The sequence below is a fragment of the Monodon monoceros genome, unplaced genomic scaffold, assembly GCF_005190385.1.
Source record: "Monodon monoceros isolate NGI ecotype Baffin Bay Population unplaced genomic scaffold, NGI_Narwhal_1 Super_Scaffold_16, whole genome shotgun sequence".
Classification (NCBI taxonomy): Eukaryota; Metazoa; Chordata; class Mammalia; order Artiodactyla; family Monodontidae; genus Monodon; species Monodon monoceros.
In genome coordinates this window covers 38,146,413-38,267,667 of record NW_021703772.1, presented here as the reverse complement: position 1 = coordinate 38,267,667, position 121,255 = coordinate 38,146,413, and the positions used below count along the sequence as shown (strand labels likewise).

Here is a 121,255-nt window from a genome sequence, read left to right as displayed (position 1 = left end):
CAATTTATGGTTTAACTCTCATCTCCAATCAATGGCACCATCAGTTTTACCCTCTTCCACAAATCCTCAAGCTGTCCCTTTCCTCAGACTCCTTCTCAGTCTGTAACTAGGTCATCTAGACTTAACGTCCCACCTCTAATTGTCACCCAAATTTTCTTCTTTTCTTAACAGTTAAACTTTTAGAGAGAATCAAATATTTGCTATGATTAGCATACACTATTGCCCATTTACTATACAGGCCGTGTACTGTCTTATGCATATTACATTCATATCTCAAAATAATCCTTTTGGATTATATTTTATTATTTTATGTTATTCCTAATGCCAACGTTCTGAATCTAATACGAAGTAGAGCCAAGATTCAAACCCTGGTCTATCTGACTCCAAATCCCATACTTGGAATTAATATGATATACTGCCTCTCCTCAGTGGAACACTTCTTCAGCTCCTACACACTCCTGTGGTTTATATTTTACCTTGTCTTATAACTATTTCTCTGCTGTCCTCTTCTAAAGACACTAGCTAGCTGTCAACATCTTGAGAACAGCACTACCTGATACATCTTTGTGAACTTTCCTCTGTAGGCTAGTAATCTATGCTCAAAACACATTTATGAATTCAACTGGATGGAACTGAAAGTGCCTTGGGAATGGGCAAGGGATAAGAGGTACGGAATGCAGCTCAATACGAAGCTGAGGTTAGGGACAAGTTACAGGGAGCCTATCACCTGGCTTGGCCATTGGTGCCTCTTTATGACAATCCAAATGAGGAAAAGCAACAGTTGGATGGGAGAATGAGGGGCCAGGACCTGTAAGAGGGGAACTTCCAGGTGAGAGAAAAAATCTCCAGCTGGAAGTCATTCCTTTCTCATGATAAAGGATCCTCAGGGCCGTATCTGGGTATAAAATATGGGAGGCTAGGTGAGTGGGTTGAATTAAGGTAATCCACAGAAATCCCTAATAGGTAAATTCCCCCCTGAGTTTCTCCAGGCTGTCAGGGAATTGCGTTTGAGAGGAAGTCGAGTCTCTAGTCCTAACTCTCCTAAGGAAATCAAAAGGAGCAAATCTGGTCACCTGGTAAGGAGAATGTTCTCCTAAGACCCAGATGGCTTAGACTAGCTTGTTTGTTATTGGCTGCCTGGAATATGGGAATAACAATTGTGATGATATAGATTCACATTGCAGAGATTTGCAGCAGGAAGCAAGGGGTGGGAGAACAGTTTTTCTGCTGTGGAACACCTTGATGATGTGACAGTTTTGTTTTTGTTTTTTTTTTACAGGTCAGAATGTAGCAACAGGTCTTGAAATTGGAATCTTTCTGCTTTTCTTTTCTCCACTTCGTTGTAAGTGATGTGTCCCCTGGTGAGTCAGAGGCATCCACATTACCTTGAGATGAAGTGGAATTGTTATAGCAGTAATGAAAATAGCAATAAGAAACTTTCCAGACTTTCAGACTGATTTCTGAGAATCAAAATGGAATGTCTGAAGAAAGCAGAACATTGAATTTATACCATGACGAGAGCATGAAGAGTACACAGGGAGGGAATGACTCCCTCCTTTCTCAAGGGGAGGAGCCAGGATGGGGTGTGACACTTTTGGGCAGACAATTTTCCCATGGTTCTCTCACTTTTTTGCAAAAACTTGTGACTGCTTTCACTCTGGACTATCTTTTCAAGGATGTCTGGAGAACAAACAGCCTTGAAAGATAGAGATATTGTCTCCCTCTGGGACAGAGGGCAGATTTGTTTTCTGACCAGTATGATAATATTTCCCTCTGGGGCAAAGGTTGGGCATGTTTGGGCATGTAGCCCCCTTGCAAGAGTGGGGATTTCCTAAGTTTGGGGTTCCTCAACTGTGGCACAAACCAACTAGTGCCTAGTAAACACCTGGACTCACCTCCACATGGCCCCCATGATACTTGGGGGACAAGGAGAACCAATAGGAATGTAAAACGCATGCTGCCTGCTGAGCCACGAATAATAAAGTCTATTGCCTTAGACCCACTGGTCTCAGGGCCCACCAGGATCTGTGAAATTGCAGCAGCCAGTGTGTAGCTTGCAAATCGGGTAAAATCTCACACCCTTAATAGTTCTTGACCACACTAGACCCGGGATAGGGGACAATAGGCCATGTCCTAGGGATGGGGAATGGAATGCTCATCAAAGAGGAGCAGAGTCAGTGTTGAGAGGCTGTCAAGGACCTATGCAGAGAAGGACCACAGACCCCTTGGGAGCCTAGATCACCTGCAGAACACTTATTTTCATTGCAGGAAACACTACACTTCTGCTGTTTTCCTAACGACAGTTCTCAGCCAAGGACAAAATCACTTCCCCAGTGGCCTTTTAGAAATGTGAATAGGGAGGTTTTGGTGGTCAAAATAATAGTGCAGGGGTGGGGAAGTCACTAATATACCACTACACATTGTCTGGGGACCAGGTGTGCTAAATGGTCACTACGAAGACTTGTCCTTCCCCAACCGACAATACCATCACTGATAAGAAACTCTAGTCTAGTGGAGTGTAGGCCTCCGATCAACAGCTACCTGCCAGTTGTGAGGAATTTTCCAGCAGAAGGATGCATGTCCTGTGCTGAGACTTTGCAAGCTCATAGCTAAAAGTCCCCTGTGGATGCCCTTCCTTTTCAGAGGCCTTAAAACTAATAAATATTCCCTTTGTGGAGCTCTTGACAACCAGAGCAGGAGTGGTGAAAGGGAAAGGGAAAGCCAGTCACTGGTACTTGAGTGGAACTGGACAGGGGTGAAGCACTCCCTACCACTCTACCATTTATCTGAACAGGCTTATTTTTATGAGGAATAGCTCATCAATAATTACTTATAGGACTTCCCTGGTGGCGCAGTGGTTAAGAATCTGCCTGCCAATGCAGGGGACATGGGTTCGAGCCCTGGTCCGGGAAGATCCCACATGCCACAGAACAACTAAGCCCGTGCGCCACAACTACTGAGCCTGAGCTCTAGAGCCCGCGAGCCACAACTACTGAGCCTGCATGCCACAACTCCTGAAGCCCACACACCTAGAGCCCGTGCTCCGCAACAAGACAAGCCACCGCAATGAGAAGCCCGCACACCGCAACTAGAGAAAGCCCACACGCAGCAACGAAGACCCAACGCAGCCAAACATAAAATATAATTATAAATAATAATAACATATCTTTTAAATGGTAAAACAAAAAAGTCTGGCATTAACTAGAAGCAGCTTCCACTACTGTCTGACTAATAGCAAAATAACACCCATTTATTTCAATTCAGCAAGTATTTATTGAGTGCTTGCTACATGCAAGGCATTGTACTAGGTGCTGGAGAAATAAAAATGGCTTATATATGATCTTGGCTCACAAATATCTCACAACCCTCCAGGGAAAACACTTATACAACTAATTACAATAGAACATATTGAACCAGATATAGAATCTGTTCTTGCATAAATATTTTATTCTTGATATTGGATATCAATCATCCACAAAAAAGCCACAGAAAACTATTTTGGAATGTACAGACTAGTGTTTTTAGGATTACACTGTTTCCTTCTAGTAGTGTTCCTTTTGCGGAAATCAGAGAAAATGATGCAGCTCTTCATAAAGAAAAGTAGCTATTTCAGCTGAGAATATGAGAATCAGAATGATTCAGCCTCAGTTGGGGAGGGGTGGGTGGAGGAAGAGGGTTGGTTATGAAAGAAGGGAAATCCACCTGTTTCTCCTCTCCCTTCCTGAGGTTGTATGTGGAAGAGCCAGAGGTGAGGCATGGCTAGGATATCTGGTGTAGCACAATGTCCACCTCTGAACATCGTGGCAGAGAACATCTCCCAGAGGCCCAAGAGACTCCTAAAATCCCACGTTTCTTTGCCTTCCATTTCAACTTAATTGTGGATATTCATCACTTACTCTCCCTTGATATGTAACTAAGACTGTGAGATCTTTCAATAGCATATGATGACCATGGGAATGCATCTTCCTTTTAGGAAAAAGATAAATTTAAAACCCAAATTCCTGTTACATATAATGAACTAAAGTAAAAATGAGCAATGTCCCTTTCAAATAAAAACAGATTGATAAAAGGTAAGAAACATAGAAGACAAGCTTAAAGGAAACATAATTTAGAAGATCATTTCTTTTGACTTTATGGTGTTTCTGTAATCCTTGCAATATATGCCGTGCTCTACACTGCTATCTATGGTTATTGACTGGGAAGAAAACCCATGCACATAAGTCACATATGGCCCAAAGCTCAAGCTGTTTACATAGCTTGAGCTATGTAGACTAAAATGTAGAATAAAATAATTACAAATTAACAAAAATGGAGGGAAAAAACACATAAAAGTTTAGCCATGACCATGAATCAATTTTTCTAATGAGAAGCTTCATCTGTAGTTTTAAAACCACCAGACATCTGAAAGAAAACATTATAACGAATGGAAAATGAAGATTATACGATTAACACAAAGACCCAAAGATCAACATAGTTCAGTGAAAACTCTTTTTGTCTTCATTTCCTAATGAGAGTTGTTAGGAAAGGAGAGCTTGTATTTATGAAATATTCTCCAAATCAGAAACTTTGCTTCTTTTGCAAAGTTGAATAATTATTATATTACAATATCACTAACTGGTTGCTTTCTCTTTTTTCCTGCTCTTAAACATTTCCTTGTTTCATGCTCACACAAAAGTATGTATTTGATGTTTTCTCTGATACTTATTATTAGAAATCCATATATGCAATTTATAGATGAATAAACTAAGTCTTACAAACAACTTGTATGCAATACTGTCTCATACTGAAATAGGTACTTGGTATTAATAATTATTCTCTGTTTTAGTGTCTGTTACCCTAGGGCCTGAGTGTGGAAAATAATCAAGGGATCCTTCATTAATATACTTGTGTTTATTCTATTTTATTTTCTCATTGTAGGACAGTTCTCAAGTGCATATACCACATGGTAAATTGCATCCTTAGAATAACAATCATTATTTTTAAAAAATCATCCCATTTAAAAGAGCTAATCATCAAAATCCTTTCACAATCACAATGAAGTGCAACAATGGTTTGCGTCCTCACAATTTCATCCTATGCCCATGAAAGAATGGGAGTAGATTTTAATTATGATTCGGTTGCCTTTATTTATTTATTTATTTTATCATTTTTTGCGGTATGTGGGCCTCTCACTGTTGTGGCCTCTCCTGTTGCGGAGCACAGGCTCCGGACGCGCAGGCTCAGCAGCCATGGCTCACGGGCCCAGCCGCTCCGCGGCATGTGGGATCCTCCCGGGCCGGGGCACGAACCCGTGTCCCCTGCATCGGCAGGCGGACTCTGAACCACTGCGCCACCAGGGAAGCCCCGGCTCCCTTTATTATTCAGCCAAATGAAAAGCTAACAGACTAGAATCATAGTATATTTTCTTCGACTGCACCATACCTGTTCCTTTTTAAATGGTAGGTATTTATTTGACAGGAATGCTAAAGTAATAAGAATAGTAAAATTCAAATCTTAGACATAAATTTCTAATTTTTTTCCTATGAAGTGCCATCTTTACTAATATTCTACTCTTTTTACCCCTCTAGGTGAGAAAGTTCAAGCTCAAATATATGCTTAATACTTTCTCCCAAAAGAAACCTTTCTTTTAAATTTTTACTATCCATTTAATCCAACTGTACAGCTCAATATATTTCTTTACAGACGATTTTCCACATAATTTAGCTCTATGACCTGGTCTGAAAAAAGATATAGGTATAAGTATGTGGTTTTTAATTATATTTCATAATTCTATTGAGTGATAGTTCTACTATTTTAATATATCTCTCCCCAGAAAACTATGCTTTAAAAATCATAACTGTCATTTCTTTTTAAAACCAGACTGTAAAATTTATGAACCAAATCAGAGTATTAACAGTGATGAGTATCATCAGAACTGAGCAGTTATTTACATGAGGAAATAAAATCATTTTTCTAAACCTCTTTATGACTTTATGACTGAGTTGTATGTTTAGATAGATGCTGGGAATAAAGGGATGAGTTTTACCTGCACTCAGAAGAAACATTCAGACTTTGAGGTAATTGGGGAAGGAGTTTTTCTGTTCTTCATAATCTGCAAATGCAGAAGCAATAAGTTCTGATTGGAAAGGGAGAGGTCTGGGATTCTCGTTCATGGAGGAAATATTTGAAAACATTCCAAGATCAAGACCTCTTCCTTTAAAATATGCCTGAAGGGTTCTGAAAAACTGAAGAGAGAAAGAAAATGTTCCATGTCATTTATCATTTGAACACTCCAAATACTCAAAGATGAGTATTTTTCCCCTCTCATTTTCCCCCCAAATTGACTTTAGAGGTAACCCAGGAGGCAGGAGATGGAAAACTCAGAAACACAAGCTGTGGCTCCTTCTCCCCTTCCCCCTCCTTTCTACCTGACATTTCAACTCTAAACAAAGATAATTCACCATTCTTGAATATCAATTATTTAACAGCCCACAGTGAGAAGATTCACTGCCCATCTCTGAGTACTGAAGTCAGAGATGAAACTGAACTCCACGGTGATCAGAGCTCAGGTGTCTCCTCTCCGATTGATGGTGAGATAGATCCCAGTCATCTCAGACGTGGGGTTTTCAGCTGTGTATTCTGTGAATACATAGAAGCTGTGCAAAGTGCTATTTGATTGTTTTAATCCTATATTGGTATATTTCACATCATTTTCTTTAGAAAAACTATATTTTGAAATCATAATGTCATCATGTTTACTGTATTTGGCATATTTTTAAAAGAGAATTTTTACTGGTATTTTGAATTCTATTTCCTAGATAACATTATGTTGAAAAGAATGCCTAGCAAATTGAAAAGAATGCAGGTCGACTTTCAGTTTTTGCAATGGAGCTTTGCAAGTATTGGTTATGTGAGAAACTTTTGTTATCAGTTCAACCTAAGCTGTGCAAAATGTAATTCCCTGTTACGCTCTTGACTCTGTATATATCAATATATTAGAAATTAAGGCTATGAAGTCAATGTGTATATAATATTTACAAATGTAATGTGCTATGTGTGTATAAGATCATTTCTAAATATAAATTCGTTTCTCCGTACAGAAACAAGTATAAATTGGCTAGTACACCGGCCACTAGGCTAGCAAAATTCTTCTCTGGTCCTGCTGGGGAATCTTCTCAGCCCTTGGCAGCCTCCTCTCCACCGTGCTCTAGCAGAGTGCAGTGTGCATACCTCCAGGGAGGTGCCAATTTCACCCTGCAACCTGGCATGTCCCAGTGGCTGTTCTTACCAGATCTTGGTTTCTAGGATTGTTGAGGGGCTTCCATTTTTCTTCGTTTCTCAACACTGCTCCATGCACAAGCCCAAGTAGCACCAGGGCAACAGCCAGCAGCAGGAGTGCTTTGGGCATTGTGGAAGGAAGCTGAGTGAAAGGAAGGACCAGGGAAATGTCAATGGCCAGAGAGAGAGATATTGAGGAGGGAGAGAGAGGAGAAGGGAGGGCAAAAGTAGAAAAGAGAAAGAGGAAACATTTTTAAAGGGAGACAAGGAAGAAGAAATAGTATATTTGTTCACCTGAATTTTGCAGCCCTCTTTTTTTCCACATTCATTTCTTAATGAACTCCCCTAAAACCAATTATTAGCTTAAAGGAGTCCATGATAAGGAGAATGTTATACAGTGATAAAGCAATTATGAATACAACCTAGAAAGTGAGTATGCCTTTTCATCTGAAAAAAATTGCACTTTGTTGTCTCCAAAGAAACTGCAATTCTTAACAATAACAACAAAAAAAGAAAAAATAACCAATCTTAAATTACTTTAAGTGTTAAGACAGCAGTCTTAAAAAAAAAAAAAGAGAGAGAAAAGAAAAAAATATACACCCCGAACTGAAAGATGCACCTTACACACAGGTCTGAGACAGACACACACCACACCAGTGTAAGTAGAGATTGTATCCCACCCCAAGGTGTGAAATGGAAATGAAACACACAGAAAGAGCTAATAGAGCTTACCAGGAGTTTGGTTTTGCCTGGCCCTGGTTGTTTACCCTGCCTACAATCTGCAAGGCGATTCATGGCTACTTATAACCAGTGGATTGGCTGCAGGTGGGAGTCATTGATGTGAGCGGGGGTGGGGGGCTCAAAAATAATGATTCCATTTTCATCCACAGCACAAAGACCCTTGAGAATCACATCTTCAGGCTTCTTCAGGGTTAACAGTGAAGCTATTTGTCCTAAATACAGCAGACTCTCCTCCAACCACTGAACATTTCATTTGGATGTTATAGAACACACAAGGCACTTCCACACAGCAAAATGGCTTTCTCCTTTTTCACTTTTAAGAGAAGGTATATACACAGCAGCTGGGAATATGATAATGATTATCCCACCTAATAGAATGCTCTTTTGGAGCTATCAGCCTTTCAAATTAATCACATTTTTTAAACAGAAAATTCTATTGCAAGAGACAAAATTGCTCTTTGTGACCCATACCTTATATTTCTTCTTAGAATCTCAAGAAGCTTTACAAGTTTTAAATAGTGGTATGGTTACTCATAATACCCTTTCAAAATAGAGCAAAAAGATAGCACATGTTTTGTGGAAAAAAGAAAAATTACCTTACCTATAGCATCCCCTTGCTAAATAAATGCCATCCGCAGAAAATGGTAGGGTTGAGAAATTGGACTTGACGAACTGAAGTTGCTTTGGTTCCAATAATTCAGAACAATCCAGAACAAGCTTTTTGTTGAGAAGGCTAGTAATCTGGACTGGAAATTAGAATACCTGGCTACAATCTCAGTCTTGCCATTTTGACCTTGGGAGGGTCATTGTGACCTTCATTTATTCACGCCTTTGTTTATTCAACAAACTTTTACTGAGTGCCTACTATGTGCCAGGCGCTGCACAAGGCTTTGGGGATAAAATAGTAGGAATAATAGATTCCCTGCCCTCATGGAATTAACACATTAGTGGGCAAGACAGACGTTAATCAAACCATTATATAACAAAGTGTATAAATATCGATGATGATAATTTCTATTGAGATTATGGCACTATGACAGGGTAGAAGAGGTGGATTCGATGCAGTCTCAGGGATCAGGTAAGGCTTCTGTGAAGAAGTGACCTTATTTCTGGTAGATGAGTAGAGTTACCTAGGCAACCTAGGGAGGACAGAGGGAGAAGAGGTTCAGACAAGGCGAACAACTGTAGTAGACCTTGTGGCTGGAAGGAACGTGGCAAATTAATGCACCTGGAATTAAGTCAGTATCTGAGGAGTATAAGGAGCAAGGTGGGGGGCTGAGGCAATCTGGGCCTTTAGAGGTAGTCGGATTATGATCTTTCTGCTGTAAACAATGCTAACTGATTGAAAAGTTTTAAGCATCCAAGTGACTTGATAACAGACTTGCAATTTTAAAAAGCTATTCTGGTTGCACTGTTGGAGGACAGACTGAGCTAGAAAAGAGGGAGACCAGTTAGGTGGCTACTGCAATAGTCCAGGCAGGACAAGATGTTAACTTGGATTAGGGTGGTAGCACAGATGCAGAGTTGTGGATGGATCTGAGAGATATTTAGAAGGTACTGATAATGTACTGGATACTATGGGAGGCAGAGCTAAGGGGAAGAGAGTTTCAAGGCCAATCCTTAGGTCTCAGGATTATGCAGCTGAGCAGACTATAGTGCCATTAGCTGACATATCAAACACTGGCATGAGGAGATGAGGCTCATGAGTTCCAGGTGGGACACGTTGAATTTGAGGAGCCTTGGAGATCTCCAAGTGGGGGTGGGGAGTATACAATTGGATACACAGGCCTGAAGCTCAGAGGAGAGGTCTGGAAAGGAGATGTAACTATGGGAGTTGTAAATATGGCATGGAAAGGATGAGATTACCTCAGTGAAGATTAGCAAATGAGAAGAAAAGGTGACGTAGGACTTGAGCTTTGAGAAATTTTAACATGAACCAGCCCTATACCAGAATCTATATGAAGGAGACCATGGAGGTAGGGGGAAAACCAGGAGAGGATGGGAGCAAGAGAAGAAAATGTTTCAAGAAGGGACAAATTGGGTAAATGAGGACTTAAAAGGATCCACAGAGCATTAGAGATGTTTGGGTAGATGGAGGCGAAGGTCAGATTAGAAGGGAGTCGATGGACAGGAAAGAGAGAATGAATCCATCAAGCTCTTGAGAAGTTTGCCTGTGTGTGTGTGTGTGTGTGTGTGTGTGTGTGTGTGTGTGTGTGAGAGAGAGAGTGAGAGAGAGAGAGAGAGAGAGAGAGAGAAGGTGCTGATTTTATTGTTAAGACTTGAGTCTGTTTAAATGTCAGTGGTCAAGTGAGTAAAGTGAGTAAATGAATACCCTGGAATTTCATTACATCAACTGTCCTTAAAACTGCAGGACTTTGGTACGGTTTTCAGGGCAGACAGAGACACAGATGTAGAGAACAAACGTATGGACACCAAGGGGGGAAAGTGGGGGTGGGGTGGTGGTGGGAGGAATTGAGAGATTGGGATTGACATGTACATACTGATGTGTAGAAAATGGATAACTAATAAGAACCTGCTGTATAAAAAAACAAATAAAATAAAATTTAAAAATTAAAAAAACAAAAACTTCAGGACTTTGACGTTAAAGCACCTAATAATATTGAAGTATTGTGTTGAGATTATTAACACTGTAAACTCCTTAAACAGTGCTCACCTTTACGTTCCCCCAGTACCAGCATTGAGCCCAATGCATAGACAATGAACTTTTTAAATGGGAGAGACTGAATAAATAAGAAAAGATTTGCATAACCATTTACCTATGAATAATTTCTAACTTTAGAACCATTTGTATGAAACCATAGCTCATTTGTTTTAAGAGCTCCCCATGTAAGAAATATTTATAGCTTCTCAAAAGAGCAATGGACTAAAAGTAACACACACATATTGTCATCTTGTTCACTAAGACTGGAGTTTTCCTGATTGTTAAAAGAAGTTATATATTTAAATAAAACTATCTTAAATTCTTGTAATTGTTTCTTAATTTCAAATCTCTGTCTTGAAAGGCAAAAACTGATGACATTTTTTTCAGAATGTATCAACACAGCACTAAGTAGGTATTTTGCAATTATTCAGTTGATAAGTTCAATCAAAAAAGAGGAAAAAAACCCAGGAGAGTTCAGGTTCCCAAACCATTAATTTCTAGTCTAAATGGTCCCACTTGGCCTCTTCATTAAATAGAGTGTGTGTAAAAGTAGCAGTTGGGATATTCAGCCTTCCACACCTAGACGCATCTGAATGAAGATCTTTGCTGGCATTTCTCAACCAGAAATTAAGAGGAAAATAGAGTACTCAGCACAGGGCTTCCACATAAAGGAAATACAAAAAATATGTAGTGACTGAATCACAAACTTAATTAGATTATAAATTCAAACATAACGGTAGAACTACCATACGACCCAGAAATCCCACTACTGGGCATATACCCTGCGAAAACCATAATTCAAAAAGAGTCATGTACCACAATGTTCATTGCAGCTCTATTTACAATAGCTAGGACATGGAAGCAACCTAAGTGTCCATCGACAGATGAATGAATAAAGAAGATGTGGCACATATATACAATGGAATAGTAACTCAGCCATAAAAATAAACGAAATTGAGTTATTTGTAAGTGAGGTGGATGGACCTAGAGTCTGTCATACAGAGTGAAGTAAGTCAGAAAGAGAAAAACAAATATCGTATGCTAACGCATATATATGGAATCTAAAAAAAAAAAAAAGGTTCTGAAGAACCTAGGGGCAAGACAGGAATAAAGACGCAGACATAGAGAATGGATCTGAGGACACGGGGAGGGGAAAGGGTAAGCTGGGACAAAATGAGAGAGTGGCCTGGACATATACACACTACCAAATGTAAAACAGATAGCTAGTGGGAAGCAGCCACATAGCACAGAGAGATCAACTCAGTGCTTTGTGACCACCTAGAAGGGTGGGATAGGGAGGGTGGGAGGGAGGGAGATGCAAGAGGGAGGAGATATGGGGGTATATGTATATGTATAACTGATTCACTTTGTTATAAAGCAGAAACTAACACACCATTGTAAAGCAATTATACTCCAATAAGGATGTTAAAAATAAATTCAAACATAATGGTAAAGATGAGGAGAGGAATGAAGAGGACATTGTGGCAGGCACAGAGGGATTTTAAAACTATTGGACTGTTGGACTCTATAACCTATTCAAACCCTTCTTGTTCTTATTAGGAAAAAAAAAATGACAGAGCTGGTATAGCTATTTAGCTGTATCATGAACAGGGACGAGAATTTTACCTCCTTTTTCTTCCCGCTGGTCTGAGTAAGGGAAAGGGAAAATTACTGTTTATAGACTGCTTCCTCAGTGATGATGAGAACTTCAGAGATAAAAGAAAGGTTGCTTACACGACTAATAGAGTGTGCGAGGCAGCTTTCTGCTCACAGCAATCGTAACCGCTTTCTGTGGCAGTGGGCAGATTTCAGTTTGAAAATGACTAAAGAGAAGAGGGGGAAAAGGGATAAGCCTCTTGCCAAGCACAGAACAGAAGCAAAGAGAACCCACTGTGACCTCGATGGATGGGAGAGGCTCACCCCTCATATCCTGGGGCCACATAAAGTTTCCAGATCCTGTGAGACCCTGGGGAGGTGACGGAAGGTCCAGAAACCGCTGAAATTGGATCTTTGCTCCCCAACCCCATTCGGAAAGGGGCTTAGAGCAGACAAGTTGGTTTTAAAAAACCCATGACATTCTCTAACACCTCCACAATACAGCTGACTGTTTGTTCCTTTCGGCAGTATCAGTACAGGGTAAGTACCTCTGACTGTAGAGAGTTGACCCTCAGAATTCTCTAGCTATTCACCATGGAAAAATCTGTTTTATTCTTTGCTATCCTCTATTTTGTTTAAAAAATGTGAAAGGAGTATTTTGAAGAGAAAAAGAGATCTTCCTCCAAAAACATGTTACAGCTGTTTAGGGCCAGGGTGTGTGCCAATCCTAGAAGCCAAGGCCAAGTGGGGTGGCCATCCTTCCCTGAGAGCATTTGCTTTCAAGCCCAGCTTGGTCTCAAGGCCTCTGCTTTCGTCAGGTCTCCGTTATCATCAGCTGGGGCTTCAGCAGTGGCCTCCCTTCTTCCCAAGGTCCCTCCCCTGGTTGGTCTTCCTCCCTGCCACCAGCCTTCCTGAAACACAAACACCATGGGCTAGTTAGAGAGGGACAGCCAGCACATATCTTTCAATGCTGCCCCAAGTTCCAGCTATTTCTCCTGCAACTAAGATGAAGGAGTAGAGGCAACAAAAGGTAGAAATTATAACAATCATGCTTGATCTGAAACCAGCTGGGAGACACAGAGCAAGAAAATGGACATCTAGATTCACAAGGTGACTGAAGTATCAACCAAACTCTCTCAGCCTGAGTCTGAGAACCAGGTCCCCAAACCCTTGCCACCTCAGGCCACATTGGTATCTCCAAAGTCATAAATAAGTTAAGGATTTTTCCTAAAATATAAAAGGTTAAATCATTTCTTATGACTTTGCAAAAAGCTTTTCAGCAGGCAGTATGTTTTTGTAGCAGAGAGCCTGAGGTAGTTGGTAACAAGTTTGTTTTTGCAACTGACCCTGGTGGAGAGATAACAGAACAAAAAGGTCACACAGCTCAAAAAAAGCTTACTTGCATCCCGTCCACCTCTAGTGGCTTCAGGATGCCTATAAGATAAAGTCTAAGCTCTTGACTATGATGTAAAGACCCTCAATATGACCCAGTCCTACCATTCAAGCCATTTGACCTCTCTAATGAACACCACCCACATATATACCTCAGTGCCTTTGAACACACTGTTGCTTCTGCCTGGAATGCCTTCTCTAACACTTGTGGGTTCTCAGAACTTCTCCCTGTCCTTCAAGGCCCACCTCAAATGTCACATCTTCTGAGAAAAAGAAACCACTTAGTTACTTCAACAGCTTTTACCTTGCTGAATTTGGACGATGATATTTGCTTCCACATGTCTCATTGTTCCAAGGTGAGTTCCTTAAAGTTGGCATCATGTCTTTTTTATCATTGATTCTTCAGAGTTTGGCATAAGGCCTGGCATAGAATAGGCCAGCATATCACAAATGCTTATAGAATTAATCATTCTTTAGGTAAAACTTGAGTTCAGATTCTTGCAATTTTCTTTTGAAATTTGAGCCTTGTTACATTTCTATTTTGTACTGTCCATCTAAAGATTTACATAATGCCATATTTTAATAAGGAGGGAAGAGATAACTGTAGGTAGGCAATAAATATTTTTTGATTTGACTTGAATATTCAGTGGACTAGTAAAGTGTAAATTAACATTCAGTCTAGCTGTTGCACACAAACCAACGGAGACTGGAGTGTGGCACTTTTATGACCACACATGCCTTTCTATTTAAATTGTTCTGGAGCTGAGGCCACAAGCCAAGGAATGTGGGCAGCTACCAGATGCTGGAGAAGGAAAGGAATAGATTCTTCCCTAGAGTCTCCAGAGGGAGCATGGCCTTGTCCACACCTTGATTTTGGCTCAGTGATACTGATTTCAGACTTTTGGCCTCCAGAACTGTGAGAAACTTTCTGTTGTTTTAAGCCACTCACTTTTTGGTAATTTTTTACAGTAGCCATTGGAAACTAAGACAAGGAATGTCAAGATGTCAGGCCAATCACAAAGGAGAAAGACCCATACTCACCACAACTGCTTTAGCCTCTACTGAATACATTGCACCATGGAGACCTAGAAGCTGTCTCTATTCCCTTTTAAGAAAGGTGAAGCTTCTTCTGTCTTCCAGTTCACAATACAAAATGGATTTGGGTTGAAATGTCTGTTATGAACCTGAGGTTCTACATGAGGAAAACTATACTATAAAATGTCTCTTTGATATGAAAGGGATGAGAAAAGTTTCCATCTTAGACTATTAAATTAGATAAGACCCCACCCCTGAGTTACATAATTTTGTAATGGACCTCATATTTTAACCCATTGATAAAATTATTTAAACACCTGGAAGAAACACCATTCTTAAAATACCACCTAAATTTCCAGGTGCATATTTTGCATGATAAAGGGAGTCGTTTCAGAAAAGGGGAAAAATTGAGGACAATTCATATGGGTATTCCTTTGGATATTTTGGGGCATAATGGGCAAATGATTCATTTTCTTAGTGCTATTCATCAATTGTGAGCTCTGAAATAGAGCCAGTGAGTTTTTATTTAAAAAAATCAACAAACCCCGCTCCCTCAAACAATCCCCCCCCCACAAATCGATGGTTAGTTCCTAGTATTCTGGGAGCTCTTTAGTTCTCTAGGTGCATAAAGTGTTATACAGTTATTTTAAACAAAATAAAATAAATAGCAGACCTTTACTCTTCCAAAGTGCATTCTGTAAGTCTAGCCCTGGGGAAACTCCCAAGAAATCTCAGCAGCAGAGATGATGTCATCTTAATCCTCCAACAATAATGTGCTTCCAAGTGGCAGTGAGGACGTTCTAGGTTTCTGCTAAAAATACTACCTCCTGACTTCCGTCTTTAAAAATTCTACTTCTAAAAATTGGGTTATTTGAGGTTTTATGATTGAGTTGTAGAAGTATTTTATATATTCGGAAAACAAATCCTTTAGAGAAATATGTTTCTCTGTCTGTGGTTTGCCTGTATACTTTCTTAATGATGTCTTTTGATGAGCAGCAGTCTAATTATGATGAACTATTATTTAACAATTTTTTTTTTGGCTGCGTTGGGTCTTCATTGCTGCACGCGGGCTTTCTCTAGTTGCAGAGAGCAGGGGCTACTCTTAGTTGCTGTGCATGGGCTTCTCATTGTGGTGGCTTCTCTTGTCGTGGAGCACGGGCTCTAGGTGCGCGGGCTTCAGTAGTTGTGGCACATGGGCTCAGTACATGGGATCTTCTCGGACCAGAGATCAAACCCGTGTCCCCTGAATTGGCAGGCGGATTCTTAACCACTGCACCACCAGGGAAGTCCCCTATAATTTAACAATTTTAAAATTGTCATTGCTTTCTTTAACCTAACTATGCACATTTGCCTACCATCACATCTCAAAGTTTTCTCCTGTATTTTCTTCTAGAATCTTTATAGTTTAGCTTTTACATTTAGGTTTATGATTCATCTCGTTAGTTTTGTATATGATGTGAGGAAGGTTCCAGGCTTATTTTTTTTCCCATATAAGTATCCAGTTACTCCAGAACTGTATGTTGAAAAGATTTGCTTTTCCCATTGGAATGTTTTGGCACCTTTGTCAATAATCAATTGACCATAAACACATGGGTTTATTTTTGAACTCTTTGTTCTGTTCCACTGATGTACTTACTACTTATCTATCCTTTTGCCAATACCACACTGTCTTGATTACCATAGCTTTATAGTAAGTCTTGAAGTCACGTATTGGTGTGATTCTTTTCCAAAATTGTTGTGACTATTTGAAATTGTTTGCTTTTCTATATACATTTTAGAATCAGCTTGTAGAGTTTTAGAAAAATATCCTGCTGGAATTTTTATTGAGATTGCATTTAATATATATATCATTTCGGAGAAAAATGACATCTTAAAAATAGTGAGTCTTCCTATCAATGAATATTATCTCTCTTTATCTTAGGGCTTTAAAATTTTCTCTAAGCAATATTTTGTAGTTTTTGGTGGAGAGACCTTGTACATATTTTTACTTATTCCTAAGTATCTTATAAATGGCATTTTATAAAAATTATTTTACAGTTGTTTGATATTTGAATATGGAAAATATTTTTTGTATATTGACCTTAAATTCTGTGACCATACCAGTCCTAGTAGTTGATTTATATATTCCTGAGGGCTTTTATAAATTACTGGATTTGATTTGCTGGTATTTCATCAAGAACTTTCACATTTATGTTAACAAGGAATGTTGGTCAGTAACTTTTTGTAATTTCTTTGTCATGCTTTGTTATCAGGCTATGCTTGCCTTATAACATGATATGGGAAGTGGTCCCTCCTCTTTTATTTTCCAAAAGAGTTGTCAACATTGGTGTTACCCAATGTTCAACAGAATTAAAACTTCAATACAATTCACCACTGAAATAAACTGGGCCTGGAGTCTTCTTTGTGGGAAGCTTTAATTTTTCTAAGTCAGGTTTATTAGCATGTAACTTATATATCCTTTTTAGTAAAAAGTTCCACAATTTTTACATAGTTATGTAACCACCATCACAATCAAGATTTAGAACATTTCCATCACCCCCAAAGTTCCCCTCAAGCCCCTTTGGAGTCAGTTCCCCTGTAACCACTCTTATGTTTTCTGTCACTACAGTTTTTCCTTTTTCTCTCACATAAGTAGAATCACACAATATGGCATGTTAGCATACTGAACTTAAGAGTCATCAATATTATTTCACATATCAGCTGTTCACTTCTTTTTACTTGCCAAGTAATATTCTATTTTATGGATGTGCCACAAATTTTCTATCCATGCACCAGTTGGCAGACACTTGGTTTGCTTCCAGTTTGGGGAAATTATTAACAAAGCTGCTATAAATATCTACATACAGGTCTTTGTTTTGACATAGGTTTTCATTTCTTTTGAGTAAACATATGGAAGTGGTATCGCTGGTTCATATGCTAAAGGTATGTTTCACTTTCTAAGAAATTGCCACACTGTTTTCTAAAGTGACATTCTCTTTTGCATTCCCACCAGCAATGTACGAGAATTCTAGTTGCTTCAAATCTTTATCAGCACTACTGCCAGTTTTTGAAAATTTTTATTTTAGGTACTGTGGTTATAATTAGCATTCTTCTAGTGACTATGTTGGGCATCTTTTCATGTACTTAGTTTGTCACCCATGTATCTTCTCTGGTGAAGTGTTTAAGTATTTTGCTCATTATAAATTTAGTTGTTTTCTTGTTGGTGAATTTTGAAAATTCTTTATATTTATTTTAGATACAAGTTCTTTATCAGATGTATGTTTGGTTTTCTCTCACTTGCGAATTGTGTTTTCATTTTCTTAACACTGTTTTTGAGCAGTGTTGAAGTTTTTATTTTTGGTGAAGTCTAATTCATCAATTTTTGTCTTTTATGATTTGGGCTTTAAAATATTTAAAAATTTCTATTTTAATTTCTCCATTGGCATTCTAGCTATACCTCTTTGAATTATTATTTTAATGGTTGCTTTAGGGATTATAATATGTAATCTTACACATAGGGAACCACAGGTAATAATACTTTAAAATTAGCTGGGGTCAATTGTAAAAAGAAAAACTTCAATTATTTCTTAAAGTTTTTCTAAATGTATATGTATTAATCTATTTAGTAAATATAATAACTGGACCATAATTAAAATTGCTGTTATATAAAACGCCAATATATACAAAAGTAAGGAGAAAAGAATAATGCAAGTCCACGTACTTATCACTCAGCTTCAACAATTATCAACACATAGGCAATTTTGTTACAGACATAATTTTTGTTGTTAAATCAGAATTTTGAATTATCTTGGGTCACTGTTATGATTACTCATTTGAAAAAATATTTAACAAATTTCTACCATGTAAAATATGCATTGCTAAGTGTGGGACTACAAATAGGTGTATGGAAAGGGACACGATCCCTGACTGCTACGAGCAAACAATCTATATGGAGAAACAGCATGGTGTGGTGGAGTTTCAGAACCAAATTTAACCATGTTCAAAACTGGACTCTGCCATTCTCCTGGGCAAATATTATTTAATCTCTCTGCACCTCAATTTCCTCATCTGTGAAGTAACCCTACTTTGCAGTGTTGTTGTAAGATTTAGAAATGATACGTATAAAGGGCACCTGACATGTAGATGCTAAATGTCACCATTAAGAACTGCACATAATGTGACCTAATGTGATGATTCCCATAGGATATGAAACTATGACAGCAAGAGCTAGAAGTAGGGATAAGAAGATTAGTCCTGACTGGCAATTGGTAGATTTTTACGGAGAAAATTTTGACAGCAAAGATGTGGGAAGAAGTTCTTGAGCAAAGGCAGTGAAGCAGCAAAAGGAAGACAAAGGAGATGCAGTAGCCAAGTTTGCATGTGTGGCAGACTTGGTTCATTGTTTCCTTTTATCCCTTTTGTTATGGGCGGAACTGTATTCCCCTCCCCCCAAAGTTTCATATGTTGAAGTCCTAACCCCCATCAGCTGGCACATTGATCTTGGACTTCTCAGCCTCCAGAACTTGAAGAAATAAATTTCTGTTGCTTAAGCCACGGAGTCTGTGGAACCCTATTATAGCAGCCCAAGAAATACACCTTTCTTCTTAGATGTTGTTTGGGGTAGCACAAACCCAGCTTAAAAACTTGATTCCGCCATCTCCCTTGCATTTCTTTAGTGGTGTTAGGATATTATTCTGGCCTGTGAGCTGTAAGTGGAAGTCCCTGAGAGTGGGAAAGGGAGAGGAGAGGGAGAATCCTTTCCAAATAAAAGGCAAAATTCCTTTTGCTCCTTTCCCCTCCTTCCTGGAATGGAAATATCATGCAGCCACGGTATTGTTATGAAAGCCACACATTAAGGATGAAGAACAAATGCGATAGAAGGAACTTTGGTTCTTGATGACTTCATGGAGTCTTATCCTGGACTTTCTACCTGAAACTTTGATTGTTTAAGCAACTATTTCTCAGGCTTCCTGTTTCTTGCAAACTAATCCTAACTGAAACAGCCTGTGTGGGGAGGAGATGGGTGTCTTTAGGAAACGGTAGGAGAGAAGGCTGGAAATGGATCAAACTGTCAAGGAGTTCAGACTGTTTCCTATCAAACATGGGGGAAGATTAAAAGGTTTTGAAAAAGAGAGTGATAATGCTAAATTGCTGTTTAAAAAAGGATTAATGGGAATATGCAGGAGAAAAAGGAAGAGGGTGAGACAATGAGAAGATCATTTGTGAAGCTGCTGCAAAATTAGGAATACTAGTAATGATGGTCTGAATTAGGGTGGGAGTCAGAAAAGAGTGAACTAATGTAAGGGTGGCCCTAAAGTGCTGGACTCTTCAGGGCCTGTGGTATGCAAGGAGGAACTAGATGGTAAGCAAAGGAGACATGATCAAAATGAATGGAGGTTCAACTTTAGTAGCTGGAGGATTTAAGAGAAATTTGGAAACTGAAAGGAGTTGTTAATTAGGGAGGGAGAGAAATCATAAGGTTAAATTTCAACAATGAGTTGCAACTGAATTTGTTTAGTTTGGAGGAAACTAGAGATTGCAGAGCTGGAAGAAAGCACCTATCATTTCTTGTACACAAACGTGTCAGATGCATTTGGTTCATTAACTCATTTAATGGTAATATTTAAGATAATATTATTGTCACAATTTATGGATGAGGATACAGTCTCAGGGAGGCTAAATACATTACCACTGATTCAGAAATACTTAGATATGGAACTGAGGGAGCAAGTCTGTCTGACTTGGTGAATCATCAACCAAGAATTTAACACTGAAGTCACAGATGAAATCTCTAAGAGAAAATATAGAAAGAGTAATAAGGAAAGCTGTGGGCATATCACTGGAAACATTTTCTTCCAAAGCAAAAGGAGTAACTAGTATGGTCAGAAAAGATTTTCAGAGAGTAGGAAGTGAACTAGTATTGATAATTACATATTGCAGAACTCAGACAGTCTGGTTTGAATACTACATACGGCAAATTGCTTAATTTCTCTGAGCCTATTTCTTTTCTTGTAATGGAGGATAATAATCCTCCCTCTAAAGGTTTTTATGGAGAATGAAATGAGAAACTGAACATGAATGTGTCTGGCATGGATTCTGGTACAATAGGTACTTAGTGAATGTCTGCTGAAAGAACAAAGTATAGGTGACAAGGTGGTCTGTAGAAACCCCACAATATGGTCTAGAATGTTTTTATTGAAAGAAATTGCTTATACTTTTCAGTTTTTCTATGATTTGTTTCTTTTCTTTCAAAGTTGAATTACAGAGTATATTTCTGATTAAGGATTCCAGTTAGTTGCATTTTGGCACCTAAAGATCCTACTGCATTTTAGTCTCACTGGAACAATAAAAAAAAGTTAATTTAAAACTATAAGGTACTGCAACAAGACGAAGAAAGAACAAAATGGAGATTCAGAAAATCCATTCTCCACTTGGTCCGCTGTAGTTAAGGTACCTAGGATCTTGGGAAAAATGAAAATTAAATAGGCTATTGGCTGGCAGCAACTTAAGACATTTTGGTTGTGTTCATAATATGCTACACACAGGGAGTCAGGCAAGGTCCCACGTCAAACCTAACACAGAAAGAGGCTTGTCTACCACATCCAATTAGTTGCTAACCCCTAAAGAGTCCCCTTACATTGTTTCACTCTTTTTTTGGCTCCCAACCTAGTTTAAATCATCATTACTAGTATTCCAAATTTTGTAGCAGTTTGATAAATGATCTCTTTCTCCTCGTCTCACCTACTTCCCTTCTATGCTGCGTATTTTATTCCCATTAATTTTTTTACACACAAAGATTTTACAAACTTCAGTATCAGAAAGGAACTCCCCAATGCTGGCTCTACCAGTTTCATTCCTATCTACCCTACCCAATAGATCACAGCTGAAGGACTGTAAGTCATGACGTTTAAGGTGCCTTACTCAATTCCTTTGGTCATTAAATGTTTCTAACAGTAAGCCAGCTTGGAGCGAGGCATTATTTCTGTACCCCAAGAGGGCTATCAGGGAAACAATGCCTCATGTATATTTTCATGTTTCTGCATGGTTTGGCTTCCTGAGCAAAGGAAATTGACATGCTATAAAGACATGTCTCTTTTCCCCAGAAACATTTACTCTCCAGTGCTCTTCCTCCCCATGCCTCCTGTTTGGCGGAGCCACACGCTTACATTCTATGGGAAGATGAAACCTGGAGCCGTCTGTTTACATTCGAAAAGACTGTAAAACATTTGTGAACAAAGGCTTTACTTCCTCTCTCAGGAGGGGAAGAGGGCAGCATGTAGCTTATATAAACTCCCAGATTTATAATTTCAGAGTTCCTTCCCTGTGGTGCAGAACAAAACAGAAAACCCCCATTTGAACATTCAGGGTTCACCTGGCCCCCCTCACACTGCCCCAAGGGGGAAGAATGGGGCAAGGGGAACTGCCGTGGTTATTGCTTTAAGTAATAATTTTTGGTTCCTGATCCAGAAACCTCATTTTTTTGCTTTCAGGATAATATAAATATAGCTATTAAAACCTATTAAAGACAATCTCAAAGGCTTACAAAAATATATTCTAAACTAAGTTTCTTCAGAAGGGGGTTGTGTACATTCTAAGTGGTGTGCAAGGCAACATGTTGGGATGTGGGAGGAAAACAATTCATCTTCATGTTTTTAATCTAACAAATTAGTGTACCAGCATTTTATACATGAATTGATACCAATGCCCTTACTCAGCCTTCTTCATAGCTGATCATAGAGCATGAGATATATTCTGAGAGAAGAGTGGGAATTCTACAGTTTGTTGGAGGATGACAGGGCACCCCACTAGTTTTCTTCATTCACTTGTTTAAGCGTATTGTGACATGGTAACATCTAATGAGCCAGTTAAAATCCATGCATTATATTAAGTATTTATCACATTATCTAGTTTTAACTAACGTAACTATCACAAAATGAATAAGCAGCTTAAAAATATACCTTACAAGACACTACTCCTTACAATAAAATTTGAAAATAATACCATTAATGCAAATCAACAAAAGAAAATTTACCAGTGTCTACACTTCTACTCTTCTGTCAGGCTCATTAAGCATTAAAAACAACAGGGACTTCCCTGGTGGTCCAGTGGTAAAGAATCCGCCTTCCAATGCAGGGGACGCGGGTTAGATCCCTGGTCAGGGAACTGAGGTCCCACGTGCCACGGGACAACTCAGCCCACGGGCCACAACTACCGAGCTTGCGTGCCTCAACTAGAGCCCACGCACTCTGGAACCAGTGCACCACAACTACAGAGCCCATGCGCCCTGGAGCCTGCCCACCACAACTAGAGAAGAGAAAACCCGCATGCCACAACTAGAGAGAAGCTCACGTGCCGCAGTGAAAGATCCCGCATGCTTCAACTAAGACCCAACACAGCCAAAAATAGATAAATAAATAAATCTTAAAAAAAGAATTAAAAACAATAATTTAACCATATCTGATAAGTTATTCCTCTATTAAAATTACATATATTAATTACTATATACAATAAAATTATATGTAAAAGTTACATATAATTAAAGTTTACATATTATTATAGTAGTAGTATGTTTATGGGGGTAAAGTTCAAACTTTTTTAATGATAAGGGTGTGCAATCAAAAAAGTTTGGAGATCACTGTCCAAAACAATCATATTTCCTTTTACAGTACTGTGTGGATCTGTAATTTATATATGTAACTAAACCTTTTTTTTATTCTACTTAAAAATTAGCTAGAACAAAGATTTTTTAAGTGCAGTGACTGTTACACATTCCTAGTTTAAAATACAACTATCTTGCACACTTTGGTTTTCTAAAAAGAGTAAACCAAGTTCCTTTCTTAACTAAATTCCTTTTTTTCCAGTAGGTCAAACGTTTTATAGAAAGGTTTTCTTCCTCTCTCCTCCATCCCAATCTTGTATCACTTTCTTAAGGGCAACCAACCATCTCTGTAATGTCTACCACATAAAATGCTGTTATTTTCTGTAAGCCAGGGAACAGAGTGTGAATCACGAAGTTTCCTCTTCAAACACCTTCTAACTAAATATCTGCAATGCCAGAGTAAAAAGGCCTTTATTGTTTCAGTCAAATCTTACACTCCGGTCCCTAGATCATTCTAGCTGTTTTTCTCCACCTTCTATAATTCTTTCTTGATCAGAATGGCACAAATACTAAGGGTAAAAAGCATAATGATGGAATCTTTTTTAGCATGTGAACATACCTTATAGAACTATTTGATACTGAAGGATAGGCTGATTTACATACATGGATATTCAAATGAGCACACAACTGCAAAACCTGAAGATTTCCATTTACACAGTATACTACGATTTAAGCACATCTAGGAAGTCTAATGAAACTCAATTCTTTCTCCAAACATATTCAAGAGAAAAGCAAATCACCAGAAGCATTTTTAAAATTTCAATTTTAATATTTTATGTAATGTTGTTTGAGTTGATCATTCCTCTTGACCTATACCCAGTATGAACTTATATCTATGTTTCCATTCACTTGATAAGGTAAACTAGTCTACTATTCCTTAATTTCAGGCCATATCCAAGTTCTAACTGTTGAAAAGAAACAAGAAAGAAAACAATCTCTAAACTAATTATAATCTCTCACACACACACACACACACACACACACACACACACACACACACACTAACCCAGGGATGGGAGACTGTTTTCATCTCTAAGGGTTGTTTAAAATTCAGTCCAAGAATTGAGGGGCTTTTCTTTCCCTGAAATATTTTATATTTAACAGCTCTTTCAATTAAAACTATGGAATAATATTATTTAAGCACAGCAATTATGAAAAAGACTTTAGTTCCCTAATATTGCATGGTAGGCATACTTCTAAAATGGCCCCCAAGAGTCTCACTCTCTAGTGTATACACCTTGTATCATCCATGCCTCTTGAGTGTGAGCGGACAATGTGTATATGGGAATATGATGTTACCTTATATGGCAAAAAGGATTCTGCAGGTATAATTAAGGTTGACCTTGAGTTAATCAAAAGAGAAACTATCTAAAGTGGATCTGAGCTAACAAGAGACTTCTAAATCTGGGTCTAAAGGGTCTAATGGTCAGAGACAAAGGAAGTTGAAGAGATCCAAAATGTGAGAGGAATTCTCCTGCTGGTCTTGAAGGAGTAAACCAAACTTTAGTGGAGGGCTACACAGCAGGGAAAGACACAGGGAGCTAAGAAGTTGACAGCCAGCAAGAAAACAGGAACCTCCACCTGTAACAACCTGAATGAGTCTCAGATGGGACTGCAGTCCTGTTACCTTGATTCCAGAAGTGTGATTCTGAGCAGAGAACCCAGCTGGTCTGTGCCCAGACTTCTGACCTACAGAACTGTGAGTAAATAAATAGGTGTTGTTTTAAGCTGTTAAATTTGTAATCTATCTACCTACCTACCTACCTACCTATCTATCTTACAGAAAGTAAGTGAAGATGAAGTGGGAACTGATTAAAGAAAAACTAGTGGGAAAGGCCTATGAGGCTTTCATGCTGTAAACTCTAGTGGCCTCCACGTTGGGTGGTTTCAAGATAATCCTCTAAGTATCCAAGGAAAATATCAATATTAAAGCTTCTAGTTGTATATCTCTCATCTTTAAACATTTACCCTTTGGGGTATATTTAATAATATACACAATGTTAACACATGCAGATAATTTATAAATGTTCATATATTTAGAGATGCTAGTTAAAATAATTTAGAAAACACTGTTCTAATCAATGTGTAAGAAGACACTAACCCCTCAAAAGATGTCCTACCCCATTTGACTCCTGTCATCCATTCTATAATAAAGTTTAGATCTATACTAAATTCTCAAATTATGTAGTGTCACTTTAGTATCTTGTAATCCTAAAGACAGCCTTTCTAGTTGCTTCTAGAGTTCTAACAAGTTAAATTTTATTGACTAAAGCAATGTTTGAGGCAGTTGTTAAAACAGAATCCCAGGTCTCCTCCCCACAGATCAAATTTAGTACTTCTAAGATGACCAGGGAATCTGTTTTCAAAAAATGTCTAAATTATTCTTGCGTAATTTGGGAAATGGGGCACCAGACCAAGTGGAAAGCATGGTCTCTGGGAGAAACATGACTGTGCAATTCTTTAAAATAGAACGTGAACCATAAAATGTCCATACAAATGCATATGGGAAGCTACAAGATATCAAGTTGGGAAATACTAGAAATTATCTTGCTTCCAATATTTACCTGTGATGTATCTTGTTTATCATGTCCCATGCTTAGGCGTTCAAACTTCTGCAATGCTAGACATGCTATAAAGAAATCATTTTAAGGGTTTTTCCTGAGATGGTATTGTGGAGTATGTGAACTGGTAAGCAATTCTGTACCACGTGTTCTTGTTCACCAAATTTATTGTCGAACATTCCGAACACCAGATTATGACAGATAAAAAAGAAAGCACCAAAAATTGCTATACATTAATACCTGAGCAGAGACTGAAGGCAAATATTCATCTATTAAACCCTACACCATAATGTTGAAACACAGATAAAAACATTCACAACACTCTACAGAGTACAATAAATAGCACTATTTTGTGCATTACAACCAGTTAAATGTAATAAAGTTAATTATACCATAAAAAAATACACACAAAATTACACATAAATGTATTTAGTATACCATACATTGTACAAAGTACTGGAGAAGATCATGCATGTTTAAAAAGAAAAATCTGCAAGGTGACAATCATTTTTCAGTATATACTATAGGACAAATTGTTTTTACTGTTAAGTATAATTACTATGCACTGCATTTTCTGGATGAGAGTAAAATTATTGATTTGCAAATAAATGATTACTGAGTCTGTCTCAGTAAAACACATAGTTTGTCCTCTATAAACTTTTAACTATAATATAGAAACTGATGCGAGTTGACAGCCATGTATTTTATTGTATTACATACACTTCCCCCAACTATTTCCATCTCAATTTGACCACGCTTTAAGGAAAGACATGTTTTCTTTTTACATGCTTTTAGAGAAACCTATATTTTTGTCTTTGATGGGAGGCAGTGGAGGTGAAATGAGAAGAAAGAAAAGTGTGGAGTTTATGTTCAAAATTGAAATTGAAAAATATACAAAAAACTTCTGAGATGCCACACAGAGATGTGGGCATCTTTTGGCCGAGACCATGAATGTCCTATGAATGGAATAATTTGTTTTGATAGAAATTGTATGTTATTTTAAATAAGCACAGTAAAAATGTCAGTCTTTACATTAAAAGAAAAACCCACAAAAATCTGAAGCCAGTTCTCTCTTGATACCTTAAAAATAATTAGGAAGGAAAAAGTAAAAGAGAAAATGTTTAAAAATATACATGAATGTGAGTTTATATTTAACTACTGAGAAATTATTATTGACTAAATTAACTTTATCTGATACACAAATACAAGCCTCAATAATCTGAGGAACAATAAGTACAGGTTTTAGGGAAGAATTCATGTTTTTGATAGAGTATTCACTAAAAAGACAAAAAGTTACATTTGAAGATTAATTTTTCCATGTGTAATAAGTTCAGAAGTGCCAGCACCTTCTCCTAAAATAAATTTATTTTCAGAAAATTTAACCAAACTTGATTTTCTACACCTATGAAGTGTAAATCAATTTTAATCTGAAATGGGAACTGTGGAAATTAAAGGAGGCCTCTAGAGCAATAGTTCAGCAGATACTAAGGGAAATACTGATCAACTTTTATTTAAAATTTTTACTTCACAAACCTCAAAGAAAAGAATTTGGGGCCAATTTGAGAAGACCACACATAATAAATATATAGTTATAAAATTGCAGAGCATTCCTTCATCATTTTAAGGCACAGTCTGTTTTATCCCAAACAACTCTAAGTTCAAGGTCACAGTGAAAATATGCATTCAATTTTGGTCTGGTTTCTCATGGGTATGTTGCTACATTTATAGTTAGTCATAAGTTTAAGAAATGGTAATACAATCACTTCAAAATAATACATCTAAGTCATTTTTACAGTTTTAAAAGTGTAAATACACAATACAATTTCCTAATATATATACACTAAAAATTGGATTTTTCTGCTTCCATAGTGGAGGCAGAGAAGATTATTTCTACCAATATTCCAACAAATACATTATCTGCTTATGTAGAAAGCATAGTTATGTTAAATACAGGCATCTCCTACTTAGGATAAAATTATTCAACAAAAAGGACAAACTCATTCCAAAAATAATGTTCACTGGATTTTAAGGTCTTGTATATCATCTTTTTATTAATAGCATCCATGTCCCTACCAGATAGTTGGATAAACTGTAACTAAATCAAGGCCAAACATTTTAATGTTTGGCTTTCTCTTTTGTCTCTTTACTTCCAAGGCTACTTATGCAAACTACATCAACATGACTGGGCAGAGAAACAGTTAAGTGACATTAAATTATGAGAAAAACCATAATATGAGGGACTGAAATTCCCTCTGAAAATTTCTGTAGGAGAGAAATTAAAGAATGTCAACCATATAAACACAACAGTTTCTGAATCTATCATATTTCTGCTTTCTCTCATGAGTACACTACCACATCAATGTTAACATTTTAGCATTAACATCTTGTTCTTATATTTTCCTTTAAGATGCATTTTACAATGTTTATTTCATTGTATTATGTTTAGTTCTAGTGGATAATTCTCGCCTATGAAACATGTGACTGTATAGAGGGACTGAATGGAAACACATAGAAAACAACAGAAATTCCACAATAAACTTTCTATTACATAAATGGGAGACACCTGTACTAAAAATGATCTGGGCAACGGAATTTAAAGTTTTACAGAATGAATCTGAAGCAAGATTACCTAAATGATTTCTTCAACTAATTACTGAAAGATCATTATTGGGTAAACTAACTTTCACTCAATAAAACCAGAAAACACTATTCCAGAAATCAGAAAAAATATAATACACTATGCTCTAAGCTTTACATATTTTGAAAGAAAAATTAGGATATGGAATATAAGTTTTGATGATGTGTATTTAATATAAGTCCTAGAAGAAAAATACTGAAAAGATTATTTTTGCTTTAATCCCAATATCGTAAGAAAAGTTCATTGGCACAAATATCTGGAGGTATTTTACAGTTTCATTTAGCTTTGGTGGCAAAGTGTGTTTTTGCTAACCATATGAAAACAGTTCTATTTTCCAATGTAGAGTTTTATGCTAAAAAAAATTCAAACGCATCTTTTTTTTCCTAAAAAAGGGATGTAAAAAGTCCAATATGAAACAAGTGCAACATGAAATACAAAATATGCCTAACACTTAGGCTTTTGAACAGTTAATAGTTCTATGCTTTGTCTATAAATTTTTACTAGTAACATTTCTACTATATAAATACTAAAAACCAAGATAATACTGAAAAAAATAGCATATGAACCTTACAAAAATGGTTAGGTTTAGATTTCCTAAACTAAGATTAATGTTCCAATATGCAAACAAATTTACATAATAAAACTACCTCAACAGATACAGTTTTTCATAAGTGTTCAAAGTTACAATGTACAGAATGAGTACAGAATAAATCTGACTCACATATATCAAGTCCTACACAAAGTCATCAGAAATTAACTGGTTACTTGGTATTTTAAAACATAGTCATTTTTGGCAATGTAATATGCCAAACACTTTGAGAAAGTACTGTATTTGATTTAAAATTTTTCAACTACAGACAATGTAATCAAGATGTAGCTCAGAATATCACCTAACTTTTGAAAGCAACATTACCAATTCAGGGGTACTGTTACATTTCTACTGTAAATTAAATAACAGTTTATCCTCACTATTTGCAAATTTTATTCCATTCTTAAGACTAAGTTATTAATTATAAAATTCAGTCCTCTGTATTCATAATATAATTTATTTATCAAAAATGTGAATTCTTGAGCATTTAAGAGTATACATACTCGGATTTGGATTACGGGTCTGACTTTTCTTTCCTATTATCCTTATTAAAAGTAAAGAATGGGGCTTCCCTGGTGGCACAGTGGTTGAGAGTCCGCCTGCCGATGCAGGGGACATGGGTTCGTGCCCCGGTCCGGGAAGATCCTACATGCCGCGGAGCGGCTGGGCCCGTGAGCCATGGCCGCTGAGCCTGCGCGTCCGGAGCCTGTGCTCCACAACGGGAGAGGCCACAACAGTGAGAGGCCCGCGTACCGCAAAAAAAAAAAAAAAAAAGTAAAGAATGTGAGTAGCCTCATAAACTTTCTATTTCCTCAGGCTGTTAAAATATATTGTGAAATAATGCATGATTAATAATGTGTAAGTAAAAGTTCATTATAGAACTTGAAATGTTCTTTGTTCAAAAAGACAAATAAAATTTCAGCTCCCAATCATCTTACTATTTTGTAATAGTATTTTCTACATTTACCTTATGTGGCAAGAAGTTTTCTGTCTGAGTCTAATTTCATAATACAAAGATACTTTTATTGCTTCCTTTTTCCTGGGGAGTGCTATACTCTCCAAATTGACCCCCCCCCAAAAAAAAACTACACAAGGTAACTTGTTTCCTGTAATTTCACAAATCTAAAACACAGAGAAGGGCTTCCCTGGTGGCACAGTGGTTAAGAATCCGCCTGCCAATGCAGGGGACAGAGGTTCGATCCCTAGTCCGGGAAGATCCCACATGCCGCAGAGCAACTAAGCCCGTGTGCCACAACTACTGAGCCTGCGCTCTAGAGCCTGTGAGCCACAACTACTGAAGCCTGCGTGCCTAGAGCCCATGAGCCAGAAGTACTGAAGCCTGTATGCCTAGAGCCCGTGCTCTGCAACAAGAGAAGTCACTGCAATGAGAAGCCCATGCACCGCAACAGAGAGTAGCCCCCACTCGCTGCAACTACAGAAAGCCCGCACACAGCAACAAAGACCCAACACAACCAAAAATAAATAAATAAAACAAATTTATAAAAATAAAACACAGAGAAAAAAGTGATGATGAAAAATAATCAACAAATGCCTTAGTCGTAGAAGGTCTCAACACATTAAAAAAAATTTTCCCAACTGATTTTCATAACAAGTTCCTAAAAAATTGCAAATGCAGCACTGTAAGGTTTTGCACTAAACCTCATAATAAAGCAAGATACTACACTAATTTAGACCTAACACTTAAGATGAAAATACAGGCTAATTGAATTGTCTGGGGATTTGGGAATCAACAGCCCTAGTTTATCTCATCATCTTCGTGTTTACCCTATTTCCCCAGAGCTCTCAAGAATAAACCGAAAATTGAGTTTTACCTTTTACTGAGTTTTATTTCCCTTGACCACCTTCTGTAAGAGATGCTAATAAGCAGTGAGGTAAAAAGAATACACTATGCTATAAGTGAAAAGTCTGAAGAGTTTAGAAAAGAATGGGAACTAGATAATGAACAAATCAGACAATCTGCCTCATGTAAGTATGTGTGTGTGGCGGAAATGTGTACCATCTGCATGAGTGACAGGATAATCAACAACAAACATTTACTAGGCCTACTATAGTTCTTTATTTCTTTTCCTTACTGTGTAATCATGCAGATATTATAGTGTAGTTCAAACAAGAAAACATATTCCATTATATACATCTGAATTTATCTGAGCAAAATATGAAAAAAAAATTAATTAACACATGATCAATATATATATTGAAGAGACTCAAAATCAGTGTTAACCAGGCACAAATGTTGTGTTTTTTTAGGACTACTGTTTTAAATACTTTCATTCTGGTGACAACCAAGAAAAGAGCTAGCAGAACCTGTGTAATTTCCAACATGAAAAAGATAAAGAAAAGAGAGCATTAATGATTTCTATCATATTATCTGTTCCAAATTATAATAGTAGTAACTCCAGAGGACTCTTTAGAGACACTGAAAATACTCACTGTTTGTCCTGTCCAGTCTATATTTGGTCTAGGTATCAACAATAGGATCCAGGAGTAATTTTTATAAGTTCAAAACTTATTCAAAACTCAAAAAAAAAATCTAAATAAAAATGTCATAACAATAGAGCTCAGAAGTTTGCTAAATTAAATAATCCCTAACTGCCAATGAACAATTTCATTTTCGTTAACATTTCTGATAAACCTGTGCTGTTTTGCCAGCTAATAATATAGATTGTAGGCATGGTTGAAATAATGTGAATTTAAAGACAAAGGACTTTCCTCTTCTCAAGTGATAGAAACATCAGTTTTGTTAATCTTCAGACAGAGCCTACTTTCTCATCTCTGGTAGTTATTTGGTTTTAAAGTGCATTAGGACTTGATGAAGACTCTGTCAAAATGTGTGTGTGTGTATACATATACTTATAATATTAAGTATATGTAAAAAAACCCAAACTACTGCTGTTTATAACATGTTTAATGAGAATCCTTTTTGTAGTCCTAAAATAAAATATTTTGTTGGAACAAATAAGACTTTAGGACTTGATGATAATGACACTCACATGAAATTATTTTCATGGAAACTAATGTGCCTAGTCTGCTGCTTTAAAAAGCTAATGTACTACTCACAAATGAGAAATTTAAGCTTGTTACGTTTTATTCATGAGCAGGAATGACTAAACAAGGAGACTTTAGATCATCTAAACACATTGATTATGGCTGTCAATAGAAGATTCAAATTAATGAATTTTCTTAAGTTCTGTATGTGGACCTAAGTTCAAATTCAGAAATAGTTAAATGACATATTTAACCTGTAACTTGAAATATAACTACATATGGGTGAAAACTTGAAATACAACACCATATGTACAAAAGTTGTTATGAGTATATGTGTAAGCTAAACCTAGGCAGATGTGTCCTTGTTTAAATATATATGTGGTATGCCATGGGAAAGTGCATATATAACCTGGTAAGTTCTCTTTCCTTCCAGGTTTCAACACACAAGTATTCTGTATTTTATCCCTTTTCCTGCTTCTATCAAACAAACAAGAGCCTGGTATGCCTGCCATGTCTACTATGAGGTTATCACTTACCTTTAATGATCTCAGTAAGTGAAAATATGAATACTGAACATGAAGCTGGGAAAGACAACAATGGAATCAAACAGACTTAAAACTCTCATAGATGATAGCAAGACCATCTTCAACTGATGATGAAACAGCAAGAACCCGAAGAACAAATGAGAAAAGAAGTGAGGTAACCCTCTACAGGCAGTAAAGTGGGAGTAACCTTCTAATAGGCAGTAACAGCTGAGAGGCTGTAATGGAATCCAGATGCAGTGGCACGTAAAATGAACCTGGTACTCTAGGACATCCCTGGGCACTAACAAGGACACAAGTTCACAGATACAACTGTGGAGCTACTGGGACTTAAGGACTACACTTGCAAGGTTTTGGGTATTTACAGCATACACATCTAAAGGAAGGGCTCTATCACTCAGGTATACCCCAGCCTTCAGTTAATCCTATCTTTAGGTGAAGATACCTAGCTCCATTACCTACTTCCAAAAAGTGAGCTGAAATCTGAAATGAAATATAAATATTACTCTCTATCTGTCAAATAGTAATCACCTTGGTAAATTAAGATTCCACTACTAAACCTAGTGGCTAAACAACTTATTCAGGAATTCATTGTTTATACTTATGCTATTAATGGGGTAACAATTTTTCCACTGTTATTCCATTAATAGTATAATTTTATACATTAAATGTGGTACTGCACTTCATCATGCTGATTTTCTTTCCATAGTAGATAAAAACTGTGAAAATGTAGAGCTTTTTCTGACCACTGGAATTTAGTTATTTTAACAACCACCATGACCCGAGGCACTTTTGACAACCATGGGGTCAGTGAATTGAATAAAATGGTACAGACTGAATGACTGAACTGCTCCAATGCCTATAAGTAAATATCTATGAAAATTTTCTTCCAATTTAGCAATACATCTCTTCAGTAGTCTCCTGATATTCACTAAGAATACAAAATAAGATTCTTACTTGAAAAGAACCAAGAAAATTTCATTGAGTTTTGAATTTGAATTACGTTTCCATTCATCAATCTTGCTGGTTACCAAGAAAACATGTCTCCTTAGAATTTAAAGTTGTATTTTCATAGGTGTAAGAAAACAAAAGATCTACTTTGTTCACTATGGCTGCCAAAAACTGACTAAAGACTGTGGCTATTTCATTTCTGAGAAAGCAAACAGTTTAAATTTCATTAATCTTTTAAGACTTATTTTTCAACATGTATACTGTAGCAAATACAAAGTAACCCACTGTTCAGAAGAAAGTTTCATGAAATGAGAATACGTGAGGTGAGGATACAAATAGTGCTACATTTACTGAGTGTTTAGGAGAAGATCTTGGTATGGCCAATCAAGCAGACTAGCTGATATGCAGAGTCCTCAAAGACAGAGGCTACCATATCCTTTTACTGATTTTTCATAATGACTAGTACACAGATGTCATACCACAAAACAAAACCATGCTTCAACTACTTTCCTCAAGCATTACAAAACTAATTTCCTATTTTCAACATTGTAAAAATAGACTTGTCTTCTCCAAAGGATCTTGCTGCCCACACTGATGGATCTGTGTGTTCCCTCTTATTACTGGACCTAAAGGCATAACTGATCTTTATCATTCCTTAAATCCAATCTTACATAAAGTTGCATAATGCATGGAGTAAAAGAGGAATGAAGACAAAGCATGGAACCCTGTATAAGTGTGCTGACCCAAAAGCAATCACACCAACAGCCAGAGGAAGTGGAAACTGTGAAGTAGTCTTCAACAATTTACTGTAAAGAGACAGAAACACACATTATAATGTAACATATATTGTGAGCAAAAACTGAACATGTCAATCTTTTATACAGTTTTGAGAAAGTGTTCTAAGTGATTTTAGATAAAGTAGTTTTTCATATAATGAATTTAACTGTCCAAAATTTTTTAAAAGATCAATACAAGTCAATTTTGGCTAGAAAAGAGAAAAATATTCTAGTAAGTAAATAACCAGTTTTGTTTATTCTTTTAAATTTTAACCACAGAAAAGTACTAGTTGGACTTTTATTCAGCAATGCTACCTCTAGAGATTTATCCTAATAAGAAAAAAATCAATGTTTACTAAGATATAACTACAGAAATATTTATTTTCACCCTATTTAATATCAGCAAAAAACTTCAACCAAATAAAAAAGGAAACATCTTTAATTCCTAATAGGAGCATGTAAGATAAGACACTATTTTTAAAAGAAAAATACTATCAGGAAAGGCTATCACCTTTTTACTCTGAAAACAGAGAAACTGAGGGGTTAAGAAACTTACCTAAGGACACAGAGCCTTAGATTGAAACCCCAGATCTGCCTGACTTTAGAATATCTGCAGCTATCTGCCAGAATCAACTGAAAAGGCTCCCAGAGCAAACAAGCAGTCAATGAAAAGTAAAGTTTTATTATGGAAAATTTTAAACATATGCATAAGTAGATTAACAGTATAATGAACCTCATGGACCCATCAACCAGCTTCAAAAATTATCAAGTCATGGCCAATCTTACTTTACCTATATTACTGTCCACTTCCACTCCTCCTGTATTTTTTGGAAGCAAACCTTAGATATCATATCTTTCAAGGGTTAACTTTTTAAAGAAAAAAATGATTATATCCTAACAAATAAATGCATAATTAAGGACACAAATATAATACATTTGCATATAAACTGTATTTGCACATAAACCATAATTACTATTATAGCTTTACCTTCAGGAACAGTCCAAGTAATTAGGAATGAAAGACATGTTTCAGACATGAAAGTATGATAAAGACCAGGAACAGATGCGAGAAAAAAAAAGATTAAAATACTATACCTTGATTTTATTGAAGCAGTGTAAGTATTTCCAAGAACTGCCATAGTTGGAATAAGGATAAATGCCAAAGGTTTACACGGATCAGGATTAAGTTTAAAGTAATACCTATGTCAAAAAGAAAAAAATAAAACATAAATCAACAAAGCATTGCCAATCATTTTAAATTCTCAGAATCTATCAATTAAATACACTTCAAAACGTTCCTATAGCGATATGGATATAAGAGAGCTCTAAACAGCTCAAGAAATCATTGATAAATAAATTTTGCTCTACATCTTTTTTTACTGCTGTGGCCTCTCCCGTTGCGAAGCACAGGCTCCGGACGCGCAGGCCCAGTGTCCATGGCTCACGGGTCCAGCCGCTCCGCGGCATGCAGGACCCTCTCGGACTGGGGCACGAACCTGTGTCCCCTGCATTGGCAGGCGCACTCCCAACCACTGCGCCACCAGGGAAGCCCTCTACATCATCTTTATACTCAAGGTTTTATATGGAGAATTATGTTCAGAAACTACTAAAGGAAATGAAAATATCCCATCTGGAAGCATTTCCTTTTTACAATAAGTATATGCCTGAAAGGTCATATATAAATAATATTTTATAAAACGAATTATTCAAAACATATTTAAACTGCTCTATTTTAAAAAAGATGAAAAAAATGAAGGTTTGTATAAAGTAACTGTCTACAGCCTTCTAGAATCATAAATTTGTGCTCCTCAAGTAATTTTCTCCCCAAATCTGCGGACAAAAATTTGCAACTTGATTAAAATAAGGGACAAAGGAAGGATATTAATATCTGGTGACCTGTGATTTAATTTACTGAACTTATTTTGATTCAGCCAACTTAAAAAAAAAAAAATTCCAGTATTTAGATAATCTGAAAGTTTTACATCATTTCTAAAAACTATATTAAGCAGGGATTAACTATTAACTGGATAACGTGGTTTTTTCAAAGACAATTTACCAATAATTAAATATTCTAGAAATAACCTTAGAGAGCATTTTTAGGCTCTCATTTAACCTAGGACACTTATCAGGTAACAAAGCAAATGACAGTTTTCTAGTAAAACAGCTGATCATTTATTTTAGTTCAACGTATAGGACACATCAGAAAAGTACACACTTCCTTCGTTATTTCTATTATTTTAAATGAAATCATTTTTCTTCCCCTCAAATCTAAGAAAATATAAAATTGATCGTGAATTGAAAAATATATAAAGCACTAGCATTATGAATACTATAAGTCAGCAAAATAAAGCACATTTTTCACATATTTCTAGGCTCAAAGAAGGTTAAAGAAAATACAATCCCTCCCCTTTTGGGCAGATTTTGGGAAAGTTTATATTCTCACGGAAAAGAAGAAAATGTGAAATGTTATGAAACATTAGGAATCCTGCAAGTCTCTACTTACAGATATTTATAGTTTGAACCACATAAATTATAATTATATAAATAAAACACACCTAAGATTCTTCAGCCAATAAATTAAAGATGGCATGCTGAGTAATACAATCCATGTTAATAAGTTAATCACGGTACTGTGCATGCGAAGACTATCTTCAGCATCGCTGGCAGATAAACGGAGCTGGTATACTGTAGAGTCTTTATGGTGATTGGATTTTTTTTCACTTCTTCTAGAGTGTTTGGGGTTCTACAAAGCAATAAAGTAAAAATATCAAGATATTAAGTAAAATTTAAGTTTATTATTTTATTTAGAATCATACTCAATTATCTAACAGCTAAATAAATACATCTTTCCATTACCAAATTGATATAAAATACTGAATTATCTTGTTTGAAAGTATTTTAAAGCAGTTATCAGTTATAAAATTTTCATTCCTTTGACTTGTTATTTCCACTGCTAAGAATATATCCCCTTAAGTAATTACTTGAAATAAAATTTAAAAGATAATTGTGATAAAAACAACTTAAGGACTGACAAAGATCAAATTAAATGACAATCTAAGTCTTATTTTAATATTCATTAGGCTCGCTTTTCTTAAAGTTATTTAAATTCATAAAACCTTTTAAATACTGTAAAGTTCTAACCTTTTTTTACAAAAATAAACATATTTTTCCATGTTCTTTCATACTAAAGTGATATAGCGTTTTGAAAATAAAACTTACCACAGTCTGGCTATTTTTAAAAGTTGTTAAGCTGGCTTGCAGATGAACAATCTATGAAAAAGAAAAGACTTTAATTTTACTTTTATTTTGAGACAAAAAACATAACCATTTTTACTAAAATTGAGAAGCACTGTAATTTGAAATTTTAAAAACCTAAATAAATAAAAACTCATTTAAACACTTAAACACACTCTTTTAGAAAAGATAAATAATAACTACATGTGCTTGCTATCATGGATTAAAAAACAAACAAAATAATACAAAATTCCAGAGTATGTTGGGGCCAGGATATAATGCTATATCTTCCACACTGTGTGAGCCTATGCTTGAATGGTGCCTTGCTATCGCAACTTAAAGTGTCATGTGAGTCAAAAATTTGATTATATTCAGCATAGTATAAAGAGTTTAACATGTGTTATATAATCTAAATCTTTGAAAATCTGGAACTCAATTATATAGGGTGGTGAAACGTTTACAAGAACCTGAGAAAGTCTATAAATTTACTAGGTTTGCTTAAGTATTTGAGAAAGTTCTGCTAATTGTGTCAGTTGTTTGAAATATCCAGTTAAAAAAACTAAAAATATTATATTTATAAATCAAATTAATTTATATTTGTAAATCAAAATAATTCTAAATAGTTTTTTCTGATGGACATATTTTTCCTTTGTAAACTGAAAGTAATCTATAATGTGCATGTATTAGTGTTAAATGCAGATGCAAATAAACCTTTGTTAAAAAAAGGAAAAAATTATTATCCTTTCCAGTATCAACTGTCTCTACATAAGATTAATGTGGAGAACATGCAGTTGTATAAGGTAGATTTTCCTGAAAAGCTGTCAGCCTTCTTAGAAGTGTTTTTCATTTCCTCAGTAAAATTGTCAGCTTAATTTTATCGTGTCTTGTGATTCTTCAGCAACATTTGTAACATTCTACATTATTTCAGCATGACTGACAGCCTGATCCCACTGACATAACTTTTTGTTTTGTCTATTATCCACGTTGAAAGGGAGGTGTGAATAAAAACCGTTCTAGTAAAATGTTTTTTAAAAAGTTAACATTACTTGCCAGAGCATCAAGCAATATGGAACAGATTATATCTCCTCCCTTCCCTTTGTTTTTAACAAAGAAACCCACTCAGATTAGTAACTTCAGTTCTACAGTTAACTATATATATTTGAAATAGCTAAGATGTTAAAAAAAACTTTACATGTAGGCCTGTTATATGACAGCAGTGATCAAAAAAATTTTTTAACAACACCCATGGTAAAGTCTATGCCTGTCTGATACAAAGCTCAGGCCTTCTGACTTTACTGATTTGACATACCTTAAACACATAGTAAAGATAAGTAAGAAGGATGGCAAATGCTCCACAAGTTGCCCAACTAACTATGATCAAAACAACTGTCAAAATGGGCAAGTCTGGTGATATTATCTTCATATCTTTAGGAAGTTCAGAGGGCCTGGAATAACAAGAGTAAAGCTTTCAAAAGCATATTAACAGTTACCTACACAGTCGCATATAAGCAGAAAACAATACAGTGCTCTGCCAGGCTCTCCTTATTAATGTGCAAGTATTACTATAAGGTAAACAGGCTTTTTAAAATAAAGGTGAGTGGTGACACATATTTTAAAATTCTTTTATACATTGTGATAGTTTCTCTTGCATTTATATATACTATGGGTAATACGTGTACTAAAAAAGAAAAAGTATTATTAAAGATAATTATTAATTATAGGCCCTGTGCCATACAATTCCAATCTTGATAGGAAGAGAAATACTTTTGTTCTTAAAGTCTTGAGGTCACTCAGACATGTGATGGTGTTAATGTCAGAAGCACCTCAGAAGGGTGGAGGAAGAAGCATCATACCATAATCCCCTCTGTGACAGTAAATCACATAACATGGCTGGTGAGGAAATGGAAACTAGATCACTGGTTTACCAAAAGCACATACCAGCAACTTCAAACTGTCTTGGGATCATAATAAACCTCTAGGCAATGTTTTTGGAGCTCTTATACATTTCATCTAATCTGATCCTAAATATCAAGATTGGAATCTCAGGTTTGATTGAAAATCAACATATAAAAGCATTGCCAGAGAAACACTTTGCCCTTGGAAAGATTTACAACAGTGAAATTTAAAAATACTTGTGTAATCTGTCCAACTTTTTTGATTAACTCTTGAGCACTATGGTCAAAATCAAATGTAGCATTTAACTTGAAATAAATGGTTACCTATGACAAAAACATAAGTTTGAACACTAACTCCATGTTTTGCTAGTTATACATTTTTCCTCAGAAATTATAGTTTAGTGAAAGCAAGTTAATTTTAAGGTTCCCTATCAGAATACAGTTTTTTTCTTAAGAGCAATAAGAAAGGTTTTCGTCATTCATTCTTTACCTTTTCAAAGTCAGCCACAATGAAGAAAGGAGTCTCACAGATGTAGAAGAGAGTAGGCCACCCCAGTAGGCAGTACATGTTCCAAACAGAAAAAGAATCAAAGATACAAGGGGGAAACACATACTCTGACTAGTTAAAACGATGGCATCTAATTCTGGTAACAATAACATATCCCAAAATTCTTTAAACCATTTGTATCTGTGGATAAAAGAAAACATACAAAAAATAAAAGCAAATAATACAATAAAAGCCAAAAAACCCTGACAACTCTCATTAAAGGATTTAATATTTGAAGTGTTTGACCGTTCACTACAGTCCCCAAAGTACCATGATATTTCATTTATAATTATACTGAAAAAACAAACTTCAATTCCTGGTAGGGAACTACTGAGTCTAGTGATCTTCAAGGATCTGAGTCTCAAGTCTCAATGCAGCTTTACTGCTCTCATTGATCCTTGTAATGAAGTAATAACTGGTCTTTTTTTTTAAGTTAGAAAGCCAATAGCTAGTTATAAAGACAGAAGAAAAGACATCTAAGTAATGTTTTTTAACCAAACAAAAACAAAGCCTGAATAAATTAAGAATGCGACGTTAAGTAGGGTAGAGAGATCTAAAATGTACTTTGTATGGGAAGTAATAAAAAGTGTTCTGAGGCACTGTTTCACCAATATCCTATATTGCTTTGTGTCCATGAATCTGGGATACCCAAAGCTCATGTACCACATACATTCTTTTGAAAATGTTAAAGTCCTGGTATATTTATAGTCTAAGTTTAGACTGATATATGTGTATATATATATATATATTATATATATAAGTTCAATAATTACTTCTAAACTATTGAAGTAAATGTTGATGTACTTATTAGGCCTTTGCCTAAGAGAAAAAGTCCATTTAATAAAACAAGTCAATTGTCTTATTTGTATGGAAATTTATCCTTCATATTTGAGCCAAACATAATACTTTATATATAAAACAAAATTAAAATCATTATCACAGATAATAAAACTTACCCCAACAGAAACTTAACCATAATTACAAAAGGATCAACTTTGTATGGTTTGGCTTCTTTATCCAACATAGCAGCATATTCTAAGCAGTGACCTAGTGATTTAAAAAAAAATTATATGTAGTAGAGAATTCACAGCAATTAAGTATGAGACATATTATATGCTGCATTGTTTGTAAGAGCAACATATTTCATGTCATAGAAAGCAAGGGTCTTTATTACTACCACAGAGACTCTTCTCAAAAGATTAAAAATTACCCTAATTTGAAAGACAAATCAAAACTACAATGAGGTACCACCTCACACTGGTCAGAATGGCCATCATTAAAAACTCTACAAATAGCAAATGCTGGAGAGGATGTGGAGAAAAGGGAACCCTGCTACACTGTTGGTAGGATTGTAAATTGGTGCAGCCACTATGGGAAACAGTATGGAGGTTCCTCAAAAAACTAAAAAATAGAAATAACATATGATCCAGCAATCCCACTCCTGGCTACATATCCAGACAAAACTCTAATTCAAAAAGATACATGCACCCCTGTGTTCATAGCAGCACTATTCACTATAGCCAAGATGTGGAAACAACCTAAATGTCCATCAACAGACGAATAGATAAAGATGTGGTACATATATACAATGAGATATTAGCCATAAAAAAGAACAAAATAATGCCATTTGCAGTAATGTGGATGCAACTAGAGATTATCATACTAAGTGAAGTCAGTCAGAAAAAGAAAGACAAATATATGATAGCACTTATATGTGGAATCTAAAATATGACACAAATGAACCAATCTATGAAACAGACTCATGGACATAGAGAACAGACTTGTGGTTACCAAGGGGGAGGGGGTTGGGGGAGGGATGGAGTGGGAGTTTGGGATTAGCAGATTGAAGCTTTTATATATAGAATGGATAAACAACAAGGTCCTAATGTATAGCACAGAGAACTATATATCCTATGAAAAACCAAAATGGAAAAGAATATAAAAAAGAATGTATATATGTGTATGTGTGTGTGTGTGTGTGTGTGTGTGTGTGTGTGTGTAACTGAATCACTTTGCTGTACAGAAGTTAACACATTATAAATCAACTATGCATCAATTTTAAAAAGTTAAAAAAAAGAAAAAAAATAAACATAAACCTACCATAAAAATTTACTCTAATTTACTGGTTCTCATACAAAAGTACATAGTCAATCATCATTTGTGAAACAAATTCAGGAAGCCAAGGCTATGGTTTTGTCATTTGTATTTTTATAAAGCTCCACAGGTGAGCTATTTTTTAAAAACCGTTTTACTGAGACATAATTCTTATAACTCAAAATTCATCCATTTAAAGTGTATCCAATTCAGTGGTTTTTTGTATATTCATAGAGTGTGCATTAACAACCACAGTCAGTCTTAAAACATTTTCATTACTCCCAAAAGAAACTGTTCCCCTTGACTGTCACCTCCAATGCCTCCCCACTCCTAGGCAACCACTAATCTACTTTCTGTCTCTATAGATTGGCTTACTCTGAAGATTTCATAAGAATGGAATCATAAAATATGTGGTCCTTTGTGACTGGCTCCTTCAACTTAGCATATTTCCAAGATTCATCTATCTTGTAGCATTCAGCACATTATCTGTCATCAGTTGACGGACATTTTGGTTGTTTCCACTTTTTGGCTATTATAAACAGTGTTTAGTGTGGATGTGTGTTTTCAGTTCTCTTGGGTCTATACCCAGGAGTTGCTGAGTCATATGGTAACTCTGTTTAACCTTTTGATGAACTGCCAGACTGCTTTCCAAAACAGCTATACCATTTTACATTCCCACTAACAGTATACAGAAGGTTGCAATTCTACAAATCCTCATTAACACTTTTTATTATCTGTCTTTTCTATTATAGCCATTCCAGTGATTTCTAATAAGCATCTTTGGTTCAGAACTACTTCTTTAATTGATTTGGGACACAATCCCACACTTAAGTCCTCTAGATTAACCAATATCATATATCTCTAGGGTCTCTGTGGACTATCTAGATATAAATCCCAAGTGTTTGAAAATCAATTGTCAAGTCACTTAAAACTAAGAAGAATGAGATGTCTCTTTTAAATTTCCAAAAATTATATTCAAGTATAGGAGATGTCATATTGCCAGAATAATCTTTTAATTAAAAGGTTGGATCTGAGCAGATCACATTAAATGTTGCTTACTTCTTCTTGGAATATAATAGGTTAAATCAGGTTAAAATGAACATTAAAGGCAGACTTGAAATTGCAAAAAAGTCACTGAAAGGAAACGAGTAGCTGTGAAAGGATTTGGCACCATGGAAACGGTGGAGGGGATTTTTGGACTGCTTTTGTATGTTTTGCCCCCACTCTCTTTCCCTCTTGCCTCCTCTGATTATCATTGTACAAGCCCGGCAAGTGTGTGAGGCTCCTGGGAAATTGTTCTAACTGCTATACTCTAGAGAAGGCTTTGTCCAATGTACTATACAGTCTATATTTTCTTCTCCAGATCCATGTTCTACCCTTTACTTTGCTCTGAATTCTGGGAGGCTGACTTTTATGAACTGGCTTCTAGTTGGGTTCAGTGAATAAGCACTGGCAGATAGGAGGATAGAAGGAAATAAAGTTAGTGTATTTATTTCCCTGCCTTCTCCCTGCTGAGCCAGACGCTGACAGTGGCCACAGCGTTTCTGTACCCAAGGCTCAGGTGCAGTACTGCTGCTCTCTCCTACAGCTCTCTAGGTTTGCTCCCTCCCTTGCCCTGATACCTAGGAGTATCAGATGGCTCTGTTGCTAATTTGGTATTTTATCATTTGTTGTTGGTTTCCCTTAACCCTATACATACCTTTGAAATAGTCCCTTCAATTAAACTCTTAATTATTCCATTCAGTGTACCAAGACCTAAATGATACAGTTGATACAGCCCAAATATTACACTGAATGCCAACTATGTGCTTGGCCCTATGTCAGGCACCGGGAATAGAATGGAGGACAAAATCCCTGTCAACCAGCTTCTACCTCTTAAGAGATCCTCAGAACAGAGGGAATAAACTTTAGACACAAGGGTATAAAATGCAGAAAACAAGTAAGGAATTTTCTTGGTAATCTCTTAAAATGTAAGAGGATCTCAAACTCCTGTAACCTTGGGAGAGAAGGGTTGTGAATTTTCAAGAAATAGATGTGTCTTCATTAGCTACACGTAGGATAAAAAAAGTAGTAATGAAGCATTGAGGAAGGAAGAGAGGGAGGGAGGAATAGAAACATTCTTACCTGTTGAGAAAAGAGAGTATAACTGTCCTCCATAAGCAAGAAGGATACTAGATATAACATAGGCAGGAAGAGCTCCACCATGAAATCTAACTACCTAGAAAATAGGCAAATCAATGGGCAACTTCTGAATGTTCATGTTAATGAAATAAATATACTTTCACATGAAATAAAAAAGTTTTTCACTTTATACATTTTCTGACATGACTAAAAGATATCTTGAGTAATGGGTATAAAAATTCTAAGCAAAATAAATGCTAAGAATATATCGCATATTAGAAACATGTTACCTGAATTTTTCATCAAAGGCATAATAGAGGCAATATATAATTGTGTAGCACATGCTACAAAATTTTTTACAAGGAATGTTTATTGAGCATTTAATATGTTCCAGGTATAATACTAAACATCTTATATGCATTATCTCATGCTCTCCTCCCCAAAATCCTTTCATATAGTTCTTATCCCTATTTTACAGACGAAGAAATTCAGGTACAGGGGGCCCAAGTAACTTGCACAATTAAGAGACAAGCGAGTTACTTACTTACTTGTTACCTCTCTTCGCTCTTAACAGTAAGATAGGGACAATAATAGTACTTACCTTACAGGTGGTTTTAAGGATTTAAACATGTTCATTTGTGTAAAGCATTTAGAATATGAACTTGAACATGATAAACTATCAAAAATATGAGCTGCTATTGTTAGGCTTTTATGTCCTTCACCATCTTTGGAAATCTTGTGGAATGGAATTTAACTCAAAGCCTAAGTTCATAACCATTATGTTATAGCACCTCAAGTCATTCTATCAGCTGATCCAATCTCCATAAAAAACATACATATAACAAAAACATAGTGTAAATTCTTCTTTTAGTGTTAAAGTTTTAAAAGGAAATGACTTTAAAGCATGTTCTCCAATCCACAGAATTTTTAAGAAAATGTACAGACTCCCCTGTCAATCTAATGAAAACTATGGAAATGAATGCTTCCACAAAATGTTAAGTAAAATTTCAGCAAGTTCAAGGTCTCCCTGAAGCTCCTCTGTGGATTCCCAGATTAAAATTGATAAGACTCAAAAAACATAAAGCTCATACTCATGATTTATAGTTTGTAGCTTTGAGTGAAAGGAGAGGAGAGTTGAGTGAAAGGGAAAAGGTCATTTTCCTACCTATTACTAAATGATGCTCACTGCCTGCTAATGATATGCTAGGAAATATACAGCATACTTTAGTTATTAAGTGTGTTGGAAAGATAGTTAAGTAGCATAACAGGCTCAGAGTCGTACTCGTGAGTTCAGACTACAGCTTTGCCTTTCACTAGCTCTTAGGCAACTTATTTTACCCCTCCTTCTCTCTAGGCCCTTATCAGTAAAATGGAGTTAAATAGCACTATCTCACAGGGAGTTTGAGGCTTAAATGTATTCATTTGTGTAAATCATTTGGAATAGTAACTGGCACAAGTAGGCTCAGAAAATATTCACTGTTATTTTTAACCTTTAACCTTTAATGCTCTTCACTGTTTTCAGAAATCTTGTAAGATTTTTTAATGACTGAGTGTCATTGTTATGAGTAGTATGATAATGGGCCACAGATACAACAATCAACAATCATAAACTGGCCTCCATGGGTCATATTCAAATTGTATATGTGCTTCATTTGGTTTAGTATTTGGCATAGTATTTCTTAACATTTTGAATTAGATGCCAACATTGAAAAATTAAAATATTTTATCTAAAAATTCAGATTTCTAGTTTCTCTTAAAATCTAAAGATTGGGCAACACTGGGCTTCATTCCTACATGGAAATGATTTATTAAGAGTTTAAATAATTCTCTTGAGAAAGCAACTTTCAGTTTATTTTCTGTCCTCTCTTTCATAAGAGTAGACTAAACAATATGTAAGTATATTTTCCTCTTTCCTTTTTTTTAAAAAAAATTAATTTTATGAAAAAGTTATCTAATCAAAGGCTAAAGATTCTAAGTGGTTTCTCTTTAGTCCTCTTTCCAGTCTTCTTTGACTGAATCAGTTAACACTGAAAATACGTATGATTTTTAAAAGACAAATAAGATACACAAAACCAAATTCATTCTCCTACTGTTCTCAAGCTAAATTTTGAAACAAACATGAAGGAAGAGCATCTTATATCATTCCAAACATTTGAGGACTTAACTCAATTGCCATGAATTCTTCAACATTTAAAAAAGTACCTACCTCTGATCCTGCAACACCCACACATCATCATTTTTTAGAAAAATTTCCATGTCTAAACAAGACTATTAGTCTAGATTTTTTTGGTGTATATATAATTACACCTGATTATACAGTATTAAGCAAACTTGACTTTTCTTGTCACTAATCTGAATTATGAGCCCCAGGGATGATATGGATAAGAGAGTGTGTTATATCCTCAGCCATACCACCATGTACAGTGACATACTAAAAATACTATAGCATGAATTCTTCCCTTTTATTCCAAGATACAATTTTTCTTAATAATTGATCTCTTAACATTTTAGAGTATTTATTATAACTATCCATGATGCTATTTTCCAACTTACACTAACTTTTTTTTTTTTTTTTTTGCGTTATGTGGGCCTCTCACTGTTGTGGCCTCTCCCATTGCGGAGCACGGGCTCCGGACGCGCAGGCTCAGAGGCCCAGCCGCTTCACATGTGGGATTCTCCCAGACTGGGGCACGAACCCGTGTCCCCTGCATCGGCAGGCGGACTCTCAACCACTGCGCCACCAGGGAAGCCCCTACACTAACATTTAATCTTCTCTTTCTAATGTAGCACAAAATTTTTACGTATTAGCTTAGAATTTTCTAATGTTCAGAAATTTAATAATAATCACAATCTAGTTCTTACCAGGTTGTTTTCAGGATCAAATGAGATAACATACATAAAAAGTTTCTGATTTACTTTTAACTTGTGAGTTTTATTATAATTATAGAATTAAATGACTTAAAAATTCTGCTATGCCTAGACTTCAAAACACAACAGACTTTCACAATAAAGTGAAAGTAATAAAAGACACAATAAAATTTTTAGTGAATTTTAAAACTATAATTTCTCTGACTAATCAGTATTATCTATTTATGTCCAGATTGCACAATTCTACAAATTATAATGATGTTGAATAATAATATAGTAGTTCTACAACTTGATAAATTATTTTTGTAACAGTATTTGCCTGTGAATTTAAGATACTCCCCAAATGAATTTAACCTATTTCAGCATGTTTATTTTTAATATAATTTACTTTTACCTTTTACAAACTGAGCTTGCACAACAACATAAAAAGTTCTTGGAAAAAGCTCATTTATATGGCAGAGCCCACAGATTTTACTGGATTATGAATTATAGCATCATATGAGCAACATGAAATCTTAATATGATATCCATTTAGCCAAAAATATTAATTTTCTTGAAAATCAGGAATCAACTTTCATTTTTAGGAAGTATCAAATATGAAAGCATCACCTTAAAGCCAGGGGTGGCCAACTATGGCCTGTATGCCAAGAATGGCTTTCAGATTTTATTAACGTGAGAAAAAGAAGAAAAAAGGAGAAAGAAGAAAAAAGAAGTAGCTGCAGTAGTGGTAGCAGTGGCAAGAGACTATATATGGTCTGCTGAAATGCTAATATCTGGTGCTTTACAGAAAACGTTTACAACCCCTGCCTTACAGTTTCTATTCACAAGGCAATAAATAATCGACAAGGAGTCTCTCTTACCTGTCCAAGTATTTGTGAAAAGGAAGTCTTAACTGTCACCTAGTTTAAAACAATTATTAAAAAAAGGTTATTTTCCCTAAACTCTAGTTCACATTTTATTAAACTGAGCACTAAGCATAATCATTAATTTTTTTATAATGATGAACCTAAAGGTACTCAAGATCTTAAAAGAATTCTCTGAACCATCAACATTTAATTTGTATCAACTGTGGTTTTGCTGTTCAATATTTTTTTCTGTAATCTAATTCTTTCCCAATTGGATGAATGCTATGATATGTTGTATCATATGATACCGAGATATGTGGTAACCCTTTACTAACTAGAATATTTAATTAATCAGAATATCTTATTACCAGATCATACAAGCTAAAGGAATTTATTGAATGATTGAGTCAGAAACTATACGTACGTCTGCTGAAAAATTAAGCAAAAATTAATCAACTTACTTATGTAACTCGTACTTTAAAATCTCAAACGTGCAATCATATGGTACTAAATATAGTTAAGCTAAACCACTTCTGAGTAAATTTCATAAAAATAGGTTTCACATGATATAATACCAGGAACAAACAGATCACATGTAATAAAATTTGAGCCAAGACAACACTTTAAAAAGAAATTCATCATTAATTATCTCTGCCATAAATATACCTCTTTTGATATTAGGAAGTCTGGAAAAAGGAAATTCATCTTTCATAGGGAAGTTGTAAAATAACTATATTTTGTCAATACACGGACTTTAAAAAAAAATAAAGTATTTGTAAAAATATGGACATTAAGAGAATGTGCAGTACAGGCAAATTACTAACACAATTCTTTCTATCTCTATAGTAATATTAGAAATATGAAGGCACAAGCTGAAAATCATTATATCCCTGCAAAATCCTTCAATGCTAGAAACAGAAAGCAAGATATCAAAGCATTAATAAATTCCATGAAATCTAAAATAACTCACAATATAGGTCAAACTGAAGCTTGTAGGACAGATTATATTCACTTGACCTACCAATTCTAGTTTACCCTAAGAAAGTTAGCTCTAATAAAGAATCCAAATTAAAGCAACTGAGTAGAAATAAGATATTTCACATAAACCAAAACCACCATTGAAATGTATACTTCAAGCACTTAAATCTGGAATCCTTAGAAGCTGGTATGTTCTTATACAAAGAGGAACTCTTTTAGTTCATGAATCTATATGTAAATAAAATGTTACTCTTGAGTCCATTTCCCTTCTCTCAGTGCAAAGAGATCTACTGTGATTGTAAAACAAACCCAACAGCTACTAAACTGCACATATTAATGATTAATAGAGCTTAAAATAATGAATGAAAATAAGATCCTTAAGCTTATCCAGTAGTGCTGGAGAATATATATCATGCCAGTTACTGCAGTATAGCCATGTCAGCCGGTTTCATGAAGTTCTTCAATTTATGGATTCTGGACTTGGGCTTCCAAACTGAGAAGGTTAATCTGCAGTCTCAACTTTTATTTTATTTTCTATTACTTATTAAGATACATACTTTCAATGGTCCAGCTAAGGAAATACTGAGGTGGTGCTAACAGGCAAAATGGAGACTATTTAAAGTATCATAAGTAACTAACTCTCTCATATTAATTGGCTTTCGCATCACCATATATCTGAGGCAAATATAAAAATATATTTCCAGTTTATTCTATAACTAAATCCTAAAAACTAAGCAAACATATAACTTACCTCATATTGACAGTCTGATGATGTATACATTTTTAATAATGCTACATGGCTGTCATTTTCTGGTTGAGCAATATGGAGTTTCACAGAAATTTCTGTGGAAGATGGAACCCTGAAAAGATAAACATCAGTTCTCAAATAGAAACTGCTGTGAAATAACCATGGCTAAGTCAATCCTCAGCACAACACAGTGAAATAACGTAAGGAGGCTAGATGCCACACATGTTACTATGGATTGACACTTTTCCAGTCGTATCACAGCTCCTTCTAGGACACAGAAATTGGGGGAGAGGGTGGAAAGGGGTTCATGTCTGAAGCAAGTAAGGTTTAAATTCTAGATCGCTTAAATAAGAATACTATATGGTATCTTATAATATTATATTATCTCATGGGCACAATGTTACATAAAGGATACCTACATTTTACTAAGAGGCCCTGTAATAATTTCTCTAAAATTTTATTATGATTTAAATAAACAGTCTAAGTAGAATATGTATTATTCAAAAACAACAAAGTATAAGGTAAATCCTTTTATATACTTACTGTGCAATGGTTAGTGAATCTTCATAAGACCAGGGAATATGAAGTTTATAGATACTAGTAATTTCTTCTGTGGAAACATAAATGAAATATGTATTACTAACCTTATGTTACTAAGGTTACTACTATAATACCTAACTATTTACACAGTACTCATTTCATTAAAAAATAATCAGTAAGAGTTATATCACACAATAAATTATGGAGATTTACTTAATAATAATGTTTAATTAGACCTACAACAAGATATTAGAGCATATGGGAAGTATAAGAAACTGGAAAAACATTAAACAGCTAAATCTCAATTATTACTACAATAAAACAGCAAGATATACAGTATTTTTAAAACGTGGATATTTAAACTGAAACAGACAAAGATGCTTACTGTTAAGAAAGGGTCTATGTTAAATCCATTTGGAAATATAAACAGCTTTGCTATTATCATATATTTAATATTAATTTACATAAAATATATGGAAAAGTAAGTATTACAGAAAATTCAAGTGAAGACCTAATGATTCTTCAAATGACAATACTATTTTTTCAGAAATACACTTACCTTTCACTCCTGAGCACTTGCTTACCACGTTGACTTTAAAAGCTTGGTAAATCTAATAGAGTTTGACCACAAAAATTAAAAAAAAACAAGTTTATAAGTTTGTTTAACTAAACAGTAAAGTAAAATCAAGTCCTGTTATTGTCAAGATAATTAATTACCTGTCCAAAGTTCAGAAGCTCTATATTATAGAACAGGCCACTTGTATTTAATATCACTTTCCTTGAAGACAATCCTATTGAATTAAAAGTACTGTATTACTTAGAATCCCCAAAAAAGTTTTTTTAAGTACAAAAGTACTAACTGCTTAAACAATGTCTAAAATAATGCCAACAGATTTTTAACATTAGAAAATAGTTTATAGGTTCTTGCTTTCAGTATGGAGGAGTGAACTCCTAAAAACCCAATCTTCCTTCAATAAATTTTGAACAAAGCATAACATTTATAATGACTTTCAATGACATTTATGTGTTTTAAAAAATCACTACATAGTTCCAATTTCAAAAAGGTATGCTTTCTTGGTAGTTTTTTTTTTTTAACACTTTAATAAAATTTAAAAAATCGCATCCACTTACATGTGAATGCCTTTGGATAAGAATATGCAAATGCAAGTGTTCAGATGCTTCTTTGAAAAGAGAAAACAATAAGACAAACCACCACTGTGCAATAGACAGAAAAGGCTTGAAATATTTTACCAAGTATATCACTGAAATTCTATTAATTAAAAAATAAATACTGTATGATGTTAAGATTCTGTCAATCACATTTAGCACCAGTTAAAACACATAACCAGTTTTTTCATAATGTTGCATTATCATAACTATATTATAGGATGTATACTTGGAGTTAAGAAAAAAAAGACTTAGGAAATTTTATCAACATGTAAACAAATTTGCTAAGTACAAGGTGTACCATTAATCTGTGATTAATAAATCACTTTTAAAACACAATGCTAACTTACACATTCAACTACAAACCATTTTAATAAGTACCTAATGTAACCAATATTTTAAAATACAGCACTGAATTTAAGGCAACTCAAAATGAACAATAGGAGAAAAACTAGTAAATATGAAGTATACTTCACATTCTACTTAATCTAATTTAAAATACAATTCACTGTGGTACCCTTCTTCACAAGTAAGATGGTCTAACTTTTGGGTGTTTAAAAAATTCTAACAGGAGTTAAGAAATAATTTAAAATTCTGCTTTCCACTATGGCAAAAGGGAAATCAGAAGCTGAACACTTTACTAATTAAAAAAAAATTTTGTTTTAGCCTGACTCACACCGTGAAGATTTTAGAAAGAACATCATTATTAAAATCTTGGGGCTTCCCTGGTGGCGCAGTGGTTGAGAGTCCGTCTGCCGATGCAGGGGACACGGGTTCATGCCCCGGTCCGGGAGGATCCCGCGTGCCGCGGAGCGGCTGGGCCCGTGAGCCATGGCCGCTGAGCCTGCGCATCCGAAGCCTGTGCTCCGCAGCGGGAAAGGCCACAACAGTGAGAGGCCCGCATACCGCAAAAAAACAAAACCAAAACCAAAATGTTGATAGCCCCATTTGGAAGATTGTTTAACATCAACAAATAAGCCACAAGTGTTCGATTGTATTATAATTTAAAATGTGAGACATTCACCAGTAATCAAAGCATAAACTTCCCTGAATGTTCTCACTTTTAAAACAGTTCAAGTCTTAATTTATTATTAAATCTAAGATATCAAAAGTATTGGTGGACATCAGTTACATACTATTGTCAGAGTATATTTTAGCAACAATAAAATTTTCATTTTGTCACCTGAAGAAATCAAGACCCATTTTTCTTTTAATAGATTAACTTTAAAATTGCTTAGCATATTCCAGAAGCACCTATATCCATTATGTCTAGGAAAGCAGTTTCCTATCATTATACAGTATTAATCAGTTTAGCTGAGCATAAATTAAAACAAGGAGAATTTGCCTCTATGAACATGGAATTGAATATGGTATGTGTAATCATGGAGTCACAATTACAAAAATTTGAGCTAGGGAGGGTAGACCTCTTATTTTATAAGCTTGCTATTTTTAATGAGGTAGGTGGTTTACAGTTGTCATTTCTGTATTGTTCTGTGTATTCTTCAACCAAAAAAAAAAAAAAAGGTGGGGGAGGGATAAAAATCTTAAAGGAAGTTTCCTCTCTCAAGTAACAGATCCTTTTCACGAATGGAATACAAAAGAAAAATATTGAAAAAACTGGGCATGCCAAAAGAGCACAAGAGCCAACTTAACAAGAGCTCCCAACATCCAAAGCTGAAGCAACTTAAGCCAAAAAAAAAAAAAAAAGTAACAATAATATTCCATTATATCCCAATAAATAAAATAAATATCCATAAGTCCATAGTGACATAAATAAAAAATGAATAAATGGGGGAAAAGGGACAACTTTCCCTTAGGAAGAATTCCAATAATTATAAAATGCCAGTAATAATTGCTTCAGACTAGATAAACCAATGGATGCCAAAATTAGTGGGTTATTTTGAAGAAAAACAGGACACTTACACATTCTCAAAGTATCTCCCCCAAGATATTTATTAATCACAAAGAGACAAGCAAAGCAGTAACTTTACAGTGGAGAAACCTGGCAGACAACACATTAACCAAGAAGTGATCAAGGTCCACATCATTAGTAATGAGACACGGTGACATCATGTATCCTCTGATATGATACACTGAGAAGTTCACATTGTTCCTGTGATATTCTTGCCCAAAATGCATAACCTCAATCTAATTATAAGAAAGCATTAGACAAAGCCAAATAGAGAGATGTTCTACAAAATAACTGGCCAATACTCTTCAAGGGCCTCAAAGTTATAAAAGACAAAGGAAGACTGAGGAACTATCAAAGATCAGAGGAAACTAGGGACATGACAACTAAATGCAATATGGGAACCTGGAGAACACTGGTGGAAAATCCAATGAAAACCAAATAAAACTGTAGTTAACAGTATTGTACCAGTGCTAATTTCTTAGTTTTGACAATTTTATCGTTTATGTTAAGGTGAATGAGAGCTATGTGGGAACTCTACTCTTTCTGTGATTTTTCTGTAAGTCTAAAATTATTTCAAAATAAAATTTAAAGGAATAGTTAGTTATGTGTATGTTACCGCAACAAAAAAAAAAGGGAAATATTTAGAGCAATCTTGAAACCTTCAGACGGCAGGTAGTAATTTATATCTTTGAATAAACCTTTTATAAAAAGGGCCTATATGTAGTATAAGTTCATGTGAAAACACATACACACAGACAATTACCTGCAAATGTATATGATCATGGATAAGTTTATTTTAAAGTTCATTTCTGGGACTTCTCTCATGGTCCAGGGCTAAAGAATCCGCCTTACAACGTAGAGGACGTGGGTTCGATCCCTGGTCAGGGAACTAAGATCCCACATGCCGTGGAGCAACTAAGCCCGCGCACCACAACTGCTGAGCTCGCATGCCTCAACTGGAGAGCACACATACTGCAAACTACAGAGCCCACACGCTCTGGAACCTGTGTGCCACAGCTACAGAGCCCACGTGCCCTGGAGCCTGCACACCACAACTAGAGAGAGAAAACCCACACGCCACAACTAGAGAGAAGACCGTGTACCACAACGAAGAGCCTGGGCGCCGCAACAAAAGATCCTGCATGCTGCAACTAAGACCCAACGTGGCCAAAAATAAATGAAATAAATAAATAATAAATATTTAAATAAAGTTTATTAAAAAAAATAAGGTTCATTTCTCAGAAAATGATTGCTGGCCCAGTTAAAAATCAAACCACTGAGCCATATCACGTGGTTATTCTAAGAACTACACTTGAAATACACAAAAACACTTAATGTTAGGGCTCTGCATTATTGCAACTAACTGGCAAAATAAATCAACACTCTTAAAAATAGAAGCAATTCTTAAGATTTCCAAAATCAAAGTACTTACCAAAGGAAAAAAGATGAGTTACAGGAAGCTGTATGGATCTTGTCTCTTTTTTAAAGAATTCACAATCTACAACAAACTGGAATATAAAACATTGATTTATTAGGAAAAAACAGAATTAAATTTATAGTAAAATATCTTCACTTGATATCTGAGTAGAAAACAAAAATCTATAAACTTCAGTTTTGAAGAAGGTACTATCTATTATCTATCACACTCTAACCCTGGTTATATTTAGGGGGCATGAATTCCTCAAGGAGAGATGCTAAGCTAAGAGAATTTGGTGACAAAGCTTAACTTAATAGATAAATTATTAGAGGGTCATTTCTGTAAGAGCAGATGCACAGCAAAGTCTTCTTGCAGCTAGTTTTAGGTGTTTATAGAAGAGGGACCATAAACGATGGATCAAAGCATTAAGAGCCAAGATTAACTCAAGATAATTAAGAATTTAGGTAATATATCTCTGAATTCTTTCATACTCAGAAAGAAATGTGATTTTGTTACATATTTTCAAAAACTGCATATTTAGTATGTTTCAGCAGTCTAATTAGACTACAAAAGGCTTTTGGAGACATACTGCAATTCATCTACAGATGGCTAATGTTATGTAAGATTATTTCAGGCTAAACAGAGATTATAATAAATGGAAAAGAGATTCACTATGTACAAAGGAAAAAAAAACACTATCTCAAAAAAAGTGAACCTAAAATGTGACATCTGCATCACTGCAATCTCTGTAATGGCACTTCTTATCTAATAACATTTCTACAGTGGCATAATGAACCTTGCTCTCAGCTGTCTACAATAAGAACAGTTTCATTAAAACCATTTCCACAATCCAACCAAATTACTCTGATCTATTTATATGAGCTGAGGAAGAAATTAATCCGATGCCTAACTGTAGCTAGCAAGTAGTTTGCTGTCTACAATAAGTGGAAAGTCAGTGGGGTCTATCCTAGGCTTTTCCAGTAACTACACCTTGGATTGTATTTTAAGCTGTGTTATGTTGTTTGCCTCTTGGGTGGAGTTTTGACTGTTTTTGAAAATGAAAAACAGATGAGGGAAAATGAGAATGTACACACACGAGGGAATAAAAGAAAAAAACTAAGGGGCTCTGCTTTTATTTTTCCCTCTTTAATTAGAAGGCAAAGAACACTGTCAGATATTTTCACTACAGAAAACAGCTGTTACAGAGAAATCATTTATTCAACAGGATAATTCATTATATTTTTACAAGTATCTTTGGGTGACACATTGCCTGAGACAGGGAAGCAATTTTAAATCACTTCAACAGGTATTTAAAATAATACAACTTTTATTATTGCTTTAAAAATTTGGCCATTTCTTTATGGAATAAACCCTTACCCAAAAAAGAAAGAATTCAAGAGTCTGTCTCTGAAATATACAATGTAAGTAAATTTCTAATGGACTTAACTATTTTGTTTTCCATCATCAAAAAATGCAAGTAATTCCATATTTACACTTGGAAAACTATATTAAGATGATTAGTTGACTTAAGAAAATTTTGAACTGCCTATTTAAATATATGTATCCTGGGCTTCACTGGTGGCGCAGTGGTTGAGAGTCCGCCTGCCGATGCAGGGGACGCGGGTTCATGCCCGGGTCCGGGAGGATCCCACATGCCGCGGAGCGGCTGGGCCCGTGAGCCATGGCCACTGAGCCTGTGCGTCCGGAGCCTGTGCTCTGCAACGGGAGAGGCCACAACGGTGGGGGGTCCGCGTGCCGCAGGGAAAAAAAAAAAAAAAATATATATATATATACATTTAAATATATGTATCCTTCTGATGATGGGCTATAACAGACACATAAAAATTATGAAAGGCCTAAGTTACCATCCTTGTGAGATTGGGTATGCAACACTAGAGTCAGCAGTGTTACTTTCCAAAGAGCGTTAAGACACATTAAGTATTTATTAGGCCACTAAGACTGGCTATTTGAGAAACGCTCATTAATTTCTTGGAATAACCAAGGAAGCCCTTTCCAAGTTTGGGAAGATGTTAAATTCATTCAAAACCAACTTACCTGAAAGAAAAACCCTTAAAGAGAGCTTTTAGTATTGAAGATGCTGAATTACCTCTCACTTGAGCTAAGCAAAACAAAACAATGAATCCATTATAAGGTACTCGTGAGACTCAATCTTTGAGACTTCTCCTAACTACATCCCCTTTTCTTTTTTCCTTTAAATTTTCCTATGATATTGGCCCCAAATCTCATTAACTTTCTCATTCAAGAAACACTTCTTTGAGCATTTATGTGGTAGTCACTAAAGGTTGAGGATGCAAAGTAGAGTAAAACCTATCTGGTCCTTACTCTGAATGAATTCATACTATGGTGATGGCAATGAAGACGTAAACAAATAAATTATAACTCGGTATAATATAGTCCTCAAAGAAGTTATAAACAAAATATCCTGGGAATAAGTAAGAGGTTACTGGAGTAGTCTAGAAAAGGAAAACAAGGGACACTTCGGCTAGATCTTGAAGGGTAAGTTTGCTGGGTGAAATGTGGAAAGGGGAGTAGAGGGTCTTTTACCTCCATCTTCTTCTTTCCCTGCCTACTTCTCTCAAAAATCACCATCGTTTTATTTCTACTCCCACTTCACTAGTACAAGCTTTCATAATCCTATATGAGGTGCCTGTTCTCTCTTTTTCTAATCTATCCTATACCATAAACAGATTCATTTTCCAAAATAAATAGCTCTGATCCCATTACTACTATGGTGAAAAATCTTTCACTTCCCTACTGACTCCTGAATTCTATAAAGTCCTGAATCTTCCAATCAAGGCCCTCCAGAATATGGCCATTAACTACTTCTCCAGACTTTTCTTCCACTACTATTCTACCCATGGTAGCCATCCTTTTAAAACTACTATTTACTTATTCACTATTTTCCAAACGTACTCTACACTGTCCATGTTTGGATCTTACTATTTCTTACTATTTCTTTGTCTCAACAGTGCTGTTTATTGTAACTTTCTGCAATGATGTTACTATTGAGCATCTGGAATGTGGCTAATACAACTAAGGAACTGAATTTTTACTTTAATTTTAATTAATTTAAATTTAAATCGCTACATGTGCTAGTGGCTCCTATATTAGATATCCCAGGTCTAGAATATTCATTCTACCTATAAAAACCCCAACTATCCTTTAAGGCAATTTTAAATATCACCTCATAATAATGCCTTTTTTTATTTCATCAAAGAGATATCTCCCCCTTTAACACTTTTCATGGATTTGCTATATTCTGATTTTTTTAATACATTTTGGATAACTCTTTCATTCTCACCCTTTCCCTGGCCACCAAATATATTTCTCTCCCGCTGCCCAACAGTATGCAGCTTTTTGAGAACAGGGTTCATGTCTTTCTCATTTGTGTGCCTCCTATAATTCCTGGCACATAGTCTTGCACATAAGAGAGTACTCAATAATTAACAGATTTTGGGGCTTCCCTGGTGGCGCAGTGGTTGAGAGTCCGCCTGCCGATGCAGGGGACACGGGTTTGTGCCCCGGTCCGGGAAGATCCCATGTGCCGCGGAGCGGCTGGGCCCGTGAGCCATGGCCGCTGAGCCTGCGCGTCCGGAGCCTGTGCTCCGCAACAGGAGAGGGCACAACAGTGAGAGGCCCGCGTACCGCAAAAACAAAAACAAAAAGAAAAACAAATAATTAACAGATTTTGAAAGACTAATAAAGTAGAACTAATTCCCACTTGAAACAAAGAGACTTGGATTTATTCTGCTTAGTTCAAGTTAGAGTAGATGATCCTAATGCTTTAAACAGTCTTAGGGGGATCACCAACCTGGCCACTGTTTCAGATAAGCCCTAAGCTGAAGAATTCATCAAAAAATAATTTTAAATTTTTAGTATGAGTATCCCCAAAACATTCTGAAAACAACCTTAATTTGTTTGTTACCTTACTTCCATGAACAGATGGTACATAAACAACAAGATGAGACAAAGATGGATAGTCTTGAAGTCTTAACGTCAGAGACTAAAAAAGGATGAAAAAAAGCTGATTTTATTTCTCAGGATATATAGAGCTTAAAGCATGTTAAAAGAAAGATAAATTACAAACATTTATTTCTTACCTAGTAAGTCATGAAAAAACTGACTTCAAACTTTATGCTCAGTACTTCATAAAATGCCCATGTTTACATTTTCAGGTCAATGAGCCTGCTGAAGGTCAAATTTCTAATAATTATGTAAATATGGACTGCCAAAAATATTCCTTGAACTGTATCCCTTCATGTAAGATAAATGACATTTAACATTAAATTTAATTATTTTACATAATTATTTCCAGATTTGATGTTTCTTACAATTTGTCTCCTTGTTTTGTATAATGTTACAGTACGATTTCTACAGTTATCTTGTTAGTATACGACAAAGAGCATTCAATAGTTGATGAATGAATGGATGCTCAATATGATGGAAGAATTGCAACTTAATCTCAAATGATTCTGATCTAGCCCAAGTAATAAACAGTTGCTGGCTAATGATGTGTATGAACATCATTCCCTGGAACTTATTCAGTAAGTGACATGAACACAGTAAGTCTAATAATGCACCTCACCAAATGAGCATCTATTCTTTTCTTAAAACTAAACACCTTATCTTACAGTCCATATTTTAAGGAATGAACAGATTGGAGACTGGTCTACCTAATGAAAACCCACCAAATACAGTTTTCAAGTCTTATTTTTTCCTGACAGTAGATGTGGCAAGGGTGTGAGTAGTTATATGCTGTGACAATCCGTGTGCATTAAGAAATTTCTGCACTTAATACTCTCCACCGTTCTTCCGAAGCACCAATGTGGGCAAGTTGGATAGAGGTTCTAAAGAGAACTGTCAACGAGTGGTCCTCAAACAACCTGGCCAGATTCACCTGGGAGTGCTTGTTAAACTCCTGGACTGCACCTCAACTTAGTCAGCAAAGTCTCTGCAACACACTTACATATTCCAATGTAAATTAAAGGGCCTTAAGAGAGCCACAGAAACCAAAGTTAAAGGCAACTGAAACCAACCAGACAGGTGGTAGACAATATGAAAGATAAATTAATTAGAAAGAACCATGGTTACTCTGTGTAGCTATCCACTGAGAACTTTTGTTATTTATTCTCAAGAATAATTTTTTTCCTCAAGAATTTTTTTTTTTAGGATCAGAATACTTAAAAAAGATATCAGTGTGTCAAAATACATTTACTTATAAAGTTCACATAGAGTTACAATGTCAGTAGGAATTTGGGAAGATAATATTCATGAAATTGTTACACTGACAGGTAAGGTTAATATGAAGTTTGGAAATTTTTCAGTGTTTTAAGGGTAAAATGACCCTAATGCTGAGGCAACACACACAGAAAATCAAACACCAGTGTTTGGATGTCAGAAACCCTTCAAGTTCTGCTGCTGTGTGTAGGGCAAAGCTGTGGCGCTAAAGTATGATCTAGGCACAATAGTGACTAGGTAATTTTTCTCATTAACTTAGATTTCTTTTCAAAGTTAATTGTTTTGTTTGTTTTTAGCAATAAGTCCATTTGGGCTTACCCAATTGTTGGTCTGCTGTGGTTTCTGTCTTCATTGTACCATGACAGAAAAGTTCCATATGACTGATACTGTTAAGGCCCTAAACCGGATTTACAAGTGCTTTGCTGGAGGATTCCGTCTATTTATTAACAGTTCAGTCATCAGAGGTGCCAAAGGTGGTATGATTCTCATCTTACGTTACCTTTGTTGAGATGATATAAATATGAATAAAACCCACAAGATTTTTTCACTTCAATCTTTCCTTTCCCTTCAACTTCATAGCAAAATAATTTTGTGTACTTTTTATAAATGGGCTAACACACATATATATATATAATTTTGATTTTCATTACAATGGAAAAGTTTATTTGCATTTAATAATTATAATCCTTTTCAACTGAGAATGCTTAAGATAGCAGAGTATTATAATCCTCATTTTCTAACTTTTCTCTTCCAGTTTTCCCTCTAAATTCCAGTAGGCTTTTAATGCCGCCTGGCACTTTCTTCTAGTATCCACTATAAAAAAGTAAGTAGCTGGAGCTTCCCCGGTGGCGCAGTGGTGAAGAATCCGCCTGCCAATGCAGGGGACACAGGTTCAAGCCCTGGTCCGGGAAGATCCCACATGCCACGGAGCAACTAAGCCCATGCACAACTACTAAAGCCTGCGTGCCTAGAGTCCATGCTCCAAAACAAAGAGAAGCCCCCGCAATGAGAAACCCACGCACTGCAACGAAGAGTAGCCCCCGCTCGCCGCAACTAGAGAAAGCCCGCGCACAGCAACGAAGACCCAACGCAGCCGAAAATAAAATAAATACAATAAATAAATTAAAAAGAAAAAAAGTAAGCAGCTGGAAGAACTTGTTCTACTACTCAGCCAGCTGTTTCTTACACTTAGAGAAAACAACACAGGGGTCTAGAACTAGACGAATACATTGTTAAATCTTTGAGACTTAAAAGAAAAAGGATATTATGATTTAAGAAATAATTTTTTAAAAATAGTAGCAAAGTAACATTTTATCGGGTTTTTTATGATTTATTTCTTCCTAACTCTTAAATTACAGACTGGAAAGGATATCCAAACTGGAAATTCAAGGAAATATTTAATATATCTTATGAATGATTGATCAGTAAGTATACCCTAATACTTCTGTTTTTGCTTTGCTCCTGCCTAGACAGTTAGGATAGAACTAGTGAGAGACCTTAAAAATGTTCTTATGAGTCAAATGAGTCAAATCACTTATTTGTCTTATCAATACAAAGCCACATGAATGAACATGCACAAAGTAAGACTGACCAAGGTGACACAAAAAATAACTGCAATCATTCCAAAGTCAAGTGTAAGTGACTTGCAATTATTCATCCTGTCATCATTCCTCTCATTGGTATAGGACAGAGTTGACTAAACATACAGATAAATAAACATTCATGAGCACAAATAACTAACTGGAGTTGGGAGATGATCGGGACCAACCAGAGGACTTCACATTCAACCCTATGAATATAGTATTCATTATGACAATATATTCTAAAGTATAGATTTACTTGAAGACTAAAAACTATCAACTCTGGCATATGACTATCAGTTATAATAAATACAATTTGAAAATTAGAACAGATATTTTCATCAAATTTTAGAACTGTTTTATTTTCTCAACAATAGATTTTGTGAGTGTGCAAATTAGCCTTTTGTAAAGATGTGCTGACCTACCACAGTTGCTTAAGGAAATCATTAACAATTATTAAATAAATTCCATGGAGTACTATATAGAAGTAGATAGTTACTGAAGTGCTTAACCACAGATGACACTGAAACTGAAAACTGCTTTGTGTCTTTTTGAGATGTTTACTTCCCTACTGTAGGTCCTCCCCAAAATGAATTCTGAGTATATTCAACTTAATATTTTAAGACAGACCATTCCAAACAAACCCTCAAATTGAATCTTAAAAATTTATCTATCTCTTAGTATGATGCTATAACATATAGATTTAATTTTATTTAGGATTGATGACTTATAGTTTTCACCTCTGAAAGCTAAAAAATAATTGCATGTTATTCTCCATTAAATGTATTTCCAGAGAAAATATTTCTAAAATGTATATTAGCAAATTTCAAGCTTATTTAATACCTAGAATTAATCAAAGACCATACTGTACATGCCTATATGCTCAAATATTTTTTCACCTGGATATTAACATTCTAAATCCACAATTTACCTTAATTGTTGGCAGCAGTTCAGCTTTCCATGATAAATCAACCCCTTGCCGGCTTGGAAATAAATATGAAAATATAATTAAAGGACAAATATATTAAAGTATTATAAATTAAAAATGAGCTTCAGAGCAAAAAGAAACCATCTATAGACCTACCAAAGACAGTTCTAATGAACTCAAGTCTAATAGGTCTAACACAATACATTTTATCCACATAGTCCTTTGGGGAACAAAATGTAGTTTTTCCTAGCAAGCAACTATCAATGTTTGCAAAAATTACTAGTATGTTAATTTTCTTTATTTTTAATTTTAAAATCAATACTATAATTTAGTTTAGTAGCAAAATGAGCTTAAGAATATCTGAAGTGGGACTTCCCTGGTGGCACAGTGGTTAAGAATCCTCCTGCCAATGCAGGGGACATAGGTTCGATCCCTGGTCCAGAAGATCCCACATGCTGAGGAGCAAATAAGCCCGTGCGCCACAACTACTGAGCCTGCGCTCTAGAGCCCGCAAGCTACAACTACTGAAGCCCATGCGCCTAGAGTCCGTGCTCCACAACAAGAGAAGCCACTGCAATGAGAAGCTGGCACACCAAAACGAAGAATAGCCCCCACTCACTGCAACTAGAGAAAACCCGCACGCAGCAACAAAGACCCAACACAGCCATAAAGAAATAAATTTATATTAAAAAGAAAAAAGCAAACTGTTAAGCTTTAAAAATATATATATATCTGGGGCTTCCCTGGTGGTGCAGTGGTTGAGAGTCCGGCGCAATGGTTGAGAGTCCGCCTGCCGATGCAGGGGACACGGGTTCGTGCCCCGGTCCAGGAAGATCCCACATGCCGCGGAGCGGCTGGGCCCGTGAGCCATGGCCGCTGAGCTTGTGCGTCCGGAGCCTGTGCTCCGCAACGGGAGAGGCCACAGCAGTGAGAGGCCCGCGTAACCGCAAAAAAAAAAAAAAAAAAAAAATCTGAAGCTATTCTGAAAGTGTGATTTGAGTATATCTTATGTTGAGAAAAATGAACAGAGGGCCTTATGTTCAAAACACTTACCACATAGAAGTGCTGTTTATGCAGCCAAAAATCCAGCTATTTGTATCCTATTGATTAATAACACAAAATAAAACACACTAAATATTGTAGAAAATAATTATATAAAACAGGCATTTCACTGTTTATGATAGGGTCAGTAGGCACAATGGAAACATAAAATAACAACTTATTGTTTAGAAATGTATTCAAAATGTTCTCAAAAGTCAAACAGGTCAAGGTGAGGCAAAGAAGTCTAATGTCAACATAGACAGGTAAAGCAAGTAACCTGGAGCAGCAGTATGAGAGAGTAACCTGATAGGTTATCGCTCCACAGCATACTGTTAAGCAATTTTCATTTCTGAACCAACACTTTTAGAGTTCAGCAATGTCTACACTTTAATTAGGTACTTACATAGAAAGTAACCTATATTTTAACAAAACTAGAAGAGAACAACTAGAGGTAGACTTTCACACAAACAGAAAAAAAAAAAAAATCCAGAGCCAAGTAATTAAAAATAATCTAAGTACAGCTTTTTAGTTTATCATTTAAGTTCTCATTTGATTACTAGGCAGATAACTTTTATGCAACTGAGAATGTGCTTGGATTGAAGCACAATTCCAAGGGTTTAAGACTAAAGCTAGTTGTTACTTTACTAGTGCAGACTGGGAATGCTGCAGAGATGGTTGTGGTATTTTAACAATATTATGTATTCAGCTTCAGTCATTTAAAAGCAGTATGACCCAAGATCTTCACTCTAACTTTTAATGAAGTAGTAAGAGCAATGCTCCAAGATCTAACGATCCAACTACTGAAATCCTACCAGGGCATAAGAGAATGAGAAACACTGCTGAGACAGCTACATATATTTTTCCTTAGTATACAGACAGGACAATAAAAATATCAATCCTTTCGTTCAATTAATATTTATGAAGTCCATTCCAGGGCCAAGGAATTATGCTAAGCCCTCAAGAAAAATGATGAATCAAGCAGACATAGCCTCTGCCCTCATCAAGCTTAAATAAAATTTTAAGATATTTTTCAAGAATTCAAAAAAGCAAGCTGAAAGAAAACAAACACAATGTGGTATTTCTCTACTCTCCACTGCTGGCAAAATACTTCAGTAAACTCTTTTATCAGTTACTTGTGTTTACCAGAACAACCACGTGACATTATAAAGCAAGGCAACAGAACAGATCTGCATAGCCTAGACAAAGAGAATCTAGCAACCTCTCAAGATCCAACTCACTTTTGTAATAGGTTTTTGCAGTTATTGCAACTCAAAGACAGCCCTTATGAAAATTGCCAATACTGCACACTACTTACTTTGGTGTCTAGGGAATTCTGATTCATTCACTAACAGACTGAATAAAGTATTATTCAAATCCACCCTAAAACACCATGTTGTTATAACCTAGAAGGTGTCAAAGAACAATTTCAGGTCATCTAGTAAACACCCCTAACTCAGCTAATTTTAAAACTTGTATTAAAAATCTTAGAAAAAGTCACTCAGAATTTACTAACTCCTGAAGTGCACAGAAAAGAAAATGCTACTTGATTATAAAATTTATAGATCTAAAAAAAAATCTATATACAGTAAAAAATATGTCCTCGATGGCTGCTAAAATCATTAGGTGAAAGGCTGACTAGGAACTTTATAATGAATGGATCATGCCAATATGACCTGAGTCCACTGATATATCAGTCCACTGATTTTTGTCACTAAAAGTGGGACAACCAGATATTATATACCTCCCAATATGATAAGTACGCAGTTCTACTTATAAAACATTCATACCATAAAAAAATGAATCTATTCAAGATTCTAGATCTAACTACCAGCTTACACAAAACAATGGATAGAAGTACATTTTAAAAGATACCACAAGAATACAATCAACTAAACCCAGGACAAATGTATGGCATGGGGGAAAAAAAGAGGGGGCTGTTAAAAAAAGACATAGGACATATGAATCAAATGCAATGTATGTACTTTTTGGATTCTGATTCAAACAAACTAACTTAAATGAACAGAGGAAAACTGAACATGGACTGGATACCACATGATATTAAGGAATAAGTAATTAATTTTGTTGGATAAAATAATATTATTATAATATTATTATTATTATAATATGTAAAATTCTTATCTGTTATAAAAACATACTGAAATATATATTGATAAAATGCCTGGATTTTGCTTTAAAAATGCTTCACTCAAAAAAAGTGAGGAAGGGATAAATCAAGTAAGAATGGCAGAATATTGATAACTGTTAAAGTTGTGTGATGGTTAAGTAAGAATTTATTATATTCTCTCTCTACTTTTGTATGTTTGAAAACTTCTATGATAAAAATTGAAAATATTTAAAACAAATTCTCCACATGACTAGTAATACTTCACCCATGGACCTTAATTACAGAAAAGGGATCCTCCAATAAGCCAAATGGATAATTTGCACTTTGGCAAGGATTTTTGTCAATATAATACTGACATTCTGATTTGGAATTTCGTAGGAGTGTGGCTATTTTAAGCCATCACTCTCAGGGCCAGATTCTCTTGGGATAAACTACCCATCCAAATTTTAGGCTGAGAGATGGTAGTCTGTCTCTGGTGAGAGATGCAAAACTGTGGCAATTCCACTAAAATTAGTATTCATTAGCACCTAGCCCACAGTGCCTGCCTACCATCTTTTCTAAAGACTCTACTATATATCAAATGGTGGTATCAACCAACTAAGTAATATATTAGATCCTAGTCCTAAAAAATACAAATAATCCAACAAAAGGGAAACGAGGGAACTTAAATTATGAAAGATGCAAATATAAAGTGAAGAATCCTAGGACATGAGGGGAAAAAAATCAGAATAGAGAGAAAGGAACCCAAATTGGGAAACAAATTCCTGAAAGTAAGAAGTGCTGATAAATTATTACTTAAACAGACCTAATATAACAAAAGCATGCTAAAGCATCTAACATATTTCTAGCATAGTAGGTACTCATTAAAAAGAAATACACAAACAAAATCATCATACTGATACTGTAAGTCTAGATAACACTGTAACAAAAAGTTACTATACTATTTTAGGGGATATTTGGTATAAAAAGTACTGCAAATTTGAGTATGGAAGCCATGGGAAAAACAGGATTTACTTTATAAAACAAAGGATAGCTTTGCTTAAATATATCTATTCTTTAAAATACTAATAGAATTTTAGAATTAAAGGAGCTCTGAACTGAATTCCTTCAACCTAAACATAGTGAAACTAAAGTAGAAAAGCCTAAACTAGAGGCAAAGGTACAAGCTAATAGTATAGATATATTATCAGTTACAGAAGCATTTTGATTAGTACTTTTCAATCAATACTCTCTGTTCCAGATAAATGTTTTTCAACTAATTAGATTTAATAATAGTTCATACCTAAAGATGATACCTACTAGATACTAGTTGAATCTTAAAAATAAACAACAGTTAGCCTTTTAAATTTACATAAATTGTATCAATTATCTTACCAGCATGGTGCTCTGACAATAGACATGAGTGTAGATTTTTCTATGATTTGCAAGGGGAAATGTAAAATATATCTTATCAGATTCCTAAAAAAAGAGGGAAAACACAATAAATTATGAGCAGATAATTTCATCGTTCAAAAATTCAGATAAAGTAATGAATAATTATTCTAATTAATTATTTTAATTCTATCATTCTTGGTGTTGTTGAGAACCAATAATCTAGGAATGGGAAGAAGATACAGATGCAAGATAGATCAGGTATAAACTCTGTAGACCTGAATTTGTCTTGGAAGTATCAGTATGAATGCATGTTTTTTTTGTTTGGGTTTGGTTTTTGGCCTTATGACCAAGATAAAATACATTTCTTAGCTCTGCTTACTGAAAAGGCCTTAGAAATGCTAACTTACTAGCCATAAACATCTCTAGTACCCAAATTATGGTTTGCAGATACTGTTTCCCAAATAATAGGAAGAGCTTCTTTGAGAAAAAGCAGATTCAAGGTCTGGGACGGGAGATGATACACAATGAGCTAAAATACTTTCTCATACTAGACAGTGAGGAAAATATCAAAGACAACTAAAGAGCAGCTATATCAAAAAGATTCAGGAGCCTACCTTGAAATGGCTTCCATTGGTCAAGGACAGAACAGTTTTAATAGCAATTTTAGTATCAAAGATAGAACAATTTTAGTATTTTTGTTTAGACAGAAACACAAAAATGTTTCAGCTCATAATAACACTGGAGGAAAAACCCCCCAAAACATCTTATGGTCACTGATGGAGGGTGTTTGTAAGCCAACTCACTACTCTAAAAACCAGTAAATATAAGATCCAAAGAATTATCGTTTTTTTCCTTTGTAATTTGTTCTACTTTTGATAAATTTAGTAGATGAGAAGTTTTTCTATATAGTGTTTCAGTTAATAAATGAAGAAGGAATAATCGGAGTCTCATTGCTCTTGTACTCCCTATTAATGACTCTAGGCCTTCTTCATCAATAGCTGCTAACATCACAAAAAGAGAGAGAGTCTAGGAAAAACAAAAACAAAACAAAAACCCGAATCTGATGAAGCATCTAGATCCAAGATCCAGCTACCAAGTCACAGGAAAGAGTAGGGAAAGGAATATACTGGATGACATTACAGGAATGCAATCAGCAAAATCAAGACTGTGTGAAACTCTATAGGACAAATGACTAGTTTTTTTTTTTTTTTTCCCAACAAATAAACTGCAAGGAAAAAAAAGGGTGAAGGAAGTATTAGATATTAAAAGAGGAATAAGAGACATATCAACAAATAATACGTACACCTTGTTTGTACCCTGATTTAAACAAACTGGAAAACAAAGAAACAACAAAAAATTTGACAGTTATGATAAAACTGGAAAATTGAACAGACTAGATATTACTAAACTGATTTAGTATGGGAAAATAATGTTATCTTCTTTAAAAAGTCTAGCTTTGAAAAATAAATACTAAAATATTCTTGAAAAAAAAATTTAAATCCATTGGTGGTATACTTACATTGTAAGCCACATAGGTCCATTTGGACACTTTTACTGGAACCCACATAGATGTCCCTAAGGTAAAATAAATTAATTTGTTTGGCTTTTTAAAAAACATTAAGTGATTTCTTTTACTGAATCCTTCTCAGTCGTAACAGGATTTGAAAAAGAAGCAGTTTCCTGAACACTGGCTATTTTAAAATAGAAAATCTAATGAGATGTTCTCTATATGCTCATCACCAAGGAGCATTCAGATCATGTAAAGCATTTAAAATCTTTCTGATGTCTAACTCTAAGAAGTATCAACAGAAGAAAACAAATATTTCATTTTCCAAACTAAGTAGAGCATGACAGATACATATAAAAACAAAATGTACCAGCAAAAGATATGCCGTTAAACCAAAAGACTGAAGAATGACACTGAGAAACTAAGTCAAGAATAATATAGAATTTATTTTACGTGACTGTCAGGAGAATAGAGACATTTAACGCTTTTAAATTTTTCTACTGTCATGTTATTTTCAGTACAAAATTTTATCAGCAACATCTTTTTACTTTTACATTTTTTACTTTTCCCCTCCTTAGCCAAGAACCTCATAAGAAACCAGCATAGGGAAATTAATAAAATATAATAGGATTATAATACCTGAAGCATCACAGTTTCAAAGAATTTGTCTGCTAATGACAAATTTACCTAAAAATAATACTCAAAACTCTACTTAAAATTAAAACATGCTATTACTACTGACCTGTTAAGTCAGAAATTATTGATGGATTTTCCTCAAAGTGTTTTGCTGGGTGTCTTATGAAGTGGTGATTCAAAACTGACAATTTCTTCTTGGGATTTTGAGTTATCTAGAAAGAACATTGATACATTCTGTATCCTTTTATATCCACTGTGATGACCTAATGAAACTTTGTTTCAAGTAATAATAATAAGAGCCAACAGTTACTTACTGTGGGCCAGGCACTGTTCTAAGTGCTTAACATGGGACTAACTATGCTTTGAGTTAGTTTCCCTGTATATATGTTTGTTTCTCCTCCTCAACTGTATGCTTCTTGAGGAGTAGGAATCATATCCTAACATTTTATTGTCTAATATTTAGTTTAGTATATCATATACACTGAGTTTGTGAAAGAGAGCCCAGTTTCATATTATTTTGATTCTTAGCAGTATTAGTCAAAAATTTCTCATTTGTCCCTTAAAATGTATCTGTAAAACACTTATCCATCCAGAATTATAATTTATTACATGCTAGTATTAGCATTTTCTCACCTTAGAATTTAATGGAAAACAAGATTTGATTTGTTAAAATTAGTTTGATGTATAATTTTTAAATAATATACCTTCATTAGTTGAAATGGGGTTTTTCCTAAACCTACCAAATGTCATTTAAAATACAAACTGGTCAAATACAAATTTTAATTGATTCTACTGTTGTATATAGTTGAACAGATTAAACACATTTGCGATAAAGTCACAATTAAAACAAGGTTGAAAAACTGAAAAACATTTACATTCCATGACTCCATGACTCCAATGTTAACAGTGTTAACTCTATGAAGCTGATTTACTTTAATAAATATACTAACTTAAATATGGTATCTTGTGGTTTAAAATGTGGTAAAACAGATCAACTTGTGTCTCTCTTTTACTGCATTCTTCAGGAGAGAGCTAAATATCTATCATTCTCCCTAATAATAGTTATGCAGCTTTCTGAAGGGTTAAGGAAAAAAATATAGACACTACCCTACTCCTAAGAGAGAATGCTTAGGAGCAAGGTTAAGACACAATGATAAGGAAGCATTACCCAGAGATCTGCTGAGAAAGAAGCCACACATAATAGTCTCTCAAAGAACTGGGGCCTCCAGGAAAAAGAATCCAAAAATATATGCCATAATGGAAAAAATTACCAAAAATACAAGGAACGTTTTCTCCAAAAGGAGAAGCCAGAGTTGTAGTTCTCAAAACATGCTTCTATGGAACAGTGATGCACTGCAAAGTGACCTGAGGTGAAAGGCTGCTTTCGATGAATAATGACAATCTGTTCCCAATTCACAGAAAAAAAAAAATTAAGTTAATAGAATTCTCTGAATTTTGCTGAAATCCTTGGTGCCCATTACTATTTATCTGCTGGCAGACAAGAAAGAGATGAATGAGTAATATGATTTCCAGGTAGCCTGCTAACTGAACAACTTAGAAAATCACTAGTTGGGAGAGTTTATATGTAAAATATCAATACAGAAAAGGTTTGACTCTAGAAGTACATAATTTAAGTTCTGGTGAGCTTGTGTTATTCAATGAATGTAGATATTTTGATCCTACTGCATAAGGATATTTGTAATAAGTATTTCCCTTAAGGTAAAAAACAAAAAGTCAGAAGGACATATATTAAATTTTAAACAGTAAAGGGGAAGAACTGAGGAAGATTTAAGGTATTCTTTCACTTTTTCATTTTTCTTGCATTCTTAATTATTAATAGTTATCAAAGATTACAGATAAAAATACAGATATTTCCATTTTCAAACTAATTACAATCAATATAAGGTGTAGGCTTCTATTTTCATCAAAGTAAAAAAACGTATTAAATCTATCACTGCTCTAACAAAAGCTTTTACTTCACTAAAATAACTTTTAGTTTAAAAATACATACTTGTTTAGTATCAGCATCAATAAGATCAAAGAATGCTCGAATTGTAGTCAATTGTAATTGTTTACACCTAAAGAATAAAATAAATGTTACAAATGAAACTTTCTTTAAAAATATACTTTTAATACAAACAAATAATTCTATTATTTAATGGAATATATGAATTTCCTTTAATGCTGCAAACTCTAAAATTATTTAACAAATTATCATTATTAAGCATATATCTTAAAGCTGAAACCTATAAAAATAAAGTAAATTAAAACTTCCTGGATATTTGAGAGTATAAGTGTCAGGCCCCCATCTTCCCTAAATCTTCCTGTCTACCCCAGGTATAGACATATTGTCTGCCCCATCTTCATATGTCTGAACTGTTGTGGTCCTTGCAAACACTACTGACTACACAGCCAGAGGAAGGTGAGAATCTTTAAGAGATTCTTTCAGCCAATATATATAGAGATAAAAGAGAATCTTTAAGCCAATGCATATAGAGATAAAATACTAGGATTTATGTATTTCTTGGCCTTTATTTAACCTATTTCTTTATTTATATTAAGGGTAAATCTAATTCCTACTTGGTTTTCCATGTGCTGCTCTAGAATAGGCAATGCTGCATTAATCAAGTCCGAGTTTGGTGACTGGCCAAGAGCTCAGAAAGTCCTACCACAAGTATCTTTGATTCTGCCCAGCTATGACAAATTCTAAAATTTTGACATTATCATTTGAGACTGATGCTACTGGTTCTTCAGGAGATGATTTTATAGGTTGTCGAGGACACCTTGGTTAAACTGAGACAAGAACAAAGGCTGAAGTTCTAAACCCCTAAGTTAATCTTTCTCCCAAATCCTTATTTATTTATGGATAAAGCTCTAAGAAAGCTAACTAACCAATCAATTCATTGATGAGAAAAAAGGACCACCACAAATTGCCAAAATAAGTTATATTAACTTACCATACAATGGAGAGGTGGTCTGTTGAAACCCAGGTCTTAGGCACTGCTGAACTCTAAATGGAAAGAAACAAAAATCATACTTAAGAAAAATGCACTTGTTATTCTCCAAAAGGCTTGAAATTCTTATAGGCTAATATTTAGAGACATGTAACATTAGTTTCACCATTTTATGATGCGCAGAAATTTTTAAATGATGCACTCTTGTAAAAGGTGATCCAAAAATATTAAGATACTGAATATTTCCTGCATAAAATAATTCTTTGTCATTACTTAGTCAAGCTTAAATTACCCTTTAAAATTATTAAAACATCCACAGATTACTTAATGAAGTTTACTGTCTAACTCTTCATTACTCTGATAAGAGGTTAAGTTTATGATTCTTTAATAAATCATAGTGTATATATAAATTATAAAAGATATTTCAGTAATTTTAGTTCTGACTAGACTATCACTTAATAAGTTCTAAGATGTTAATTCTAATCAGGATGTGCCTGAAAGATACCTAGGCCTGAGGAGATTTTTCAAAATAAATATGCCTAATCACAAAACTACCAAATCGGACTCTTGTAAGTGGGGTCCAGACTTATTTGGAAAAAAATCCCTAGATGATTAGCATATATACTACTGGTTAGAGACAGAAGGGCAAAAGCCTAGTAAAAAATATAAGTATTTTCAGAAGGCTTCCTAACAGTGGCACAGCACCCTCCAAGAACTAGAGACTTCGATCTATACAGGGTAATGACCTCCCTGTGAACAGCATCTTACATACAATGGGGAAACATTAAGTAAATCTGATACTATTTTTCATGTCATCTCTCTCTCTACACTGTCAAAGACACAATGAGATGCCTTCACTAGAACTGTCAAAACAAAATGAAAATAGGAAACTAACAATGCTGTATGCAAGAAAATTTAGAGGGCTAAAATGCCTCTTTGTTTTTTTTAATAAATTTATTTATTTAATTAATTTATTTTTTGGGGGGCTGCATTGGGTCTTTGTTGCTGCACATGGGCTTTCTCTAGGTGCGGCAAGCGGGGGCTACTCTTCGTTGTGGTGCACGGGCTTCTCATTGCAGTGCCTTCTCTTGTTGCGGAGCACGGGCCCTAGGCGTGCAGGCTTCAGTAGTTGTAGCATGCAGGCTCAGTAGTTGTGGCTTGCGGGCTCTAGCACGCAGGCTCAGTAGTTGTGGCGCACGGGCTTAGTTGCTCCGCGGCATGTAGGATCCTCCTGGACCAGGGCTCAAACCCACGTCCCCTGCATTGGCAGGCGGATTCTTAACCACTGCGCCACCAGGGAAGCCCTATGCCTCTTTAATTTAAAAAAAAAAAATGGTATTTGTAACAAAAAAAAGGTATTTATAACTTCTAAGGAGTCACTGAGTCATTGTCACCATTGTACTCTGCAAATATCAATGTGTATTTGGGTTGGAGGCTCTAAAGTTGAAGGAATCTATAGATTACTTAATGAACTTATAAGCATTAGCGATCTCATTTAGGAATTGTTGCTGGCAACTTACTTTAAAAAATTAAGACAACAAGAGTTCACTGTGGTTCTAAGGTTAGATGCTCAGTAAAGTAAGAACTCACAGTAGACATCATTTACTATCAACAAGGACAAAAGCTAGTTTACTTTCATTCAGTTTAATGAATGCATCTGTGTTAGAACTGAAAAAAGGAAAGTCAACACACATTATAAAGGTAGTTGCGGGGCTTCCCTGGTGGCGCAGTGGTTGAGAGTCCGCCTGCCGATGCAGGGGACACGGGTTTGTGCCCCGGTCCGGGAAGATCACACATGCTGCCACGCGGCTGGGCCCGTGAGCCATGGCCGCTGAGCCTGTGCATCCGAAGCCTGTGCGTCCGGAACCTGTGCTCCGCAACGGGAGAGGCCACAACAGTAAGAGGCCCGCGTACTGCAAAAAAAAATTAAATTTAAATTAAAAAAAAAAAAAAAGGTAGTTGCTCATGACCTTTGTGATAAAAACTGTTAAATGTCCACCAAAATCTTCTTGGTTTTTCATAGTTAACTAGAATGCATGTCTCAGCCTCTCTTATTCTATGGTGTGACTAAGTTTTCTCTAATGGGATGTGAAAAAGAGTGATGTGTGCCATTTCCAGGCCTAACTGCTCTCCTTCATGCTCTTTTCCCCTTCCTGTGGATTGAAACAGTGATGATTAGAGCAACCTTGGAAGTAAAGTATTCAAAAAGGGGGAGCCTACTATCAGCCTGGGTCCCTTAGTGAGACTCCTCAAAAACCACCCGCCACATAAATGCACACCTAGGGCAGTCATATGAGTGAAACATAAAATTCTATTGTGTTTAAGTGCCATTGCCTGCATGAGTGAATATTACAGTAGTTCAGCCTACCCTACGAATGTAACTAAAGTCTCTAACTTAAACAATTTTTCTAGTCCCAATGGATTTAATGTCATCTAACTGTTCTTGAGATAATCAGTAAAAAAAATTACTTCTTAATAATTGTTTTTTTAAAGAGAACATACATATATAAAAGACTAGATTATTTGAGAGCTAAAAGCTAAGTAAATATTTAAAAACTAAATAAAACTCAGATTATACAATAACCAGCTTTGAGAAAGTTCCATAATAAGTAAAATAATATTTTCATCAGAGATAAAGATATATAAGCTGCCTTGAACACAATACATTATCAAATGGATTAGAAAAGAGGGAAGGACACGTCCGCCCCCCCCCACCGCCACACACCATTAAAAAGACCAAATTCTTTAAAAGCTGGAGGAAAGGGTATCAATACAGCATCAAGCTCCAGACCAAGTCTAGGAAATAAGTTATATCCAATTTTATATGACTAAAACATCTATTTTTATACTAAGGAGTTCATATTTAGAGTTTTGAGAACTTCTAGCACATATCTACCCAAAATATTCAGCATCAAAAAACAAGATTCCTACCGATGATGAGGTTTGAGAGATTTAGTAAATTAGTACTAATTACTTCCAAAGCTATTATGGCTATATCACAACTCCTTCAGTTATAAGAAAATGGTGGATAAGAGCAGAATAGCTTAATAATTTTTGTTCTATGTATGGCAAGCATTCAGTAATACCTATTTACTGAATGAACAGCAGTAGGTGAACTGAGCAAAGGAGTATCTATTAAGAGAACAACTATGAAACAAAGAACTATCATCTAAAAAGCAAAAGGAATGCTATAAATTTTCTTTTTAGAAATTAAGTTATATTTGGAGATGACATGTATACTGAGTTTAAAAGTTAAGCTCTTAACTAAAGACTTAAAGGTTAAACATACAAAAATAAGTCCTAAAAGGAAACCTGAACTTATTTTACAGAAGCTGTGTATCCCAGTTAAAGACCAAATACTTGATGTCCTAGCAGGGAAGAATAATTAGCAAATTAATTAATCAGAGCTCTATCTATACTATCAAAGCTAATTTTTAAATTTTAAAATCAGTAAACCTTCATTCAAGTTTAAAATTCAAGAGTATGTGAAATGTTTGATCTTCCATTACCACTGTATACAGCATACCACTGAGATACACCCAGGGCCCCTGGACTTCAGTCCATACTTTTTTATACTTAAAACTCTAATCAATGGATAGGCACTTATTTTGAACAAGAAACAATCGTCTTCATAAATAAGAGTCATTTGCACAAAGTTTCTAAGATCCTTTTCACCTTCCATGGATGTAAGTATCCACGCCTCTGTCTTCCCCAAATATTCATATTCATTGTTTCATGTTCTGTCTCTCTCACATACACATACACATGCACACTTGCACACACACAGTATACCAGACCAACTCAGGAATCATTTCTAACCGATTACATATCATTTCTCCTTTCATGCTCCACTGTGTCCATCATGTTACTACTTTAGTAGAATCTTTAAAAAGATTACCACAACAGATAAGGCACTGGTATGATGGCTTAATTTTGGTAGAAAAGTCAGTCCTGAACGAACTTGGTAATCCCGGAATCCTCCAGCTACAGACAGTGTGGTTAAATTTATGTGCCTAGCATTCAGAATCCAATAGTTGTTTACAGTCATATAAAAATCTGGTGGGAAATAAAAAAGACATACATTAAAAATCAGTAACCATGGTCTGCAACAATAACCCATCTATAATACTAATATTAAACTGAATTTCTGTTTAAGCCATCTGAATTGTCTATGAGCAATGCCATCCACATTTCTCTATTTTGGGTAAAGTCAGTATCTTTACACATACTCTACTTTCCCCATCAGAGTACAAATACTAAGAGTTAGTAAAGGTATCAATAAAGAAAAAAGATAACCCAATTTTATTAGCTTTGACAAGTCCATAGCAAACAGGTCTCTACATTCCACAAGGATGCTGCTTGTTTATGAGCCACATAGTATAGAAAGAAACCCCCGAAATTCTTCCAAAGATATAAGTTTACTATGCTAAGGAGTTATATCAATAGATCTTCCTAATCATGGCTGTGTCCCTGCTTATAGGGCTTAGCAACTCTCTACTGCAGCCACCGTAGTACTGGTGACCAAACAAAGTATTAACTTCTTAAAATACAATCTATCAGGACAATGACAGTCACATTAGTCTTGGGACTCTCCACTGCGGAAAATCTGATGCTTAAGAAGATTCTATCCATTTAGTGTAACAAGTGGTGCAGACAATTTTTCCACTTTATCTATGGAAGATGAGAAAAATTTAGTGTTGAAGATCTGAGGCCAGGGCAGGGGAGTTCTCATTTCCTATTCTGATTATCAAAACTTACTGCATTTTTTATCCTGGCATTTGATCCCATTGATGGCTTTTAACATTTTGGAACAGCAAACTCTTCTCATTAAAGATTTCAGTAGTATTCACTTAGATTGAGACAAAGCAGACCCATTCCTAATACCTCCAGGGCTTGGGATAAGAGTTCCAATGAGGTATACATGCCATATGTCTAAATACTTAAAAGTCAAACTTCCAGCTAACAAACTTAAATCAAATGTATTTTCTCTGCCTACCTCAACAAATATATCATTGAAATAACCTGGAAGGCCAGGTTCAAATTAAGAATTCTAGGACACCTCAGAGTTGGACACCGGATTATGGCAGCATAGGGAGAGCATATCTCTGGCCACAGATTGCTGTGGAGATCTGCAGCAAAGGGGGAACAGATCACTGTGCTCTCTTCTTCTTCCCATCCACATTCCATCCTGCATCAGAAAGACCTCCTGTGCACATCAAAATTCTGTCTGTACCTCATGCAGAGCCACCCCTTGGCCATAACTCAAGCTCAGGATTCTACATACCTGTCCTCAGGATAGATCCAAGTAAGAGGCTAAGGGAGTGGGCTTCAGGCATATGGGCAAGAAAAGTCTGAAGGACTGGCTACCTGGATCATAGTCCAGAAGTAAAGGTACAGTCTGTAAGTGGGGAGGCTGCTTGGCCTGTACACTCCACACCCTGTGGGGAATGGCAACATGAGAGCAGGGCCCTCTGAAGTACAGAGCTCACTGCAAGGCTTCCTTTCCCCTAGTTAAGGACAGTGTTTCCACCAAGTATAAATAGGGAATCTATTTCTGCAGGTCATATGGGTCTCCTAAAAACTTAAAATCCACCCTTGAACTTTTGTTTTTTCGTTCTAATTATGGCTTAATGCAATAAAAAATAAATACAGAATAAATGGCATAGAAGCTTGCTAATTACTGGAGAGGCTCTCTGACCCTAAGAAGCACTTTCAGCCTAAGCCATTTAGAGACAGGCCATCAGTATCCTTCAAAAACAGTAAACCTGGGCTTCCCTGGTGGTGCAGTGGCTGAGAGTCCGCCTGCCGATGAACGGGACACGGGTTCGTGCCCCGGTCCGGGAAGATTCCACGTGCCGCGGAGCGGCTGGGCCCGTGAGCCATGGCTGCTGTGCCTGTGCTTCCGGAGCCTGTGCTCCGCAATGGGTGAGGCCGCAGCAGTGAGAGGCCCGCGTACCGCAAAAAAAAAAAAAAAAAACAACAAAAAAACCCAAAAAAACAGTAAACCTGACTCTCTTGACAGTTCTTTCCTCAAAGAGATTTTTAAAATGCATTTTGAGTAATTATAATTTAACCTGCATGGCTCATCTACATATACCACATAAAATGCAGTAAGAGAAAGAATTCTCAATTGTGATGGCAAGTATTATGACTTGTCTATTATACCTTTAATTTTTTCCTAAACCTATTATAAATAATAATTTATAATTATTAGAATCAGTAAAGCATATTTAACCAACTTCAATAATAAAACTAAAAATTTTTATTAGAAGAGTTCTACAGGCAAAGTTTTAAATGTAATAAGGAAAAAAATCAAACTTCTCTTTAAGTGCTACTGCCAGATATTCCAGCAAGTTAAGTTACTCCTTGGCAATGTTATGTTAAGATGGGTGCTTTGGAAAACTACTTTGGTTTGGAGTCACTAGGGTATATGTCTCACTTATCTGTAAACAAAATTTTCACCACAATTAAGATAATGCAAATTTTTATAGGGTAAGAAGTTATGTAAATTTACTGATTAGGAAAAATAATTATTTCTCTACACATACAGCATTCCAAAAAGCAGTGAAGATAATACTTGACTTTCTTTAATAAAAAGTTGAGATAGTAGGCATTTAATTCTTATTCTGTGACACTATCACTATTTAATTAGATGACAACAATCATAAACTCCTACTGTTCACTCAAAATTCTCTGCAACATTACAGTATTATCCATAATTTCATTTCCTCTGTTATCGTAATGTAACTCAATTCAGAGGCAGCATACATAAATGTTAAAAGCACAGGCCCAGAAACAAGCTTGCTGGAGTCAAATACCAGCTCCACTGTTTTCTTGCCATGTGACTTTGGGCAAGAACTTTATCTTGGCCTCTTTTTTCTGTTCATGAACATGGCAATAACAATGGTACCTACCTCAAAGAACTGCCATAAGGATCAAATGATACAATAATCATGTAAAGTTCTTACCACAATATCCAAAATATAATAAGAGCTCTATAAAGACTAGCAATCCTACCTTACCTCATCATATAAAGTGTTAGCAGACCTATTTATTAAAAACAAACAAGGCATTTCTACTATTTTACTTAAATATAAGGTTATTTTGAATGAAGTACCCAGAGGAGTTAAAAAAAAAAGGAAGTATTAACATACTTTAAGAGACCAAGAGTCATCCTCAAGAATAACTAAAATGAAGCTCAGGTGCCTAGGGGTTATAAGACACATGTTTTCCATGTTAAGATGCAAAAGGGAGAGAAAATTAAACAGCAGTTTCAGTTATGAGCCTAAGTTGAAAGTCACTAAAAGAGATGCTCAGAATTGGAGGTGCTGATTTAAACCTAAGCTACTTCACACATGGATAAACCTGTAGTATACTCTAAAGGGAGTAGGAGCTGCAAGGATCTGTTTAATCCTAAACAACAATGGGGAGGTCAGTTAGTGTTTATGTAACAGTACTCACCTGTAATGAAACGATCTAATGGCATCACAGGAGCAACATGAGGTGTTGCTTGTGTAATAAGAAGATTGATCAGGTCCTGCTTAAAATTTTTCAACGTAAGCAATGCTCTTGCAACAAGGCCACCCATAGAATGACCAATTATCGCCACACTTTTTGGAGCAAATTCTTGACCCTATTTAAAAAATCACCAAGGCATGATTAAGGATTAATATCATAATAAATATACTAAATACTTCTCTCTACATATGAGCAATTTCATAGAAAAAAGAAAATTAAACTATTTATATAACCTCCCATAATAAGATACAGAAATACATTTTCATATATTTGTAATTAGTGTATACATATTTTGTGTTTTGCAAACATTTTTAACAGCTAGGCTTTGGTTTTCTGAACCAAAATCAGAACACTTGGTCTAGCAAATCATGTTTTTACCATTTGTTATATTGTATGTAAGAGGTGTAATTATATTTGGTGTATACCAGAATATTAGATTTCATTGGATATATAAAGTCAAATCATTTATTTGAAAATGGAAATAGCACAAAAAAGCCAGAACAGTTACAACTGCCACAGCAATATACTACCTCATCATATTGGTATATCCTATCTTGTCAAATTATTTCTCTATTGTGTGCCTGGGTTTAAAAGGAAGCCAGCATTCCACAACATCTATTCACTGACAATTACATATTTTATTTTTAAAATAAGTTTGTTTTTTTTTAACATTTTTATTGGGGTATAATTGCTTTACAATGGTGTGTTAGTTTCTGCTTTATAACAAAGTGAATCAGTTATACATATACATATGTTCCCATAGCTCTTCCCTCCTGCGTCTCCCTCCCTCCCACCCTCCCTATCCCACCCCTCCAGGCGGTCACAAAGCACTGAGCTGATATCCCTGCGCTATGTGGCTGCTTCCCACTAGCTATCTACCTTACGTTTGGTAGTGTATATATATCCATGCCTCTCTCTTGCTTTGTCACAGCTCACCCTTCCCCCTCCCCATATCCTCAAGTCCGTTCTCCAGTAGGTCTGTGTCTTTATTCCTGTCTTACCCGTAGGTTCTTCATGACATTTTTTTTTCTTAGATTCCATATATATGTGTTAGCATACGGTATTTGTCTTTCTCTTTCTGACTTACTTCACTCTGTATGACAGACTCTAGGTCTATCCACCTCATTACAAATAGCTCAATTTCGTTTCTTTTTATGGCTGAGTAATATTCCATTGTATATATGTGCCACATCTTCTTTATCCATTCATCCGATGATGGGCACTTAGCTTGTTTCCATCTCTGGGCCATTGTAAATAGAGCTGCAATGAACATTTTGGTACATGACTCTTTTTGAATTATGGTTTTCTCAGGGTATATGCCCAGTAGTGGGATTGCTGGGTCATATGGTAGTTCTATTTGTAGTTTTTTAAGGAACCTCCATACTGTTCTCCATAGTGGCTGTACCAATTCACATTCCCACCAGCAGTGCAAGAGTGTTCCCTTTTCTCCACACCCTCTCCAGTATTTACTGTTTCTAGATTTTTTGACGATGGCCATTCTGACCAGTGTGAGATGATACCTCATTGTAGTTTTGATTTGCATTTCTCTAATGATTAGTGATGCTGAGATCATTTCATGTGTTTGTTGTCCATCTGTATGTCTTCTTTGGAGAAATGTCTATTTAGATCTTCTGCCCATTTTTGGATTGGGTTGTTTGTTTTTTTGATATTGAGCTGCTTGTATATTTTGGAGATTAATCCTTTGTCAGTTGCTTCATTTACAAATATCTTCTCCCATTCTGAGGGTTGTCTTTTTGTCTTGTTTATGGTTTCTTTTGCTGTGCAAAAGCTTTTAAGTTTCATTAAGTCCCATTTGTTCATTTTTTAAATTTCCATTTCTCTAGAAGGTGGGTCAAAAAGGATCTTGCTGTGATTTATGTCAAAGAGTGTTCTTCCTATGTTTTCCTCTAAGAGTTTTATAGTGTCTGGCCTTATATTTAGGTCTTATCTGCTTTATTGCAGCAGTCTGGAACCAAACCCACAATATCTCTGAGGTATACCTGTATTTCTCCTCCATTTGCTCTTTAGCTACATTTGCTTTTTTGTTGTTGTTACTCTAGAAATTACAATATACAGCCTTAACTTATCTACCAGAATTAATATTATACTTCTTACAGCAGTGGAATAATTCTATTTACTCCTCTTCCCATCCTTTTCACCATTAGTATATATTTTCCTTCTAAATAAATTATAAACCTCATAAGGAATTCATTACTGAAAATAAACTTTTTAACCTTTTAATTATGAACCAATTAGAGAAAAGTTGGAAAAATAGCACAGAGAGTTCCCATATACCTCTCACCCAGTTTTCCGCAATGTTAACGTTTAATATAACCATACTACAATTATCAAAAACAAGAAATTAACATTGGTGCAGCAACAGAATTGACTGCAGACCTAATCTAAGTTTTACCAGTTTTCCCACTACTGTACTTTTTCTATTTCAGGGTTCCATCCAGCATCCCACCTTGCATTTATCGTTATTTCTCCTTAGTCTCCTCTAATCTGTGACAGTTCTTCAGTCTTTCCTCATTTTTTATGACCTTGATGCTTTTGAAGAGTACTGGTTAGTTATTTTATAGCATGTCTCTTGATTTCGGTTTGTCTGAAGTTTTCCCATGATTAGAATGAGGTTATGCACTTTTGACAATAATGCCACAGAAACTATGGTGCAGCATGTCAGGAGATTCATGATATCAATATGTCTTATTACTGGTAATGTTAATCTTGGTTAAGATGATGTCTACCAGGTTTCTTATTGTGAAGTTCTTTCCCTTTGTAGGTAATAAATATTTTAGAAAAGATACTGTGAAACCATGTGAATATCCTTTTCCTCCTCAAACCTTCACCTACTGATTTTAGCACCCATGATGAATCTTGTCTGTAGCAATTATTACTGTGCCATTCACCTAACGGAAATTTTTTATTTCCCTCTTTCCTTCTACTAATCACAAAACTGCCAGTTTTCGTTACTCTGACAATGTCTTTATTTTGTCCTCATTTTTGCTAGATATAGTTTTAAGTTGAGAGTCCCCTCCCACCCCATCATCCTCCAAAAACCTTTAAGATGCTGTTCTATTGTTTTGGGCTTTCATTATTTCTGATGGAGACCAGCGATAATTTTTATTGTTTTACCTGTAGGTAAAGGGTCTTTTTTTCTCTGGCTGCTTTTAAGATTTTCTCTTTACTTTGGTTTTGAACAATTTGACTAGGATAAACTTGGGTGTGATTCTGTGTTTATCTTGCTTGACATTCATTGACCTTCTTGATCTGTCGGTTGAAAATTTTAATCAGAATTGTAAATTTGGGGCCTTTAGTTCTTTGAATATTATCTTTCTTTTTTTAATAAATTTATTTATTTATTTTTGGCTGTGTTGGGTCTTTGTTTCTGTGCTAGGGCTTCCTCTAGTTGCGGCAAGCGGGGGCCACTCTTCATCGCGGTGTGCGGGCCTCTCACTGTCGCGGCCTCTCTTGTTGCAGAGCACAGGCTCCAGACGCGCAGGCTCAGTAGTTGTGGCTCACGGGCCTAGTTGCTCTGCGGCACATGGGATCTTCCTAGACCAGGGCTCGAACCCGTGTCCCCTACATTGGCAGGCAGACTCTCAACCACTGCGCCACCAGGGACGCCCAAGTTCTTTGAATATTTTTTCCTCTTATATTTCTCTCTCTTCTTCTTCTGGGGTTCCAGTTATGTATGTGTTAGCCTACTTAGTATTGTCCCACAGATTCCTGAGGCTCTGTCCTTTCCATCCTTTTATCCTCTGTGCTTCATACTTTTGATAGTTTTTAACTGTCCTGTCTTCAAATTCAATGATCTCTTGTTCTGCAGTGTTCAACCTGCTTAAAGCCTATGTACTGAATTTTTCATTTCTGTTTTATTGTTTCAGTTCTCAATTTTTCCTTTTTATTCGTTATTTATTTATTTATAGCTGCGTTGGGTCTTCGTTGCTGCACAAAGGCCTTTTCTAGTTGTGGCAAGCAGGGCTACTCTTCGTTGTGGTGTGTGGGCTTCTCATTGTGGAGCATGGGCTCTAGGGGCACGGGCTTCAGTAGCAGTGGCACACGGGCCTAGTTGCTCCATGGCATGTGGGATCTTCCCTGACCAGGGCTTGAACCCATGTCCCCTGCATTGGCAGGCAGACTCCAAACGACTGCGCCACCACGGAAGTCCCTGTTCTTTTTCTTTTTTAATAGTTTCCATGTCTCTACTGAGCTCCCTCATCTGTTCCCTTGTTGTTTGCATCTTTTATTCTAAATCCTTAACTTTGATGTTTTTGAAGCTTATACGGAAGCATTCTTAAGGTGGATCCTAGAGTAGCTCTTACTTTAGGGCTAGACTAGCTCTATTCTTAAATCGTGTCCTTTCTTGGGTCTCAAATGAATGCCCAATGTTCAGATAAGTCTTTCTAACTAGCTGGTCAGAACTCCTGGGCACCAAGTGGCCTCTCAAATCTCAATTCAACCCACAATTCCCCATGAGCTGTTTTTGCCAGGACTTGCACAATGGTATACCAAGGGAGGAAATGACTTATCCTAGTAGGTAGTAGAATTATCCCTGACGCTGTTTAGAATTGCTGGCACAGATGAATTTGAGTCTGTTGTACTGCTCTTTTAAATTTCTCTAGGGACATATATTCCCCCTTATTCCTTGCACCTGAAGTAGACATACCCCACCACTTCCTCCTTGGTATGCTACTGCCTTGTAGCCTCTTGCCCTGTGCATACGTAGCATAGCACTCAAAGACTGAAAGATTCAAATTTCTAGAGCTCCCGTCTCTGCCTAGTTCTCTTCTTTCTCCTACCTGACCACAAATCTAGCCATTTCAGTAGTCCCAAATTCCAATCTCTGCCTTCTTCAGCTTAGTGATATCAATCTGCTGTTCTTGACCTCTAAAAATTTACCCCATGGTCTGGAAAATGCTTCCGGGCAGAAAGCCGGGCACTCACGGAGCTCACCTCACATGTTTCCCCTCTTTCAGTGGTCACAGTCCTTTACCACTTGGCTGTCCAACACCTGAAAACATGTGCTTCAGATACCTTGGCTAGTTTTATAGTTGCTTACATATGGAAGTAGTCTACTCCAGTACCAGTTATTTAGCCAAAACTAGAAGCAGAAATCCATACTAATGGCTTTAGGAAATGCACTGCACTCCTAATTTATACATAAAGTAAAAAAAATGTTTTTTCCAAAATTCACAAGATTTCTTGTAAATTGAATTTGAACTTCAAAACCCACCACTGAGTTCAAAACGACAGAGTCCCACACAGAAAAACCTTTGTGCTACCTTTGCTTCAACTTCCATACAAACAAATAAATAATTTAAAATATGCTGAGTCCCTTTAACCAAAAAAAAAAAAAAAAAAACCCAATAGGTTGATCACTATTGATTTGTATGATTATCTTGTACCTTATAGAGCTTGAGAATTGTTTTAATGCATTCATGCACAAACTTGGTCTGCTTCTGAAGACTTCCACCATATAGTGCCACCAGTTCTTCATTGAAATTCACACTAAAGAAGTCAAAGTGGTACTTGAAGTCAATGTCTTCAGCTTTTCTAAGTGCAATAGAGCCGATAGAACGAACTGCAGAGGAAAAAGGTGAAGTGCACATTAAACAAAAATTTTTAAAGTTTCATCTATTCTTGCTTCAAAGTCTCTTAACAAATAACTTTATCCCACATTCTGAATACAACCTATTTCAGGGTGACATCCTTAACAATAGCAATTTAGAAAAACAGACCAACTTAGCAATTGTGTGTCTTGTCCTGTAAATTTTTTTAAGTTAAGTATAACGTGAGTGGTTCATTCATTCTCTACCTGCTTCCCCTTCAGTAGGAGCAACAATAGCTAAAAGGGAAGGAAGGATTCCTTGAAGAATAAGAAATAGGAATTTTGTCACACTTCAGGATTTTAAGAATGAGAAAATTCCTACAAGAAACGTCTGCTCATTACAGCTCATCACAGTGGTGTAAATACTCATGCATAATTTGTCTCTTTTTCTTACACATGACATCCAATCATTAGTAAATCTTGTCATCCTCTACCTTCTAAATATATCCCCAATCAAGGCTTCTCACCATTTCCACCACCACCTTCCTAATCCAAGCACCATCATCTCTTGCCTGAACTACTCTAAGAGTTTCCTAAATGGTCTCTCTGCTTCCACTGTTTTAGGTTTTGATAAAGTAGTCCACATATATATACAACTTTTTTTTTAAGTTGCTGGTCTCTTAATTTCAAATGCATTTCTCATTTCCTGCATTTGTACTCTCTAGGTTTTGGGTTTAGCAAACAAAATAGCTGTTTGGCACTCCTTTTTTTTTAACATATATAACTCACGTACTATACAACTAATTGTATAAAGTGTACAATTCAATGATATTTTGTATAGTCAACCATTTCTGCAATCTAACTTTAGACATTTTTTAATCACCCCAGAAAGAAAACCCTGTACTCATTAGCAGTTACTCCTCATTCCTCTTCTCCTAATTCCTAGAAAGCACTAATACACATATGCGTGCATATATATATGTGTATATATATATATATATAGAACTGAATCACTTTACTGTACAACTGAAACTAACACAACATTGTAAATCAAATATACTTCAATTTTAAAAAAATCTAAGATGATTAAAAAAAACAGTAAAAGTTATTTTTACTAGATAAAAAAACAAAAACCCGATGTTAAGTGGAAGAAGCCAGACACAGAACAATGCGTACTGAGTGATTATATTTATAGTGCAACGTTTAAAAATAGCCCCAAACAAGTAGACTATATTAGCGATGCATACATAGATGCTAAAACTATAAAGAAAGTCAAGAAAATGACTACCTTAAAGTTAGGAAGGGAGGGAGTTTTAATCAGGAAGGGGCACACAGGAGGCTTCCAGGGTGCTGGCAACCTTCTATTTCTTGACTTGGGTTTTGGTTCCATGGGTACTCACTTTATAATCATTTTTAACCTAATAGCCATATTCTATGCATTTCTCTGTATATGTGTTATATTTCAAACACAATGATTAAATTAAAAAATCAGAGTATATCATTTCCTACCCAAACCCTCCAATAGTTTCCCATCACACTTAGATCAAAATTCTAAGTCTCTTCCACAGCTTTTATGACATAGCCTATGGCTACTTTTCCATCCTCATCTCTTTTCACTTTCTCTAGTCTCAGTGGCCTTGAACGCACCAAGCAAGTTCCTGCCTCCGGGTCTTCCCCAAATAGTCACATACCTCAGTCCCTTGCTACATTCAAGCCTCCGCTCAAAATGTCATCTCCTCATACTGGCCTTCCCTGGCCACTTCATCTAAACTAGCCACCTCCTGATCCTGTTTATCCTTTATCCCTTACTCTGGTTTATTTTTCTTTCTAACTTTTAATATTACTGGCATACTAATATCTAGAATATCTAGAATACTGCCTGGCTCACGGTAGGTACCCCATAAATATTTGCTAGCTAAATAGATAAAATGTAAGTAATTATACTAAATGTTGAAATAATTCTATTCTCATTATACAAAAGAATACACCATTTAATAACAACAAAAAAAGAGCAGGTTTTAGCTGAAATTACTTCTAGATTGCCTGACTGTTAGGTCAAAAATAACTGCTATATTTCAATTTGGAATCTGTACACATAACTTCCCTACCCCCACCTTTCTGTTTCCCTCAGTATTATTTCTAGATCTAATTTAAATAGCTCCAAAACAAAGAAACCAGTCTCCTCTCTTGTTCAGCAATAACATAAACCACTGACTTACTTCTCTAATCAATGCTTTAGGTTCTGTTTTCTGTACCCTCCACTTCTAACATAAACCTCTTTCTTCTGCTGATTCCTGAATCCCTATATCATCTATTTATCCTTCCACTCCATCTTATCTTCTCCTACTTACTCTTTGCAAAGTGGCTTGCAGCTATTCTTTTTTGTGTACTTCTCACATGTACTTCTCTCAGACAAAATGTCATATATTTGTGTCTCCCAGTATACCTAGCGTAATACCTAACACAGAGTACATGTCTGATAAATTATTCAATTGAATTTCACAGCTTTCAAAATTTACTTTTGAGACTTACCTTGCTTATAACTTCCAGCATTACCGGGAAGAAAGAGAACAGGAATACCCGTTAAAGGGAGAACTTTGTGTTCTTCAGCATAGGATCCTTCTCCATAAAGATATAATTCATATGCAGGATAGCGTTTTGCCAGTTTCTTTGGAAGTTCTATTTTCTATAGAAAAAAAAAGCAACTTCACTTTAATCCGTTTTACTAATACAATTCAGTCTCACCGTACCCAATTCTGAATTTGAAATAGTACAATATAAAAATATTACTGATGATAAAACTACACTTAATGCACAAGTTCTACTTTTAGTTTACACATATGAAGACTCAATCTTGAGTTATGTGAGCTTTAAACCATGTAGTCTTCAAGAAAGCATAAAATGGGACTACTTGAAATTCTAATAAATACAAATTACTCAGAATAGCTACCGGCAAGAGAAAAACACTGGTTTATGTCAGCAAGTTCCATGTTAACATAATTGAAAATGCATTTAATTTAGTATCAGTTATCAATTATACTTAGAAATTAAAAGCTTTCCATTATCAAATGAATTCTTTTTTGCTCTTTTAAACTGTTTTGTAATGTCTCTCTCCTTTCACTCAGGCCTAACTATATACTCCAAGCTGTTACATCATTCAAAGGAAAGTAAGTTTGTTTTATAATGCAGCTTTCTGACCTCTCAACTTAATATGCTTGACCTACAATGTGCTTAACAAATTAATCTGAACCTTACAGCCATGTCTTGGTTGAGACATGTACACTCTTCTCACCATGAACATTCCAGTGAATTAGCATCTGTTTCAGTTTTCATGGAGTTGGTGCAGGGTTTATCAGCAAGCCTAAAACTACTCTGCAATTCATATTACTGTATACCAAATGAGCCAGTAATTCACATAACATTTCTTTCAGCAAAATACAAATGAAGTCTTAATGTCATCCACAAAAGGTAGGCATCTATAAAAGTGGGAGTAAAGTATAAGCTCTTCTTCTCCTTTTGTCCCCCGAAGGGATGGAGACTGTTAAAAATGAAACCAGTTACATTGAACAGTAGATTTTATTTAAGTAGGCATCAATAGATTTAATGATCTAGCAGTAATGTACACGTGCTTGGTAAAAATTTTAACTACTGAATGAATTTTGAAAATTGTAAATGGATAATGACTACTGAAAACAATCACTGTTCTAGAAAGCATAATTCTGATCATTCATGCAAATTCCTGAATATTCCTTTCAGGATAGTACCATAAACAATCTGTGCCAATAACACCATGAAAACATCTTTAGAGATTGTGACCTTATTGTTTAAGATACTAGCAACTTTATCTCCTCAAATATTCAAAATACAGAGATACCAACCCCACTATTTGCTTTATATGTGTACATGGACTTCAACTCAAATTAGTCCCAATATTAATTATGCATAGTAAATAATCAAAAATAAAAATGATATAATATTTTTTCTTTAGGTACAAATTAAGCAAAAAAAATATGAGAGAAAAAGGGAACAGTTATCTTAACTCCTCTTAATTTAGTACACCATTTGATATAGCAGTACATGCGTATTAGATCACTATTCTTTTTAGGACAGTAACTAAAAAAGTTTTGAACTCCTTGAAAATTAACTCAGAAGAACAGGAACTATCAAATATATAGAAAAAGAAATATTTAATTCTCTGGAGACAGAAAAATAAGCAAAAGAATGTTACTTGATATATTTCATAATCTACTATTATAAAGGCAATTTCATAGTTGAGACAATGTACATTTAAAAATATGAAGTCATCAGACAGCGGGGAAGATGGCGGAAGAGTAAGATGCGGAGATCACCTTCATCCCCACAGATACATCAGAAATTCATCTACACGTGGAACAACTCCTACAGAACACCTACTGAACGCTGGCAGAACACCTCAGACCTCCCAAAAGGCAAGAAACTCCCCACGTACCTGGGTAGGGCAAAAGAAAAAAATAAACAGAGACAAAAGAATAGGGGCGGGACCTGCACCAGTGGGAGGGAGCTGTAAAGGAGGAAAGGTTTCCACACACTACGAAGCCCCTTGGAGGGCGGAGACTGCGGGTGGCGGAGGGGGGAAGCTTCAGAGCCGCGGAAGAGAGCACAGCAACCGGGGTGCGGAGGGCAAAGCGGAGAGATTCCCGCACAGAGGATCCGTGCCGACCAGCACTCACCAGCCCGAGAGGCTTGTCTGCTCACCCGCCAGGGCGGGCGGGGCTGGGAACTGAGGCTCGGGCTTTGGTCTGAGCGCAGGGAGAGGACTGGCGGCGTGAACACAGCCTGAAGGGGTTAGTGCACCACGGCTAGCCGGGAGGGAGTCCGGGAAAAAGTCTGGACCTGCAGAAGAGGCAAGAGACTTTTTCTTCCCTCTGTTTCCTGGTGCGCAAGGAGAGGGGATTCAGAGCGCTGCTTAAAGGAGCTCGAGAAGAGCGCGAGCCAGAGCTAACAGCACAGACCCCAGAGACGGGCATGAGACAGTAAGGCTGCTGCTGCCGCCACCAAGAGGAAGCCTGTGTGCGAGCACAGGTCACTATCCACACCTCCCTTCTGGGGAGGCTGTGCAGCCCGCCACTGGCAGGGTCCCGGGATCCAGGGACAACTTCCCCGGGAGCATGCACGGCGCGCCTCAGGCTGGTGCAACGTCACGCTGGCCTCTGCCGCCGCAGGCTCGCCCCGCATCGTGCCCCTCCCTGCCCCCGGCCTGAGTGAGCCAGAGCCCCCAAATCAGCGGCTCCTTTAACCCCGTCCTGTTTGAGCGAAGAACAGACGCCCTCCGGCGACCTACACACAGAGGCGGGGCCAAATCCAAAGCTGAGCCCCGGGAACTGTGCGAACAAAAAAGAGAAAGGGAAATCTCTCCCAGCAGCCTCAGGAGCAGCGGATTAAACCTCCACAATCAACTTGATGTACCCTGCATTGGTGGAATGCCTGAATAGACAACGAATCATCCCAAATTGAGGAGGTGGACTTTGAAAGCAAGATTTATTATTTTTTCCCCTTTTCCTCTTTTTGTGAGTGTGTATGTGTATGCTTCTGTGTGAGATTCTGTCTGTATAGCTTTGCGTTCACCATTTGTCCTAGGGTTCTATCCGTCCGTTTTTTTCAGTTTTTTTTTTAATTTTACTTCTTAAAAAATTTTTTTCTAAATAATTATTTTTTATTTTAATTATTTTATTTTATCTTCTTCCTTCCTCCCTTCCTCCCTTCCTCTCTTTCTCCCTTTCTCTCTTTCTTTCTTTCTTTCTACTTTTTCTCCCTTTTATTCTGAGCCGTGTGGATGAAAGGCTATTGGTGCTGCAGCCAGGAGTCAGTGCTGTGCCTCTGAGGTGGGAGAGCCAACTTCAGGGCACTGGTCCACAAGAGACCTCCCAGCTCCACGTAATATCAAATGGCGAAAATCTCCCAGGGATCTCCATCTCAATGCCAAGACCCAGCTTTACTCAACGACCATCTACAGTGCTGGACACCCTATGCCAAACAACTAGCAAGACAGGAACACAACCCCACCCATTAGCAGAGAGGCTGCCTAAAATCATAAGTCCACAGACACCCCCAAACACACCACCAGACATGGACCTGCCCACGTGAAAGACAAGATCCAGCCTCATCCATCAGAACACAGGCACTAGTCCCCTCCACCAGGAAGCCTACAAAACCCAGTGAACCAACTTTAGCTACTGGGGACAGACACAAAAACAACGGGAACTACGAACCTGCAGCCTGCAGAAAGGAGATCCCAAACATAGTAAGACAAGCAAAATGAGAAGACAGGAAAACACACAGCAGATGAAGGAGCAAGATAAAAACCCACCAGACCCAATAAATGAAGAGGAAATAGGCAGTCTGCCTGAAAAAAAATTAAGAATAATGATAGTAAAGATGATCCAAAATCTTGGAAGTAGAATAGAGAAAATGCAAGAAACATTTAACAAGAACCTAGAAGAACTAAAGATGAAACAAGCAACAATGAACAACACAATAAATGAAATGAAAAATACTCTGGATGGGATCAATAGCAGAATAACTGAGGCAGAAGACCGGATAAGTGACCTGGAAGATAAAATAGTGGAAATAACTACTGCAGAGCAGAATAAAGAAAAAAGAATGAAAAGAACTGAGGACAGTCTCAGAGACCTCTGGGACAACATTAAATACACCAACATTCAAATCACAGGGGTTCCAGAAGAAGAAGAGAAAAAGAAAGGGACTGAGAAAATATTTGAAGAGATTATACTTGAAAACTTCCCTAATATGGGAAAGGAAATAGTTAATCAAGTCCAGGAAGCACAGAGAGTCCCATACAGGGTAAATCCAAGGAGAAACACGCCAAGACACATATTAATCAAACTGTCAAAAATTAAATACAAAGAAAACATATTAAAAGCAGCAAGGGGAAAACAAATAACACACAAGGGAATCCCCATAAGGTTAACAGCTGATCTTTCAGCAGAAACTATGCAAGCCAGAAGAGACTTGCAGGACATATTTAAAGTGATGAAGGAGAAAAACATACAACCAAGATTACTCTACCCAGCAAGGATCTCATTCAGATTTGATGGAGAAATTAAAACCTTTACAGACAAGCAAAAGCTGAGAGAGTTCAGCACCAACAAACTAGCTTTACAACAAATGCTAAAGGACCTTCTCTAGGCAAGAAACACAAGAGAAGGAAAAGACCTATAATAACAAACACAAAACAATTAAGAAAATGGGAATAGGAACATACATATTGATAATTACCTTAAATGTAAATGGATTAAATTCTTCCACCAAAAGAAACAGACTGGCTGAATGGATACAAAAACAAGACCCATATATATGCTGTCTACAAGAGGCCCACTTCAGACCTAGAGACACATACAGACTGAAAGTGAGGGGATAGAAAAAGATACGCCATGCAAATGGAAACCAAAAGAAAGCTAGAGTAGCAATTCTCATAAATAGACTTTAAAATAAAGACTATTAGAAGAGACAAAGAAGGACACTACATAATGATCAAGGGATCGATCCAAGAAGAAGATATAACACTTGTAAATATTTATGCACCCAACATAGGAGCACCTCAATACATAAGGCAAATACTAACAGCCATAAAAGGGGAAATCGACAGTAACACATTCATAGTAGGGGACTTTAACACCCCACTTTCACCAATGGACAGATCATCCAAAATGAAAATAAATAAAGAAACACAAGCTTTAATGATACATTAAACAAGATGGACTTAATTGATATTTATAGGACATTCCATCCAAAAACAACAGAATACACATTTTTCTCAAGTGCTCATGGAACGTTCTCCAGGATAGATCATATCTTGGGTCACAAATTAAGCCTTGGTAAATTTAAGATAACTGAAATTGTATCAAGTATCTTTTCTGACCCCAATGTTATGAGACTAGGTATCAATTACAGGAAAAGATCTGTAAAAAATACAAACACATGGAGGCTAAACAATACACTACTTAATAACGAAGTGATCACTGAAGAAATCAAAGAGGAAATCAAAAAATACCTAGAAACAAATGACAATGGAGACACGACGACCCAAAACCTATGGGATGCAGCAAAAGCAGTTCTATGAGGGAAGTTTATAGCAATACAATCCTACCTTAAGAAACAGGAAACATCTTGAATAAACAACCTAATTTTGCACCTAAAGCAATTAGAAAAAGAAGAACAAAAAAACCCCAAAGTTAGCAGAAGGAAAGAAATCATAAAGACCAGATCAGAAATAAATGAAAAAGAAATGAAGGAAACAACAGCAAAGATCAATAAAACTAAAAGCTGGTTCTTTGAGAAGATAAACAAAATTGATAAACCATTAGCCAGACTCATCAGGAAAAAAAGGGAGAAGACTCAAATCAATAGAACTAGAAATGAAAAAGGAGAAGTAACAACTGACGCTGCAGAAATACAAAAGATCATGAGAGATTACTACAAGCAACTCCATGCCAATAAAATGGACAACGTAGAAGAAATGGACAAATTCTTAGAAATGCACAACCTTCCAAGACTGAATCAGGAAGAAATAGAAAATATGAACAGCCCAATCACAAGGACTGAAATTGAAACTGTGATTAAAAATCTTCCAACAAACAAAAGCCCAGGACCAGATGGCTTCACAGGCGAATTCTATCAAACATTTAGAGAAGAGCTAACACCTATCCTTCTCAAACTCTTCCAAAATATAGCAGAGGGAGGAACACTCCCAAACTAATTCTACAAGGCCACCATCACCCTGATACCAAAACCAGACAAGGATGTCACAAAGAAAGAAAACTACAGGCCAATATCACTGATGAACATAGATGCAAAAATCCTCAACAAAATACTAGCAAACAGAATCCAACAGTACATTAAGAGGATCATACACCATGATCAAGTGGGGTTTATTCCAGGAATGCAAGGATTCTTCAATATATGCAAATCAATCAATGTGAAACACCATATTAACAATCTGAAGGAGTAAAACCATATGGTCATCTCAATAGATGCAGAGAAAGCTTTCAACAAAATTCAACACCCATTTATGATAAAAACCCTTCAGAAAGTAGGCATAGAGGGAACTTTCCTCAACATAATAAAGGCCATATATGACAAACCCACAGCCAACAATGTCCTCAATGGTGAAAAACTGAAACCATTTCCACTAAGATCAGGAACAAGACAAGGTGGCCCACTCTCACCACTCTTATCCAACATAGTTTTGGAAGTTTTAGCCACAGCAGTCAGAGAAGAAAAGGAAATAAAAGGAATGCAAATGGGAAAAGAAGAAGTAAAGCTTTCACTGTTTGCAGATGACATGATACTATACATAGAGAATCCTAAAGATGCTACCACAAAACTACTAGAGCTAATCAATGAATTTGGTAAAGTAGCAGGATACAAAATTAATGCACAGAAATCTCTGGCGTTCCTATACACTAATGATGAAAAATCTGAAAGTGAAATCAAGAAAACACTCCCATTTACCACTGCAACAAAAAGAATAAAATATCTAGGAATAAACCTACCTAAGGAGACAAAAGACCTGTATGCAGAAAATTATAAGACACTGATGAAAGAAATTAAAGATGATACAAATAGATGGAGAGATATACCATGTTCTTGGATAGGAAGAATCAACATTGTGAAAATGACTCTACTACCCAAAGCAATCTACAGATTCAATGCAATCCCTATGAAACTACCACTGGCATTTTTCACAGAACTAAAGCAAAAAATTTCACAATTTGTATGGAAACATAAAAGACTCCGAATAACCAAAGCAATCTTGAGAACGAAAAACGGAGCTGGAGGAATCAGGCTCCCTGACTTCAGACTATACTACAAAGCTACAGTAATCAAGACAGTATGGTACTGGCACAAAAACAGAAATATAGATCAATGGAACAGGATAGAAAGCCTAGAGATAAACCCACGCACATATGGTCACCTTATCTTTGATAAAGGAGGCACAAATGTACAGTGGAGAAAGGACAGCCTCTTTAATAAGTGGTGCTGGGAAAACTGGACAGGTACAAGTAAAAGTATGAGATTAGAACACTCCCTAACACCATACACAAAAATAAGCTCAAAATGGATTAAAGACCTAAATGTAAGGCCAGAAACTATCAAACTCTTAGAGGAAAACATAGGCAGAACACTCTATGACATAAATCACAGCAATATCCTTTTTGACCCACTTCCTAGAGAAATGGAAATAAAAACAAAAATAAACAAATGGGACCTAATGAAACTTCAAAGCTTTTGCACAGCAAAGGAAACCATAAACAAGACCAAAAGACAACCCTCAGAATGAAAAAGAATATTTGCAAATGAAGCAACTGACAGGATTAATCTCCAAAATTTACAAGCAGCTCATACAGCTCAATAACAAAAAAACAAACAACCCAATCCAAAAATGGGCAGAAGACCTAAACAGACATTTCTCCAAAGAAGATATACAGATTGCCAACAAACACATGAAATGATCTCAGCATCACTAATCATTAGAGAAATGCAAATCAAAACTACAGTGAGGTATCATCTCACACCAGTCAGAATGGCCATCATCAAAAAGTCTAGAAACAGTAAATACTGGAGAGGGTGTGGGAAAAGGGAACACTCTTGCACTGCTGGTGGGAATGTGAATTGGTACAGCCACTATGGAGAACAGTATGGAGGTTCCTTAAAAAACTACAAATAGAACTACCATATGACCCAGCAATCCCACTACTGGGCATATACCCTGAGAAAACCATAATTCAAAAAGAGTCATGTACCAAAATGTTCAGCTCTATTTCAGCTCTATTTACAATAACCAGAAGATGGAAACAACCTAAGTGTCCATCATCGGATGAATGGATAAAGAAGATGTGGCACATATATACAATGGAATATTACTCAGCCATAAAAAGAAATGAAATTGAGTTATTTGTAGTGAGGTGGATGGACCTAGAGTCTGTCATGCAGAGTGAAATAAGTCAGAAAGAGAAAGACAAATACCATATGCTTACACATATATATGGAATCTAAGAGAAAAAACAATGTCATGAAGAACCTGAAGCAGTAAGACAGGAATAAAGACACAGACCTACTAGAGAATGGACCTGAGGATATGGGGAGGGGGAATGGTAAGCTGTGACAAAGTGAGAGAGTGGCATGGACATATATACACTACCAAATGTCAAATAGATAGCTAGTGGGAATCAGCAGCATAGCACAGGGAGATCAACTCAGTCCTTTGTGACCACCTAGAGGGTTGGGATAGGGAGGGTGACGCAAGAGGGAAGAGATATGGGGACATATGTATATGTATAACTGATTCACTTTGTTATAAAGCAGAAACTAACACACCACTGTAAAGCAATTATACTCCAACAAAGATGTTAAAAATAAAATAAAATAAAAATATGAAGGCATATAATGTGGAGTAGAAAAAAGTATAAAGGTGGAAAAAAGAGGTGGAACAAAAGTAAAATGTGGGAGTTGTAGGCAATGGCAAAGCTGCATTTCCAACAGAATTCAAGTTGGGAGTGAGTGCCAGGAAAAGACAGGAAGGGTATTGACTAGATTGAGGACAGAAAAGATGTAGGCATACAAAAAGGATAATGATGAAAGATACAGAAGAGGGTCAAAGGGTTTTAAAAAAACACTTTTATAGTAACAGGACTCCAATATATTTTAAATTATTTTATATTGATTATTTTAAATGAGAACCCTCCCCCCCAAAAAATTAAACAATCCATAGTCCATACTGCTGTCAAGAAATAACCTTGTTAAGACATACACCTTATGTGTTTCCTCACTGCATACACAGATGATAAACACTTAAGAGAGAGGTCCTTCAAAACCTCACTCTAATTATTCTTACCTATTTCCTTATAATTTATACATGCCACATTTTAAATTTTTTAATATGTTCCAAAATTCAAGATTCAACAGAGTATACACTGAAAAGGCTCTCCTACCCCTGGTTCGTTAGCCATCCAGTTCCTTACCCAGAAGGTAACCAATGTTAGCAATGTTTGTGCTTCCAGAAATACCAATATTTTACATATATACAAATACAGGCAAATTTGTTTTAGGTTATTTCTACTTTTTATATAAATGATAACATACTATAAATACTACTTATGGAATGTATCCTGGCATTCCCACCTTCACAAATGCTGTTCTTTATTCCTGCAATTTTCTTGTTTCTGCACCTTGTGAACTGTATACATACCCTCCACTGCCCAGTGCACAACCTCTTCTCGATAGCCTTTGACTACCCAAGACGAACACGGCTGCTCTCTTCTGTGAAGAGCCTCGTACACACTCTCTTACAGTGAAATTATAACATTTAACACATTATATTTTACTTATCCATTTCACTCCTGTCTCCCCCATTATATTTTAAAAACATAAATTTAAAGGCACAAGGTGTGACTCATCTCTAATTCCCTCTCACCCATACCCAGGATCTAGAATATATCTACAGAAAGAAGTCATGAAATAAATTATATGCTAAATAAACATCACACTTAATAACAAAATATATGAGTCATATTTCCCAATATCAACATTTCCTTTCAGAGGGCAATTGTCAGGTCACATATCTAAAGAGTGCCAAACAAACTGTTGCATGAAAAAACACAACACAGATGTTTTCTTATCGAATTCTACAGTTTGCCTAAAACTGTCTGCTACCAAATACAAGCTCTGCCTTGCTTTCATAATAAGGCAAGAAGCTTTAAAGGATAGTGTGTATTTTGCCTGGTAGGTGTGTGAGATGTTCAATTAACTCTGAATAAGTGAGTCTAGGAAAACTAAAGGTAGAGGATTAATAAAGATACTCAAACAATTTAAAATTCAAACAATTTTTTCAGTTTCAAATTCCTGTCCCACATTTTATTTTTAAAATGGAGAATAAAATTGAGCATGTTTCAACTAGCCTTTCAAGTGCCTCTAAAATTCTGCTAAAGAATATGCAAACGAGCAGTAAAAAAGAAGAAAAGCATCAAGAAAGAGAAGAAAACCCAACAACCAGGACATCCCATATGCTGAATATCAACTTTGTGAACAATTAGAGCTTACTATAAAATATAATTAAAAGCAATATAAAAATATGTTTAGAACGCTTTTAACAAACCATTGGTTCTTAATTGGCTGACCCCAATTATCCAGAAAGCTCACATTATATTCAAAATGAATCATTTCTGTAGGCAGCTTTTAACTGTATTTGTAAAATAACTCAACCTAGTGTGCACAATAAAAAGACTAAGAGTCAAAGACAAATACTGTAGTGAATAAACACTTTTTACAGCATAAAAATAAAAATTTACTGAAAATGTGTATCAAAAACTCCTGCCACTGTAATATTACTGTGCTAACGTATTATTAACAGAAGTGTAAAACCTCAAAACAGCAAAAATAACTAAATAAGACTACCTAACAACACCAAAAAACCCAAATAGCTCTTTTGCGTTAGCTACACTAATTTTCTCTGTCTTTCCAGTCAATTTTATGAGGCACGAAATGTATCTGTGAGGTCCATATGCTTTGTTCCCAACACTAAGTGATTTCTACTACTGCAAATATTAAAATAGTTTCAATAATTGTGGGTAATCCAAAAATAAACGGGAATTAGTACCGTATTGTTCCAAAATGATTTTATTTTAACCAAACTCTTCAATGCAGTACAAAACTAAAATGACCTACTTCAATCTACTGAGAGTTTCCTAATTATTAAACCATAGAAAAATGAAAGGAGATTATAAGAGCTCTATTTTCAGTTTTTTTAAAAATCTAAACTAAAAGCCCATATATTTAACTATATGTGGCCTCTGATAAACATAAACCAGCGTATTCATTTAGAAATTAAAAGACAACTGTAACATGTTAAAATGTGCTCCTTCAATAGCATCTGGTATCAAATGCTTCCACTTCCTTATAAGCACTGATGCAAAACCAAGGTAAAGATCTCAAAACAAATGAAATCTAAATTCGAATTTTGCCCATGGGAAAGGATGCTGTTCAGCAATTTAAACCTTAAGTAGTTTTAAGATCTAAATAATAGCAGGAAAATCAAATAATATGCTCCTTCGTAATGACCTGTACACGGAAACAATCAGGATATGCATCCTTCACCTCAAAGAATAAATCTGCTATGGTTTTAAATGCATTGTATCAATATGTATTATAGTACACATATTTCTAAGGTAGGGAGTTATCATTACAATACATATTCCATAATTAGGAGATGCATTTATAAAGAAAAGAATCATTCAGAAGAAATTTCTTTGGACGGTTATGCAATTTGTCACCATCTCTTTTTACAGCTGGTCATGAATGAAATTCTAGCGTCTACTATGCTGAACTGGTAAAGCAACTGTGACTGAAAATATCCAAAATGGAACGAAAGAGGTGGGGGCGGAGAGAGGAAGAGAAAGAAGGGCCGGGTCTCTCTTCAATTGCAAACACAGTTGAGAAAACAAAAATAACACCATGAAATAGATCTTGTATGCAACTGGTAAGGGGCGACACGCATCAACACAGGATGCATGCACACGAACCGACCCACGACCTACAAAACAAGAGGGCTCCGCAAAACCTTCACAGGAGAGAACTGCGCTAGTTCCCCATTTATTTACTCATCAGGTTAGCCTTTCAGACGTAAACCCCTTAAGTCTCTAAGGCAACCCTGGGAACTGTGTAGCCAGTACACGCTCTGCAGAAGCTCGGTTCCTTTCTAGAAAAGCGAGAGCTGACGCGGAAACACCTGGGCGGGAGGGGAAGAATTTCGGCGCGTGGGAAGCAAAGGAGCGCCCGGGGCACCTGTTAAGGCAGGGAGGCGGGGAGGATGGGGTCTGGGTTTGGGGAGAGGGACTGGAGCTGAGTCTCTGGGGATGAGGGGCGTTGGGCCCGGCCCTTCTGATGAGCCTGTGCTTGGGATTTGGGACCGCGAAGGAACCGGGCAGCAACCTCGAGGGGGGGCGGGAAGCATGCTCGGGGAGCCATCTATCAAACACCCCACCGTGAAGAGAGGACACAAAGGGCAGGAGAAAGGGGCCGCGGGGGGCTGCGGAGTCTTCCGGGGCGTAGCAAGCGGGGACAAGATTGGGCTAAGGGGGCAGGAGAGGCGCGGGGAGCCGACGCAGGGGAAACACACAGAAGGGCCAGGCTGGAGGGGCCCGAGCCTCGGAGCGCCCAGCGAAGGGAGGGCGAAACCTCACCTGATACTCCGGATACTCAAACATGTAGCTCATACTACACTTGTTTTCCTCAAAGCCGAAGAAGACGTCCCACAGGCCCAGGGTCGCCATGAAGACCATGAGGGCATAAAACGCCAGGTTCCAGAGATTGACGGAGTGGAGGAACATGGTGCCGCCGCCGCCGCCGCCGCCGCCGCCGCGGGACCCCTAGCCCTGACTCAGGGAGCCGAAGAACGCCCAGCTGCCAGCCTGGGAGCTAAGCCCAAGCGCCGGGCGCCTGCGCGGATGCCCGGCCAGCCCGCGGGCTCGCCGCGCAGTACGCCTGCGCGTAGCCTCTCTGCTCACTTCCCGCCTGCAGAGAGGGAGGCGGCGTTTGCTGGGGGAGCGCGAATGACAGGGCCGAGAAGAGAGAAACCGAAGTGGGCTGGGTTGGAGGGTGAGGGGAGAGGGGGAAGGGCGCGAGGAAAAGGAAAAGGAGAAAGGGGAGGGAAGGGCAATGAGAGGCTGGCTGGAGGGAAAGAAGAAGAAGTGGGGGGCGGGGGGTACTAGCGAAGGATGGGCGGAGCGCGGGGTCCTGCAAGCGAGGAGTGGGAAGGGCTGGGGGTGGGCGTCGGGGGCGCTAACCTGGAGACGAGGAGGCGATTAATGATGGTGAGCCAACCGGGAGGGGGGACATCAGAGCCCGGAGACCATCAGCTGTCACGTCGCGAACACCTCTCCTGCGCAGCTTAAAAACCCTAACCGTTCCATTTTGAAACGCCTCAGGCCTCCGCGATTTCGGTTCTCCCAGCGGTGGTGGAGCACATTCACAGCTCTCTGGACCAGTTAGCTTAAACAGGGAACAAATGGCTTTTTCTCCCCCTCTTTGACCGCCGACGCCGGCCCAGTAGGTAACAGCGCTTAAAAGCACGGACTCTTTAAAAACCACCAGCAGGTCGACGAGATTCTGGTCTTGGTATAAGATGAAAGCCTGAATCACAAAAAGCATCGTTAGTCTTTAACGTTACCAAATTTTTCATTAACACTGATGCTCCCGATAGGTACTGCGTGATCCGTTTATCGCTGACTTGCCTTACTCCTCAGAATCTCCTCCACCTCTTTGGAAACTGGTTCCACATTAACATGTGGAGGCAAATTCGCTCAAGCTTCCACTCAGACTCCCTCAAGTGACTTAATTCATTTAGATGAATTTCGGTTTGGTGTTGCACAAAAAGGGGGTAAAAAGCAGCTCAAAAACCATTCACAATCACATATAGCAGCTTCAAAACAGTGTCTGTTAGGAGTTAGAAAGACACGGTAGCACCCTCTAAAGCTGACCCAACAGCAGATGGGGTGTGTGCGTGTGTGTAGCTAACTGCCGAGTTCTTCTGAGGATTATTTTTGGCACTGACTGAATTTCATTTCCCTTGGGCTGATTTTCTAGTAATTTTTCTGTGCACAGGAAATTTGGCTGATACATAAAATCAAATAATTTTAAAAATAAAAGGAAGCTTATAGTTTATCTCATAGGATACTGTGATGTTCAGATATGAGAGCACCTGGAGTCCAGGGTGGAATTAGGCAGGAGTTTGTGCAGGGCATAAGGAGTCATTTGAGAAAGGATTTAAATTATACATTAAAAAGGGAATACTCAATTGTCTGGGATCTCAAGAACATCACAGGCAGGATGTTTGCGCCTTGTTTCCCCTAGTGTATCACGCTCAGCACAAATAAACCAAGGGTGAAGCTACACTCTCATCTGTTTATCCCAGTGTTTCTTAAACTTAATGTACATATGAGTCACTTGGAGATTCTGTTTTAAAAAGCAGATTCTGATTCAGTTTGGGAGTGGGACCCAAGATTCTGCATTTCTGACCATCTCCTGAGCGATGTTAGTGATGCTGGTCAGTCAAGTGCACTTTGAGAAGCAAGGATTTTATCCTTCCCGAGGACTATGCTCCGTGGAGAAACCCCTGAACCTGAAGATGACAGAGCTTACTGTTCTGGTGGCTTTCATGAGTTGTGGTAACCTGCTGCCTTGATGGTACACTCAGAAAGGAGTAGGAGAGAGACTCAATGGACTCTATGTTTGTAATTGTTCTATCACTACCTTTTTACTTTCTTTTTTCCTATTATTATCCCCCTCCTGGATTCACTTCATGTCTAACCTAACCCAGAGCATCACTTAACCACCCTCTGCCAGTGCTGTCGACTTCCTGAACTCTTGTCTTTCAATCCTACTCTGCTTATAAACGTCCAACCCTGGGTCAATATAGTCTGGCTCTGAGCTCTGACACCAGTGTATCTGAGCACTGCTGGAGAAAATGACACAGTCACTTGAATTACTGTTCAGAAATACTTTTATATGTTTCTGGTCAACTCCCTCTCCTAGTCCTCAAACCACCTCTTTTTAGGCTGCCTACACCATCTTTTCTTTCTCTTTTAGCAGATTATCAGTACATAATTTTATCTTCATATTCACAGTGATAATTTTGATTTTCAGGTGCACATTCTTTCAACTCTTCATTTCCAGGTTCATTATCTCCATCCAGTCCTAATTCAGTTAATACATCTGAAGTGCTTGGAACAATGCTTGGCACATAGTAAGCATTAATATTATTACGATGTCGTTAGAGGACATCAAAAGCAAATCCCTCTAGTTGTGTTTTAGTTCCCATTCCTTCCTTTCTCTTCAGGAAATTAGTTCTATCAGGTTAAAGTCTCTGTCAATCTCTCTAATTCTTTTCTCTCTCCCCTGAAACATATAAGTATGCTTAGATCTTATTAATTTTATTTTTTCTTCCAGTTTTATTGAGATATAATTGACACAGCAATTTTAAGTTTAAGGTGTACCCCATAATTACATATATCATGAAATGATTTCCACAATAAGTTTAGTGAACATCCATCATCTCATATAGATACAAAATTAAATAGAAAAAAGTGTTTTTCCTGTGATGAGAACTTTTAGGATTTACTCTCTTAACAACTTTCATAGGTAACATACAGCAGTGTTCATTATATTTATCATGTTGTATGTTATATCGCTAGTACTTATATTTATAACTGGAAGTTTATACCTTTTGACTACTTTTGTCCAATTCCCCTTTCCTGTACCCCAGCCTCTGGTAACCACAAATCTGGTCTCTTCTTCTGTGCGTTTGTTTTTGAAGTATAATTGATCTACAACACTATGTTAGTTCCTGATGTACAACATAGTGATTTGATATTTCTATACATTTCAAAATGATCACCACGATAAGTCTAGTTACCATCTCTACCATACAAAGACATTATGTTATTATTGACTATATTCCCTACATTGTACATTTCATACCTGTGGCTCATTTATTTTGTAACTGGAAGTTTGTACCTCTTAATCCCCCTCACCTATTTCTCTTATCCTTGCACCCCACCTCCCCTCTGGCAACCACTTGTTTGTTCTCTGTATTTGTGATTCTGTGTTTTGTTATGTTTGTTCATTTGTTTTGCTTTTTTAGATTCCATATAAATGAAATCATACAGTATTTGTCTTTCTCTGTCTGACTTATTTCACTTAGCATAATATCCTCTGGGTCCATCCATGTTGTTGCAAATGGCAAGATTTCATTCTTTTTATGGTTAATATTCCATTACATATATATATATACATATATATATACACACACACATACATGTGTGTGTGTGTATCACAACTTCTTTATCCATTCATCTATTGATGGGAACTTGGGTTGCTTCCATATCTTGGCTACTGTAAATAATGGTGCAATGATCATAGGGGTACATATAAATTTTTGAATTCGTGTTTTTGTTTTCTTTGGATAAATACCCAGGAGTGGAATTGCCAGATCATAGGGTGGTTCTATTTTTATTTTTTGAGGAACCTCTATACTGTTTTCCATAGTGGTTGCACCAATTTACATTCCTACCAACAGTACCACAACCTCACCAATACTTGTTTGTTGTCTTTTTGATAATAGCCATTCTGACAGATGTGATATCTCTTTGTAGTTTTGATTTGCATTAGCTTTGATTAAAATAAAAAGAAAAATCCTCCCTGCAACTATTGCCTGTAACTCTTCTCATCTCCGTCAGGGTTTTTAAAGGTGTGGCTTTTTAAACTTAAATTCATGAAACTTTCATAAAGGAAATGACCATATTATAATTATTTGACAATCACCTGTCGACTGAAATATTTAATAAATTCATTAATATATCAGTTTTTTAGGAAATCTTTTAGATTTGCTTAAGCTCCCCTTGGCTTTTGTCTGTTTTATTTACAGGAGGCAAAAACTGTCCTCTCAACACATGGTAACCACCCCCGTATTATCTAGTTTTGAATACAGGAAGAAAGAATCATGCTGTTTGGTGTGGGAATATATTTTCTTTCTAAAATTAATTTCAATAAATTATACTGATCTCAATGTACTACACTCACACTATAGGTTTTTTTTTTAACATCTTTATTGGGGTATAATTGCTTTACAATGGTGTGTTAGTTTCTGCTTTATAACAAGTGAATCAGTTATACATATACATATGTTCCCATATCTCTTCCCTCTTGCATCTCCCTCCCTCCCACCCTCCCTATCCCACCCCCACACTATAGGCTTTTAAATAAGCTTTATTTCCTCTCTTTCTTAAAAAATATGTATATAATAGATTGGCTCTTAGAAACTAAGATTTATTCCCCTCAATTGGTTTAAAACTTTTTCTCAAACGTGTTAGTTTTTACCTCCTAGTACCTTATATGTAATAGGCATTCAATAATATTTGTATTTTTTGTTTGTTTGTTTTTTCGGTATGCGGGCCTCTCACTGTCGTGGCCTCTCCCGTTGCGGAGCACAGGCTCCAGACGCGCAGGCTCAGCGGCCATGGCTCACGGGTCCAGCCGCTCCGCGGCATGTGGGATCCTCCCGGACCGGGGCACGAACCCGTGTTCCCTGCATTGGCAGGTGGACTCTCAACCACTGCGCCACCAGGGAAGCTCCAAAAAGATGAATGTGGTTTTTTGGGGGGTTTTTTGTTTTTTTTCCGGACGCGCAGGCTCAGCGGCCATGGCTCACGGGACCAGCCGCTCCGCGGCATGTGGGCTCTTCCCCGACCGGGGCACGAACCCGTGTCCCCTGCATTGGCAGGCAGACTCTCAACCACTGCGCCACCAGGGAAGCCCTGTTTTTAATTTACTTGACAATAACTCAGATTCTATGAATTACAGTCATAAAACCTCACCTTCTTCTTTGATGCTTCAAAGCTTAAAAAGAAAACATAATGCCAGCAACTCTGTGGCTGCCAGCTCTGTTTCCAAGGAAACAGAGAATAGATCATCAAAAACAAAGTAAGGATTTTCAACCTGATCACCCTTTTTTCACCAGTTCAGTCTCCATTGCTGCAAAATGAAAGGCAACATAAACTCAGCCTTGCAATTCAGATTCTTGATTCTGTTTGTGCGTCTCTTGCTATTAAAAGCAGGCAAAAAATTTAATCTCTTAGGTTACATGTTGGTTTTCTCCTAGAGAGTTAAACTCGTTCACAAGGATGAAGAATACCTTTTGAATATAAAGTACTATGTACATTTGCTGAATAACAATATGTTTTTGCATCAAAACTGTCAAATGTTTAAATTATTGATTTCAGATTTAACATTTCTTGGGAATAATATAAGTAAGTAATGAGAATTTCTAAGAAAAGGATAAAGACTTATAGGATGAAATGTTTTATTTAAAGAAATAAGAAAGACAGAGAGGACAGGATTAAAAAAATGATAGGAGTCAAGGGGGAAATAATTGGATTTCCATTCAACAGAGCAAAATACCATTATAACATTGTTCTTTGTTCTACATATTTGTATCTACTGTGGATAAAAATCATGATCTGGAACAATATAGATAGCTATAGATAACAAAATTTTGATTTAGCATTGTCGTATTACCTAGTGGTGCTATGTGTTTTATAAAAGCAGTATTCCTCTCGAATCAACACATTTTGCATCTTATATTTACACAGCGTTATGTGTTAATTATATCTCAATAAAGCTGGGGGAATAAAAAGCAGTATTCCTCTATTTAAAAATGTAGTTAAAGCCAGAGGATTCTCTTTGGGGTGAAGTGCACAATAGAAATTTGCTTTAATGGAAGTACAGTTTAAGAGGCTTTAGATGGCATATTAATATTTTCAGATAATGAATACTGAAATTCAGATAATAGCTCTAATGGGAACGAATGATTCATATCATTGTTTGGGGCCTTCCTTACATCAGTTTTCTACTTATATGTCTATTTCCCCCAAAGGATTCCAGTTTTTCAAAGGCATGGCCTATACAAGGGTCTTGATCATTTTTAATACCTACGCTCAGTACAGGGCCTAGTAATTGGAGGTATTCTTCCATAAGTGTTTTTGAATAAATATTTTTTATTTATTTACTAATACCCTATATTTTATATAAAGGTTTTAGCCACATTTGGGTCTTTTACTATGAAATGCAGAATTTGTGGTATTCAAACACATTTTAATTGTAAACGCTAATAGCCAAAGTACACTACTTTTTGTAAAACAACTCTTAATATTTGAAAAAGTTTTTGAAAAAGACTTGGAGAATAAAATGTTAATCCAGAAATTTACCTTAGCTAACATAAAAGTCTTTATATTAAAAGAGAATACAGTACCAACATGTGAAACAAACATGTACTTATCTTGAGAACAGTAAGGCACATAGGAAAAGATGGTGAGTTTTGGCTAAAGGACATGTTCATATATTTAAGCAAAGTATGGAACTTGATAAGACCTATAGAAATATTAGCAAAGGATCTGGAAATGTGTCCTCATCTGTATGTTGAGGAGGATGGACTAAATCAGGAGTCAGCAAACTTTCTGTAAAAGGCCAGATAATATTTTCAGCCTTGTGGGCCGTAAAGTCTCTGTCACAACTACTCAACTCTTCTGTTGTAACATGAATGGGCCTATAGACAATATAGGTAAATGAATAAGTGTAGCTGTGTTCTAATAAAACTTTATTTATAAACACAGGCAGTGGGCCAGATTTGGCCTCTTGGCCATAGTTTGCTGATCCCTGGGCTAGAAGGTTCTAATTCAATATTCCAGATTCAATATTCTATACCTGTGAATATTAACATTGGCCAATGCAGATTTTCTGATTTTCCAAACTCATTAGACATTGGTCAAGAACTGTGATTAATGGTGAGATAGCAGACAAACTTAGGTGTTAAGTGTTATTTGAACTTTAGCTAAATGTGTGTCAATTTAACCAGAGTTCTCTCTATTCAATATCACCATGCATATATATATGAAATATTGTGACGCTGCTTGATATAGTATTATGACTAATCTTATTAATAGATCCATTTTAAATAACTACCTAATATATTTTATGAAGTGTATTCAAACATATGGATATAAGAAATCTCTCTAAGGAACTTTAAGGCAAAATAAATACCATTTGTTTTTATGACTCTTAAGTTTCCTCTTAGAGGGATAGGGACCAAAGTAATAGCCACTCATATGCTAGGTCATTTATAGAGCAGTATCAGAAACCTAACCCTGCACAAAGTTCCACTGTTGCCTTTCTTACCATGAGTGTCTCATCTACAAAATTCTTAATGCATACCCCTCCTGGTCCTGGTGATAGACTACCGAGATAAAAAATCACGTTTAAATATTTTTTATGCTAAAAACAGGGTGAGCAGAGGGTTTCTATTGAACTCGAGGGACAAACTCCTGTTTAAGATAATCTCAGTAAATGGGAGATGATGCTGGAAGCAAACTGACATTTCTAGGAAGAATTGTTATAGGTATCTTGTTTTCCTTGATTAGTTAGCTTTTTAATGCTAAATTACTTATGACCTGATAAGAAGCAAGAGGGAGTTTCTAAGGAGTCCAAACTTCAAAATGAACTTTTCTCAACTAATAGCTTAATGTAAGGAGGCCTGTTTCCGTTTTTATCTCTGACTCACAATTTCTATGACTTGGGAAATTAATTTTTTTGAGCCTCAGTTTCCTCATCTGAAAAATAGGAAGAATAATTCTACTCTGGGGATTGCTGGGAAGATTACAAATATCTGTATAAAGTGCCTGATATGTAATAGGCACTCAAAAAAATGTAACTAGTATTACTATGAGCTTCATAACACTTGGCTATTTAGAAAAACTAGTACTAGCCCCAGTAAAGTCAAAGAGACTTTCCTGGCACCAAAAGAAAAATAAAAAAGAAAGACTAATGGTACACAACTAACAGAACATAAGGACCACCATCTTTCTATCTGTCAAAGAGGCTAACATGATGTATGGCACCACACTGACATTCAGAAATAGAAACTTAATAAAAGGAGGTGGGAAGTGAGTACACTTTACTTACAGGCAGCAGAAAGATGCACCATCTTTTAGTATTTTTAGGAGCTAGGGAGTCTCCCCAAGGGAAGCACATTTCCCCAAGTGAAGGCACAGAGTTTCTGTGGACAGTTGATTTTGGACCCCTGTCACACCTATGGTCCAAGGCAGCTGTCCAGCATGTGTCTGTTTTTCTGTTTAGTGGCTCTTCCTAAAGCTGTGTGGACACTTTTTCCCTCTGCTACTGCAAGGCTTACTGCAAACCTACAGCTGCTGTTATGCTTAAGCCCTCTCTGCTGGGCACTTGCCAGCTGCTAAAGCCCTGCTTCAAAGACCCCAAGAAATGAAACACATGGGAAGATCCCAGGCTCACTTTGCTGGATGTCAAAAGAGGCCAGTGCCGAGATAGGTACACAGAAAGAGTCCCTGGCTCTGCTGTTCTTAAAACCCTCAATTCAAAGAGTCACATTATAAAGCCTCTAGGAACTCTCCTCTGAGAGGGTCTGCGTGACTAACACCCATTTAGTTCTTTGAACAGAGCCAGAGCCAGCAGACTGTCTGGGAGGGGTTAGCCTGATTTTCAGTCTATCTTTTCCTGTGTCTTGTGGGTGGGTCACATGCCATGAGCTTTAGGCAGACAGGTATGTACTGGTACCCGTGTCTGCTCAGTCTAGCCCAACATCTCCTACTCCAGTGCTCCTGACTTACCCTGATGCCTAGCCGGATGGAAGATAACGGATCCTCTTTTCTCACAACTGGTGCTGAGATGGGTCCCTTCAAGCAGTTCGTGAAAAGAATCCAAAAAGTAGGGGCAAGACTGAGGTCAGACACTGAGGAGGTGACAAGGGGCCAAAGTGTAGTCAGTAAAAGCAGGGTGAGGAACAGAACAGAGTCAAGGAGCCAACACAACAACCAGAGGCTCCAAGGCTGAACAGAAGAAAAGGAGAGGGCCAGAGTCTAAGGGACAAAATGAAGACGATTCCTGGGGGCTCCTGGCAGAGAGACAAGAGCACGGGAACTGAAAATATAGGTAAGTTGATTATAGAGACTCGCACTGTGGTCAGATGCCAGCATGCCTTGGAGGCCCTAGATATGCCCCTATGGGCCTGCCTTTTACCCCTCCTCATCCATACCTACCTGTCCATCGTAAATATAGGGAGCACTCATGGATTAATGGTGCTGATATCATGTGTAAAAGTGGGTGATGGTCCCCAAACAGATATCTGTACACCCATGTTCATGTAAGCATTATTCACAGTAACGAAAAGTGGAAGCAACCCAAGTGTCCACTGACAGATGAATGGATAAACAAAATATGGTGTGTGTGTACACAATATATGTGTTTCTACAATGGAATATTATTCAGCCTTAAAAAGTAAGGAAATTCTGACACCTGCTACAACACAGACGAACCTTGAAGACATTATGTGAAATGAGAGAAGCCAGTCACAAAAAGATTAATACCATATGATTCCACTTACATGAGGTTCCTAGAGTAGTCAAATTCATAGCAGTAGAAAGCAGAATGTGGTTACCAGGGGTTGGGAGGGGGGAAGAGTACTCTGTAATGAGTACAGAGTTTCAGTTTTTCAAGATGAAAAGAGTTCTGGAGATGAATGGTGGTGATGGTTGCATGACAATGTGAATGTATTTAATGCTACTGAACTGTACATTAAAAAATGGTTACAAAAAAAAGGTTAAGATAGTAAATTTTATGTTGTATGTATTTTACCACAATTTTTTAAAGGGAGTGATTGCCTTGGAGGATTATCACTTTTCATAGCAATGGGTAACTGGTGTGAATTAGATATGAATCCTGTCCTCAAAGCATTTTCAGTTTAGTGAGAAATCAAATGATTCTTGTTCTCAGGAAAGAGAAAGTATCGAAAGATAGTTTCAGGATGTTTTAGAATCGCTTACAAATGGAAGTGTCTTCCTTTTGGCACCACCAAGAAGCCAGTACTTTGCTGTCAAAATGATAGCTTCCGAAGGAGTAATTAAGAGTACACCTTACTATGAAAAAGAACAGGAGAGGGAAAGGAGGCAGGTTAGGATAGTGTGTCATGAAGAATGCAATGTGCTCAGGAAAAATCTGAAAAGAAAAATAGAGGAAAGGGGGAAATGAAGATAACAGAAGTGAAAAGTAGAAAGCAACATAAAATCTGAAGAAAAAGAAGAAAATGTAGCCGTAGCTCTCTACTGAAGTCTGTGAACCCTCAGCAACAAGCATGACAACAAGGACCATGGAACTTTAAGGCACGATAATCTGTCGGCAGAAGAGCTCAACAGAGAAGAGACTGTGGAACAAAACAGGACTAGAGAGAGAAACTGAGCATGGACCTCAGCCCCCCTCAACCTGTGAGCTGTTGTCACCCTCTGTAGGAGAAAGGAGGCCTAAACAACGTCTATATGCTTTCTCTAGAACAGTGCTCCAACTTTTGTGTGCATCAGGATCCTCTGGAAGGCTTGTTAAAATAGAGATTGCTATGCCCACACCCAGAGATTTTTCTTTAGTAGATCTCGGTTAGGAACTGAACATTTGCATTTCTAACAAGTTCCCAGGTGATGCCAGATGCTATTGGTTTGGGGACCACACTATAAGAACCATGGCTCTAGAATTAAAGAGGTATAGAATATTAGTGATTGGTTGCATACAGTTTTTTTTTAATGCTTTAAAAGGAAGGCCCAAAGCAAGAACTGTAGTAAGGGACCGAAAATATTTAAATCCAGGTAGACCTTGTCTACCATTTGGTCTCTTAATGCAGTAGTTAAGAGTGTAAACTCTTGAGTCAGACAGACTAGGACTGTGTCACTTTCTAGCAGTGTGTCTTTGGGCAAGTTTCTTAACCTTTATGACCCCCTATTACAGGTATTTTACAGATACTTCCCTCACCTGTAAAGTTAGAATAATATAGCACCAACCCAATGAGGTTGTGGAAAGATAAAATTGTTAATACATGTACAAGGACTTAGCACAGTACCATGGCACGTGGAAAATGCAGCAGGCATTTGTTTTGGGCAACCTTGCATCCATCTCTGCTATTTTTGTGCCAGTTGCAATTACCTCTCCACTACTGTGTATAGCCTTTTGAAATCTGAATCTTAGGAACAAAGCCAAGATAATAAACTACCACAATGATCCTCCCAATTTACCATGGAAACCGTTTCATCCTGTGGCTGGTAATTTGTAGGCAAACATATAAGGATATAAATTGTCTTTATGGAAATGTTTAATCCTTGAGTACTCCCTCCAGTGGTTACTAGAGAAGGAGAACAATAAATCAGGAGGTTTCCTGAGTGAATTAATTAGTTTTAAATTGCAATATTATTCAGTATCTTGTATTCATAGTACTGGGCTAGAAGTGTTCAAGTGAAGCAAAGGGTTTCTGTCCTTTAATTTGTGATGAAAAGCTGAAACCAGCTGATAGTATGAAATGCAATTTTTAAAATTACCTGTAAACTCAATAAAGATTATTAAATTGGGAAGAGAATAGTTTTAAGTTCAACACAACAAATGACTAATTTTAGTTCTCTTCTGTTAGAGGGTGTACTTATAGTAGTTGGGAAATGATCAGTTTAATCATTTCTCTTAAATATGCAGTCCTCCCCCAAAATGCACCAGGAATTGGTTGCAGGACACCCGGAGGATACCAAAATCTGTGATGCTCAAGTCCCTTACAGTCAGCAAGGTTGGTTGAATCCGCGGATGCGGAACCCACAGATAAGGAGGGCTGACTGTATCACGAGGGAACACTCTGGGTCAAGGCTTCAAGGCTAGTTTATATGCTATAAACTTTTAGAGGAATGCACACCTTTGCCCCCTACACCTGCCCCTTAATCCCGTAAGAAAACGAGCACTGATGTGGTTCCATTACATAAGTGCACTTCCCAGGGATACACAAGCAGGCTATGGTGTTCTAAGGGTTGGAGTTGTTGGGGATTTTTTTGCTTTTTTAAAAATGGCTCCTCTTTTTATTATGTCTTTTGGATGGCTTCATGTGTAGCAGATAGCTTTCACTGCTACCTGTAATACTTTCCTTCTTTCCTTGGGAACTGTCTTTTCTCTTCCACATAGCCCTATCCTTCAGGGAGGCCAGTCCCAGCTCCAACTCTGTGAAGGAAGGGGATGGGGTGTATTTCTTATCTTAGATTGGCATGTGACAAGGGCTTGTGACACAATTCTGGCTATGATGAGATGAGGGGAAGTCTGCTGGGGACACTTCCTCACTCTTTTTTTTTAACATCTTTATTGGAGTATAATTGCTTTACAATAGTGTGTTAGTTTCTGCTTCATAACAAAGTGAATCAGCTATGCATATACATATATCCCCATATCTCCTCCCTCTTGCGTCTCCCTCCCACCCTCCCTATCCCACCCCTCTAGGTGGTCACAAAGCACCGAGCTGGTCTCCCTGTGCTATGCGGCTGCTTCCCACTAGCTAGCTATTTTACCTTTGGTAGTGTATATATGTCCATGCCACTCTCTCACTTCGTCCCAGCTTACCCTCCCCCTCCCCCCATGTCCTCAAGTCCATTCTCTACGTCTGCATCTTTATTCCTGTCCTGCCCCTATTCCTCACGCTTTAAAAGGGCACACAAGAATGAAATGAGCTCTTCATCTGCTGGGCTTGTTTATGTCTGCATCTGAACTGGGATAAGAGGCAGCCATCCTGTAACCAGGAAGGGAGCTAGCCTAAAAGATGCAAGGTTAGAAGGATATAAAAGTCCCAACAGCTTGGTGATGTCACTGAGCTGCTGAACTCAGTAGCCCTAGAGGCACCCTTCCTCAGGACTCCTTGTTAAGATAGTAAAATTCCCCTATTGCTTTACCTATTTTAAGTTAGATTTTTGTTACTTGTACACAACATTATCCTAACAGTCATCTATATGATACCAATCCTTGACTGGGTGAAGTATTCAAAGAGACTGGTATTCTCAAACCCAGTGTGGTGGTCACTTTTGCTCCAGTCGGCATTTCACCTGAAGTCAGTCTGTTGAAATGCACCATGAAGCTTTGAGTGAAGCTCTTCCTGGGGACAGTGTGGACTTCTAGATGTCCACATTTATCAATGTCAAGAACATGCCTGTCAAAGATGTTCATTGTGGCAATGTGGCTGGTGACAGCAAACATGGCCCACAATGGAAGCAGCTGACTTCACAGCCCAGGTGATCACCTGAACCACCCAGGCCAAATCAGTGCTGGACTGTCCCACAGCTCAATTGCTTGCAGGTTTGCTGAGCTGAAGGAGAAGATTAGCTGTCGTTCTAGGAAAAAGATGGAATATGGTCCCCAAGTCTTGAAATCTGATGATCCTGCCATCATTGATATGGTTCCTGGCAAGCCCACACGTGTCGAGAGCTTCTCTGACTATCCTCCTCTGAGTCGTCTTCCTATTGGTGACATGAGACAGATGGTTTCTGTGAGCGTCACCAAAGAAGTGGACAAGAAGGCGGTTGGTGCTTGCAGGGTCACCTGCCTGCTCAGGAAGCTCAGAAGGCTAAATGAATATCATCCCTATACCTGCCACCCTGTCTTAGTCAGTGGTGGGGGATGGTCTCAGAACTGATTGTCTCAATTGGCCACTTAAGTGAAAGGCTGATTAATGATACAGATGCATTGTAAAACCTTCAGAAGAAAAGGAGAATGTGTTGTGGACCATTTATTTTTTTTGTGCGTATGTGTGTGGCAGTTTTAAGTTATTATTTCTAAAATCAATGCTCTGTAATGGAAACAACCTATTGAAAATCGTTACAGAATTTTGGGACCCATTAAAACAGAGTTTAAAGAGAAAAAAAAAATTCTGTTATTCAGCCTGATCTATTTGAAGCCTGGTCAAAGAGATTAAAAAGGAACATGAGAAATCTTATGAGTGATGGATAACTTCACTATCTTGACTGTGGTGATGGTGTCATGGGTGTTAACATATACCACAACTTATTAAATTATACATTTTACATATGTGCAGTTTATTATCAACTATATCTCAGAGATAACTTTCTTTGACTACAAAGCAACTAAGTTAGAAATTTATAATAAAAAAAAAACTAGGAAAAATCCATAAGAAGTTTTAAAACATTTCTAAAACTTCATGAGTCAAAGAAAATCATGATAAAATTTAGAAATCTTTAGAATTCAACAATGAAAATAATACATAACAAACCTTATGAGATGCAGCTCAAATGTTACTGAGAGGTAAACTTATTGTGTTAAATGCTTATACCAGAATATAAGGAGGACATGATATTATGAATCTAAGTTAGAAATGAATGAATAATGAATAAAAGGGAGGAAATAAAAATAAGAACTGAAATGAATGAAATTGAAAATATACATATAAAAGGAAAGATCAGCAAACAAAAGCTGGTTTCTCAAGATGACTAATTAGACAAACCTTGGGCAAGTTTAATCAAGGGAGGAGAAAGAGGAATAAAGGAAATGAAAAAGCAAACAAGATGACGTAGATTAAGAAAAAAAAAAAAAGGATATTATGATCCACTTCTGGCCAATATGGGGTAACAGGGACAAGATTTATCATCCTGTCTAAAACAACCAAAAAGCCAGATGCCAACTTATAAAAATGCACAATGTGAGAGTTGCGAGTTAAGTTTTACTTGGGGCAAAATGAGGACTATAGCCCGGGAGACAGCATTTCAGATAGCTCTGAGAAACTGCTCCAGAGAGGTAGGGGGGAAGGTCAGTATATATGTGATTTTGGTGAAGAGGGAGTACATGCAATCAAGCACATATGTTTTTGCAGAAAGTTTCTGCTAGTCATGGGGAGCAGTTGTCACCATGAAGGATTTTAGTGCTTTTCTAAATATGAGGAAATATAAGAATCGGGCTCATAAAATCGGCTCCTGAAAATATCTAACCATCTGAAGCCCTGTTCTGCCAGTTTTTTCCAGAGCACAGAGTGCCTCGTTTCTGCTCTCCACCCTGAGCTCCTTTCAGGGGGTGTTGAAAGTCAGCAGCTGTAGTAGCACATGATGTAATTCTCGTAGAGGTGGATGGCAAGTGCCAATTTGTAGTTGACACAGACAATATATATGAAACAACGATTTCCAAGACACTGGACATCAGAGAACAAAGAACAGTGTTCCCTAAGAGATGGAAAACGAATGAGGAGAGCCCTGTGATTGGAACTTACTACCTTGAGCATTTCCAGGTCATGGCGGTGCAGGGAAGGGGAATCAAGGTGGAGCGCAGCAGGTTCCCTGAGTTGCTATGAAATTGATTGGCAGGAAGTACAGAGCTGGGACACTAAAGAAGCTAGAGTTTGCAAGATAGTAGCACTCGAGAACGAGAACCCTGCAGAGAGAGAACCTAGTGCATCTGCACATGAGTGTGAGGAAACTACCTGAGGCCAGAGAAGAGCATATGAAGGCCTTAAGGGAAGCAGGCTGGGAGTTCACGAAGAGCCAGGAATAGTGCCTGCTACCACCAGCCAGTTTGGAAAAATCTCATAGTTCACAGACACTGGATGGAGTACTCTGAAGGGATTACCAAGCAACACGATAAAACTTTTGGGCATGATGGATATTTTCACTCTCTGGATTGTGGTGATGGTTTCATGGATATTTACATATGTCAAAACATATCACATTGTACACTTTAATGTGCACAATTTATTGTCTGTCAACTATATCTTGAAAAAGCTGTTAAAAAAAACTTTAAAAAAGAAAAATAGAATCTAGAACACAAGTGTATAGTATGTAATACAATGCATAATGTATCTTCAATAAATATTAGTTTCTTCATATGAACAACTTTATACAATAAATTTGAAAATGTATATGAAATAGATGAATTCTTAGAAAAGTATAACTTATAAATATGACTCACAAAAGGGAAGAAGTCTGAATTGTCTTATATCCCTTAAAAAAATTAAAGCAGAATTTTAAAACTGCTCCAGAAAGAAAAGCATTGTACCCAGAAAACTTCTGGCAAATATTCAAGTGGAATAAATAAAAAACACAATATAACAAGCTAAAAATAAAGCCACATGTTCAATACTTACTATATATGTAAAACACACTAAATTCAACAATTTTGAGAAAAAAAATCCATCCTTAGTGGAAGAATATCACAATTCTATCAATAATTTATAGATATATAAAAGCAGAAAAAAATCAATAAGGATAAAGATGACTTAAACAGAATAATTTCAATCCTTACCCAAATATTTCCAGAGGATAGACATAAAGACTCTTCAGTTCATTTTATGATATTAAAATATCTTGAGGGTGTTCCCCAGCAATCCAGAGGTTGGAACTCCATGTTTTCACTGCCGAGGGCCCAGGTTTAATCCCTGGTCGGGGAACTAATATCCCACAAGCTGCATGATGCAACCAAAAAAAAAAAAAAATCTTGATATGAAATCCAGTACAAAAAAGGAAAAAAATTACAGCTTAATCACATGCATGAACATAGATGCAAAAATACTTCTGGGCTGAACTTGCACTTGGACAAGGTTCAAGGCTTTCGGAGAAACCCAGAGGCAGAAAAGTGTTGTGCATACAGTGGTACAGGAGGTGAATCCCGCCAGCATGCCTGGAACTGTCCACCACAGCTGTGGCTGAAACCAGAAGTAGGCTGAGGGTGCACCAAAGCATCCGCTACCTGTAGAATGACAGAGCCAGATCTCACATTTGAAAAGTTTACTCATGGTGCATGGGTTACTTGTTTTAAATATCATTTGTGCAAATGTACCCTCTTGGAGATAAAAGTAGCAATGAAAAAAATTTAAGTTTTTTAACAGAACTCATTTTTTCCACCCATCTTTTAAGTTGCTGCTCAGGGCTTCATCTTCTCTGACTCCCTCTGGTTGGATGCACCCATAATTCCCTGTGCACTTTTCTGCCACTGTACCTAACCAATTACATTTTCATAGCAATATGAAATAGCAATCTGCCTATCTCTCCCACTAGATTCTGTTTTGGTCACCTTGGAATTCTGTAACCTCAGTGCTTGGCATGTAGAAGTTAACTAAACATTTGCTACATGGATGAACTGAGTAGTGAGTGAAAAACTGAATATGGAAATAAGAGTGTACCTACAGCCAGGAAACAGGAGGAGGAGACAAAAATAGAGAGAAACAAAGGAACAAAGCACAGGAAATTCAGTCTGAAATTAGATTTTCCTCATTTTAATATTCTTTTCCAAATTACTTTCCAATGTTAATATGTCTTCAATGCATCTTACTTGAATATTTTTTCTAATTGTTTTTCTTCAGGGCATCACTGAAGAAAGGTATAGCAGGTGATATCCACAGGGACAGGTACAAAACACTCCTGCTTTTCTTGCATGAGTTTTGATGAGGTAGGTATGGAGTAAGACAGATGGAGATTGACATATCGTTTTGATTACTGATAAAGCAGATACTGGAGAATGTGGTTTACGTCTGTGAGCTATACTGAACCCCAGAATTAGACTGACACCCCACTCAGGTGTGGACCACCAGTGGCTGCCTCCACAGGGTCTAGTCCTGTAATACTGTGGCTTGCAGACATTGATGCTTCCTGTGGGCAGCTGGTCCACAAGAGGAGGAGAGGTGGAGGAGTGATGCCTTGATTGCCCAGTTCTTGCTCCCAAATTCATGGGCAGGTCACTTCTCCTTCCTAGGGTAGAGTGAAGGGATGGAGAGAATTACTCTAATTGATGTCTCTTCAGCTGGAAGAAAACACCAGGGGTGGGGAATAAGTATTCTCGCTAAAGATAGCCATATTATAGTTAAGGCAAAGTCAGTTACCCCCACAGTGGTATAATTATTTTTACAGGGAGGGGTAGCCAGCATGCAGAGTAACTTTTACAGTAACGGTAGATTACTTGAGATTTATTGGCACCATAACCAACCTGGTTCAAGTTCAACAGTAGAACAGAGAAAGACACCAGAATTTAAAGAAATAGTATCTGTCCACCTGCACTCTAGAGAAATGTTCTAAATATGTAATTTGGCAGTTCTTTCTAACACTTTTAAACTAAAATAAACCTTACTGGGGGAATAATTATCACATGCATGTGGTCCACAATTCAATGGATATAAAGTGTGTGTGGTGAAAAGTCTTTGTGCTACCCTGGTAATTACTTTTAAGGATTATTTTTCTAATTATGCATCATCAAAGGTGTGTTTTATTTCACTTGCCCTTTCGTCTTGATTTGATGAAAACAAAGTCCTCAATTTACAAATGAACTTTGGGAGCACAGTTTGCAAGTCCTTCGGAATTCAGACTGCATGGTAAATTTCTAGTTTCTTAAGGAGGCTCACTAGCTTTTGATTACACCTCAAATGCAGTACATTTACACAAAACAGTATAAAATTTAACACATTTAATCACGTGGTTTCTACGCTAAATTGTGCTCTGACTTCTAACCTGGACTATCAGAAATGTATCTAATTCTCCGCCATTTAACCCTCTCCCAAATCCCAGCAGACAGTATTCCTCTTCTCTTTCAACCTCTATGCTAGAACTATCATGGAAATGGAAACAAAAATGTGTCTATGCAGAAACCAACAGCACATTAAAAGGATCATACACCATGATCAAGTGGGGTTTATCCCAGGAATGCAAGGATTCTTCAATATACGCAAATCAATCAATGTGATACACCATATTAACAAAATGAAGGAGAAAAACCATATGGTCATCTCAACAGAAGCAGAGAAAGCTTTCGACAAAATTCAACACCCATTTATGATAAAAACCCTGCAGAAAGTAGGCATAGAGGGAACTTTCCTCAACATAATAAAGGCCATATATGACAAACCCACAACCAACAATGTCCTCAATGGTGAAAAACTGAAACCATTTCCACTAAGATCAGGAACAAGACAAGGTGGCCCACTCTCACCACTCTTATCCAACATAGTTTTGGAAGTTTTAGCCACAGCAGTCAGAGAAGAAAAGGAAATAAAAGGAATCCAAATCAGAAAAGAAGTAAAGCTGTCACTGTTTGCAGATGACATGATGCTATACATAGAGAATCCTAAAGATGCTACCACAAAACTACTAGAGCTAATCAATGAATTTGGTAAAGTAGCAGGAAACAAAATTAATGCACAGAACTCTCTGGCATTCCTATACACTAATGATGAAAAATATGAAAGTGAAATCAAGAAAACACTCCCATTTACCACTGCAACAAAAAGAATAAAATATCTAGGAATAAACCTACTAAGGAGACAAAAGACCTGTATGCAGAAAATTATAAGACACTGATGAAAGAAATTAAAGATGATACAAATAGATGGAGAGATATACCATGTTCTTGGATGGGAAGAATCAACATTGTGAAAATGACTCTACTACCCAAAGCAATCTACAGATTCAGTGCAATCCCTATCAAACTACCACTGGCATTTTTCACAGAACTAGAACAAAAAATTTCACAATTTGTATGGAAACACAAAAGACCCCGAATAGCCAAAGCAATCTTGAGAACAAAAAACGGAGCTGGAGGAATCAGGCTCCCTGACTTCAGACTATACTACAAAGCTACAGTAATCAAGACAGTATGGTACTGGCACAAAAACAGAAAGATAGATCAATGGAACAGGATAGAAAGCCCAGAGATAAACCCACACACATATGGTCACCTTATCTTTCATAAAGGAGACACGAATGTACAGTGGAGAAAGGACAGCCTCTTCAATAAGTGGTGCTGGGAAAACTGGACAGGTACATGTGAAAGTACGAGATTAGAACACTCCCTAACACCATACACAAAAGTAAGCTCAAAATGGATTAAAGACCTAAATGTAAGGCCAGAAACTATCAAACTCTTAGAGGAAAACATAGGCAGAACACACTACGACATAAATCACAGCAAGATCTTTTTTGACCCACCTCCTAGAGAAATGGAAATACAAACAAAAATAAACAAATGGGACCTAATGAAACTTCAAAGCTTTTGCACAGCAAAGGAAACCATAAACAAGACCAAAAGACAACCCTCAGAATGGGAGAAAATATTTGCAAATGAAGCAACTGACAAAGGATTCATCTCCAAAATTTACAAGCAGCTCATGCAGCTCAATAACAAAAAAACAAACAACCCAATCCAAAAATGGGCAGAAGACCTAAATAGACATTTCTCCAAAGAAGATATACAGATTGCCAACAAACACATGAAAGAATGCTCAACACCATTAATCATTAGAGAAATGCAAATCAAAACTACAATGAGATATCATCTCACACCGGTCAGAATGGCCATCATCAAAAAATCTAGAAACATGGGCTTCCCTGGTGGTGCAGTGTTTGATAATCTGCCTGCCAATGCAGGGGACACGGGTTCGAGCCCTGGTCTGGGAAGATTCCACATGCCGGGGAGCAACTGGGCCCGTGAACCACAATTACTGAGCCTGCGCGTCTGGAGCCTATGCTCCACAGAGAACAAGAGAGGGAGCGATAGTGAGAGGCCCGCGCACGGCGATGAAGCGTGGCCCCCGCTTGCCACAACTAGAGAAAGCCCTCGTACAGAGACGGGGACCCAAC

At 36.7% G+C, this 121,255-nt stretch overlaps 2 protein-coding genes and 1 pseudogene across 2 annotated transcripts; 1 reads left to right on the top strand and 2 right to left on the bottom strand.

The window, feature by feature from the left end:
- Positions 1-6,044: 6,044 nt before the first annotated feature.
- Positions 6,045-8,052, bottom strand: CUNH2orf66 (chromosome unknown C2orf66 homolog). The gene is made up of 3 exons (XM_029224598.1): positions 7,990-8,052; positions 7,268-7,441; positions 6,045-6,224 (listed from the first exon to the last, which is right to left on the bottom strand). The coding sequence occupies exons 1-3, from the start codon at positions 8,050-8,052 to the stop codon at positions 6,045-6,047; spliced, it is 417 nt and encodes a 138-aa protein (XP_029080431.1).
- Positions 8,053-30,497: 22,445 nt separating this feature from the next.
- On the bottom strand, positions 30,498-100,705 carry PGAP1 (post-GPI attachment to proteins 1). Its single transcript, XM_029225662.1, has 27 exons — positions 100,460-100,705; positions 87,756-87,909; positions 85,081-85,256; positions 79,616-79,787; positions 76,053-76,210; positions 72,158-72,210; positions 71,212-71,278; positions 69,307-69,412; positions 68,577-68,632; positions 67,058-67,141; positions 63,571-63,617; positions 62,521-62,572; positions 58,697-58,774; positions 54,766-54,841; positions 50,972-51,045; positions 50,814-50,865; positions 50,258-50,324; positions 49,718-49,826; positions 48,004-48,042; positions 44,279-44,372; positions 41,017-41,107; positions 40,004-40,201; positions 38,928-39,063; positions 37,604-37,654; positions 36,940-37,127; positions 35,480-35,584; positions 30,498-34,414 (listed from the first exon to the last, which is right to left on the bottom strand). The coding sequence occupies exons 1-27, from the start codon at positions 100,604-100,606 to the stop codon at positions 34,276-34,278; spliced, it is 2,769 nt and encodes a 922-aa protein (XP_029081495.1). The 5' UTR covers positions 100,607-100,705; the 3' UTR covers positions 30,498-34,275.
- Positions 100,706-102,306: 1,601 nt separating this feature from the next.
- Positions 102,307-114,266, top strand: LOC114896556 (annotated as a pseudogene).
- Positions 114,267-121,255: the final 6,989 nt, after the last annotated feature.

Bases quoted from the DNA above. Each gene is read 5' to 3' on its own strand.
- CUNH2orf66 (XM_029224598.1), bottom strand. From the start codon at position 8,052: ATGAATCGCCTTGCAGATTGTAGGCAGGGTAAACAACCAGGGCCAGGC. The intron at 7,442-7,989 runs GTAAGCTCTATT...TCAATATCTCTC, and splicing joins CAGGCAAAACCAAACTCCTG to TCTCTGGCCATTGACATTTC. The intron at 6,225-7,267 runs GTAAGAACAGCC...TTCTCTCTTCAG, and splicing joins ATCCTAGAAACCAAGATCTG to TTTTTCAGAACCCTTCAGGC.
- PGAP1 (XM_029225662.1), bottom strand. From the start codon at position 100,606: ATGTTCCTCCACTCCGTCAATCTCTGGAACCTGGCGTTTTATGCCCTC. The intron at 71,279-72,157 runs GTAAGTTAATAT...TTTATTCTTTAG, and splicing joins GACCACCTCTCCATTGTATG to GTGTAAACAATTACAATTGA. The intron at 35,585-36,939 runs GTGTGTTTTATT...TTTTTGACATAG, and splicing joins TATTGGCTGAAGAATCTTAG to GTATTACTTTAAACTTAATC.